Raw genomic sequence first — 116,334 nt, 5'->3', positions numbered from 1 at the left:
CATGATGTTACATAGGAAAGAGAAATTTTTTTAAACGGAAGTTAACACATGAGGGTATTTTTGAATGGTAAGGTATTTTTGATTTGTTTTAAATAATAAGATACTTTTTGAAATAGAGATAAAACACATAAAGTCTATATAATATTTATCCTATAATAAATTATCTATAAATAATATTTAAAAGGCCCTCACACATTACTCTAAAAGTAGTTTCAACAAAATATTATCAAACAAATGAGTTTGGTTCTCACCCAAAAGAAATATCCTAGAAAGAGGAAAACTACAATCTATCCTATTAAGATCATAGTTTAAATTGCCCAGTATAATAAACTGAGATTGAAGAATATCTAATAGTATAAGATAATTGGATTGAAAAACCCACTTATGCTTTCTGGTTTCTCTCTCTCCCCAAAACTCTCTCCCTTTGCTCTTATGATACAGAGAGAAGCTTCTCACTTGCTGGCTGCACCTTTTTTTTTTTGGTAATAAAAAAAAAAAAATATCTTCTAACAGTGCTATAAGCATTAGGTTAGAGTCATGCATCCGGCATGCGGCATTGCAGCATAGAATATTCTGAAACAATAATGAAACTTACTAATATTCAAACCATAATTTTCAAAACTACAGAGATGGTTTAGTGGTTTCTTTGTGTTAAACTCCCACTTTCGATAGGTTGCGGGCAGCGCTTTTCTACTTGAAAAACCACACATTTCATGTGGATTTCGGCTATTATAGTAGGGACCCATCTCAACACCTCCCTTGTACAATAATTACACACATACACACACACACACACACACATATATATATATATACACACACCATGCATTTTCTGTCTATGAGCAAACTTAGCCAAAAAGAAAAATGTGGCATATTTCTTTCGTCTCAGTTTTATACTTCTGCTTACTTCTTATAATCTCCCATCAAACTGCAATATCAGCAGACATAATCAATCAAACCTGTAAGAAATGCGCGGATGAATCCATCGTCTTTAGCTACGAATTCTGTTCAGCTTCTCTCCAAGAAGTTCCTGAAAGCAATGTGACTAATCTTCAAGGACTAGGAAGCATAGCAATAAAGCTAGCTCTAGACAATGCAACCAACACAATTTCAATCATAGAGCAGTTGCTGACCAACAAAACCTTAGACCCTTTTGCCTTGGCTTGCTTAGAAGATTGCTCGGAACACTATTCGGAGGCGATCACGACGCTCAAGGACTCCATCAAAATATTTCTTGAAGAGGATTATGACACTGCCAGGAGGTTGTTGACTGTAGTGATGACTGCAGTGACAACTTGTGAAGATTGTTTCAAAGACAAAGAAGGAGTGGTATCCCCTTTGGAAAATGAGAATTACAGTCTCTTCCAATTATCTGATATTGCACTTTGCATCGTCCATTTGCTCAGTCTGGTTGTACGTTCTTATAATCAGTAATTAGGTCCCGTTTGAACTCCTTTTTTGGATTTTGATGGGTATGTTTTTCCTTTTTTTTTAAGTAAATTTTACTTGGTTTTCATTTTCCTAGTATTTGCTTGCTTGAACTTGGTCACCTGTTGATTATGTCTCTTTATATAATAATAAGATCCAAGAGCTTGTTTTCCATAGCAGATTGATATTATTTTAAATTTTCGGCTTCTGTATTAATTTAGCTATTTTGTGCTTGTATTATCTTGAGAAAGACCTGAGAGATGGTCTATTTTATAGGATATAGTACTACTTATTATAGCTTAAGCTAATTTACATAAAGGGATTTTGATTCTTAGCTCTTCATGGATAGTTTACAAAATCCAGAAGTTAAATATCAGTGTGATATTGTAATTCTTAGTAATCCAAATGAATTTCTCCCTACTTATGTAATATAAGGATGTAAAAAGAAAAACATGTGGGACTTATGGTGTATGAAATATGGATTTTGATAGAGCATCTTTTCCCATTTCAAGTACATCACTAAAGAACAAAATAAAAATGTAAAACCAAAATTCATCAAAATAAATATATAAATTACATGACTGGTCTCAAAACTTACAAGTTGATCCTCAAAGATTTTTTTTGGCATTTTAGTTTTCAAACTCATTAAAGCATTGCACCATTAATCCTTGAATATCATTCATTCAAAATCGACCATTAAATGCACATGATATACTCGTGAGTTTTGAACGAAGAGTACATCTTGTATTTTCATATGTCCTTTTAAATACAAATTTGTAACACAAGACATAGTTTGGAGATTAATTTATAATGCTTGGCATAATTTAAGAATTAAATGTATAATTGGTCAATTCAAAATTCATCAAAAAAAAAAGGAAAAGTAAATTACATAATTGATACACTACTTACAAGTGGATCCTTAAAGAATTTTTTTGGCCAGTTTAGTTCCCAAAGTTGTCAAAAATTGCACCGTTAGTCCCTGAACATCATTTCCTCCAAAATCTATCATCAAATGCACGTGACACGCTTGTGAGCTTTAAACGAAGAATAAATCTTACATTTTCACATGTTCTTTTAAAAACTAATTTGTAACACAAGACATAATTTGGGGATTAATTTGTAACACCTAATATAATTTGAAAGTTAAATGAGTAATTAATCCATTATTGATAATATATATTAAAAAATAATATTTTCTTTGTAAAAATGTAAAAACATATATATAGTTTGTTAAAAAATGTCAAAAATATTATTATTTAATTCAATAAAATTTCTTTGAATTATAGTTTCTTCACTAAAATATTACAAATAATTTTTTGTTAGAAAAATTAAAAGAATCATTTTCTTTCAAAAATAATTAAGAATAATATATTTTCTTAAATAAATGAAAATAATATTTTCTTAAAAAATTGTAATATTATTAATTTAATAATTAACAATATTTTCTCCAAAAATTGTATCATTATTAACAAAACAGTTTAACTAAATTAATAAGTATATTGATAATATATATTAAAATATTATTTTTTCTTAAAAAAATAAAAAATATAGTTTGTCAAAAAAAAAATAGAAATATTATTTTATTCAAAAACACTATAAAATTATATTTTTTACAAAAATAAAACAAATAATATTTTTTTTAGAAAATATAGATATTATTTTCTTTAAAAAATAAAAATAATATTTTCTTAAAAATATTAAAATTAACATTTTCTTCAAAAAAGTGAAAGTAATATTTTCTTCAAAAATATTAAAAATAATTTTTTCTTAAAAATTAATATTATTAATTTTATTAAATTAATAATAGTTTCTCCAAATTTTGAAGAAGCTAATATTTTTAATATTTTTCAAAAATATTTTTTAAATTTATAAAAATACATTTTTCCTGATATTTTTGTGAAAAAGTTTTATTTTTAATATTTTTGTGAACAAAATATAATTTTTACCAATTTTTTTAACAAACTATATTTTAACATTTTTTGAAGAAATTATTATTTTTAATATACATTATCAATATATTAATCACTTTAGTTAAGCTTTTTTTGTAATAATAATACAATTTTTGGAGAAAATATTATTAATCATTAAATTAATAATATTACAATTTTTAAAGAAAATATTATTTTTAATATATATTAAGAAACTATTATTTTGATTTATTTAAGTAAATGTTAATTTTCATTTTTTGGATAAAATATGATTTTTAATTATTTTATCAAGAAAATATCTTTTTATTTGTCTAACAAAATATTATTTGTAATATTTTTGTGAATAAACTAGAATTTGGAGAAACTTTTTTTGAATAAAACAATATTTTGACATTTTTTAACAAACTGTATTTTTTTATATTTTTCTAAAGGAAATATAATGAAGAATTAATTATATATTTAATCTTTAAATTATGTCAGTTATTACAAATTGAACTCAAATTATGTCTTATATCATAAATTTGTTCCAAAAAGGACATGTGAAAAGACAAAATTAATCGTTCATTTAAAACTTACCTATGCGTCACGTGCATCTAACAGTAAATTTTGGATGAAATGATGTCCAAGGACTAGGTGTAATGTTTTAATGAGTTAAGACATTAAAATTCTAAAAACATGTTCTTTAAAAATCGATTTGTAAATGGAAGCATGCTTTAGGAACCAATTATGTAATTTATCCCAAAAAAAAAAGGAAAAAAACGTAAAACGAAATTTAAAAAGAAAACATAGCATGAAAAGGACTAGTTAGATGAATGAACCATCTTTTGGTTAATAATGAATGGTCAGCACAATAAGCAGTCTTATCAGAAACAATAAAAAGAGAAAGGGTTAAATGGAGAAGAAATAAAGGAACGGTCTGTGGAATATGGATTTTGATATATAAAGCATCTTTTCCCATTTAATGTACGCGGCTAAAGAACAGGCAAAAAAAGTAAAACCAAAGTAAAAAAGAATACTTAACATGAAAAGGACTGGTTAGATGAATGAACTCTTAGCGTTAATAATAAACGTTTAGCACGATAAGTTATCTTATATCAGAAACAATAACATGAAGAAAAGGGTTAAATGGAAAAGAAATAAGGAAAATCTTTATCAATTTAAACTTTAAAAGTTACATACACAGCTCTCAATTTGTGAAAAAATACAAAAAAAAAAAAATATATATATATATATATATATAATCAATATATTTTAGATAATCTGATGCTGATATATTTTTATTTCAACAAGTTCCTAACCCTCTCTACATAGTCATGATTCATGAGTAAGACTCATCTAAATGGTCATAACCATGGGGATGGTTGGCCATTTTTAAGGCAATCTATACTCTAAATTTTCAGCTAGAGGCAGAGTAGCTTTGGCTGTAAATGAAGAAATGCCCCATGGTACTAAAGCATATGACTAAAATTCTGGGACCCACCGAGCTGGGAAGCTTCTTTCCACTTTCCTCAATTGTTTCTACACATCAAGGAAGCACTTGGAGCAAACAAGCTAAATCAGTTCATTGGACCTCTTTCAATTTTTCCTACTATTTCATGCTTTTTCAATTAATGGGTATTGCATAATTTATTGATTTTCAAACAGGTAAAGATGTAACAGCCCGTACCAAAATAACTCTGTTGTACAAATTTGATAAGGTTTGACCAAGTGAACAGTACACGGGTTCAAAGTTGATTTTTTCTACAGTTAAGATTTTTGGTTTGATTGATGTATAATTATATAGAGCTCTTCGATACGAGTTCACAAACTGGTGGCATGCCAAATTCTGGGTTACGGATAAAAAATTATGGCTTTGTAAAATTTTAAATATCAGTTTTATATCAATGTCCAAACCAGTCTCAGATTTTTGTCTGTTAGTGAGCTAAGACTCTATATAAATATTGGAAAACATGTCCAACAGGAAACAAGTTCCAAAATATCTATTTTTTGTCCTCCAAACCCGAGAAATTTCTCTCCAGACCCAAGGGTCCAAACCTGATCGTTTCAAACCAGTTTTACTCCTAACCGGGTCATCGCCTTTTTGCCCAATTCTGGGCACCCTCCTTATGCACGCCTTGGCCGCCATTGTTACCCACCCCCGGGCAACCTCACTGGCCAAATTTCAGGCCAAACCGCCTGCCGACAAGCTTGGATCGACTATTTGAAGCAGGCGACGGCCGTTTCGCGTTTTCCCGCTGTTTGGCCATTTCAGCCCAACCCACACACCTATCTCATCATTTTTTGACCCTTTGAACTCATTTTCATTGTCCATTTGCCAAGATTCCTTACCGTTTGAGAGATATATCAACGTGAAATTTGGCTGAGTATTGCAACAAGTTTTTCGGCCACCGATGAACTTTTGAACCACAGTGAGTACACCATTGCATTTCTTATTTCTTGGTCTTTCCATTGATATAAAGTTGGTGAATTTTGGAGGTTGTTTGATAATTTTTTTATTTTTGGGTCAATTAGTTAAATACCGGATAAATTGAGATTGTGTTTGAGCAAAATTGGTCAAATTGGTTAAAATTGGAGTTGAATTAATGAAATTAGATATTATTAGAACCGATTAGAAGGTTCAATTTCGAAAGATTAGCCTTTGGATAAGAAGCCCCAATTTTGGGTATCGGATCCTAATGGTACGCAGTATAATTGGACCGTTCGGTGTCCAATTTATGTAATTTTATAGTGAAATAAATTATTTTAAGACATTTGAGTCACACAAGTGTCTCTGGTTTTGTTATTGGAGCCTTGGAAATATTTATTTATATTATAGGCACTCAAGTTGAGCAGGAGGCGATCCTGCAGAGGAGCAAAAATAAGCATCTGCAGTATTGTGAGTGGTTATTATTTTACATGTAGTATAATATATATGGTTCGATTATTTTACGTATATATCATTTGATTTCAATGATTACTTTATGCATATATGATCAATATTTACATATATGTGTTATTATTTTATGTGGATTTGATTAGATTTTAAATGGTTTCTAATTCTAATGAGTTTATAGTGAACTTGTGGATCATGTTATTTAAATATTCTGGTATTTGAATTGAGGTTTTAAATCATTTTGGAAATTAATTGATTTGATAAAACAGATTGGAAATCATATGATTTTAAGCATGTTCAAGTATTTTACAATTTTATATGCCTAAAATTGATTTGTGATGAATATATTTCATTGTGATATTTCTGGTTTTAGCATAAAATGATGATGTAAAAATTTTAAAATATTTAAATAAGCGGTTGAACTTAAGTATTAAATTATAATTTATGAAACAATATTGTTTGGAAAAGTATATATGATCTTGCAAGATTGTTTTAAAGATACTGTACTGGTTATTTTTAATTAATGTACCATATAGTACCAGTGTCTCGGAATAATATTATATTATAGCTCGCGGTTTGCCACGGTACCATGAGGTTGGGTTCATCCCACAGGTTATTATTGCCACAGGCCATGAGATTGAGATTATCTCATAGGTTTATCATTTCCACAGTGCCGTAAGATTGGATTTATTCCACAAGTTTATTATTGCCACGGACCGTGAGATTGGGTATGTCCCAACGGTTTATTATTTCCACAATACCTTCCGTATATTGAGGGTCGTAAAATGGGTGTATCTCATGGTTTATAGTTTGATATATCGTATGGTACATTGTATAAGTTTTTAGTATATTAATGGATATAAAATATGGTGGTAATTACTACACTTTCATAATTATTTCGTGAAATTGAGTTTATAATATTTTATGCTCAATATTTATATCTTGATTAAGACATTTTATAATAATACAATGATCATTCACTTTATACCATTGAGCATCGATTTTACGATATTAATTTGGGGTACAAGTTTGGTTTTATGATAGGATTTTTAAACGGAGAACTTTTCAAATGAGAGGTTTTTAGAGAAAGTTTTACGGAAATAAATTATTATTATTCTATTATACTATATCACTCATTGAAATTTCTTTATCTCAGATTTTATTGTTTTAAATTTGTTTTCCTAGGCTCAAGCAGTTAGCTAGTAGTCTATCTCGCGCATCGCTTGTTATTACATACTCTTCACCGCAGTAGCAGTACTTATCTTTTTCTATTTATCTTTATCCTTTGAGACATATTTGTATCAGTTGTTCTTCTAAATTTTACAAATACTTTTAAAATGCTCTGATCTAATTATTGGATATAGTATTGACTATATGTATAGTTATGTTGTTGTGGTTTTTATCTATATATTGAAATATTATTGATAATACTTGTGTTTGGTTGTTCACGTTTTAAGTAAGATTCCATTGGATATCCTCTAAGGATTATCTAGTAGGACTTCACTATATGAAACCACCTGAGATCCTGAAAGGGTTTCCAGAACGAATCCTGTCAAAAGATGTAAGACATATAAGAAAAAAAAGGTATTATCCATAACCAGAACAAGCCAAATTTCAATCATCTCAACTTAAACACATGCTTGTGCTGCTTGGATTGGCAGCAGTTAATTACAGCCACACCATTGAATCATCAGCAACATAGACTTTCTCAAAAGCAATATGATTATTTTTTTCTCTGTTCTTGTGGCCCTAGTAAATAAAAAAACAAACATGGTGATTGATTTACACATGCATGAAACTTCGGAGAATTGAAAAGTTTGTTGACAAATGGAGATTATATTCATGGATAAGTGACTAAGTAAAGAGACAGTCATTAAATTCATGGTGATTGATTTTAACATGCATGAAATTATAGAGAATTGAAAAGTGACAAATGGTGACTGATTTTAACATGCATGAAATTATAGAGAATTGAAAAGTGACAAATGGAGATTATATTCATGGATACATGAATAAATAAAGAGACAGTCATTAAATTCATGGTGATTGATTTTCACATGCATGAAACTACAGAGAATTGAAAAGTGACAAATGGAGATTATATTCATGGATGCATGAATAAGTAAAGAGACAGTCATTAAATTCATGGTGATTGATTTTCACATGCATGAAACTATAGAGGATTGAAAAGTGACAGATGGAGATTATATTCATGGATGCATGAATAAGTAAAGAGACAGTCATTAATTTTTTGGCAGAAGTTTGGTTTTCAAATTCATAAATGATTTTCTTTCAGATTAGTGACGTCAGCTAGGGCGGGTTCATAATAAAATTATATATTATTAGTATTTCATAATAAATAAAAAAATGCAAAAAAAAGAAGGAAGAGAAGGGTGAAAATTAAATGGTATATATAAATTATTTTAAATCTTTGTAATTTTGTCACTGGACCTAGTGACACCCTTAAATCGGCGATAGAAACTTCATTAAACTTACTCATTTTTTTGCATGTAACACTAAGGATTAATTTGTATTGTATTAGCTTGTATTATATTAATCTCTATTATATAGGCTTCTACTGTATTATTATTATATAGGGTTTGATGTAGAATGTATAATGAACCTGTATTATATATATATATATATTGTTTCTATTATTATAGTAAATAAATTATATAAAACAATACATTTAACGAAATTCTTTTAAAAGAATCAATTTCTACAAATAAAGTTGGAAAAAAATATAATAAAACTAATAACAACTAATAATTCAGAAAAAAAAGAAAAAATACAAGAGATAAAAAGTGATTATTTCGGTAAAAAGAGGAAGTGGGAAGCAAAATAAGAAAATGAAAGAAAAAAAAAGTGCTTGAATTTGTGAATATTGTATACTCAGCCAACCAAAATTAAAAAAATAATAATAATAAAAAAAAAAAACAGACATTTTGGGTGAAAAATGGATGCGGCCCCAGTTGTTGTTATTGGGGATCGTATCGAATTTTACCCGTGCCCGTCGGATTAAAATATGGATTATAAGTGGGCTCTACATCAATTTTTGTACACCTCAAAAATTGTCAAACATAAGTTATACTATTTAATACTATACAGTGCGTGCTAAATGTATCCTAATTATTATATGTAAACATATTGGATTTCGCTTCCCATTTTATTTAATTACTTTTAGCTTAAGTTTTTATAATGTTATTACTAAAATAGTTTTAAATTTTTTTTAAGCTGAAAAAATGATAGTACAAGTTTGTTTTAAGGATTTATATCAGTTTTGCATTTTTCTAGGATGAAGAATCTATATTTGGATAAATCATTTTATGTTATAGATTCGATGATGATTGAGATTGTACCAAATCTTGTCTTAAATTGATTTTAATATTTGTACTTCAATTTTTCATGCACTTTATGGAATAAATATAAAAATATAAAAGTTATTTCATAGTTTTAATTTTTTTGGAATAAATATAAAGATATAATAGTTATTTCATAGTTTTAATTTTTTCTTATCTGTTATATTTTTAAATTTTAAAATAGTTATTGTATAAGAATAAATAAATTTTTATTTTAAAAAAAAGCTCAAAATTCTATTTTTATATTCTAATTTAAATAAATTTCAAGAATATATTTGTTATATTTTGATAAATTTAGATTATACTTAATTAAAAGTTTAATGAATTTAAAAGAAGTTATAAAATTTTAAAAAAATTCATAAATTGTTATAAAATTTTATAGATTTCATATAGAATTTATAAAAATTCATTGAAAATTTTTAAATTGAGATAAATTTCATATAATTATTTTTATACTTAATTTTTCTTTTAAAATATCATGAAATTCATTAAAATTTACTATTTTTTTAAACAAAATAAATGATTTTTTTAATATTTCAAAATTTTAAAAAACTTTAGTAAAATCTTAATTGAATACATCTAAATTTTAATAAATTTTTATAAAATTCATTAAAATCTAAATTAGGTACCACATAATCTTATAGATTTTTTTAACAAAAAAAAAATGAATAGAATATTATTAGACTTTTAAACTTTTTAGAAATCTTAAAACTGTAAATTGAATATATAATAAAAATACATAAAAAAAAAGTATAAAAATAAAATTTTAATTAATTTTTATCAAATTGAAAATTTTGAAGCCAAAAATATATTGCAAAATGGCTAAGTCAGACGCTTATTTAATATTTAAATCAAACATATAAATAGTTATTCCTATTTTATCAGACATTCTATATACCAAACAGGCATTTAATATTTTATAAGAAAAAAAATATTATTTGTCTTAGGTTTTTGCAACAAAAAATTATTACATCATGAAAGGCAACTAATGAGTGATAGCCATGTTTGCAATTGCCTCACTAAATAATCCTCACTGTAACAGATACCAAATTTTTATTTAAAAAAAAAAAACTTATGATCTAATAACAAAATTTGAAATGATTTACTCTCTATCTATACATAAAAAATTCTTAAATATTTATATTACTTTTTCCACTCAAATATAAATTTATATTTAAACTTTTGTTAAAATTTTGGCATAATAATTTATTAGACATATCAGTATATATTTATATAATAAATAATAAAAAGCAGAATTTAATCATACCAATAATTATATATGTGACCTAATTTTCATTTTTATAATTTCTAAATTAGAACATTATTCAACAAAATAAACTGAAGTTGCCTTATTTTTTATTTTAATTTGAGTCAATTTTAACCTAAAAATTTGAAGGTTAAAAATTACGTTAACAGTAATTTTCCAATTAAATTTCATGACTATTTGGCACAAATTAAGGACATAAAAGGATATACCTTATATTCTTTTTTATGGTGGTAATTCGTAAGATTTATTATATGTCAATTCCTTTATTAATCAAGTATAAATTGCTCACAACTTGATCTGTTTATTATTGTGTGTAAATTGCACAATCCAAATATGACTTGTTTATTAATTATATCGAAAATCTCAATTCAAACATCTACGGTGTGGACGGTCTACATACGAAAACATTTAAAATCGAAGCTTTTTGGATGAAAATATCGAATTTGTTGTATACTGTACACATCAAAACTGATATTTTCATCTAAAAAGTGTCAATTTTGGATACAATCCGTATTATAAAATTTCCATATATATATATATATATATATTGTGAAAGGTAAGATTCACTATCAATTTTTTTTTGAAAAAAAGGTACGAGGTTTGCCATTGTCCCCTTCTACCTAGGCGAATTTTTACTTTTAATTAATAAAATTAATTTTCAAAAAAAAAAAAAAAAGAACCTATTCCATTGAAGTTGACTTATTATTATTATTATTATTATTTTCTCATAAAGCATGTTATATCTCAGGTACGTCCACGTTTAAGGTCAATTTTTGTACATTAAATTTGGTTTCCGTCCAGGTAGTTAACAGTAAAATAATAACGGATGAGTCAACTTCATGTAATTATATAAATTATTAAATAAGTTTTACTGATATTTTCCGTGGCTAAAAGCATCAAATGCACAAGGCGCTAAATATGTTCTGTATTTATTTGGTAAATGTCACTTTTTGCTATTTAAATACTACTCACGACATATTAAATACCAAATTTGAAAATACAATATTGTCTTTTTGTAAAAAATAATAAATTACAATATTGTTTTATGGTAATATGAGTTTGCATTTAAGGCACAAAACAGAATCTCAACAGGGCTTGCAAGGAATACTATTCAAAGCACTCTCAACAGCAAGCTGCTCACAATCATGTTGATTTTTATTTTATTTTATTTTTTAAATTTATAAGTTTAAAATGTTTAATAAACTATAATTATTGCTATTTAATATTTCAGATAAATGAATAAAAAATTTAAAGAAAAAATATAAAAATAAAAGACTAATAACGACCTTACTAAACAAATTTACGCCATTTGTTTTTAATTTTTTGCAGGTAATTTTGCACGTTTCATGGACCAACATAAAAAAAAAAAAAATGTGTGTTACAACAAAATATACAAAAATAAATAAAAACAAAACCAAAGAAAAAAAAACAAAAAAAAAAACAAAACACAGTGAATGTAAATATAAATTTTGGACTGAGAACAAATGGATTACTTTTGTATCTTATATTTCTAATTTATAATTAATCCATTCCACTCTCTTTTTTAAGTTTTAGATCTTTTGGTGTATATGGTGGATTTCATCTTTTCCAAAATCATTAAACCATAGGATTCTATTTTTTCGATAGTCAGTAGACCGGTGATCACTAGGTCCTAATTAATCCGAATCAAACTAATAATCACTAGATCCTGACTAATCCGAATCGAATCGGATTAGACCATAAATATGTAAAGCTTTACCAGCATCAATTTTCTCCATTCACAATACTAGAACTCAAAACCTTCCTTAAGGGAACACAAAACCTTGCTTCAGGGAACAGTTACCGAATCACCCATTCCACTCTCTTTACCTTTCAAAAAATAATAATAATAATAATTTTGGGGGTGTCAATAAAAAAAAAAAAAAAAAAAAAGGAAAGAAAGGAAATATGTGGTTTCATCAATATCAAAAGATGTGATATAATTTTATATTAAATCTGTTAAAAAAAGAAAAAGGAAAATGTGACTGTAAAAGCAGTGACGGCTCAATTGAGACAGAGCCCAGAGGCATAAGCAAAACACAGCAAGAGAGGCTCAAATCCACAAAGGAACAGAAAGCATATACACAAATTTCACTCTTTCTAGCTTTTCTCTTCTAGTTCTTTTTTTCTATTTTTTCCTCTCTTTCCTATCTCTCTCTGGTCGTTAAAAAAATGGCACCGGTCTCGGCTTTGGCAAAGTATAAGTTGGTATTCTTGGGAGATCAATCAGTGGGAAAAACCAGCATCATCACCCGCTTCATGTATGATAAATTCGACACCACTTATCAGGTAACTTCCAAATCTAGATCCAACCCCATTATTTTTTCTTTTTTTGTTGTTGCCCCAGATCGGTTTTCAGACAACTTGATCTACTTTCTGCCTATTTCTACGTGTTTGGTTTACGGGAAAAGTTTTTGAGACTTTAACGGGAAACTTGGTCTTTTTACGTACTTCTTGCTGTTAGGTTTTCTTCTTTTTTTAAGTGTACGAAGAATTTTAATTTAACAACCAGTTTCTGTAGTTTGTACAAGCTTTGTTTGGGATGGTTTACTTTTTTGGCCAATAGAAGAAACCAAACAAAGAACTTAATCTACTTTCCGTCAATTTCTTCGTGTTTGGTGTCCGGGAAAAAGTTTTGAGACTTTGACGGGAAAGTTGGTCTTTTATGTATTTCTTGTTGTTGGGTTTTTCAAGTGTATGAAGGATCTTAGTTTAACAACCACTTTCTGTAGTTTGTACAAGCTTTGATTGGGATGATTTACTTTGTTGGCCAATTGCAGAAACCAAATGGATAATTGAATCTTTACTGTTAATCACTATTTTTATGGAATTGCGTTTAGAGAGAGGTTTAATCCAATTCTATCGCAAAGGCTTAATGGATCATAGCACGTTTTAAGTACATCGCCTGCTAATCCAACAGATTTTTTCTCTTGGAGAAAAAAGGAAAAAAACTGAAAGATAATAAGGATAGGTTTAAAAAAATTGTCATTCAGAGATTGTGGGCTTGATCTACTAGCCAAAATATGGCTACCCTATGTAATATTATAGTGTTATTGTTAGAGGCTATGTGCTTCTCTGATAAACTTGCAAACTTAAAGATAATGGATGTGGTTGAGGAAATCAGTTCTGGATAAACTGTGAATTACTCCTGGAAAGCTCAAGGCAATGTTAAAAGGCAGGAAAGAAAAAGACATTATTATATCTTAAAGATTTGTCTGTGTCCCTTTTTGCACTCCTCTCTCTGTCTGTCTGTCTGTCTCTATTTTTTTTTTTTTTTTTTCCCCCATCAGAATTTTTAAATATTTCACTGGTTGGACTTAAGTGAGTATATGTATATATATTTATATGTATATATTTAATCTTAATATTTATTGCTTTTTGTTGATCAGGCTACCATTGGTATTGATTTTCTGTCAAAAACTATGTATCTTGAAGATAGAACTGTTCGGCTGCAGTTATGGTAAGATTGGCATCTCAGGGCTTATGCACTTAGTCATGCATGGCTTGTTTCCAGTACTATAGGTTTGCTGATGTCACTGTTTAACAGTATAAAGATGATGACTACCAATGCTCAATGCTTTTTATTCCTTTTAATAGCATGAAATAATCTGCAGCAAGCTCCTTTCCTGTGCTTTATTTTATTTTATTTTGAATGTATAACATCGAAAGAGAATATTGCATGTGATGGATATTATGCTATTTTGCCACAAACTTGGAACAATGCTAATGAATAATGAAACTTATGTTTTCTAGTATTTGAGGCATACATTTTTGTTCAAAAATTATACTCTGTTTCATCTTTCTTTAAGAAGCTTACTCGTTTGTGCGTCTAGTTTTTTTACATATTGATTTATAAGAGATATATACATGGTACGTACTTTTAGTATTTGATGTTTGTTAGATATGCTGGTTTTGACTGTTCATATTGTAGTATTTGTTATTTCACTTTAATACAATTCTTTTTTTGTTCTTATGTTCTAATGTTAGCTTGATCTGTTTATAGATCAAATGCTTGGAGGATTAGAGTTAGGAAGTTTTACTTGTCTTCTTTGGCAAAATTAGTACATCCATACATATAGTTTGACCAATTATTTTTATTGCTTGTATAAAATCTTGACAAACAAAAAAACTCATAGCTATAAACGCTGATAAGCATCTCCTTCTTAGTCTGGTTTTGTTATCATAAAATATGAATTTTAATAAGGTATAAAGTGTAAACTAATAGTTCTAATGAGCTCATGGTATAAATTAATTAAGCTGTCACCCGCCATATGTACAGAACGTGAGAGAAAATTGTTTGTCTCTTTAAGAGAATATTCTTGGCTTTGCAATTCTCTTCAGGGTTCAACTTTCTTGTGACTTCGTGGGAGCACAAGAAGTCTCCAATATCTTATTATGACCTGTGATCTCTTTCAAATTCAAACTAGTTTTGCTATACGTGAAACATATGCATTTATAAGCTACTAAAAAGAGTGAAATGTACATAAATTATTGTGTTACTAACTGTTTGAGTTGCAAATTAATGACCTTGATTGTTATGACCAAGGACTTTGTTTCTGTACTATGATTGGAACTTATGGTTGTTTTTTATAAGATTGTTTCCAAAAGTTGTATTTCCTTTATGAGGTTCAACATTTGTTGTTTCATATGTCATCAGGGATACTGCTGGGCAGGAAAGATTCAGAAGTCTCATTCCAAGCTACATCAGGGATTCATCCGTTGCAGTCATCGTATATGATGTTGCAAGTATGCACAATTTGGATTTTGCTTCCACTTATTTATCTTTCATTGCATTTGCTAACATAGTTAAGCCTGAATAGTTTAGCATTTTATGAATGTTAAGATCCTCTTGTAGTTTCTTATAACCTATTCTCATGCTGGCAGCAACTGGTCAAAAACACTTCAACGTTATGTACTTTTTGTTGTAATTTATATACATTAGCACCTAAGATTTTTTCTCCATGTCTGTTGATTGAGTGCTTCAATTGCATGTGTTCTAATTTTCTGGTGCTTCAATGGTGCAGGTCGGCAATCATTCCTCAACACTTCAAAGTGGATAGAAGAGGTGCGCAGTGAGAGAGGTAGTGATGTCATTATTGTTCTTGTTGGAAACAAAACTGACCTTGTTGACAAGAGGTAAAGGTTGATCGACTTGTTTTGTAGTGCATTTTCTTCTTTTATTCTAGTCAAAATGCCTCGGGTATGAAAATCTATAAAGTGCAGAAAGAGTATATAATCCTTCTAGTAAACAATGAGGAAAAGAAAGGAGCTTAGCTAGGTTACATGTTTCATTGTTTAATTTTTTAATTTTTTTTAATAATAATTCCTGAGCACATGTTCATGTATATGATTCACAGGCAAGTGTCTATAGAGGAAGCGGAGGCCAAATCTCGTGAACTCAATGTAATGTTTATTGAAACCAGTGCAAAGGCAGGTTTTAATATAAAGGTAGAATCTGAATCTAACATCAGTTAAAGCTTTGAATCAATGCCTAATTTGCATTGAATTGGGTTGCAGAAAAGGCTTCGTTTTGTATGCCTGTTTGGGGCTGAGAGCCATCTGTTCGGTTTACATCTGGAAGGATGTAGTCTTTGTTATTAAAACTTCCCAATTTTCTTGCAATAATCAGTTGTCATTGAATCCTTTCCCAGGCATTGTTTCGGAAAATTGCGGCAGCTTTACCAGGGATGGAAACACTTTCTTCGACGAAACAAGAGGACATGGTCGATGTGAATCTGAAATCTACTAGCAGTGCAAACCAATCTCAACCCCAGTCTGGTGGATGCTCTTGTTAATTCAACATATTCTGTTAAAAAAAAGAAAAAGCATTTGGATACAATGTCTTCCTTCTTTTTAGTCTGGTTTTTCCAAATCTTCATATCAGATCTGTAAATGTTTTCATTTTGTATTCTTTTCTAGTTTGAAATTGTTTTTGTTATGAGTTATTATACTTTTGTGTATCTTTCTTAGGGACTCGAGCCGTCTTTATGTGATAGTACAATTTTGAGGGCTTGGAGGAAGAGATTTTGGTTTTGATGTATTTGTTCATGTTGAACTATATCATTATCTGGTAGATTTGTACTAGGATTCAGATTTAGATCCTGCATTCTATGAACATCAAGATTCAAGTCAAGACGGTTGGATTGAACCTTGTTATTTATTTTACAAAGATGATTACTCTTACTTTATCCTCTTTTTGTCCCGCAAACACTATTAGGAACTATCAAATTGCCTGCCCGGGCATTATTTTAGTCCAATTATGCAATTTTCTTTAATAAATTTCACAAGCTATATAAAGAAACTGTTTCCAAACAAAGTACAACAACAATGGTTAAGAAATCATTTTATTTTTCTTAATTGGGCTTCCCTCTGGAAACTCTTCCCCTTTCGAAAGTTTATTTTAAAGGAAAGAAAAGACAATTATTTTTGCCAATTTAAAGGCAAATAAATGTATATATATTAAAAGTGCTGCTATAGGCAACATTTCCTATCAGAAGGTAAGCGATAAGCATTTTTCATTGTCCAATTCACCCAATTACATTTAACTAAATTGTGATTACATGTAATCGAGCATATTCGGTTCTGGCACATTAAATGATATGCGACATCTCCCATATTAACAGAATAGTATGTAAATATGTAATAAAGATTAGACCTTTATGATGTTAATACATAAATATGTATAAAAGATGTTAATAAAACATCTTATTGATAACGAATGGTAGGAATTGGGAAGAAACATTAAAACGGAGGGTGCAATTTAATACCATGTGAGAGATCGTTGGTGGATGGATACTCCATAAATAAAAATAATAATAACATTAATTAAACATTATTTTTTTTAAGTAAAATATTAATTAAACATTACTTGTACCCAGGGAAAGGGAAAAAAAAAATTAGACTTAAATATTGGAGGGGTATGCCAGGCCTTTGTGATAGTGCAAAGCAAAGGCGACACTCAAGAATCCCAGTAGCAAGCTACTGTAATGGACTCTTCCCCTAAAAAAATTAATTTAATATCGTGCGGATCATTGACCCGCGTATCAGATATTAAACTGATAAGAACAGATACTACACTTGATCTTAGCCAAAAGGCCGAGAAAGGTATGCTTTTTCATTGTTTCTTTGATTCTCTTTTATAAGATGAGAATTCAGGTTCTGATTTCTTTTGCATTCGATGCGGGAGATGGACATGGCTTCTTATGCAACATGCAAAGTGTTTCCTAGCTGGCGCTCCATATGCTTTCATGTGCTATATTTTATTTTTTTTCTTTTGCCCAAAAGAAACATGTTTATTAATGAGATTATCAAAATGAAGTTGGAACTTAGAAGGTAATTTCGGAAGATTATCCATACCAACCATTCATATTACCAACCATTCATATGCATGCTTTTATTTTTATTTTTATCTTTTATTTTATATTAGTTTATTTTTTTGTGATATTGTTGTTGTTGGTGTTGGTGGATGGATGTAAATATGGGAGGTTTGCTAGTAGGAAAACACTAAACTTATCAATGCACGCTTTCAATTTGATAAAATAAGTTCTACCAATAGTTAAAAAATATAAACTAAACTACAGTACACCTCCCTATTGGTTATTTATTTATTTTGGAAAATAACTCTTCCCTCTTGTTTATCAGTACTGCATAAATGCCTTTGTACTTTATAAAATTTCATAAAACCCTTTTACACTTGTAGTTTGTTGCGATATCTATTGAAGTAGTCCAATACCTGGTTTTTCGGTTTCAATAACTAAACCCACATCTTCCTAGAAGCATCCTCAATAAGGACGAGGAAACACCAATTATCTCCTAGTAAATCCACCTACATGGACCACAAAAATCAAAATACATCAAACTAGTAGCTTTGATCATCTCGATATAGAGAAACTGAAAGAGATTCCATATTACTTATTAAACAAACAGTAACTATAAGAATCTAGCATAATATCCTTATAAGCTGTTAAAATTATTTTTTATCATAGTAGATAATTTTTTTTTTTTTCAAGTCTTTGATGGTACATATTTTGAAACTTCATTTTTCTAAGGTTATCTACACATATCTCCACACAAGTCTTATACAATATTTCACAAATATGTCACCGAATGACAATTAGGCACCTTTCGTCATGTTTTATGTATCATTGTTGAAATAGTTGTCATAATATTGCTTGTCAAAGGCTATTTCCAATAATAAATTAAGCCGAAGATCTCGAGCTATATCTAACATTCATTTTATTTTAACAATATCAATTCCAACAATCTTCATGAAATTAGGATTTTCCATCTTTACTATACCAAAATCTCCCGTTTTGGACATTTTGAAAAAAATCTTTGGTTGAAAAGGATGCTACAATATTGACTTCCAATTTGATCGCATGACTTAATATGTGAAGGCATATGTTTTCATTGGTGGAGCAGAATGCCACTTCTTATGTAATAGTGACCAATATTTTTTGATTACTTTGGAGTTACTGCTCTCTTAGCAGTTTTCTACAATTCTTTTTCAAGTGACCTTCTAAACCACAATGATAACACTTGTATAACTTCTTTCCTTTTGTGAATCCACCTATGCTTTCGTTTTTCACTCTTCCTTTGCCTTGATTACCTCCTTGTTGTCTTCTTCTCACCGTGACGAAGGCATGTGATTGGTCCATGCCTGCATCCTTTCTCCTGGCCTCTTCATTGAATAGGGCATCTTTAACCATCAACATAGTAAGTTTGTCATTTGGGGCTGAATTGCTGAGAACCACTGCTAGAGTCTCCCAACTATCTTGAAGAGAACTAAGAAGTAGAAGAGCTTGTTTCTCATCGTCTAATTGTAATCCTAATACAGATAGCTGATTGACCAAGCTTTGAAATTCACTGATATGCTTTGCTACAGAAGTTCTACTTCGTAACTTTAAATCTACCAATCGCCTCATTAATAAGACTTTACTATAAGCAGTTTTATCTTTATACATGTCCTCCAGTTTTTTCCATAAGGCATATGCATCTGTCTCTTGTTCAATATGATAAAAGATACTATCATCGATCCATTGTCGAATTTCATCAATTATTTTTCTATTCAATTTTTTCCATTCTACAGCTTTGTTAGGATCGGGATTCCTTCCCTTGGCTTCTAAAGGTTCAAACAAATCTTTACAGATAAGAAAATCTTCCATTCGAGATCTCCAAAATATATAATTGGTAGCAGTAAGCTTAATCATAACTTAGGATAACTCTTCCATTGATATTTTAATGGCTTAATCAAAAAAATTAAAGTTGAATTCAGTAAAACAGAGCTCAACAATTCATCTGGAACAGTTGAAAATGGTGGATTCTTCTTGAGTGAAAATCCGATTACCAAAAATTTTGAGGTAAAAATGCAATTTTTACCTTGTCACGTGGCTATTTTGTTGACTTGGCAGCTGAGCTGGGGGATGATGTGGGTAGCCTTCAACCTTGAGACGGAGCGTGAAGCGCGTGAATTTCAGGCAGCGCGTGAAGCTCTTTCAGCAGCGCGTTGCTCTTGGAGAACAGCGTTTTCTTCTTGTGGATCTGAAATTTAATCTGGTATGGTCAAATCTCTGGTTTGAGCACTTTTTTTCAAAACACTAATTTGAAGAACAGAGGCTCTATTTTTCCAAATTTTTAAAACTCTTTTAGTTCTCAACTAGGAGCTCTCATACCACTTTTATTGTGGTTAGAAATATGAGAAAAATAGAAACAGAGAACTCTTATTAAGGAAAAGAAAAAAAAAAAAAAAAAAAACTTCTCTCCTTTGGACTCTTAACCTGGACTCTCTTTCTCTCGTTTACCCACGGTTCAGAGATACAAGAACATGAAAACATTAAGCCTGCATATAAATATATATATATATATATATATATATATATATATATATATCCCATACAAGGTCGTTTTCACTAACTGGGTTTTCCCACCGTCCACCGGCTACACAAACCGACTCTATACTATCTAGCTACTTGTATTACAGCTGGTATGTTGAATTAAATTGCAGCCTTTGTTGATTGCGGCTGGACTTTGAATTAAATTGCAGCCTTTGTTGATTGCGGCTGGACTTCACAATATCATCTCTTTTTGACTTTTTGCACCCATTTTTTTTTTGTTTTTTCCTTTCCAAAATTTTCACCTCTATATTGATCACAAAATTGAATGCCGAATCAGATATTAAACTAATAAAAAAAAAAATATTACGCTTTGATCTTTAAGCAGAAGGCTGACAAAGGTATGGTTTTGTCCATCCTTTCTCTTTGATTCGGCATAGATCATGAAAAAGAGAGTAGAATTAGTAACCTGCAAGGTCGTAAAAGTAAGCACCCTGTATGCATTCATTAGTAATATATCCTTGAATCCAACACAAACAATGTTCCTTTGCTTCATATATACCCTTATTTCCATTTCCTTTTTTAACTAAATTTATTTTAAATTAAAGAGAAGAGAATTACTTTTGCTAGTTTTGGAGATATATATATATATATGTAATACACATGTATATGTCTAGAGAGATAGAGGAAAGAGCTTTTGCTTATGTAATTACAGTAGACTTTAATGCTGTTCTTTTACATTATTTTCTGAAACCACCAAAACACACACTTCTGGATTGGACTTCTGGATTGGGATAAGACGTGCAACACATCTTACTGATAACAAACCCTTTGAATAAGAGTTAGAAAGAAACTTATAGACAATGGGGATTAAAAAAACTAGCATGAAAATGCATTTTGAAGATATTATATATAATATCTCAAGGTTATCAAGGTTATACTTTGTAGGTTATACTTCGTAGAGCTTCTTGTCAATTGTTAATTAATAATTAATTATATATACTGCTTAAAAAAAATGGGAAAAAAATATTTGATAGACTAAATATTGGAGGGGTGTGCCAGGCCATTGCAGTAGTGCAAAGCAAAGGCGACACTCGAAGACTCCAGTAGCAAGCTACTGTTTTGAGCCTTCCCCCTTGAAAAATTAATTTAATATCGTGTGGATCATTGATCCACGTATCAGATATTAAACTGATAAGAACAGATACTACACTTGATCTTAGCCAAAAGGCCGAGAAAGGTATGATTTTGTATCATCTCTTCTACTCCTTTTTATAGAGTAGAACATCTACTTATGCCTTTTTTTTTTTTCTTCTTTTGATGATGTGGGACTTAGGCTTCTTACCTTCAAAGCCGCAAAGTGTTTGCTATTTTACACAATCTGAATGCAAGAATTTCAGCTTAATATAAGGATAGTTAACGCCTTGTCGCGTTACCACTATTTTTTTCTTTTTCTTCAAATTTTTCCGAATAGATTTTTATTCTTTCTCATTCCTCGTTCACGTAAGCTTGTGAAATTTTTCGTTATCATTTTGTATCATCTATTTTTGAAACTGTGGAAAAGGTAAAAAAAAGAGAGATACTTATTTTTGTCATTCAAAAAGTGGTCCTGCTTTAAAGAAAATATTGCATCGTGTGCAAGAATATCATCTTAATATAAGGATAAATTTTTTTTTTTTTTACTTTTTTGCTAAAACTTAATATAAGGATAGATTTGTCTTGTCGGTGTACTACATATATATATATATATATATATAGATATATATATATATATATTTTTATTTACTACAGGTAAAAGGCTGAAATAGATTTTCCTTCTCACTTCCCGTTCACATAAACTTGTCAAATATCTCATTATCTTTTGAATCACCTACATTGAAAGAAGGGACAAGGTAAAAAAATGAAAAGTACTTATTTTTTCTATTAAAGGGTGATCCATTTTAAAGAAAATATTACATTATATATAACAATTACGTCATATCATCCATATTATTTTTAATTATCATATATAATGTAAATTCAATAACCTATAATCATTTTAATCATCATATATAATGTAAATTCAATAATCTATAATCATTACAAAATCACATGACGATAAATTAAAACATGTAAATCCTAAATATATTTAAAACCTCATACATGAGTCTCGTACACAAGTTTTCCCTTTTTGTTTTTTTGATAAATAACTAAGTTTTTCCCTTTTATTATATATGTAACATCCTATATAGGGATGCTTTATTATATGTGTAACTCATTTCCCTTTTTGTTTTTTTGATAAATACATAAAGTTTTTCCCTTTTATTATATATGTGACATCCTATTTGATAAATACATGAGTTTTTCCCTTTTATTATATATGTGACAACCTACATAGGGATGCTTTATTATATGTGTAACTCAATTTAAGTAATGCTATTTGCAGTACCTTCACAATTAGGGTGCAATAATCTATTTGTCTTTGTTTTCTCAGTTTGATGGTGGAGACCTTAAACTCAGACACAGCAAATACAAAACATTTGCAAAACTTGACATTGGAGGGGTGAGCCAGGCCATTGCAGTAGTGCAAAGCAAAGGCGACACTCAAGAATCCCAGCAGCAAGCTACTGTAATGGACTCTTCCCCTAGAAAAATTAATTTAATATCGTGCGGATCATTGACCCGCATATCAGATATTAAACTGATAAGAACAGATACTACACTTGATCTTAGCCAAAAGGCCGAGAAAGGTATGCCTTATGATTGCCGCTTTGATTCTTTTTTATAGGGTGAAACTTCAACTTCTGTTTTCTTCTTTGAATGATGTGGGACTTGGCTTATTGTCTTGTCTTGTAACTCGTAACTCGCAAACAATTTCCCATTTCAATTTTCTAACTGATACGTACAATGATACAGCACCTGTTTTTGTTGCTACTTGTTAAAAAGTAAAAAAAAAAAATTTGCAATTCAATAATTGGCAAAGTCGGCAACTTAATGGAGAAGGAAGTTTTTGATTGGCTTACCTTGTATGGAAGAAACCTTGTGATTGGCTAATATCACTTGGCCTTGTTTCGTTAGAGAATTAAGCTGTTACTTACAGTGTGATTGAATTGCATTATGTGATTACTAATTAGCAGTGCAGGGAATTGTTAGAAGCATAGCACATTATTTATGAATAGACCCATGAATTGCTTTTGTAAAATATCAATTTTAGTGCAATATAAGATAAATAAATAAATAAAATCCATACATTGCATTTACATTTTTTCACCTCTAGTTCTTCATTTTATTCAATTGCTTGCTTCATTTAATTACAGCTACTAACATTTGAAAGTTAAAAAGGAGATAAAGAGTGATTATTATTATTTTTAGGGTGTTTCTGCTTAATTTATAGTTTGTAAGATCTTTTAATTTGAATTTGGACACACAAAGCTAATCTCAATTCTTTTATATTGAATTTGGACACAAAAAGCTAATCTCAATTGTAAGCATTTTCCAAGGAACAAAAAAAAAAACATCATTGGACACTTCGCACATTGCTGTGTTTGAGGGTGCAAATGCTTTTTGAAGCTTTGCTTCCTTAATACAAAACCATGATACCATAAATTGGCCACAACATTAAACATTAAAAAAAATAAGAAAATGAAAGAATCAAATTTCTATATTAAAAAACGAAAGAATCAAATATAATTATATAAGGGATACTAACAAATTGCCCACAAAATAAGTACTTAAAAAACTAGCATTGAAGTAAGTATTTAAAAGACTGGTATTGGAGGGGTGTGCCAGGCCTTTGCGATAGTGCAAAGCAAAGGCGACACTCAAGAATCCCAGTAGCAAGCTACCGTAACGGACTCTTCCCCTAAAAAAATTAATTTAATATCGTGCGGATCATTGACCCGCGTATCAGATATTAAACTGATAAGAACAGATACTACACTTGATCTTAGCCAAAAGGCCGAGAAAGGTATGCTTTTCAATGGTCTCTCTGATTCCCTTTTATATATGGAGCTTCTACTTATGTTTTCTTGTATTAATGATGTGGGACTAAGCTTTGTACCTTGCAAACTTGCAAAGAGTTTCCAATTTCCAATCTACATGTATGGAAATTTCAACTCAACGTAAGGATTATAAGGGATTTTTGGAGAGTTGAGATTATGGTGCCATATTGGCAAATCGCATTTCAAAACCGTCCAATATATGAACTCATCCATAATTTCATCATCCAGCTATTCAATGTCTCTGGACCATAGTCACGGATGGATGGTGCACCTGACTCATGCAGCAATGCTTATGCAATGAAACTTTCCCTAGAAATATAAAATTTTTATCTCATGTGAGCTGCTGGAAATAAAACAAGGAGTAAAACCGAGTTCAACCTAAAAATATCAAACAACAATAATAAAATAAAATAAAATAATTATCCAGAGTTTAGAATGATCTGTTTGAATCGAAGATGTTGTTCTTAGAGAAGATATGTCTCCTTCTATCCTGGGTTGTCTAATGTTTCTCTTCCAAAATACGAAATTTTTTCCAAAATACAAAATTTTTTAAAAATTTTGTGTACAGTTAAGAATTCCCATGAATTCCTTAGAACACCTATAATGCTCAATATATATATATATACCAAAAATATATTTGGTAGTAATAAAATAGTTTTAGTAATCTTGTAATTTGATAATAGGAAAATATGGAAGATTTAAGAGGAGTAGTTTCAAAGAAGAAGAGAGAATAGATGATTTCTCAATATTGTGTGTTTCTAAATAAGAAAGAAAGCTTCTATTTATAAAGCTGTAAATTAACTTAGCAAATTTTTAAAATACAAGTTGTCTAAAATTTGCAACCAAGTTAATATAACAAGTAAATAGGTGCTAAAAAATAAGAAAAGCAACTTGACTAAAACACTAGCTGATATCTAACAACTTTAAAACTATATGTACTATAGAATGGGATTTATACATTAGTCTACATAGTTTAAAAAGTGCAACCTAACCAAACGAGTAACTATTACCAAATTAATAAGAAAAAAATTTGGCTATAGCTATAACTCTTGGTCAAAATCCACCTAACATGTAAAGAAAACATAAATAATATAATTATAAATAAATTCTAACAATAATATTAATAATTTTTTAAATCAATTATAACATGAGCCAATGACATCCATGTATTAGATATATATTGCCAATGGATAGGAAAACTAAAAGGTATACTTTTAGTGTTTCATCCTGTCTTTTTTTTTCTTTTTCCTTTTTTTTTTTTTTGGGGCTGAAAACATGGGATTCATTAGAAACGAAAAGGAAGGGCAAAATAAAGCCCCGATTTAGGTTGCTGCCTCCAGCTTATGTCCCTGAATCAAACTAGACAAAATGGATTTGGGCAAGTCAGAATATCTACAAGGCCAAAAAGCTATTTCTAGCAGCCCACTTGCCTACAGAATGAGCTATGCCATTGATCCTCCTAGGAGCCCAAGCAAAAGAAATACTAACAAAGGAGGGAATAAGTAAAAGTATGTCCTTAAACAGGTGTTCAGTAGCCCAATGTATGGAATTCAAGTTTCTGTTAGTAATATTATTGATTACTGAAGCAGCATTAAACTCCATACAAATGTTGCTCCATCCGAAACGGGCAACAATTTGCATGGCTTTTAAGATTGCCTCCATTTCTGCAACTTCAGGGATGAAGATGTCAGACTTGAAAGTATGAATATGCCCGGTCACTCCTTTATCATTTCTAGCTATAATAGCCAAGGCACTACCTTTCTTAGTCATAGCTGCATCAAAATTAATTTTGGTAAAACCTTGGCTCGGTCTTCTCCAACGCTGTAAGCTATCACCATTCGTTTCCGAAAACTTTATCACATTCTTGCACTCTCTGCTAGTTATGCTCTCTTCAAGGTCTTTGTACATGTTCCAAATGTTCAAAACAGCGAGATCTATGCTACCAATATGTTCTTTGTGCATAGTCTTGTTTCGTAACCCCCCATAGGTGCTCCAAAATAGTCATGCTAAAGAAGAAAAAGCTCTCCTTATCATTTGGTAAAATCGGTAACACTCCAACTGGTTCTGCTAACCGTTTTAGGTAGGAAAGTAAATCTGCACTGCCCGCACTTTCCCATCTAATGCACCAAGGGCTTGCGAACCAGATCCTTTTTGCCACTTCACAATGAAAGAAGACATGAATTTCATTTTCAGAGCTCTCACAGCCATGCACACATATGTCACCTTCTATGTCAACTCCTCTACGTAAAAGGTTTGACATCATAGGGAGCCCAAAGTTTGCAAGCTTCCACATGAAAACCTTTGATCTCTCGTGCACACAGCTTTTCCATAAATAATTGTTAGAGTTTGGGCCCATGTATATGTGAATGATTTGGGCCTCAAAAGATTTTCGGCTTTTGTTTGTTTCTGTTTTGGAAAAACATTATTTTTGAATAAAATAAAAAGATTTTTGAACGTGGGAAGTTGAGAGTTTGAAGGCTTTACAACTCTTTGTTGTTTAAAGTTGGTTACTTACACGTTCTTTGATAACGTTTCTAAGCTTTTTAAAGAAAAAAAAAGGGTTTTTTTTTGGAGTTGAACGAGAGATAACAAAAAACAATGGTAAAGGGAAGGTACTCAGATAGTTCGAAGAGAAAAGCTTTAAAGGTGCTGAATTTAAAAGCTTTTGCAGCCATTGTATCCTGGGAGACGTTCGCTACAAAACTCCTGCACCGGTGGGCGTAAAACGTTTTAAAACACTGTGATATCACATAAGCCTCGGTCAACCTTTCTAGAAAGCATATCAATTTCAAGGACCTACAGGTTCTATAATGTTTTACTTATTTTGTATTTAATTTTATTTATTTTGTATTAAATTGTCCACATGTATTTACATATATTCACATATTATGTTTGCAACAATCTTAAGACGTTTTACAAATTTTATATATGTAAATATAATGTGGAAATTTAAGTTGTTTATTATGTTATTGATTGCTATGTATATATTGCATTTTTATGTGTATATATATATATATATATTGATTATATATTTCCATGTGTGTTTCACTGTTGAAACAAAAAAAAAAATAATAAAAAAATAAAAAAATAAAAAAAAATTATGGGTAATTATTAATTTTTATATTTTTAATCAAAAATTATTTCCAAAATCAAATTGTCCATAAATTTCTAAACCTTTTGGTCTATTTTTGGCAATTTTTTGGCCACTGGAAGAGTGAAAAAGAGAAGAAAAATTGATTCTGGGTCGTATGACCCGTTTACTAGAGAAACCGGATCAAAACGACCTGGTTGAAGGTTTTTTGAAGAAGAAAGGAAATTAGGGTTTGGGCTGTATCTCAAAGACTGGGCCGGTTATTTTTTATTTTATTGTGTCAGGCCCAGTTCTAAAGCCCAGACCAGGTTACAACGGGCTACTGTTCAACCCAGAACCCAGGTCCGATTGAGATCAAGGCCCAAGAGAAACGGCCCAATGGCAAATGGCCTAGCCACGTGTCGCAAGGAGAAGCACCACGTGTCACGCTCTGGACAGTCCACGTGTCGACCTGATACAGGTGACATGTGTCTATCTCTAGTAGTGACACGTGTTGAAAATAGTGCCAACAGGATTGCCACGTGGCATATCCATGTCATTATAGCGATGACATGGCGAAGTGCCAAGTCAGCACAGTGATGATGTGGCAGTTGCCATGTCATCCCTATCTGTCACGTGGTATGCCACACCAGCCTATGATGCCACGTGACTGACCGCCACGTCAGCACAGTGACACGTGACATGAACAGTACCAGTGAATAGTACCAATGAATAGTGATTAGTATCGATGAACAGTACCAGCCTATAAATAGTATTTTTGGGTGTATACAGTAATTTTGTGGTGTATTCAGAAATCCTAAAAATCACTTTTTTTGTGTGTTTTACTTATGTAAATTGCTTATAATTAGTTTGTTAATATAGAAAATAACAACTAATTGATTTCTATTGTGTGATGCTACAGAAAAGGCAAGTCAAGACAACAGGACTGTGCCCACTCAGACTTCTGGAATTCAGATGCCTCCTTCTGCTAGTCATGCAGAAAAACCTGAAATGTTTAATGGAGCAAACTTAAAAGGTGGCAGCAGAAGATGCTATTTTACTTGACCACCCTGAGACTTGCGCGGTACTTGACTGAAGATGCGCCACCCAGTAATGAAGAGAGTGATAAGGAGACTCTCATAGCGATGGATGCGGAATAATTCTGATTACTTATGTCAGAATTATATCCTGAATGGCCTATCTGATGCCCTGTATGGTGTATACTGTGGCACGAAATCAGCTAAAGAGCTGTGGGAAACACTGGACCGGAAGTACAAGACCGAGAATGCGGGTTCAAGAAAGTTTATTACAGGCCGATTCTTAGACTACATGATGTGGATGCGAAGCCAATAATGAATCAAGTACATGAGTTGCAAGTCCTGATTCAAGAAATGCTTGCTGAAGGGATGATAATGAATGAAGCATTACAAGTGGCTTGTATGATTGTGAAGCTACCTCCGAGTTGAAGTGACTTCAGGAATTATCTGAAGCACAAGAGAAAGGAGATGGATATGGAGGCTCTTATTGGCAAGCTTTGCATAGAAGATGACAACAGGAAGTCTGATAAAAGAACTTCAAAGGTCGTGTTGAAGGCTAATGTTGTGGAGCATGGTTAGGGCTCCAAGAATAAGAAGCAAATTGGAAAAGCTTCTAAGCTAGGGCCAAAAGGAGGAATCTCCAAGAAGGCCAAATTTCAAGGCAGGTGCTTCACCTGTGACAAGATGGGTCACAGAGCTACTGAATGTAGGCTGTCAAAGAGAAAGAGGAACCAGGCACAGGTGATGGAGGACATCACTAAAGAGGTTGATGATATTGACCTAAGTGCTGTGATATCTGAGGTGAACTTGGTGGGATCTAATCCTAGAGAGTGGTGGATAGATACTAGTGCAACTCACCACGTGTGTTCGGATAGGAGTATGTTCACTTCCTTCGAACCAAAGAAGAATGGGGAGAAGCTGTTTATGGGTAACTCCGCTACCTCAGAAATCCAAGGTGAGGGCAAAGTAATCCTGAAGATGACCTTAAGGAAAGAGCTGACTCTGAATAATGTACTGTATGTCCCAGACATTCGCAAGAATCTGGTATCTGAATCGCTACTGAGCAAATATGGTTTTCACTTAGTGTTTGAGTCAGATAAGGTTATTTTGTCCAAATTTGGGATGTTTGTGGGAAAGGGCTATGTAGTCAATGGTTTATTTAAACTGAATGTAATGACTGTAAAGCCTAAAGAAATGAATAAAGCTAGTAGTTCTTCTGTTTACTTGCTTGAGTCTTCCATTTTGTGGCATGGTAGACTAGAACATGTTAATTTTAATTCTCTGCGGAGATTAATTAACTTAAATCATATTCCCACATTTGAAATTGATTCCAATCATAAGTGTGAAACTTGTGTGGAAGCAAAATTAATGAGGTCATCGTATCAAACAATTGATAGAAATAACGAACCTTTGGATTTAATACATAATGATATATGTGATTTAAAATTCGCACCGACTAGAGGTGGTAATAAGTATTTTATCACCTTTATTGATGATAGCACGAAATATTGCTATGTATACTTGCTTAAAAGCAAGGATGAGGCTATAGAGAAATTTATTCTCTATAAAATTGAAGTTGAGAATCCACTCAACAGGAAAGTTAAAGTGATCAGAAGTGATCGTGGTGGAGAGTATGTAACTCTTTCGGAGAGTATTGTGCTCAACATAACATAATACATGAAGTTACTCCACCATATTCGCCACAATCAAATGGTGTGGCTGAACGGAAAAATAGAACCTTGAAAGAAATGATGAATGCAATGTTGATAAGTTCTGGAGTACCTCAGAACTTGTGGGGGGAAGCCATTTTGTCGACAAATGACCTTTTAAATAAGGTGCCCCGGAAAGATAAGGTAAAGACACCTTATGAGATATGGAAGGGAAGACAACCCTCCTATAAATATTTACTAGTGTGGGGGTGTCTAGCTAAAGTAGTAGTACCTACACCTAAGAAGGTGAAGATAGGTCCCAAAACTGTTGATTGCATCTTCATAGGATATGCACAGAATAGTAGTGCATATCGATTTCTCGTGTATAGGTCAGATATTTTTTATATACACAAGAACACAATAATGGAATCGAGAAATGCATCATTTTTTGAACACATTTTTCCATATGAAGTGGAAGAAAGACAGAGTATGCCTAAACGAACTTATGATACTATTTATGATGATAATCATGATAGTGATCAAGAACAAGAAACTGAAGTTGAGCTTAGACGTAGCAAGAGAGTAAGAACTGAAAATTCCTACGTTCTAGATTTTCTTACTTATATGTTAGAAAGTGAACCTCAAAGCTTCCAAGAAACCATAAATTCTCCTGAAGGGAATTTATGGAAAGAAGCGGTTAAAAGTGAAATTAATTCCATCCTGCAGAATCACACTTGGGAGTTTGTAGATCTTCCTCCAGGTTGTAAACCTTTGGGTTACAAATGGATTTTTAAAAGGAAGATGAAAGTAGATGGAACAATAGATAAATACAAGGCAAAGCTTGTAATTAAGGGATACAAGCAAAAAGAAGGCCTTGATTATTTTGACACTTATTCTCCAGTAATGAGGATAAATTCCATAAGGATGGTACTGGCAATTGCAGCATTGCGGGATCTTGCAATACATCAAATGGATGTAAAAACAGCTTTTTTTAATAGAGATCTAGAGGAAGAGATCTACATGGAGCAACCTGAGGGTTTCAATGCTCCAGGACAAGAAAAGAAAGTCTGTAGATTGGTAAAGTCCTTATATGAACTTAAACAAGCTCCAAAGCAATGGCATCAAAAATTTGATAATGCCATGCTAAAAGATGGGTTCAAAATAAATGAATGTGACAAGTGTATCTATGTAAAAGATACAGAGAATGGATATGTCATTCTATGTTTGTATGTAGATGACATACTCATAGTAGGTAGTGACGACAATATGGTCCGAACTACAAAAACCATGTTAAATTCCAAATTTGACATGAAAGATATAGGACTTGCAGATGTGATTTTAGGTATGAAAATCACGAGAACTTCGAATGGAATCATTCTTAGTGAAACTCATTATGTAGATAAAATACTGGTTAAGTTTAGTAATGATGATACTAGTATAGCCAGAACACCCATAGATATGAGTTTACACTTATCCAAAAATAAAGGAGAAGGTATATCTCAAGTGGAATATGTTAGGGTGATTGGAAGTCTGATGTACTTGATGAGTTGTACCCGACCAGACTTAGCCTACGTAATAAGTAGACTATGTAGATACACGAGTAATCCAAATGAAGATCATTGGAAAGGGATCGTTAGAGTACTAAGATATCTACGATACACTCATGAATACGGAATGCACTATACAAGATATCCTACTGTATTAGAAGGATACAGTGATGCAAATTGGATATCAGATATAAAGGATTCAAAATCCACTAGTGGCTATGTGTTCACATTAGCAGGTGCAGCTGTGACATGGAAGTCCTCAAAACAAACTGTGATAGCTCGATCCACTATGGAATCCGAGTTTATTGCTTTGGATAAATGTGGTGAAGAGGTAGAATGGCTACGCCAATTTTTAGAGAACATTCTGAGGTGGCCTAAACCTGTGCCAGCAATAAGTTTACATTATGATAGTTAATCCGCGATTGGCAGGGCACAAAATATTATGTATAATGGAAATTCTAGACACATTCATCGTAGACACAATTCCATTAGACAATTAATCTCAACTGAAGTTATCTCAATAGACTATGTGAAGTCAAAAGATAACATTGTGGATCCGCTAACCAAAGGATTAAATAGAGAACTAGTTGAGAAGTCATCAAGGGGAATGGGATTGAAGCCCGTGAATAAAGTCAATACGATGGAAACCCAACCTAGTTGACTGGAGATCCCAAGATCTAGATTCAATGGGACAACTTAATTGTAAAGACTAGTATGGATCACTGTGAGGGGTTAATCCTCTGCCCATTCCTATGATCAAACAATGATAGAAAGAGGTTAAGCATAAAAGTATGCTTTTAATGATTCCTATAAGTGTGTGTTTAGTAATCTATGCATAGGTATGCTGATTACATAAGAAATAGGAATCACCTATGTGAGAGAGAAGAGTGGCCGCTTCAAAGGAGAATTGTTTGGGGCACAATTCTTTAGAAACTCTCGCAGAACCAGGGAGGTGTTCAGGGCCAAAATGAACACAACAGTGAGAACTGAAGTGTACCAGGAAGGAATCATGTGTGGGCTATGTTATCATTTACACAAAAGACGAAATGATTCAAAGATATCGCTTCTACCATAAGTCGGTAAAGAAAATGTAGTCTAACAAGGGGAGGTTCAAAGAGTAACATCTACCTATCCTATGCAGGTTCCGACTGTAGAGCTTTACCACCAGAGTCGTGGTTGTTTTAGAAGTCAAATCATTCATGTGGGGGATTGTTAGAGTTTGGGCCCATGTATATGTGAATGATTTGGGCCTCAAAAGGTTTTGGGCTTTTGTTTGTTTCTGTTTTGGAAAAACATTATTTTTGAATAAAATAAAAAGATTTTTGAAAGTGGGAAGTTGAGAGTTTGAAGGTTTTACAACTCTTTGTTGTTTAGAGTTGGTTACTTACACAGTCTTTGATAACGTTTCTACAGTTTTTTAAAGAAAAATAAAAAATAAAAAAAAATAAGGGTTTTTTTTGAAGTTGAACGAGAGAGAACAAAAAACAGTGGTAAAGGGAAGGTACTCAGATAGTTCGAAGAGAAAAGCTTTAAAGGTGTTGAATCTGAAAGCTTTTGTAGCCGTTGTATCCTGGGAGACGTTCGCTACAAAACTCCTGCATCGGTGGGCGTAAAACGTCTTAAGGACACTGTGGTATCACACAGGTCTCGGTCAACCTTTCTAGAAAGCATATCAATTTCAAGGACCTACATGTTCTATAATGTTTTACTTATTTTGTATTTAATTTTATTTATTTTGTATTAAATTGTCCACATGTATTTACATATATTCACATATTATGTTTGCAACAATAATTCCACCAGACATCCTCAGCTTCTAATTTATTTTCTTCCAGGTTGTAGGCCGAACTAACAGTGAAAGATCCTGTTTTTTATCCCATCCAAATAAGCTTGTCATCCAGTGGACATTTTGCTCAGAACATGCTTTTTATATTCTCCGAGGTTGCTTAGTCGAAGAGATTTGACAGTCTTTCATCATCCCACTTCACATTGCTAAGTTTTAGAGAGCTCACCATACCACTTTCATTTGGGCTATTCATGTTGCTTGGTTTAGGTAAGAAGTTGGGGTTGTTAGGTATCCATGGGTCTTCCCAGTAGTTGACATTATCGCATTTCCCCACTCTACAGCAGAGCGCTCTAGTTAGGAGAGGTTTAGTCTTTAGAACTCCACCCCATAGCTAGGAATAGCCATTCTTCTTTCATACTTTTCATGAAGGTGGAAAAAGGGAAATATTTAGCTTTAAGAGCCTTCGCCTAAATCTTATTAATTTCAGTAGTCAAATTCCAACCAATCTTGGCCATTAAAGCTCTATTGAAACTCCATAACCGCTTAATCCCAAGGCCTCCATTAGACTTGGACTTATACACCTTCCTCCACCACACAGGGATAAAGCCCCTAGCCAACTTGGTCTCATTCCTCCACAAGAAGGCTCTAGCCATTTTCTCAAAACTTTCGCACCAGCTTTTCGGAAGAAGAAAGGTAGATATCTAGTAGACAGGCATCAAGGAAGCCACATGCTTGATTAGATTAACCCTTCCTGCCTGTGATAGCAATTTGGCCTTCCATCCTTGAAATCTAGCCTCTATCTTGTTACCTTTCTTATTGACAAAATTAAGTGGTATGCATTTTTAAAAGGTCGAGATAACTAGAGGAACTAGAACAAATATTAATTAATTTCTAAGCATCTAGAGTTATTTAGTTCATGGACTTGGACAGTAAGTATATCCTAGAATTTGATCAAAGAAAAAAAAAAAAATCTAAAGCCTCGCAACTTGGGAACGTACATACTAGAAGGACTTGAAGAAATAAAATTGGCTAATGATTAATGAACCCGACAATGGCAATTTACTGGGCCTTCATGTATTATGTAATTAACTAAGAAACTATACAAGCTATTCACTAAACTTACCCCCCAAAAAAATAATAATAAGAAATAAAAAAAAAATCACCCAAACAATCAGCCAATCAACTATCAACTATTCCTACTAATTCTACAAAGTGTCCTAGCCTATTATACTAACCGATCTCCGATTAACGTGTACCACTCTGCATATCCATTTGTAACCTTTGTATTAAGGCTAATATGGTTTTTTGACTAAAACAACTTTTCAAGTTGTCTAACCTTTTTTTAATTATTGTCAGGGTTATTTAAATCCAGAATCCTCATACATAAAGGAATGTGGACATTTGCAGTGTAACTTTGATTGCTTTCCACTTTTTTTCTCAACCCATTTTCATGTTTTTCTTTTTATTTATCCAAAAATTAAAAATGTTCTTCACTTACACCATAAAAGACAAACTTTTTTTTAGCTTGTTTATTTAAAATCTATTAATTTTCTTTCTTTGTCTTCATTCCCAAAAAGCAAAGGAAAAACACAAATTACAACTTACATATGCAAAAGACTGAAGCTACGTACAATGTTACTTTATTATTATTTTTTTTTCAATTTTCCTTTGCTTTTTAAAATTGTTTTAGCTAGATGATTATGGTGCTTGCTGAGGGTGATGTTCATGAAGGGTAATATATTGTAGTTTTAGACTTCTTTTGATTAATTTTTTAATCCATATTGGTTTAGATTTTTCTTTTGCTAAATCATTGGCTACTTAACCTTTTAATATAGTTCTTATGTTGGGCAAAAGCTATAGTGTCCTCAGATAATGATCCGAATTTGAATTGTTTCATTCTAATATATATTAAAAAAAAATTAAAAAAAAAAAACTTCTAACCTATATTTTTTTCCCACCCTGTACTTGTCACTTTAGTTGTAAAATTACATGTCTAATTCTTTATTATTTATCTTTTAAGACACAACCTTTATATAATGTAAATATTAGTTTAGATAGCTCACTTTAAAACTCATAATATTTTAACAGTTATAAACATAGATAAATATGTCACATGCTTATTTTTTCATAATTTTTAATATATCAAAGCAAACAAACTTAACACTTGTATCAAATTTTTAAAAGGAAAGAGCAAACAATTATGTATATGAAATTAGGACTTAGATTCCCAAAAAACAAAGCTCAAAGCAAAACGCATATCTTTATTCACGGAAAAACTACACAGGAAGCAACCAAAAGAGCTGGTGAACGAAAATAATTTAACCTAAAATCATAACACTAGGCAATGCAAGAAGATTTCGCTACCAACTATGAAAAAGCTACTGTCAGCCATTAATATTTTGTAAACTATACTTTAGAGGGGCGTGCCAGGCCATTGCAGTAGTGCAAAGCAAAGGCGACACTCAAGGACCCCCAGTAGCAAGCTACTGTCATGAGCCCTCCCCCTAGAAAAATTAATTTAATATCATGTGGATCGATGATCCACGTATCAGATATTAAACTGATAAGAACAGATACTACACTTGATCTTAGCCAAAAGGCCGAGAAAGGTATGCTTTTCCATCGTCTCTTTGATTCTGTTTTATGCACTCAAACTTCAATTTATGCTTTCATCAATGAGCAGTGTGGGATTTTTTAGATTCTGATTTTGCAACTTGTAAAAGGGTTTCCTAGCTGGCACTTAATTTGCTTTTATGATATAAATTTAATTTTTCTTTTGTGCCATGATGATATAAAAAAATTAATTGCATTAAGGGTGGGCATAGATCATCAAAACAGAGTTGGAACTTGGAAGATACGACAATAATACGCTTGAAAAATCCAAAAGTGAAAAAAAAAAAAAAAAAAAAAAGAGAGAGAGAGAGAGAGAAGGCAAAAATTGTCACGACATGTAAGGTTTGATTACATAGTTCTCTTATCAAAAAAGGGTCCCCTCCTTCAGGGTAAAAAAATATCTACCAAAAATGGACTTATTTTAGTGGTGCTGAAAAGCAATTTATGAATTTATAACTATAGCAAGACAAACTCCACCTTTCAATGGCGGTGGAAACTAGCTACCTAGCCATTGGCAACCATAGTCTGAACAAATATGAATGAGTTTTTGATATGGGTAAAGTCAAAGAGTTGGTACAGTCAAGTCCATTGTGTGGAGATAACAGCAAGCTAAGTCTGACTTTGCATCAGTGAAATTACTACAGAGACGTCAACATTGACTACAAAGAAGCAAAAGTGTTTGATTATTAATGGCTACTACTTATCCTCCTGAAGCTACACACCACACTTTCAAGCTTTCTATGGAGACTGCACAAGAGCTTCAACTGCAAACCAGAGGTTTGTCACAAATTTTGACAACTCCAATAAATATATATTATATATTAATATATTTTGCTATCCTAGAGAATAGGGAAGTGGGAGGGAGAGAGGTGGGTTTTACTATTAAGATTTTGCTTCAGACTAGCTTCCCCAATCCTCTCTCTTGGGGTGTTAGGTTTAATCAAGGACAGAGTACTTTACATGAGAAACCCAGAATTATTTGTATGCATGTACTTCTGATTTACATCTACTGCTTCAACAAAAATCTCATGAAACATGTTCGTTTTAGTTTTCAGGCACACATACCTTATTTAACAGCAGAAAAACTTGACCGCTGGTATAACTATAACCTATATTATGCTAAATGCTATGAGGGTTAATTAATTGAAATTTTAATTTTTCAGTGTTTTTTCTCACTACTATTTTGCTTGTCCTAGAAATTGATGAGATTGGAAATAACTCCTTAATCTGTATTTGTACTTTCACACAGTTGATGAAAGTAGATCAGATTTCCATGGAAACACCTCTTGGAACTCTGTCGGTAGCCCGATGAGACTTCCTAAACTCGTCCATTACAAGTGGTGGCTTCGGATAACAATCTACATCCTTTTTCTTCTCACTGGTCAATCTGCAGCTACTCTCTTAGGAAGATTTTATTATGACAAAGGTGGGAATAGCAAATGGATGGCAACTTTTGTTCAATCAGCCGGCTTCCCAGTTCTGCTTCCTCTCCTACTTTTCTTTTCATCAACATCCAAAATAACCACAACCCTTAACACTCCCTCAGAAAAGCAACCAAAAGTCTCTTCACTTATCTTCCTTTACCTTTTCTTTGGCTTGCTCTTAACAGGAGACAACTTAATGTATTCATATGGGCTTCTCTACCTCCCTGTGTCTACTTACTCTTTACTATGTGCAACCCAATTGGCTTTCAATGCACTATTCTCATTCTTTCTCAATTCACAGAAATTCACTCCTTTTATACTCAATTCCCTAGTCCTCGTCACCGTTTCTGCTTCCCTTCTTGCAGTCAATGCTGATTCAGAAAATTCCACAAACACCTCAAGGGCAAAGTATGTGATTGGTTTCCTATGCACACTTGGTGCTTCTGCTACTTATTCACTGTATCTTTCCTTGGTTCAGCTATCCTTCCAAAAGGTCTTTAAAAAGGAGACATTTTCTAGTGTCTTGAATATGCAAATACACCCATCGTTTGTAGCTACATGTGGATGTGTTTTGGGACTCTTTGCAAGTGGGGAATGGAAAAGTTTGGGGAAAGAGATGAAGGAATACAAAGAAGGGGAAGTTTCCTATATAATGACATTGATTTGGACTGCCATAACTTGGCAAATTTCCTCAGTGGGTTTGTTGGGTTTGATTTTTGAAGTCTCTTCCCTGTTTTCCAATGTCATTAGTACTTTAGCTTTGCCTGTGGTCCCCATTTTGGCTGTCATATTTTTCCATGATAAAATGAATGGTGTGAAGGTGATGGCTTTGGTTTTGGCTATTTGGGGCTTTATTTCATACATCTATCAGCATTATTTAGATGATTTGAAATCCAAAGCAAACAAAAACAGTGGTAATGAAGTCTCTAGGATAGAGGCTTGTTGATGTACAATATTCTTGATGATAGGTGTAGGATATTTGGGGTTGGTTTGGAATACATGATTGAGTTAGATTTGATTATTTGAAGTATTATTTAATTAAATTAGATTAATTTTAAAATAATCCAATTTGATTGGATTGAACTTAAAATGGTAATGTTCAATCCAATATTTCAGATCCATCATTCGGTTTATTAGGAAGGTCTTGGTTCTATTATAGTTTATACTGATATGAAGAAATATAATTTTTTTTTTTTTAAGTGAATAGAATCAAAGAAATGTGTTCTCTTTCATCAGCACTTACATCTTGAAACTTCTCAGTCGACTTAGCTTTTTAATTTTATTTTTTTCCCCTTCTTTTTGGAGATTGGATTTATAAACATAGACTCGGAAAATGAGTTTAAAAATTATAATACATTTCACCTTAAAATTAAATGGATAATAAAGTACAAAATCCATTGTAACTCAAAAATCTGTTTACTGCTTTTTTCAAAAAAAAAAAAAAGCATTTGTTTAAAAATCGTTTTTAAAAGAATTTTGAATGTATGATTGAAACTCATACTGCTACGTACCATATACTATTTAGAGAATTGTTATTTAATGAAGTGAGGAATATTCATATAATAAAGTGAAGGACCCAGCATCGCTACAGCACAATCCATCACAACACTTTTTTGTCATTGTTATTATTATTATTTGTTTTATCTTTTTGTTGCTAAGATGTAAACCAATATTATAAATGTGAGAACTTATATATTAATATTATAAGTGGTTTAATATATATATATATATATATTTAATATAGTGGACTTGTGCATTTATTTTATGATGAACGTATCTATAACACATATTTTTACAATTTTTTTTAATCATATTTGGTGCGATGTGAAGTATCCATCATCAAATAAACATATAAGGTTGTAAATTTTATTATAGCATGATTGTATATGTATATATATATTGTGTTAACAATTTATAATTAAATATTTATTAACTAATTTTATGGGAGAGGTTTTATATAGAAAGATATTCAACAAATATGCATATTCTTTTTATATATATTATTGTGGTCCTGGAATGGGTGTAAACAATGATGTTTAAATCATAGCATTAAGCTATTTGCATATTTAAGAGCTATGATGATTTATCAAAGATTGTTTGTCAAATGGTTGATGAAACATTCTTATTTTTTATTTACCAAAAAAAAAAAACTCTTATTTATGATATCTATATATTGTTATTTTGATCTCCCACATTACTATAAATAATTGTATTAATTACATTTTGCATCCTTGAATTTTGCATTGTTTTTCATTTTGACATCCAAATTTTAAATATTATCACATTGTACCATAAAATATTATTTTTGGATTACTTTGGTACAATTGTTAACACTATCTGAAATGTAGTGCAAGTCACATACCTTCCAATAAAGAGTATTTTTGAGAGAGAAGAAAGAAATAAAAAAACCTCTTACATTACACCATATGGTGCAAGTCACAAAACCTTCCAATAAAGGGAATTTTGGAAAAAATAATAATAATAATAATTCAGGGATAAAACCAAAAAAAAAGAAAATGAATAAAATTGTTTACAGATTGAAACTTGCAAAATCTATTGTTTTATTTTGGTCAAAACACACTGTACTATTTATTTATTCATAACCTTTTTTTTTTTTAAATATTTCAATTTCATAATTTTTAGTAGCTCTTGTACAAAAATCCCTTTTATTTATAGGCATGTGGTTTGTAAATGTGGTATATCCTATCCATACCTTATATTTTTTCTTTCTTTTTTTTTTAATGGCAACGCATCCATATTTTAGATGGTGCTAACATTTTTATCAAAGTGATAAAAAAAAATAATAGTTTAAAATGCAATGTGAGAGCTTATAAATTTTTAGGAACAAGCAAAGAACAATGCATAATTTAAGAAGGTAATGTGTGTAATTACCCCTAAATAATTTGCGTTGGCTATATTATAACCGGTGTTATATATTAAAATATTTAACAAGAATAGTGTGAAAGGTATTAAGAAATTTACTAAAGTTAGTAAAAATTTAATTCTTTTAAAAAAATGGTGATTTTTTATTGTTTGAATATTTATTATAAGGTAGAAAGTGTAGTCCAAAAAATTAAATTTCCATTAATGTAAAAAAATATATAAGAATGTTGTTCATATCTATTAATTTGTCATTTTGAGAATGTCAGAAAAAATAATTTTAAAATTTTTTAAAACACATATTTACCCTTAATGTATTATATAATATTAAATTTAATTACTCATAAGTCTTAACTTCTTATTACCCATCAAACATAGCAAAAAAAAAAAAAATTAATTTTTAGGAAATTAAAATTTAGAAATTAATTTCCTTTTTAACTTTCCAAATGGGCCTAAGATTTTTATCAAGTAGAAAGTTATTAAACAATTTAGATAGATTTTTTAGTATCCTAGCACTACTTTTTTGTTAAAAAAAAATTTACAAAAAGTTTTCAAATTTGTCATCATATGTAATGGTTACTAATATGATAGTTACTTATCCATGACATTTAGTTATAACTAAATTAATTTTTTATTTTAAAAACCTAATTTGAAAAAGTGAATTTTTTTTAGCAGCAATTTAAATTACCAAATAGAATATAGGCTCCATTGATGGTAACCACTAATCGTGATAAATAATATATTTTTTTAAAATGTTATCGTAAAAATATTTATAACTGGAAAATGCTATTTTACCATTGGCATTTTCAAATTTTGACATTGACATATCCTCCGGTAAATGTCAATGTCAATGTCAACTTTTGGTATTGTCCTACCAAAAAATAACATTGGCAAAAATGGTAGAAGAAAGAGTATTGGTTGTTCCATTTTTTTTAATTTTAACACTTAAAAAAATTAAAAATTAAAAATTATATTATTTAATGGTGTAGATGTAAGAAATTTTATTATAATGAGATCTACTATCAAAAAAAAGTACAGTTGGCATATTTTGCAATGTACTGTTGAAGAATACAATTGGCATATTTTGTAATGTACTGTTGGAGAGTACAAAAAGTACATTTATACCATATTTGATATTTGAATGACAAAATTCATGCCATTGAAGATGCTGTAACTATTAAATAGACACTTTTTAATGATGTGTGTAATTTATCAACTCTACACATTATTTCTTTATTGATTTATATTTAATCACACATTTATTACATTAGGTAAACAATTTAATAGCTTCTTGGTACTTCTTTAATTTGTTAAGCTTCTTGATATTTCTAACATTACTAATAAATTAATGGACATTATTTTTAATTTTTATATGTCGTTGGATAAGCATTACCCATTACAAAGATAAACTCGGATTATTATCTGTTATATATACCGCTGATGTGGCACGACTATTATGTGGAAGCTTTTATCTATTTTGTAAGTTTACACCTTTACAAAGACTCCAACACAAAACAGACATGTCAGATATGCTTATTTTATACATTTTTTTTTTTTTCACTAAAATTGTCAATTGAAACCTCTAGTCAACTAATCTAGGCGTATAAGAATATTTGGTTAATAACATACTGGTTAAAAGGAATGGAAAAGAATAATCATCATTTTATTTTTATACTTTTTTTTAATGGGGACCTACAAATAAATATCTTGTGCAGTATTTTTTTTTTCTTTTTCATTTTTTCTTTGGAGGTATGAGATTCAAATAATATATATATTTTTCGTTTTAAAAATTATAAGTAACACATTTTTTTTATTTTTTTATTTTTACATCTTTTTAGCACAAGCCTTTCATCCAAGATCTAAAGGTTATTATTAGTGGCTATTTGTTCCAAAAGGATATAAATACCATACTAAAAAAAATATCTATCATAATTATCGTTTCAATAATTATGTATTCTTTTAATTGGCAATGAACATGAATGATAAGTGATAATTTCTGAGTTCAAGATCTGATATTAAAATCCCTTCGATTTATCAAATAGGTTAACAAATAAATATCCATTTGAAAGTGGTTTTAAAATGATTAAAAACACTTTGAAAATATTTGACAAATTATTGTGAAATCACTTTAAAAATTTTTGTTATTAGAAAATCACCTATTTGGTGATTTGAGAAACGACTTTCCCTTCACGCTGAGTCCTAAGAATTATTCCCCTAATTTTCATTGTTACGTTGAAAAAAATTAAAAATCATTAAATATCATTTCATAAGTTATTATTATTATTTCCTTGACAAAGAAAAAAAAATCATCATTTTAATTCAACAAATTAAATACTATTTTTTTTTCTGTTTTTGCAATAAAGTAAAATGATACCTTCTTTTTTTAGGAAATAAATTAAGTTACTACCTACATATTTATTTTCATTCTCATTCCGAATCGAATTCTTTCATGTAGTTCATATATTTTGTATTAGATTCATCGAAGAATATATTTTCTACATATTGACCCATTACATGAATGTGAAAATGACCAAATTACCAAAACATAAAGGATGTGAAACAGACCATTAAAATAATACAAAATATGTCCATAAGCTAAAAAACTAACAAATTTATAATACAATGCGATCTAAAATTGGTTAATTTTGAAAGTTTATTAAAGAAATATCCACTGAAACTCAAAAGCTATTGAGATAAATTTGAATTAACAAAAGTAAATTATTTAGATAATTTGAAGTTTAAACTAAAGTAAAAGAAAACAGTACTTTTTTTTTTGGAAAAAAAGAAAACATTACTTTTACCTTTTTTTTTTTTAAATTTTGAAAAAAAAGAAAACATTACTTTTACCTTCTTTTTTTTTTTATCGTACTTATATTTTATTTTTCCATACTAAAAATAAAAACACAAAACATAAAAGAATCAATAAATTTGAAATTTAAAAACAAATATATATATTTTAAAAAATAACAGCTAAAACAAATAAAAACCAAAATGGGAGTAAATTGGTTTTTTTAATTAAAAAAAAAGTTAATAAAATAAAATAAAGCCCGCCAAAAACTCGATTCAAAAACATTCAAACGGTTTCACATTATGATTCTCCAAACCGTGAACCAAAACAAAACAAAAAAGAAGCATTACGAGTCAATCCAAACAGACCCTTAACAAACGCCACGTATAGAAACCAAAGCAACAGCGCTCACGTGGCGCGTCAAATTCGTTTCGTCTTGTAACCACCATATTTTCTCTGCCCCACTCTCACATAACCAAAATATAAATAAATAAATAAAACCAAATTTTTGTTCCATGTACAAAATTATCACTTATAATAAAAATAAAAATAAATAAAAAATAACAAAACGAAGCAAAATAGCTTTCCTGCTCATCTTCTACCTCTTCTTCTTCTCTCTGGCTGCGTGCCTTGTAGTTGCTTCTCTCACAAACAGCTCGAGTTCCACCACCACCACCACCACTTCTTCTGACGGAGATTGTCACTCACGCGCCGCCGTTGCGGTTTCTGGTATGGCTACCATGGAGAGCTTGATCGGACTCGTCAATCGGATTCAGAGAGCTTGTACTGTACTCGGTGACTATGGCGGTGACTCTGCTTTGCCTACTCTTTGGGAATCTCTTCCCTCTGTCGTTGTCGTTGGTGGCCAGGTCTTTGTTTTTGTTCAAATTGTGTATCTGTAGGTGTATATATATATATATATATATATGTATGTGTGTAATGTGCATGCATGTGAAATTCATGTATGTTATTGGTGTTTGATTTTTTCTGGTTTGTGCGTTTAGAGTTCTGGAAAATCTTCCGTGTTGGAGAGCATTGTCGGCCGCGATTTTCTTCCCAGGGGATCAGGTTAGGATTTTTGAAAAGGTTTATGTGAATTTGTTTTATTTTTTGTTAGTTTTGTTGGTCTGTTTGGTTGGTGAGAAAATGAAGTGAGGAAAATGATGTAGGAAAGAGAATGTTATGTGTTCGCTGTCGTTTTCATTTCTCAGAAATATTTTAAGAGAGAAAAAAAGGAATATCAAGTCACCTCTTAATAAATTGAAGTCAACTCCGTCGAACTACTTTATTTGCCCTAGTATGGAAGTCTTTTTGTTTTTATTTTTATCTTTTTTATTTTTTTATTGTCTCTCTTGGGGAACTGAGAACTGGATTAAAAAAAAAAAAAAAAAATTGCACAGATTGAGTGTGGGTTTGTTATATGGATTTGAAGAAAAAAGTTTAAAGAATTTGAAAAACACTTTAAAATGCTTTTCTTCTTTGTGGCTTTTATGTTACTTGAAATTCTTATAATTTAAGGGGGATTTTCAGGGATTGTCACTAGGAGACCATTAGTCTTGCAGCTGCACAAGACAGAACAGGGACTGCAGGAGTATGCAGAGTTCCTTCACTTGCCAAAGAAACGATTCTCTGATTTCTGTATGTAATTTTGTGAAAAATATCAAATATGTAATTATATGAACATGAAAGTATGAAACATTAATGAATTCCATCTTAATGCCACTGACAATTGCTTTTAGGTAATATATACGCTTGACTATTGATATGGCAATAAATGGTGGGGAAAATGTCTAATATATATATATATAAATATATATTAATTAAAACTTAAAAGAAAATGCAATTTGATTTGTTTGTCTAAATATATATATATTTTTTTTTTTCTGACACAGCGTTGGTGAGGAAGGAAATTCAGGATGAGACTGACAGATTGACCGGGAAATCAAAGCAGATTTCTCCTGTTCCTATTCATCTTAGTATCTACTCTCCAAATGGTAACATAGTGTAGATTTTGAGTTAGTATCAAGCATCATAATTTACCTTGTTTTCTTTTCATTCATGATATGTATTGGCAGCATTATTAAATCACAATTTGCATGTTTTAGTTGATTATCGAAATTGCATTTGTTTGAGAATTATGCACAGAGTTAGGTGATGATATATTTTTCTGAGTGTTTCACTTCCACCATCAGTTGTATTTTATATATTCAAGAGATAGTTGATAAATCCATATTATATATTTACAATTTAAAGACTTCATTGGTATGAATGTTTATAACTTTATGCACTGATTCCACATTGGTTTCCATCAAGTATGATGTCATTTGCACATGGCTTGTGCACATAATTAGTAAGTCTTCGTTATTGTTATTATTATTTTTTTTTTGGAAAGAATGGTAAGCCTTCATTATTGAGGGCTTCTTAATATTTTATTTGAGTGTTCATTAATGTTCTTTCTCAAGTTGAATTTAGTGTTGAAACAAGTTTGTAACATTGCTATTTTGCATCATTCTTGTGCTTATGCTGCATGAATATGTATAACTATTCATTTTTCTTGATGTGTGAAATTAGTTTGCCCTTGCAAACCTTTCTACCATCTGACTATCATGGTTTATCTTTTGGCAGTTGTCAATTTAACATTGATAGATTTGCCTGGTTTAACCAAGGTTGCTGTAGGTAAATAAACTTTACTGTTGTCTTATATATATATATATATATATATTAAGTTTTTTCTTCCCATGTGGAAAGGATTGTGTGAATTTATGCACACTCTTTTTTTTCCCCCTTGGTAGAATAACTAAATTACAGATGTTTTTTATTCACAGAAGGACAGGCGGAAAGTATTGTTCAAGACATTGAAAACATGGTTCGTTCCTATGTTGAGAAGGTAATAAGGGAACAGTGGCTTTACAGAATCCCCTTTATTTCAATGTGCATGCTTTTTGTGATCAAACTGAGAATGAAGTTATCATGTGAGTACCACATGTATTGAGGAGTATCTGTTTGTTGATGTCATTTCAGAAACTGATACTCTTTTTTTTTTTTTCTCAAAATTCAAGTTCAATCATATTTACTCAGGCTCTTTATATATGGCCCCTATATGTCAAAATTGTAGGTGACAAATAACTTCACAAGCTAAAATTCTCTGCCTTTTCTAATAAATTTTGGTTCTTTGTTGCAGCCAAACTGCATTATTCTGGCCATAACTCCAGCCAATCAAGACATAGCAACATCTGATGCTATCAAGATTTCTAGAGAAGTTGATCCTACAGGTATGCTTCCAACATGTTTCCTACTCTTTTCAATTCTACCACCTTGTATGAACCATGTTGCAAGTTTCATTGGTTTACGTTTCTGATTTTATTCACTTATTAAACTTGGTCATTTTCTAGGTGAGAGGACTTTTGGTGTATTGACAAAACTTGACTTGATGGATAAGGGAACAAATGCTTTAGAGGTAAGTAATTGTTATCTACTTTATTTACTATTTAGCTTAGAATTTTAGAGAATGTGGATGTTTAATGGGAAGTTACATTATGGCTATTTGTGTTTGGTGACGGAGGGGGTGGGGCATTAATTGAAGGAATTCGGTATTTTGTTTTAAAACAAATTCTATGCATCGATTAACTTATAAAGCCTCTGCTTAGGATAAACTTTGGACACTTCTTAGGGGGTATGCGAATGATATGTAGAATATACTCCTTTCTTTCTCTCCATCCCTTAATTAGCTTTCCTTTTTGGATTTTGTTGCTAGGTTCTTGAAGGGAGATCTTATCGGCTTCAACACCCTTGGGTTGGAATTGTTAATCGTTCACAAGCTGATATCAATAAAAACATGGACATGATTGCTGCTCGGCAGAGGGAGCGTGAATTCTTTGTAACTAATCCTGATTATGGGCACTTGGCTAGCAAAATGGGATCAGAATATCTTGCAAAACTTCTTTCTAAGGTTTTATTTAGCCCACTTATATGTCTTTTAATGTGAAAGCTTGTTCTGCTTTTTAATTTCCTTAATATCATAAAAGGAAAAGTTGCTTTTTGATGTGGTTTCAGCATTTAGAGTCTGTAATTAAAGCTCGAATCCCAGGAATTGCATCCTTGATTAACAAGAACATTAATGAACTTGAAGCAGAGCTGAACTACCTTGGTAGACCTGTTGCTATTGATTCTGGGGTTAGGACCTTACATGTTTCATCTATTTGATCATATTATTATATGAATTGGGTTCATGTCTGAAGTTGTTCTTTTATTTTTATTTTTTGGTGTTTATATATATGATGTATCAGGCACAGTTATACACCATCTTAGAGTTATGCCGTGCATTTGACCGGATTTTCAAGGAGCATTTAGATGGAGGGTAACACTTCCGTTCTCATCACTTATGTTTCTTATCTAAAACTCTGTCAACTGTTAAGCAAAGAATATGAATAAGATGCATCAAATGTTTAGATTTGATTTCATGGGCAAGAGCTTGAATCTTAGAGATTATTTAGTGATTGAACTTGTGAGCGAAATTTATTATGTGAAAGAACACATATATTCATTAATGTTTGATTTAACTTTAATTACTCGTCTTTTAATATTTACGTGCATGCTTTCAATGGACTTGGCCTCTGATTAGTAGATTATAGATTCTTATCCTCCATGGTCAAGTTTGTGTCTTAAATTTTCATAAAATGTTCATTCTTAAACTCAGACGACCAGGTGGTGCTCGGATTTACGGTGTATTTGACCACCAGCTCCCTGCTGCTTTAAGGAAACTCCCTTTTGATCGTCATCTTTCATTTCAAAATGTGAAGAACGTGGTTTCTGAGGCAGATGGGTACCAACCTCACCTCATTGCACCTGAGCAAGGTTACCGTCGCCTCATTGATACTGCACTTAATTATTTCAGAGGCCCAGCTGAAGCTTCAGTGGATGCTGTAAGTTCTCCTTCTCCATTTTCTTGTCTTCAGGGTCATTTCTTAGGTTTGATGAATGATTATGGCCAAGGCCATCACTTCAAGGTGCTTTATTGTCTAAGATGTTTTCTAGAGTTGAAGCTCATGAATTGCAATTTTGCAAAAAAATGGATGCTGCCAAAGTATCATGTGTTACTAATATAAGAAGATTAGGAAATTAAGGGTCTCTTTGGAGTTGTATTTGGATTCAAAATCATTTCTTTTTACTTTCTTTTGTTGAAAATAGTAGTAGGGCATTAACAAGATTTCTAGTTTTGTTAGCTGTAAAGCATAGACCTTCACTTAATTCATCTTCTGTATTATAACTCAACCTGTCTTCAAAGCTGTAATCATTATCTCTTTAATCATTAATCTGGTACTGCAGGTTCACTCCATCTTGAAGGAACTTGTAAGAAGGTCAATCATGGAAACTCAGGTTCAGAACTTCACATTCAATAAACTTTATTTTGTTTTTTAAATAGCAGTCATTTAGTAAAATGGAAAAGTTTAAGGCTGATGTTTGTCATGGAACAGGAGTTGAAGCGATTTCCAATTCTTCAAGCTGAATTAGCAGCAGCAGCAAATGAAGCACTAGAGAGGTTTCGTGAAGAAAGCAAGAAGACTACTTTACGAATGGTAGACATGGAATCCTCATATCTAACTGTGGATTTCTTCCGGAAACTCCCTCAGGAAGTGGACAAGGGAGGGAACCCAGCTGTCCCTTCAGCAGACCGTTATTCAGAGGGGCATTTCCGGAGGATAGGGTTGAATGTTTTCTCCTATGTTGGGATGGTTTCCGAGACACTGAGGAATACAATTCCAAAGGCTGTTGTTCACTGTCAAGTGAGGGAGGCTAAAAGGTCTTTACTAGATAACTTCTACACACAACTGGGCAAAAAGGAGGTATCCTGATTATGGGCAATTGGCCAGCAGTGTTTTCCTTTAAAAAGTGTTATTTGAAAATTTGAATGGCTTAGTGATTATTGCTACAATTTTTCTGTAGGGTAAGCAACTTTCACAACTGCTTGATGAAGATCCTATGTTGATGGAAAGAAGGCAGCAATGTGCTAAAAGGCTTGAACTTTACAAGTCAGCAAGGGATGAGATTGACTCAGTCTCATGGTCTGGATAGAATTACCAACTTTTGTATTGTAACTGTAGTTATAATCCAAGGAAAATAGCAATGGTCGGTGGACTATCATATTGTTTTTGTTTGTATATGTTTGTTTTTGAGATTGACTTCTAAGATACTTTTTGTTTTTGAAATTATTTGCGATATATAGTTATGATTTGGATCAACTAGGGTCTTCTACATACTTTCTTTCTTGTTTTCCTGTTTGCTTAGCACTGTTAATTTGATATGCAATAGTGCATTTATCATAATTGCTCTTCTTTTTTTTTTTTCTTTTTTTTTTTTTTAGCATTCCCTGGTGCTAATGCTAAAATCTGATATTTACTATTGGAGTTGGAGAGCTCAAGTTGATGACAAATTTTAGCAATGACAAAGCCTAAATGGCATTTACCATTTAAGATGCTCCAAGTGAAGGCACAGCCAGTCACATTTGAAGGACATATTTGAAAGCAAATTTGAGAGGATGTATTAAGAACTAATTAAACTCAGATATGCTTCGGAGAGCATATCCTTAAACAAAAAGTCCTTTCACTCTCAAGAGGATATCCTCAAACTAAAAGCCCTTTCACTCTCAAGAGGATGTATTAAGAACTAGTGATATCCTCAAACTAAAAGCCCTTTCACTCTCAAGAGGATGTATTAAGAACTAGTTAAATTCAGAGCGCACATATAGCATATTAAGAACTAGTTAAATTCAGAGCGAACATATAGCATACTGCCCTGAAATTAACATATTTCTGAAAACTAATTTAAAAATGTCCATTGCCCAATTTGCACAAAAGGAAAGCTCATTATAAAATGAAATCTAAAACACAAATTTATAAGGGTCAAATACTTAAGAGCTACTACTTGTTTTGCATTTTGGTTTGATTATACATTTTTTTATGGATATATTTTATGAGATTAACCATACACAGCTCATGTAATTTAATGGGAAATTGTTCTATTTCAATTTTAACCGTTATGTATGCCTATATTTTGCCAAATTCAATAGACAAAATTGCATAATTGGACGAACGTGACAAGCAAATAATGACTCAGGAACAATCTGGCGTCCCCCCCCCACCCTCTTTTTATTTTATTTTATTTAAATAGAGGGTGAAATGTAAAAAAATGTAATCAATTAACCTAATATAATGTATACATGCCAAGCATAAAATGAAAACTCCAACAATACATTCATGCCAAGCATAGAAGTGAAAGCTCAAACAATCTCAAACAAACATTCATGCCAAGCGTAAAAGTGAAGCGCAAAAATACATTCATATTGCTTTTGGAGAGGCCGGTTGATAATAACCGCCACGATAATCCTCATGTCAATAACACATACATTTCTAAAGTAGAAAAAGTGTCTTTAGAAGCTCGGTTTAATTCTATTATTCGAGAATGATGTCATGCCATATAAAAAATAATAATAATACAACAGGAAAGAGCAAGAAATAAAAGCATAAACCAAGTAATTATGATTTCTACGGTGTACTTGATATTTAACGAAATGGACTTGGCCATTTTCACTTACAAATGGAGGATCTAAATTTCATGTAATATTACGTATTAGGCAAAGGTGCGAGGATCAAAACATTCCTCAAAGAATTATTCAAATCTGACAGTTTACCACAGACTTTTCCCATCATTTTTACTGAGATGAAAGGTAATTTCTCAAGCTTCATTTTTACCTCTACCTTCCTTCTTATCAAGCTCTTCTAACGCAGCCCACAACTTTGGATCAGCATAATCCTTTATAAGGAAAATGGGTTTTGCTTCCATCAGTAAATTTTCTGGATTTCTGGTTGATAAACCAATGACTGGCATTCCAGCTGCTACTCCAGCTTTTATCCCAGAGACAGAATCCTAGCAATCCAAAACAGAAAACAATTATCAAATTTTTGGGATTTCACATGTTTTTCTATGTTTACGAAGGATTCATGGTTTGAGAAGAAGGCTGACCTCGAATATGAATGTGTGCTCTTTTGATACATTGAGCATTTGAAGAGCCTTCAAGTAGGGATCTGGATGTGGCTTGGCATGCTCGCATTCGCTTCCAACAATTACAACTTCAAAAAAATCTGAAAGCCCAAGAATTGATACCATGAGTTCTGCATTTTCTCTTGGAGCGTTTGTAACTGCAGCTCGTTTCAATCCACGGTCTTCAATCCATTTCTTCAATTTGTAAAGGCCATCAATAGCCTTCAATTGTTCTTTTGCCAATCTGTTGTTTTCAACAACGAAATTATAACACTTGAAAGTAGGAAGAAAATTTATAAGTACAGGTGAAATTAAGTTTTACCTACGAAACAAGGCTTCCTTTACGTCGACAAACTTTAAGCCTCGTTGGAGATCATCAGGAAAGAGTCGTGCAGCAATATCATCATTATGCTTGCCAGCAATATTCTCAATAAAGAACTCCTCATTAATTGGAACACCTCCATTGAAACCAATCTAATATGGTCAACCACAATTTCTGTTAGCCAACTGTTAGCCAACTCCGATTGTTATTCACAGATCTAAGCTTCTATTGAAAATATAACTTTCTTCTACTAAATAAGAGCTGCATAATGTAAAATGTAGTTTGTCGAGCTGTTATATTAAATATATATTGAAGCATAAAACCATGAACCAGAGGAAGCTGGAATTCTTTTCTCTACTCTATTTTTAAGATAGCGAGAGAAGTCTACCTCTTGAAGCATTTCTCTGAAGGCTTGATGATGAAGTGGATCTGAATCACACAGAGTTCCATCTATATCAAATAGTACAGCTTCAAGTGGAGCAAGTCCAACAAGAGAACATTTGCTGGTTCCCCCAAAAAAAGGAAATAAGAAAAAGCATATATACAATAACATATTTCTTTTTCACGAAATCTAAAGAAGATATCCTTAAACATCATCTCCATGACCATACCAAAGAAACATTTAAAGGTTAACAGTGCCAAGGAACACACTGCAAAGACTAAAGTGTGGTTGAATAATTAAGATTTTGTTAAAAGTTGCTATTAAAATGCTACTATGCATTAATTAGCCAACCAAGCATTAGACTTTGTAGCACAGGAGTTCCACAACATAATAGCACTTATTTAGTTCCACTTATTTATACATAAACCATCCAAGACAGGAAAAGACCCTTCAACATAAACAAAACAACTTATTTCATGAACATATCACAATATATTTTAAACAGGTTACAAAGACTGGAGCTCAGTTTGGGGAATCACCCATAATAGCGTTTTTTTCCGAGTCACACCTTTACCAAAAATGACTCCAATTGCTTCATCACAGCATAAGAATTGAATAAAGAGAAGACAAAAATATTAAGTAATTACACGATAAAGTATAATAAGCGTTGGCAAATATAAACAAGAACTAGTGCTCTGTTGATCAAAACTTCATTGTGGTCTTATATGTTCCAATGAAATGACCCAGATGAGTTAGGAACATAAATGAAGGCCATAGATCAATCACTCTTTTATATTATAAATATGGAACTTAACAAAATATATCCTGATTATTAATACACAAGAAAATGAGATGACAAGCATAAAACTACAATCAAGCAAAAATTCCAAATCTTATGTAAAATCAATTTCAATTCTGAAACAAATATGAAAATGAACCAAGAAGTCATGAAAATAAAAAATCTCTGAACATGATAATCATTCTGCAAGGATAAAAGAAAAATCAAATTGTAATTATATTTCCTGCAGAACAGGAAAAATTCGTGCATGGTACTAAAACACGAAAATTTCTAATGATCAACATCGAGGCCAACAAAATATATCCTGATTATTAATACACAAGAAAATGAGATGACAAGCATAAAACTACAATCAAGCACGATTGAAATTCCAAACCTTATGTAAAATCAATTTCAGTTCTGAAACAAATATGAAAATGAACCAAGAAGTCATGAAAATAAAAAATCTATGAACATGATAATCAATCTGAAAGAATAAAAGAAAAATCAAATTGTAATTATATTTCCTGCAGAACAGGAAAAATTCGTGCATGGTACTAAAACACGAAAATTTCTAATGATCAACATCGAGGCCAACACAAAAAGCAGGATCAATGTAAAAACACAAGAATTTCAGCCGGTGGGTTCGAACAAAATACAAAAAATAAAAAATAAAAAAGGAAAAAAGAAAAAACAATGAAAGAAAGAATCTCGCACTAATGGGTATGAACACAAAGCAAAGAGTAGCAATACAGAAATGCAATATAATAGTGACGAGAATTTGGTATTGCATTAAAAAACAAACTCTTTTCAATCTGGCATTAATCACAGTATATTGCATTTTTATTTTTACTTTTAATTTTTTCCAGTGGGAAGTTAAAGATTTCGAAAATAAAAAAGAAACCCAGATCAAAATTTTCATTATATTGAATCAAAGCACAAAAAAAGAAATCAAATTTTACCTGTCCACAGAATTCTCGCAACAAGAAGCTGTCATAGTTTGATTGGGTAGTGGGTAGATAATGCAAAGATTTTCTCAGGAAAATTTGGTTTGGAAGAGAAAATTATGAAAGGGAGAGAGCGGAAGACGTGGAAATATAAAGGAAAATGAGAGAAGGGAATAAACCTGGGGAATCAGAGGACGTAAGCGGGAGATGCTGAGAGCCTCTGAGATCTCTCTGCCCCCACAAGCTTTTTCTCTTTCTAAATAAGCCGCCCAAAAATTGACTAAATTGAAAAAATAGCCAAACAGTAAAATTAATATATATATATATATATATATATATATAAAAGGAAATTAAGAAATTCTACAGTGCAGAAATTAAGAAATTCTACAGTGCAGTCGTTTCGTACTATATTATGATACAAATATCAATATTGATGATGTTTTTTGAAAAAATTATTATCAATATTTATTTTTATATGATAATATTGATGAATATTTTTTTAAAAATCATTATTAATGTTGAAATTCAGATGATAAAAATCTATGGACATTCATATCCTAAATATATATTATATATACATATATATATATATGTATATATATATGAGTAGACTACGGTACGATCCGTCTGTATGTAGATCTGCATCAAAGTAGATGCTTTAAAAAAAAACATTAGTTTTGCTAAGTATGTGTTGTATATAACAAAATTGATATATTTTTTTAAAAACATTGACTTTGATATGGATTTACACGCGGATGATCATACGATAGCATTTCTCTAATACACATATATATTATATAATGCACATATATATAGTAAGGTAATAAAATTAATAAAATTTCACTTGTTCAAAACTATAATAATTTAAATCCTTGACCTTTAAACAGTTCATTTAAATTTATTTAATTTGGTCAAAATTCGATATATTTAAAGCACTCTAGCATGAGTTTCTAAATATGTATATGTTTTTTGAGTTAGAAAAATATCATTTTCACCTTTAAATTATTCTTTGATTATAGGGGATTTTATTTATTTTAATTAGGATGCCTATGTGTTTTATTTTTCATCATTGAATATATATGAAATTTTATAGTTTAACATATGTTTCTTCATTAATTTAATAAAAAAAATAATGGACGATCATATGCATTTTATAAACTTTTAAAAAAATAATAAAAAAAGATTCTAATTGAACTGATAAAATTTTATATTTTTATTATTTGTTTCAATTAACTTAATTTATATTTTTTAATGATTGTTTAAATAAAAAGTCTTCTATTAGCCAAAACAAATGGATGAGCAAATTGTTAATTTTGGAATGTTGAATTGATAATAACCACAAATATTTAACTTCGGATCCTAAATTCACTCAGATCAAAAAATTAAAAGGAAAAAAAAGAAGAAAAAAAAAGAAGACCCAATTGATAACAAAACAAATTGAGGGTTTTTTTTTTTTTTGGGGGGGGGGGGGGGTGGGAGCACAAGGGCAGGACCGTCTCAACTATTTTTTAGGCTCTAGGCCCAAAAAAACAAAAATCTTGGGGCCTTTTTTTTTTTTAAAATATTAATTTTTTAGAAATAGAATTTTTATATAAAATTTAATTTTTTATTATTTTGATGTGCAAAATTACTAATTAAATTTTTATATTTAGGATTTGATAATAAATCTTTCTCAATTAATAAAACTTCTAAATTATTTAATCTTTCTTGAGATATTATTGAATGCAAATAAAAGTAGCATTTTACAAGTTATTCATGCATTAGGAAAAAAATTAATTTTTTTATATAGTTTATTATCTAAAGTGCCATTTTTAATTCTAGATTCATTATTTTTTTTTAAACTTTTCGTTCCAAAAATAAATCTAAACAATCAATATCACATAGCATGTTATGTTTAAAAAAGTTTTCAAAATTTAAACATTTTTCTTTTAGAAAATCATCACCAAGCAATTTTGATTTTTCTCCTTCATACAAAAAATTAAAATTATTTTCATATATCGTAAACTATTTAAACCTATTTTGAAATGAAAAAATGACACAAGCAATTATATAGTTGAAATGGCATACCATAAATTCAAATAAAATAATATACATAGACATATATTAGGAGAATAATTGAAAATTCATTAAAATAAATAAAAACCAATGAACTTACCTTGTATTTTGGGACCCTCTAGGTTAGAATTGCATATTATATAGGTTGAGTATTAAAAATTAAACAAATATAAAATATGAGTGAATGAGAAGAGAAGAAAAAAAATGAGCAAGAGGAAAAACTATATAAACAAGAAGAGTATTTAATATATGTTATTCTTTTTTTTTTTTTTACGGTTACAATCTAATTAATTATAAGAATAAAATATAAAAATTTTCAAATAGACTTGAATAGTATTTTTTTTCAAAAATAATTAACAAATTAGAGATAATACAAAATTTTAACAAAAGCCAACTTATTATATTTTCAAAATAAATTAATAATTATTTTTTATTTAATAAATATATGCATATATATATATATATTAATTTATTTTTTATTTAATAAATATAGATGTGTGTGTATATATATATATATATATAGAATTTATAGAAAAAATATTTTTTGGGGCCCAATGAAATGGGGGCCCTAGGCATATGCGTTAGTGGCGAATGCCTTAAGCCGGGCCTGCACAAGGGCCGGGATTTACTTGAGAGAAAAATATTGAGTGTAATTGAGAAAGTGGCCTAAGAATCTCCATTCTTCACTTTCTCTTTCGAATTGTATATGAATTTGGTACTCCAAATTTGAATGGCTGTTAAAGTTAATCAATTTTTAATTATCCCGAATGTTGGAAAGTGGAAAATTCTTTTTTTTTTTGTTTAATTTTTGGGTTGGGTTTATTTTTTGGTTTTTCATTTTTTTCATTTTAACTTCTAGCTTTTTTTTATTCTTTTAGTGGCCTATGAAGAACCACGTGTTATATAAAACCTAAAGAATATTATATATATATATTTTTAAAATATATTAACATCATTAGTCCTAAACTATATATTCAATTTCACTTTCGTTTTAAAATTTTTTTGACAAATTTATTCTCAAACTAACATCAACAATGCATCATTGGTTCTTATGCCCTTCTCCATCCGTTTGTAATAGTTAAACTCATGTGTTTTACATGTGAGCCAGTTATGAGGAGCATTTGAAGTATTTTCTCACCCTTTTCCCTTCTTCATTCTCTTATAACACATCATCCTTTGCTAATCTTATGATATCTTGATTAATTTATTCAGTTTTCGCTATTTTTGAGTTTATATAATCATCTTCACAATTAGAAACATGAGGAGGAGCTCCACCTTCAACCTTCAAGATTCACCAAACACTACGAACCCAACACTCAAAATCCATTTTGGAGGCTCCACTAATCTATATATAAGACTTTTAGCCTTCAAAGTCAAATAAAAGCGATTGCATCAGGATCAGTTTCAAAAAGTTATTTATTTATTTATTTCTTAAATAGAATATAATTTTCAATTTTTCTAATCTAATAATTTTGAATATAACGACAAAATTCATAATTTTTTTTTTTTTACTCCATTTTGTTTTCATATGCATATCAAGAAGGTGATTCAATTTACTAAACCAACTATCATCAATAAAAAATCACCATTTTAATAATATAATTTAAAAAAATAAAAAAATAATTTCAATGTCAATTTAATTAGAATTTGATTGGGTGATCCTGATCCTTTATTATGGTAGCGTTTATACTTGGATAAATTTTTTCCTTTTTCATATTACTTTAAATCTAATTTATAACTAGTAAATTGAAAGTTTGAATAATAAAGATTTTTCAATAAAAGAAAAGGTTTAAATTTCAACAATATTATAATTATTTTCAATTTATTTTTCAGATTTGTAAAGAAAAAAGAGAATAATTGGTTCATGTTTAAAATAAATTATCCTTTATAATTGACTCATGTTTAATGAGAGAATAACTAGCTCATGTTTAAATTTCAAACATATCATAAATTTCAACAATATTATAATTATTTCCAATTTAAATCTCACATGTTTGAAATATGAACCAATTGTATAAAGGACAAAATTATAAGATTTTTTAATTTAAGAATAATATATTTTTCTTTTATAATTGGTTTATATTTAAAACATATGAAATTTATGGTTCTAAATGGATGAAAAAATGGATAAAAAATGGCTAAGAAAATAAAATAAATTGTTGAAATTAATTTGAAAATAAAATTATTAAAAAATAAATTTAAAAGATTAAAATGATATTAATTATATAATTTAGCAAATAATGATGATAATATCTTTTTATTATTATTTATGTATATGACCTTGCAATGCTCCCACAATACCGCAGCCGACATAGAGGTAGTAAACTTGGCCACGTTTTCTTCAAATTTGCAGTCCATTACAACCCCAACAACTAATACTTTACAAATTATTACTTTTTCTATCGTTTATTTTCTGATTCCAATAACACCTACTTTTTTTTTTTTTTAATCTTTTTTCTTCTTAGGTAGAGCATAGCAAATACCTCTTTTCTTTCTTTTTTTTTTCTTTTTTCTTTTTTTTTTTGATGAATAAAGCTTAGCCACATATTTAAATTACTTACGTGCAGCCAAATATTTAGGTTTATGTACATACATATATAAATTTTATTCTTATATAAATATCTTTTTCTTTTAAAAAATATATATACAAATATCTATAAAGTTCTAAAAAAAACGTAGTATCCATGAAATTATAATGTAAAATATGGTAGCATTTCTTAAATACTATGACGTTTTAAATTTAACATTTACTCTTGCATAATAATAATAATAACATTTACTACAATCCAGTTCCCAACCAGACATAATAGAAAAGTTTCTTCAAAAAAAAAAATTAAATGAAAAATAAAAATGTTTTTTTAAAAAACAAGAAAAATTATTTTTTTTGGGTTCTTTTTTATTTTTTGAACATGAGAAAAATAAAAATGCTTGCTTAAACAAGATATGCGTAACAAAGATGGGCAGATCTGGGTGTACGACTTGGGTAGGCTGGGACAGTCTAAAAATTGGGCTTCTTTAGCACTTTTGGGCTTGGTTTAACCCAAAATCCATTCCTCTGGGAAGTTCTACATACAATCCAAAGAAAGCTCTATACAAAAATTAAATTGGTTATCAAAAATTAAAATTTTCTCCAATTTTCTTTTAGAATTTCAATTTTGTTTTTTATTTGGCTTTCGAATGTCAGTGTCATGATTTCAACAGGCCAAAAGTCGGTTAGATTGGACAAAATTACAATTATATATATATATATATATATATAAATAATTTTTGACCAAATGGTAAGAGAACCAACCCATATGCATATTATATTTAAGAGGGTTATTTGATTCTTCAGCAGCCAAGAAAGTCTTCTTGGAATCACTATTAGTCTCCGTTCCATTTCGGTTTTGGAAGAAGACTAACAGAAGCCGTAGAAAGAAGAAACGGAAACATGTAATGATTTGAGTTTGTCTTTTTGGGTACATTTTATACTTGCAAGTTACATCATTTGTCTTCTTTCTATATATATATATATATATAGAGAGAGAGAGAGAGAGAGAGAGAAAGAGAGAGAGAACATACAAAGCTGACATATTTTAATGCAAATTAACTATAACTTTTGTAAATAAAATCTTAGATGAAGATATCCTAATAATAAAGATGGAAAGCTTTGAGAAAGTGGGTGTAGTTGGCATGGATTTAAAAATTAATCAAACTACCTCTTCAGGTAACAGAATCCTATAAATATAAAATTCAATTTTGTATTTATATATTAATATATTATATACTTTTAAACAAAATCTATAAAATTTAAATTTTAAAAATTTGTTATGTCATCATATTTTTTATTATAAATTAAAAAATAATTATTAAATTATTAAATATGTATATGACAATTTATATTTTAAAAAACTATTTTTGAATTTATAATAGATGACATTTATTAATGTGGCAAGATGTATTGAATATTATTATCAGAAAATCAATATATTGGCATTGAAAGAGTTATAAAATATCTTGGTTATATATATATATATATATATGCATTGCGACTGCCCTAGGAAATTGATATGCATATGTTAATGAATGAGGGACCTCCACTATCGACAATCATTCATCAAACCAAAACTCAAATTTACATGGATATTTATGCACGCAAGGAATCAAGTGATAGAATTATAAAGTTTTTCATACTTTCTTTCTACAATTGGACCGTTTTAACGATCAATATAATATAAGATAACAAAGCATGACAAAGCATAGATCCCCCTCATACATTAACATAAACCATATGAGTTGATGCATCTGGATAATAGACTTCATCTATATAATATTTTGCTTGCAACATTTTAATGAGTACATGTGAAGTCCCACATCGATTTAAAAGGGGAACGAAACACCTTTTATAAATGGGTGTGGATACCTTTTCCTTGTCAGGTTTTTTAAAACATTGAGGACTGTGTTGTAAGAGGATTTACTAGGCCCAAAGAGAAAAATATCACAGATTATCTGGGCTGTAACTGATAGTATCAGAGGCAATACTTCGATTGATGTGTCAGTGAGATCTTTTAAAACCTTAATGGCAGGATTTTCCAGGTCCAAAGAGAACAATATTGCATGCGGATAGTCTAGACTGTTACAGATGGATACCTTTCCCGAGGTGGCGGGGTTTCTAAAGAGGACAATATCGCTGGGTTTCCAAAGAGGACAAATATTCCCTTCACAAAATGAACCTTGATTGTCTTAGCCAAAAATAATAATAAAAAAAAAATGAACCTTGATTCTAAGACATGGCTAAGCTCCTACACTTAGCTAGGTCCAAAAATCCCCCAAGTGGTTTCCATGTCATGGCTGATGTGGGTGATGGATTTCTTTCATGGCAGTCTGCCTCAACCTAGCATAACTATTCACGCTGGTCCTCCCAACCCCACCATCAAGATTCCCAGTCAGCTTTGGTATACAAATTTCTATATATTAACATTTCAAGCAAAAATTAATCGTATAGAGCTAATTTTTTTTGACAATAAAATTTTGTAGTGTTAACTATCTCAACAACTTAAACTGATCAGAAATAGAACAAGCTATGTATAGCAAGCTAAAACATAACTCAGATCAACAAAACCCTTATGAATTGTAACGATATCTAGGTATAGGAACTAATTTTTAATTTTTTTTCCCTTTCTTTGATATTGATCAAATTATACATCCTTTGGCTGTTTGAGCTACTTGCAATTGTTAAAATGAATGGAAATAATGTATACAAGGTGGCTTCCTTACACTTTCCTCACCTTTTAAGTTACAAATAACAGCCCATGTGATAACACTCATTACCGTAGTGGAAGGTGGGAACATCAAGATATGCCTAACGTAAAATATACATCTCTCTCTCTCTCTCTCTATACATACATATATATATATATATATATGAAATAAGGTTGTTTAGTGCTAGAGCACCTAACTCTGTTCTCATATTTCCTTTTCAAGCAAATGTACTGGATATTTTCTTATTCAAAATACTCACCTTTGATTTTAACTTCTCTTTCTGAGATGGTTAGGTAAGTACGTATCAAATATGCCCATCTTGGTCAAATAGCACTATGTATCAAATATGCCTATCTTGGTCAAATAGCAAAATTCTTAGAACTAAATTTTATGCATCATGTAAGCATGTACAAGCTTATCCATAGTATAATGCTTTTGCCGTGAGCAAACAATAACAACGTCATCAACTTGCAACAGTGAAACATAGAAAAGAGGAACGTTTCGAGGACCACCTGACTGAGAAAACAATAGACTATTAATTTTATGAGAATAAAACTGCTTTTTGAATTTGGTTAACTACTAAGACAATTCACACGTTAGGATTAGATTTAACTATTGACCTTTTGATTAACTTAATACAAAAAGAATTCAACAAGGGAAGAAATATAATCAGAATTGAATTTGAAAGGTCAGAGAGCAGTATTTTTTGCTTGATATTCTTAAACAAGTCTAAGAAGGTAGACTACAAATTCTTTTAGCAGAAATTCCACTTGTTGGAAAATCAATGTCCTTAAAAAAGAATGTCAAAGTTGGTAAATTTTACCCAGTTCAAAGTATTGATGTTTATTTTCCCTATAAATACTACATTTTCTGTAAGCTTTCATGCATAGCAACCTTTGCCTTCATATTTGTTTTTCTCATCGCTTTTCCCTGGTTTTCTTTTCTCGACAATGGCTTCCTCCCTTTGGAGTTCTCTTTTACCTACAGCAATCTTTCTTCTGATGCAAACTCTGCCTAAGGCTTCTTCTGTATGTAGTGACTGCTTCATTCAATCCCGTGCAGCTTACTATCCGAATTCTAATGAAAAAGGAACAGAGAGTAAGAGAATTCTACTAAACATTCTACCTAGATATTATGACTAAACATATAAGCATTTTATCTGAAATTCTGAACCTTTCTTATCTGCAGTAGGTGCATGCGGGTTCGGTTCCTTTGGAGCAACGCTTAATGGTGGAGATGTATCAGCAGCATCTGACCTATATCGAAATGGGGTTGGCTGTGGTGCATGCTACCAGGTAAAAAAATATGAAGCAGAAGAATTTCAATTACTTCAAATCTCAGATAAACTTCATGAGCAATATTCTTTATGATTTTCCCTTTCACTAGGTAAGGTGCACCAACAGTGCCTACTGCTCGAGCAAAGGAGTAAATGTGGTTATAACAGACCAAGGTTCAAGTGCTCGAACAGACTTTATTCTGAGCAAACGAGCCTTCAGTAAAATGGCTCAAACTGCTAATGCTGCTGCCTCTCTGTTATCTCTTGGCATCGTTGACATTGAATACAGACGGTAAAAACCTACATATAGTCAATCTCTCCTTGAGAAACCGTGCTGAAAATCAATAGGATATTTGCTAAACTCATGGAGCTCTCTCTGTCTCTCTATGAACAGTGTTTCTTGCAGCTATCCAAACAAGAATATTACAATCAAGATAGATGAGAACAGCAACTTTCCTCATTATTTGGCTTTTGTGATAAGGTATCAACAGGGGATGAAAGATATCACAGCAGTTCAGCTTTGTGAGGTACTATGCACTTCCTTCTGAGATATATATGTATATATATACATATATATAGATGATCTTTACTGATATTGTTATTATATCATCATCTTCATTGCTAAAATTGGGGTAAAAATTTTGCAGACTCAAAATTTTGTCTGCAAGCTTTTGGATCGGCATTATGGTGCAGTATGGACAACGACCACACCACCAAGTGGACCTTTGCAAGTAAAGATGTTGTTCAGTGGTGATGATGGAGATGAGACATGGCTTGTTCCTGTGAATAACATACCAGAAGGCTGGAAAGCTGGAGAAACATATGATTCAGGAGTTCAAGTGAACATATAGATAGAGCCATATGATCAGATTTTGTTATCAACTTCGTCTTATAGGATAAAAATAAGCTCCTGTTATTTTTCATCTGTACTTTCCTTTTCATGTTCTGCTTCATTTTTTATTTTTTATTTTATTTTCCAGATAGGTATTTCTAAAATAAGGGGATTAAAAAACTCCTGATGTAATCAAATATTCTATTGTTGACTAATAATAAAATAGCAAGTTTCTTATAGCAAAGAATGAATCTTTTTCAGCGAGAAGCTGCGATTTTAGTTGGTGAGGTTTTAATGTCTGCTTATATTTCTTACCATTTCTGTTGACCATAGTAGAGATAAAGACCCACTTGTTCCTTCGAAAACTTTTCAAGTTTTAGCAGTTATATGGAATTCTCCTTTCTTCAGAATCTTTTGGAGCTCCTCCTGGCTAGGGAAAAGTTTAAGGACCAATGGTTGGACTTGTACCACATCAGTGATATACTGGTCAATTATCACCTGCCATGTAAACTTAACAAATTATCAAGCACCATGAAATCTTAAAATTCTGGATCCTACAAAATAATAATCAATGCTTGGTAATTAGTAGTTTTTTTGTACTTGTATCGTGTTATTCACACAACAGCTATATATTAGACTTTCTTAAAGCTAGTCTAGTAGTGGATACTCAAAACTGTACCAATTAAAGCTGTAAATATTTTCAAGGGAGGACACTTTTTAAGGAATTTTGCAATATGACTCTAGATAGAGAGTTACTATGATCTCATTTTGTCACTATATTTTGAGGGTAATGTTTTAGTTAACAAAAAACTTTCCATTTGGAAGTTGAGATTGAGATAGTCTCTGATAAACTGAACCTGCTGATACATCATATAAAAGTTTAAATGGAATGGTTAACCATATGTGAATATTAACACATCAAAGAGACTTAGCTAAAAATGAAAAGAAAAGTGACTACTAAAAACGAAAAGAAAAGTGATACTGCTTTTTATGATAGGCAGAGATTGTTAAAAGTTAAAAAACAATGGCTAAGATCAAATAAAGATCTAAACTTGTCTCATTTGCGAATGAACTCAATGTCAGGAAATGAAAGAGGCCACTGTAAGCACCATGCCTGTTTTGATCCTTGTTCCCCTTCTCGCCTCTCCCTATCAGACTGGACACCACATCTCGTCTTCAACTCATTCTGACACTGTGAGACTCTATTCCCGACTCGAGATCCATAAAGGACTTCAAGGGAGAGATGCTCTCTCGATCTCAGCCACTTTCCCTACTAGAGGCACAAGAGGGACTTTTTCTCTGACAGATCCATGCACAGTACTTCTGATCAATAACAAATGCAGTAACTTATGTGGAAGTAATTTTTCCCAAATGAAAGTTGCCAAGCAAAAAAGCTTCCCAACAGAAAGCCTTACCATAAGATTCTGAAGTAACAAAGAAAGGGAAAACTGAGAAATTTGTAATAAAAGCAAACAACTAACCCAGAAGAAAACTTAAGGACAGAAAAGATAATAGCACCAAAATATAGAAGAAAATAACATAATTTTATTGATACACTGTTTTACTTTGAGGCCTGTTTAAAGGCTTGATTACACACAAGTATAACTGAAGTTTAACCTACTATGTGAATAAATTTGACAGCTAAAATATATCTTAAACCTGAAATCCAAATGCTATGTGAAAGAATAATAATTGATACTGTTGTTGCAAGTTTCCTGATTCAGAATAAACAATTTAAACCAATACAACCCACATTAATCTACCCCAACGAGTTTATTATGGTATACAAAAAGTAACGAGTAAACTACTCAATATGGTTATTGACCAAAAAAACTACAAAATATGGATTGGACATACTGCTTTAGTTATACATTGCCATAACTCTGTCCTTACTATCAGGAATTGGAGATAACCATCTGTGATTGCGTATTACAAATGGATAAACCTGCTATCCAAACGTGCTCATAGCATTTTGGTCCACCAATCAAAGTTCATGGTCTCTTTCGTTCAGAAATCTTCAATCTTCAAGGTATTCTAAGTTTCTTTCCCTAAAGTTTCTCCACATTTACATGTTAATATACATGGAAAACCAGCTTTTGAAGTTTCAGATTCATCCTGAAGCATTTTGATACACTAAGTACTCAAATCATCTTCTATGTAAAAATCTCTACAAGATAATTTTATCTGAGTACCCATCTCATTCAACATTGAGTACACCATGCTTCTCCTGAGTGATGAACCATTCTCCAAAAGGGATTTAGATCCAAATTCTCCAGGTTGAACCATGCTTGATCCTGCTTCTTTTAATAAACCCTTTTCTTTTATCATCTTTCTCACATGTTCTACATCATCCCATTTCCCTTCTGATGCATATATATTTGATAACAACACATAGGGTCCAATATCCCCTGGTTCCAACTCAATTAGCCGCCTGGCCACAATCTCCCCAAGTTCTGAATTTGAGTGGGTCCTACAAGCAGAAAGTAAAGATCCCCATAAGGCAGGTTCTGCCTCTGCTGGCACCTTGCTAATAAGCTCTTCTGAGTGTTTCATCAAACCAGCCCGGGCAAGAAGATCAACCATGCAACCATAGTGTTCAATTTTGGGTTTGATCTTGTAAACTCGTTGCATTAGATCAAAGTACCACCAACCTTCCAAAACCATTCCAGAATGGGCACATGTAGAAAAAATGCAGATAAAAGTAGTGTCATTAGGGGCAAGGCCTGTTTTCTCCATCTCGGAGAACATTTTTAGAGCTTTCTCTGCATGCCCATGCATGCCATATCCCATGATCATGGAATTCCAGGACACAACACTCCTGTCAGACATGTTATCAAAAACATCTTTAGCCAAGTCCATATCCCCACATTTTGCATACATTGTCAAAAGAGCAGTTGAAAGTAATACATCGGGTCTAATCCTATTAGACTGCATATAAGAATGAACCCATTTCCCTCTTTCAAGCCTCCCCAAGTTTGCAGCAGCAGTCAGCACACTTACTAGAGTAGCTGCATTTGGCTTAGCCTCTCCAGCTTCCACCATCCTATCAAACATTCTTAAGCATTCACCGTAATCCTTAGACCGCACATAAAGGGCCAAAATCATATTCCACGAAACTATATTACGCAAAGGCATTTGATTGAAAAACTCACGAGCAGAAAAAATATTCAGTGTCCTTGCATACCCATCAATCATAGAGTTCCAAGAAACGACATCTTTATTGGGCATCATATCAAACAACTCTTTTGCTGCTACCATATCACCAGTTTCCACATAACCTGCAACCATCGAGTTCCAACTAAAAATATCTCTTTCAGGCATTACATCGAAAAGTTCACGTGCAACACCGACATCTCCGCTCTTTACATACCCATCTATCATCGAATTCCAGCTCACCAAATCCAACTCAGGTTCCGCATCGAACACCAGACGTGCATTCCAAATACTCCCACAAACAGAGTACATATGGATTAACGAGTTCCGAACAAACAAATCCAATCCGAACCCGAATTTCTCGATCCGGGCATGAGCCTTTTCTCCTTCTTTCACCGACCCAATTACTGCACACACCTTCACTAAAAGCGGGAAAGTGTAATGATTAGGAACAAGAAATTTACCAATCATTTTCTGATAGTAGAAGCGGAGAGCACCGTATGGGTCATTCAAATTCAGATAGCTTCTCATAATGGTGTTACAAAGAAAAGCATCTGGTTCTTCAAGATGATCGAATAAGTAAACGGCGTGTTGAGCAGTGTCCGAAGCAGAGCAGAGCTTCTTAATGGCTCGGCTAGCAGCGAAAGAATGCTGAAAAAGACCAGAGACTATGAGCTGGGTGTGAACCTGGTTGAACTGTCTGATACCAATGCAAGAGTCTAAGGTGCGGAGGATTGGGTGGCTGAGCTTTAAGATGGGGAATCCTTGGGCGTCAATTTCTACAGGGTCGTCTTCTTCAGGATCGAACCAGAGTCTTGGTGGGGTTTTTGAGAGGTTTTTCTGGGATTTCAGGAGTTTTTCCAAGGATAGTGATGAAGATCGGACAAGGGGCTTGGAGGGTTTGAGCCCAACGGCCATTTCCTTCTCCCAGATTCTGATATGGCGCGAAAGATTAAAAAGCAGCTTGCTTTTCTGAGAGTTTGGTTTTGCTTTTGTTTTGGTTTTCCTTTCCTTTTTTTTTTGCCCTGAAAAATTAGAAAAGCCACATTGATGGCTTTATTATTATTATTATTTCTTTTTATTTTTATTTTTTTAGTGCAAAGTCATATTGATAGCCTATGTTTGAGAAAGTTTATTATATACAAAACAGAATAATATTCTACTAGATGCAAAGCTGTCCGACCATATGAAAACTCTCAGTTTCTCAACAATAAAATGGGCAACGTGGACATCAAAATAAAATATATTTTATGTACAAATGAATATTCATAAAAATTGCAAATTCTCTCCCTAAAATGTTATTTGGATTCAATGTATACCTTTCCATTTTTTTTTTTTTTGTTATGTAAATAATTTAATTGAATTGTCATTGGTTTTATTATATATATATATATATATATTTTTTTTTTTTTTTTATGATGGACAACTATGCTTAAATTATAATGTGTGATATCCATTTCACTACATAAAAAATATATATTATATACTACTACAATAATGAAGTATTAATTACTAATAAAAACATTAATGAAGTTTAAGAGCAGACTATAAGAATAAAACATACATGATAAACTTGCTGTTCTGTAGCTAGTTTGTGGTTGGTCCTCCTGAAGAATTCCTTCTCTTATCATAGCCAAAACACAAAAAGAGCGAATAAGTTAGTACAAGAATTACACTATTAGTTTCTTAATGAAAATGTAAAAAAGTTACTAAGTTTAATATAATCCGAGTAATTAAAGAGAAGCAAACCATAACTGATTTTGTACCATATCGATTTTGTGCTGCATCTAATCCTCTATTCACCCAACTGCTATTTCGGATTTCCTTTTATCTTCTCATCATCCTTTACCATATGTGCCATGGGATCACCTTTTCGCATAAATATATGTCTACTAGTGTTATAGTCATCCTTATTTATAATAAAACATTAATAACATCAGTAAATTTAATTAAAGTAGGAAACAAAATCAATCTGAATAGGGTTAATCTATTTAATAGGGTTATAGTAATTCCTATTTATAATAAAAAAGAATGCATCCTTTTGTCCCTTTTATAGTAATTCCTGTTTATTATAAAACAACAAATTTATATTTTTTATCTCTATTCCTGTCCACCAATAATAAGATATTATCTCATTTAAAATATTAACAAAGATATAAAATAATAATTATTTTTCTAAAATGAGATAAGATTCTATGATTAAATACTAATAGGACAAGAAAAAAATGATAGAAAATCCATATCCTAAAACAACATATATATATATATATATATATGCAATAAGGAAACCTAATTAAAGAAGAAAAACTAAAAATTGAAATTCTAATAAAACATCTCATAATATTAAAACCATAATTATTTGTATTCATCATACCCCATAACAAAATAAATGAGAAATAAAGCCTCAGAAAACGCTTTAGCAAGTTGTGCCAATGGAGTCCCATAACAAACCCAGTTAGAGTTTGTGGACTTCGATTTCTGAATAGATGTTTGCCCGAAGAACATGCACAACGTTTAGAGGGCAAGTTTGTCCCAAAAAACTTCATTGTGAGACTAACGTATTTTGTATTGATAATTTCCATATATATATATATATATATATATATATTATTTTGTTGATAATTTTCATGTAGTAATTGGAATTGTACTTTTAAGGTATACTTCAGTTGTTTGTCTAATATATTCCTCACATTTTAGGTTAGCTAATATTCTAACAAATAAGTAAATATAGAACATGTATTATTTATATGGTAGGATCAACATATTTAAGTTTTCGTTGTGAATGATGATTGTTAATTAGTTTATGCGGCTTGTGATAATTAACTATTGGTCAATGAAAATGGTAACATATAAGCATACATTAAAACTTCACCAACTAAATGGCAGCTTCTCATTGAAAGGTATTCAATTTTTACCATAGGAAACTTGACATGTTATTTAGTAATAAGATTATATCAGGACCTTTTTTATTCCCCCTATTTATTTTTAGCATATCCTTTTGGCAAAGAAAATAAAAAATAAAAAAGTGAACCAGAACATTAAAAGGAACAAAAAAAAAGGTACCAATAAAGAATAACAGAAGCATATTTTATCCTGTAAACTAATTAAGACAAAGATTATATCAAAATCTAATGAATATAGCTAAATATCTATATGTTGACTTGAACTCCTGTATCATATGTTTCTCCAGCTTTCCAGTCTTCTGGTATGTTATTCACAGGGACTAGCCATGTTTCATCTCCATCATCATCACTGAATAACATCCTTACTTGCAAAGGTCCACTTGGAGGTGTGGTAGTTGTCCATACAGCGCCATAACTCCGATCCAATAGCTTGCAGACAAAATTTTGAGTCTGCATATTCAAAACAAATTCCAATTTCAGTAATGTAGTTAATGATATAATAATTTATTTTAGTAATGAAACTACCAAATTATTGTTTTTGTTACTATTAGAGGAAGAGCATATATGGTACCTCACAGAGCTGCACAGCAGTGATATCTTTTATTCCCTGTTGATACCATATAACAAAACCCATATAATGAGGAAAGTTGCTGTTCTCATCTACCTTGATTGTAATATTCTTGTTTGGATAGCTGCAAGAAACTCTGTTCATAGAGAGACACAGACGGAGCTTCATGAGTTTAGCTAATTTTCACTTAAGTTTGTACAGCGATGCCGGATAAGATATTGACTCTCTCCCTCTCTCTCTCTCTCTCTCTCTCTCTCTCTCTTTCTCTATGTATATATATATATATATATATGTATATGTGTGTGTATGTATGTATGTATGTATATGCTCTTACCGTCTGTATTCGATGTCAACAACACCAATAGATAATAAAGAGGCAGCAGCATCAGCAGTTTGAGCCATTTTACTGAAGGCTCGTTGGCTCAGAACGAAGTCTGTTCCATGACTCGAGCCTTGGTCTGTTATAACCACAGTAACTCCTTTGCTTGAGCAGTGGGCAGTGTCGGTGCACCTTACCTAGTGAATGAAAAAGATCATAAAGAATATTACTAAATAAAGTCTACATTTACAGGACTTTTTAGAGTACCATATCATCAGTAATTGTATCAAACAAACTGTGTATTTTCTGAAATTTGAAGTAATTTAAAATGTCCTGCTTCATGTTCACCTGATAGCAAGCACCACATCCTACCCCCCCTCGGTATAGGTCAGATGCTGCTGATACATCTCCTCCATTAATTGTTGCTCCAAAGGAACCAAACCCACATGCACCAACTGCATATAAGAAAGGATTAGTGATCAGATAAAATGCATGTTCAGTGAATATAGGTAGAAAATGTTTAGTAGAATTCTCTTACTATCTGTTCCATTCTCATCAGAATTAGGATAGAAAGCTGCCCGGGAATGAATAAAACAGTCACTAGTTTGCATCAGAAGAAAAATTGCAACCAGTAAAAGAGGATACCAAAGATGGGAAGCCATTGTATAGAAGAGGAAAAACCAGCAAATTGCAATGAGAAAAAAAATGTGAAGGAGGCCAAGGTTTTATATGCATGAAAGCTTACAGGAAATGCATTATTTATAGGGAAATTAAACAGCATATTTTGAATTGGGTAAAATTTACCAACTTTGACTTTCTTCTTCTTTTTTTTTTTTTTTTTCCGAAAAGGAACAAAAAAAAAAAAAAAAAGAAAAAAAAAAAAAAAGAACATTGATTTTCCAAGAAGTGGAATTTGCGCTAAAAGAATTTGTAGACTACCTTCTTAGACTTTCTTGCTTAAGAATATCAAGCCAAAAGTTCTGCTCTCTGACCTTTCGAACTCAGTACTTGTGATTATATACCTTCCTTGAATTATTTTTGTATTAAGTTAATAAAACGGTCAATAATTAAAAATATATATTAAAGTCTGAATTGTCTTAAGCAATTCAGTCTCATAAAATTAATATTCTATTTTTTTCTCACTCAGGGGATCCTCAAACATTCTCTTATTTATTTTCTGCGTTTCACTGTTGCAAGTTGTCAAGTTGCATCGCTGTTCATGTCAAAAGCATAATACTGTGTATAAGATTATACATATTCGTAAGATGGAAACCAATTTTTTCTTTTTCTGAGAATTCGAATTAGCTGAGTTAAAACTTGATTTGCTTGTTAGTTTGACCAAGATAGGTATATTTGACAGAGACTTGTCAAACAAGCTCAGAAAGAGGAGTTAAAATCAAAGGTTTTAAGTACTTTGAATAAGAAAATATCCAGTAGATTTGCTTGAAAAGGAAATAGGAGAAGAGAGTTAGGTCCTTGAGCACTAAAGAGCCTTACTTCATATACATATTTATACTATATATTAAAATGTATATTGTTATGTTAGGCAATGTTCCCACTAGGATAATGAGTGTGATCACGTGGGCTGTGATTTATAAGGTAAGGAAAGTGAGAGGAAGCAATAATACATGCACGATTCACATTCATTGTAGCAATTGCAAGTGGCTCAACCTGCCAAACGGTGTGCATTTGATCAATATCAAGTTATTACCAAAAAAAAAAAAAAAAAAAAACTACCGAGCCAAAAGTGGGAAAAGCTTGCAAAATTGGTGTATTTGACAACAGCTCCTATAGGTGTTAATACTAAAGAGTACAGAACAGCAAGTTTGAAGTTGCAAACAACATAAAAGAACATCATCAATATCACATATACGGAGGAGTTGGAAGCTTTTGGTTTTGGATTCTTGTTTACCATGGAGTTGCAGAACAAGAAGAAAATCCAAATTTATACAAAGTCCAAGTGCAGGAATCTCCCATCTATTCAGCTAAATCATCTTCAAAGGCACCATATGATTTCATTCTGCAGTTTGATTTAAGAACTACACTTGACAGCTACAACAGTTCTAGCCCTTTAGAAGATTGCTATAAATAAGCGATGGAGGGAGATCAAAGAAGCGTATCAATCTACCATTTCTTGTAAGTTGAGCAAATTCTCCATACATTATGAGAGAGAGAGAAAGATCTGCGTTGTTATGTACATTATAATCACATATCAGCAACGGACCAGAGATAAGCTTCCTGTTCTGTAGCTTGTTTCTCATTCGTCCTTTTGAACAATTCTTTCTCATATCCTACAAAACACAAAAACAGCAGAAATTAGTAAAGCCATTAATATCCCAGATCCAGGAATCTCCCAGTGGCCAATCCTCTCTCACTTGCAAACATGGCAAAAGTAAAATGAAATGGAAAACTACAAGCTGGTTGGGCTAGGAACATCATGGCACACAGGAAGAATCCTCACTGTGTACAAATCAGACTTGTTTTTACTGAAGGGTAGATTACAAATAAAATACAGTATAGAGAACCAACCATTACTACGATCAACACCATCCCAATGTCTTCCTGGTCTTATACCATATCGATTTGGTGCAGCATCTAGTCCTCTTTTTAGCCAACTGTGATTAGGTATGTCCTGAGGAATCATAAAACCCGAGTCCTTCATCTTCTCATCATCCCCTAGGTTTGGAAGAACGGGTTCATATTTCTTTGGCTGCAATATGTCATAAAGAATGTCAGAATCAGTATTAAACTCTGCAAATTCAGCTAAATAAGCAAGTCAAGTATTCAACGATTACCTTCACCAAATGTGCCATGGGATCACCCCATCTTACTCTCTCCTTTAGCATTTTGTCAAGTTCTGGGTCATCTCTGCAAAAACATGAAATTGTCATAAAGTTAAGAAGATGCCAAAATAGCTACCTCATAACAAAATAAATGAGAAGTAAAGCTTCCATAGAAACATGCATTAATAGCAACTTACATAATACATAACCATCATAACAACAAAATTAAATTAAAATCTATAAATTATTAACCTGCTCCGTGCAAATGGTTTGTCCTTCTCAAGTTCTAATTCCTGCATCCTAGCCTCAGCTTCCCGCTTTTGAGCCAAGCCCTTGCCCCATTCTAACTTTTTCTCCTGAGGGAAAACACAAGTAAATGATCATAAAGCCTCCTTCCTAAAAAGAATTGAATAGGTAACAACAGCAATATCTCATGAGAATTGAAGCTTGAATTAATGATATTATGTAGCAAACTTTTACAATGTACTGCAACAAAAGGACATTGCCTAAACCCTATAAGCCTCAATCACTCTGGTTATTTGCTTCCAAGAAGCCTCTTATCTGCTTTCACTTGATCAGCATCTTATGTCCACTATATTCTTGTTACTTTAACTTTTCTTATTTCTTCTATTCTTTAGCATACTCAAATAGGTCTCAAAATTAAATTCTTGGACAGTTCAGAGATCGGTGGACTGTTCATATTTAAAGCTTCAAGTCTCTTTATAAAATTTATCCACCAGAGTTCTTACCATCTCTATTTTGCAAAATTAATCTTCAGTCATCTAGACATCTAGACATCAATTAGACAAACTAAATTCACATACGCTAGCCATAGTATTGACAGAAATATATTTTATTTTTCTTACAGAAAAAGACTCAGCATAGTCTTCTATTTAAATCCTAAATATATTATAATTGAATACATGACACATTTCTGAAAAAGTACTGACCATTTGTGATGCAGACAAACAAGATGAAAGAATTACTTTCCATGCATAACAACCTAGATTGTTGCAGATTATCTTAGAGAATTTGAGTCTTGACTTAATCTTTACTATGCATGACTAGAATCAGTCTAAATCAGGGGCCATGATTTGTTATTGAATTTGAGTTTCATCCTCCTATTAATACAGGTCGTGACACCTATGTTAGGATGCTTGATGTTTGTCTTCAATTAAACTTGACTGTTTTATAAGTTTTTCTTAGAACTCAAAAGTTTGCTCGATACTCACAAAAAGGTTTTCCTAAATCTTTATTATAAAATATGGGCTTCTATGGACTGTAAAAGAAAAACTATTTTACATCATCTAATTTAGCAAAGTTTCATGCACGTAGTAAGAGTAGCCATAGACAGTCACCATTATAATCATATAGATCACAACGTATAAGAAAAAGTGAGTAATGACCCTATAGACAATTGGAAGTACCTTAGGTTTCTCTTCTACTTTCCGTTGTGATTTTAAGAATTCCTCCTTCGTTATGCGTACCCCTGCAACATGGGTGAGTTAGACACAGATGAAACATTCACACATTACCAAGTTAAGTATCTAGAAAACAAAAGAAAAAAAGCTAAAATAATAAAATAAAATAACCTGCTCTAACCTTTGATCTTATCACGATACACAGGTTCTGCATCTCGACCACTCATAGAAAGATCCATCTCTTGAAGCCTACACAAGCAATATATATATACATATATATATTAACAAACAATATTAGACTACCAGATTAAGAAATAAGTAGAACAAGCAGTAACTTAAATCACTTCTTTTTCCAGCTTTTTTGAAGAAATGATCTCAGATATAATTGAGCTAATATCTAAGAAGCCGGTCAAGGAAGACAAATCAGTCACATGACGACAAAATGGAATGAAATTAACTTCATAAGATTGTAAAACTCTGACTATCTCAGTTAGCATGTAAATAAATCACAGCCAACCCCATGCCCCCTCTTCTTTCCCTCCTAGCAACACATAGACACCTAATTATCTGCTTGTATTTGAGAAAAATACATCTAACTAGCCTACTATAGAATGCTATTGGTAGACCATTGTTTTTATTTTCTTTACAATACAGTAATAAGAAATGGAAAAAAGAGTGAACTACCCAGCATTTAAAATCCAATACCTAAGAACAAAAATCAAGCACATAACTTTTTCAATGTTAGCCTGCATTAAAAGAGAACTGGAATGAATATGTGAAGACTCAAACTAGATCATATGATATACATAGTTAGTTAACCAACTTGTGATGATTTTAATATAGAAAATCTAAAAAGTATATAAATATTTGTAAGACAAGCAATAGTTTACCTCTTGAAATCCTCCTTCTTTGATTTAGCAATCTCTTCTCTAATATCTTTGCCAGAAATCAAACCAGTTTTCCTCTCCTCTTTCGTAGCCTTTGGAACAGAAACTTCCTTCCGGTTTTTCCTTGGTGGAGAAAGATCTGAAACTGAAGAAACACGTCTCTGTGAATGCGGAGATGAAAGATCTGTCGATCCAAGTCTCTCCACATCCCTTCTACTTTTCCTTGGTGGAGAAAGGTCTTGCCCAGGGGAAGCATGTAAATCGTCTTGATATGGAGAACCACGACGCCCTCGTCTAGGTGGTGAAATATCAGGAACATCTGTTACATGACGAGGTCGACGAGGAGGAGAAATATCAGGATCAAGGCCAGAAGGGTGTGCAGCTTTCGTGTCAGGTTCAGGTGATGGAGTGTGGTGTCGCCTCACCCGCTGCCTAGGAGGTGACAAATCCATACTTTCCAGCCTTGATCCACGTGAAGGTTCATCATTTTGAGCCCTGAGTTTATGAGGTGGAAACAAATGAGAACTTGGGCCAGTGGAACCGCTAGGTCCTGTATCAGTTTCAGGTGAAGGTGTATGATGCCGTCTGCGGCGCTGCCGTGAGGGTGACAAATCGGTATTTTTGCCATTGGAACCTGAAGGCTTCAGTTCACGTTCTGGTGATGGTGTGTCATTTCTAGCCATACGCTTGCGAGGTGGAGACATATCAGAGTTCGAGTTGTTCAAATTTGAGTCTTTCATGGAGAGTGAAACCCAACCACTTCCATCCTCAGATATAGCATTATATGGACGTCTTGCCCTCAATTCTTCAAGCCTTCTCATCCTCTTAACCTCAATGTCTTCATCAACTTGCGGAACCTCTTCATCTTTGTCATTTTCTTCTTCTTCTTCCTCAAGATTAACCGGTTTTTGCCAAACAGGATCTTCATCCACGACCAAAACACCTAAGGCTTCTGGCTTAGTTTTCTGTTTCTTCTTTTTCTTCTTTTTCTTTTCTTCTTCATTATTGCTTTCATATCGTTTTAAGTATTCCTTAAGGGATGACATTGACAATTATGACCTTCAACTTCCTAGTAAAAAAAAAAAAACATTCAAAAGGAAATTTTATTGAGTTTCTGAAACAGGGTTAAAGAAGAATTACACTTTAGATACTGTCTTTTTCTGTAATAGGGATGGCAATGTAGAATTCTAGTTATTCACTTGACAACCTTTCTGTGTCCTCTTTGTTTAATAGTTTACTTTCCACTATCTTTCTTTGCTAACATATAAATTTAGTATTAACAAAATAATCAATATCATACTTGCAATAAAGGAAGAGGGGACAAAAAGATAAATCACAAAAACAAGAATGAATGTATCTAATTTTCAAACTTCAAATATGTGAGCAGCAGCCAAAACAACAAATGCACTATGAATATACAATCCAATACATATATATATATATATACATATCCATTTCAACAAAAGAGATACATGAAAGAATTTTCAAAAGAACAAAAGTCCTTTTGTTCATTAAACAATATATGAAATTAAACACACACACACACACACACACACACAAACCACTAAAATACTAAACTTGATGCCAAAGTGTGTATCAATACATTGCAAGAAAGGAGCATATAAAGTACTTAAACTTACGCTTCTAAGCAAGTTAATTATCCTCAATATCTAGTCAGTAAATTAGAAATCATAAGCACTGGAAATTGAATCTTGATTCCATACTTTGATTCAGAATGCAAACTTTAACTCAAAAGAATATGACAAAATCTAAAACCATGCATCATTCAAGAGTTCATGACAATAAATAATAATAGTAAGTACTGCTTCACATATATTTTACGGCAGAAATAATGTTTTAATGTCATAAGAAGTTGATCTTTGCTTTTCTTCAAAATAAACGTGGGATTCAAAATAAAGATTCTAAAATAGAGTATCCATTCAAGTTTTTTGGTCTAATAAAATGATTATTAGTTGACCACCCCCTACTGTTAATATTGCAAGGTCTAAAAGCTTGTAATCTCTTGAACACTCCTGTGATAATGGTTCCTACCAAAAAAGTTTCCACCTAAACTGAACCTAAACCTACACTTGATATCACCACTAAATCAGTAGTACAAGTTATCATTAGAGATCACCAACAAAGTTATGCAACAACATAAGCAAAAAAGTTAATTGATGGTTAAAGTATTGTATGAAAACCTACTTGCATTGTAAATTTTGTAAGAACTTTGCTTAATGAAACTTATTTTTGTGCTGCTTCCCATGAGGCATATTTTTCCAAGCTTTAACCTTTGTAATGTCTGATAAACTGTCCCACTTAGTGTAAAACAATATATATATATATATATAGATATAATTTTTTTGGTTTGTAGATGCTAGCTAGATCAACAACGAGATATAAATAAACAAATAAATAAATAATCTAAACAAAGTAGGAGCTTACTTTTTGGAATTCAGATTGCACCAAAAAAAAAAAAAAAAAAAAAGATCAAAAATCCAGAATCTGCAATGCTCTATTCGAATTTTCGCTATTTAAATTCAATTCTGGCAACCTGGAATAAGGCAATGAGAGTTGTTGGCTACGTCCAAAACCCTAACTTAAAAAAAAAAAAAAGGGAAGGGGAGAGAGATAGAGAGAGAGAGAGAGAGAGAGAGAAGAAAAGAGACAAAGGGTGGAGAGGAGAGAGCTTACCTGGCCGCTGGTTTTCCGATGAACGACGGGTAACGCCGTGGTGATGCAGAGAACGTAGAATGAGAGAGAGAGAGAGAGAGAGAGAGAACAACACGGGAAATTTTTTTTTGATTTTGTTGCTGTTAGTACGCCCAAGTTTATTAAAAGACCATTATACCCTCCCTAATTTGTTGTTAATTTGCACCCTTCTATGTCTAAATCAAATTATGGGTTTTTTTTTTTTTTTCAAGGAAAAAAAAAAAAATTCCATTTTACTATCACATGTTATCCAATAATACATGAAAAGTAAAATTCATGCAAACATATAAAATAAAATAAATAGTGATGTTATCAATATTAAAATATTTATTAAATTTATTTAACAAATAATATACATTAAATTTTTATTAATTAACATATTAATAAAATTTAAATATAAATTAATAAATTTTAAATAAAAAATTAATTAATTAAATAATAACATATCATCTATTAAGTCATTTGATCAATAAATTGAATAAATATTTTAATCAATCTAATATTATTATGACATTATTATAAGTAATACGATGTCATATTATTTTTCATAATTAGTTGTAAATAGAATTACTAAACATCTTAGCAATTGCCACGTAAATATTTCTCATTTAATAAAGTAGAAATTTCTTTATTAAAAAAGTTATATCATATTCATTCACCCCCACTGCTTGAGCTAATGACATGTATTGGGTCTCCATCCAATAGTAGACTAACACTAAAAATCTTGCTGAGTAACAAAGGAAGAGTTGTCCTCAAATACATTAGAACAACAAAATCAACTACTTACTAAATTAAAATATCATAATGAAAACAAAACTCAGGAAAAAGAATTTATTATTGTTATTATCTTTTTCATATTATGTAACCTTGCATTGGTTAAGATATATATATATATATATATATTTTTTTTTTGATGCAAGACACAAAAAGCTCAGTTTATTAAAAAAAATTGATTGTATTTCCGTTCTCTACTTCAAAAAGTATGCACTGTTTCTCAATACAAAATTGCAAGAGGATTGTTTTAAGCATAGCCCCCTTGAGGTTGTTATGCTTTGGACATGGAAGCATATCCCACTAGCTAGGACCCCATTTAATTAATCCACAGTTACTTGTAGAAATGAAGCAATTTTGTAGGGATCACATCTCCTGAAAATTAAATTCAAATTATCTTCTACACAGACTACATCTTTGCATATATTATACTTCTAGTTAGGAACATTTAACTTCGAATATCTCATTTTGCTTTCATGATTCACCAACTGTATTGAATAATAGCAGCAGAATCTCATATGCCTCTGGTTTTAGTTTATCTCCCGAGAGGAAAACACGAACTTCCCCTTTAAGCAGTATCCAACTGCATCCAGGAACCTTTCTCACTCCTTTCAATCCCATCTCCCTCCTTAACATCTTCTCCTCAACATGCTGTCCATTTGCGGCGTATAAGTTACAGAGTACTACGTGGGCAGGTGCATTTAAAGGATCCAATGCAAGGAGCCGTTTGGCCGCATGTTCAGCGACCTTGGCATTTGACTCACCAATCCCACATACACCAAGCAATGCCCCCCAGATAGCATGACCTGATTCAAAAGGTAGTTTCAAGACAAATTCTTCTGCTTCCTCTACTTTCCCAGCTCGGCCTAAAAGGTTAATCATACAAATGTAATGCTCCATACCTGGTTCAATGGCATAAACATTGGTCATAGCAGTAAAAATTTCCCACCCTTTACCAACGAACCCTGCATGACTGCATGCTGATAGAATGGACAGGAAGGTTACAGAATTCGGGAGGATCCCAGATTCCACCAGGGCTTCAAACATCTCCAGAGCCTCATTGGAAAGCCCATGAACCGAAAACCCCATGATTATGGAATTCCAAGAAATCAAATCCCGAGAAGCCATATATGAGAATATGCTATATGCATCATGTATCTCCCCACATTTGGCATACATTGAAAGCAGCGAGTTATCAAGAATCAAGTCAAATTCATAATGTGTTTTTATCAGCAGGCAATGGAACTGTCTTCCAGTGTCAAGATACGCCATTGCACCTGTGGCTCCAAGAAGAGTAGAATAAGTAGAATTTAAGGGTAAAACACGCCGAGTCCACATTTCTGAAAATAAATTGATAGCTTCTGCAAAAAGCTCATTTTGGACATGCCCTGAAATCATTGCTGTCCATGCAATTGCATCTTTATCTGGCATGTTCCAAAACATATGACATGCCTTTGGAACTTGTCCGACACTAAAATACCCACCAATCATAGAAGTCCAAGAGATCTTATCTCGGATCAGTACCTTGTCAAACAAATTTTGAGCCCTTTCCAATTGTCCAATCCGAATGTAACCATTGATCATAGAATTAAGAGACTGAACAGTAACATTATTCAAGTTCTTCCTAAAAATGAAGTTTGCAAGGTCCATGTTACCGCATGTAGAGTACATATGAATGAGGCTCTTAGATAACCTGCCATCATAATCATCATAGGCCCAACCATTAACAATCAACTGTGAATGCAGCTGCTTTCCAAGACATGGCATACCTATACCAGCACAAGCATAAGCAAGTGATATGAAGGTCTCTCCATTTGGTTTTATGCCATAGCTCCCCTTTGATTCAAGAAACAGCAACAGTGCTTCTTCATAGAAGCCATTCCAAGCAAACCCACCAATCATGGCCGTCCAAGATACAAGATTTCGCTCAGGCATTCTTCTAAACAAAGTATACCCCTCATCCACATTGCCAGACCTACAATAACCAGAAATCATACTAGTCCAAGTAATCACATTCGTATCTTGCATCTCATCAAATAAAACTCTTGCTTCTTCCATTCTACAGTTCTCTGTGTACCCTGCAATCATAGCATTCCAAGAAACTATATTCTTCACTTTCATTTGGTCAAAAACCAGCCTTGCTCTCTCCAAATCCCCGTTCCTAATCCACCCAGCAATCATTGAATTCCAAGAAACAATATTCTTCTCTGGCATTGCATTAAACAAGCTCCAAGCCTCATGAATCCTTCCAACACCTGCCAATCCACAAAGCATTGAAGTCCACGACACAACATTCCTCTCTGGCATCTCTTCAAAGAATTGGCAAGCTTCAGACAACCTCCCAGTTTGCACATAACCAGACAACATAGCATTATAAGTAACAATGTTCCTCTCAGGCATGATCTCAAAGAGCATCCGAGCCTCATTGACATATCCACTTTTGGTGTATCTCGTGAGCAATGAAGTCCAATGAACAACACCACCACGCCCATCTCTCTCATACAATTTCTCAAGCAGTTTACGTGCCTCCTGAAGTCTACTTAGAGAAAGGGATTGAAAAAGCCATGAATCATCACAAGTGAGTTTGGAGTAATGGGTAGTGGAAAACGCATACTGGGTCTTACAGCATTGAAAAAGCACGTCACAACATGGAAGTTTGATGGATTTTCTAACGAGAGCAAAGGGCAAAAGCCTGGTGAAAGAGGTGAGCATTAACAGTTCTTCCCAAAAAAAAGACACACCAATACGCTTAAGCTTAAAGTGCTGGCAATAAAAGCAGCCAGCCCGTAACAAACGACGTCGTCTTCCCAAAGAAAGAGTATTCAGCCTTTCTCTTTCCTTGGGAATTTTACAGTCTTCGTTATCTAATTGTAATTTTAGTTTAAATTTTTATTTACTTTAATTTTCCTCAAGTACAGGGACGAAGTATAAAAGAATTTGAATTTCTTTCCGGGCAATTGAGAGAGCCTAAACAAAAATCAAAAATCATAGAGTTCTTAGACAAGGTCGCCAGGCCCAGAATTCACTTACAATCCGGAGCATCCACTTCTTCGAACGCCCACCCAGAAACCCATCAAACAAATCTCAGCAAGCCATTTCTCTTCCTCACCATCTCCGTCCCATTTCTTCTTCTGGGTATCTCCCCCTTCTTCCTTCAATCCGAACCCTGCAAATCCCTCCTCATCTGGGTCGCTCCCTCCGTCCTTGCCGGTCCCTTCTCTCCCATTTCACTCACCGGCGGCGATATCCGAGTCGATCAAGGCCATATTCTCGAACGCTCTATCGAACAGCCCAACCCGATGAGGAAACCAAAAGGCTATCTTAGAAGAGGTCAAAAACTCGTCGATCCAAAGACGTGGTCGTCGGGTCGACACTATTGGTGAGAAACATTGACGGGTCTTCGAGAAAAGAGAAAAAGAATGAAGATTAAGGAGGAAACGGTAATGGGGTTGTCGCTTCTTCTGTGGAGGAAGAGTAAAAGGAGTGGGTTGAGGAAGATACAGAGATGTTGAAGAAGCAGCTGCTGAAGCATCCTGTAGGGAAGGCGAGGAGGCTGGAGGTGATTGCGGAAGCGTTTCAGGGTCGGCATAAGGTGGAGACCGTGACCAAGAAGGCAAAGGAATTGGGGGAGAAAAAAGTGGGTGATGAGGACTCGTACTCAGTTTCTGAAGAAGAGGAAGCCTGTGGATAAGAGAATTGAGGATGTGGGCAACGGTGGAAATTTGATGGCTGAGAATGGTGGAATCAGGAAAGTGAGTGAAGGAGGTGATGGCGGTGGTGATGGTTGGAGCTCTGGAGAAGATATTGCTTTGCTTAATGCATTGAAAGCGTTTCCAAAGGATGTTCCTATGAGTTGGCAGAAGATTGTAGCCTGTGTGCCCGGGAAATCTTAGGCTGCTTTGTATGAAAAAAGATTTTCGGAGCTCTAAAGCTGCTTCTCAGAGTTAGATCAAAGCGGAGGAAAAAAAAAAAAAAAAAAATTATGTTTTATAGTTGAATTCTTACAAATTTGTTACTTTTTTTTGTTTAATGAAATTGAAATTGATTCTTATACTGATTTTTGGCTCTTAAAAGATGTGACCTTTACTGTAAAAGATAACATTGAGTTTTATAGTTGTGTTGAGATTTCACTATCATTGAAATTGGTTTTAGTGATTCAGCAATTGCAATTTACATGTTACTGGAAATGAAAGGTGCATGGTTATTTTCTGATATGGTTTTTGTGTTTTGTTCTTATTTTGCGTAATGTAACGTATGAACCAGAGTCTCTGCATTTTTATTTTTATTTATTATTTTTTTTTTTCCAATGGCTATTGGTTTGCATGTTAAGTCCTGCTTACTTATATTTATTTGTTGAACTACCAATTCGCCGAATCAAGGACTTGAATTTTTCAATCAAGAATCAAGAATCAGCTAGACAGACCAGTTGATAGATTTTGTTCCATTCATATCCTTTTAATTAGAACTTGGAGGAAGATTATTAACAATAATAATAATGAAGATTATACTTAAAAATTAAGGTTGAATAGGATCTTTTTTTTCTCCTTTTCCATGAATAAAAAAAGGCTATATGAATTTATAAATAGGATTAATTTCATTGAGCTCTATAGTCTGATAAATTTGTGCACAAGATTAATGTCATTGAGCTCCCCTAAAATTTGTCATAAATACACATAGCCACCATTATTTTCGAAATTCACCACTTAGGACCTCACCGTTAATTGTTTTATGTTAGAATAAACAGTCAAAGGGCAAAACTATCTTTGCACATATTTTAGCCAAAAAAACAAAAACAAAAAAAAAAACTATCTTTGCACATAGTTAGTTTAAGAAAATTAAAAATAAGGTCTTTAAAATCATGCTTTTTGTGTAAACCCTTTAAACCCTTCCCTCCCTACCCGTTAAATTCTCCTTTAAAATTTGAAATGCATTATTGCTCATTCTCTCAAGTCCATTCGCATCAGGGGAAAAAAAAAAAAAAATCATTTCTTATATATCGTACAATATTGTGTGATTTTAATAAACATGTCCTGTTATGGAAAAGTGGTTATAAGGGTGCCAATTTGAAGTCTTACGGCCATTCAAACAGAAAAAAAATTATTTGTTATTATTTTGAAAAACATATTTTTTTTCAATGAATTATTTGTTAACATATTGTTTATTAGTTAAAATTATTATGTTGATAATTATCATATTGTTTTTTATTTTATTTTTTTATCTTGATAATTGCTATGATTATCATATTGTTGATTAAGATAATTGAATACCCATATTCCCAAAAGTATAATAATACTTAATTATATCTGGTACAATGATAATTTCATTTGTTTTAAAAATGAAATTTTCCAATAAATAATTGTTTTGTATCATTTCATTATGCAGAGTGCAAAAATGTCACTTCAAAATTTCCAATAGTCAAACCGTTAAATTATTGGATGGCTGTTAAATGGGAGGGGTGTTTTTGATGAATTTCCAAAACAATCGTGGTTAAAGTGCATTTAGGCTCAAATTGAGGGGATGTAAACGCATTTTTCCCATTATAAATACTATTTTATTATTCAAAAAATAATCAATATGTGAATTGAAAATGCATTTTCTACTTTTCAATTACATATAAATTGAATTTCAATTGGGATCTATTAAAAACAAAAGTTAGGAGATAAAAAAAAAGAATATGTATTTGATAATTTTTAGGGCAATATTTCTGTCCGTCTGTGTGCATATGTAATACATTATTTATTTGGTTGAATATTCAGAAACATAACTAAAAATAAATAAAAAAATTGTAGGCGAGTGAGAAATGCTTATTCTTTTTGGATGGGAATCCCCACAAAAGTTAGATAGTGACTACTTTTTGTTTCCTTAGTTTTGTGTTTTCTCAAAGTCTCTTTTTCATCCAACCTTAAACTAGTTCAGAGTTCAGTCCCAAACTATGAAAAAGTTTAACACTATTTTTCATTAGGTTTTTATTCGAATAATAGAGATAAAAATAATAAAAATTGTGTGCCATAATTTTACTGGCAAAATTTAGCACTAGCGGTTATATATATATATATATATATACACAAATGAAATAAAGATTACTACCTTTTCACCTCTAAACTATACCAACAAAACCATTCCCTTGAACAAAAATTTGCAGTAAATATTATATTGTCCATGTAAGATAATTTCCTAAATGATCATTAAAAGAAGAAAAAAATAATAATTATAATATGAAAAGCATATGATGAGGAAGAAAGGAAACAAGGATGGGAGGCTACAAAGAAAAAATCTCAAATCCAAGTATGAATTAAACCAAATGGTTCTTCAAGTATGGAGAATTGTATTTCCAACATATATGAGTTCCATTGGAAGGATAAAAAGAAATCTAAATAATGAGATAACTTTTTTGTCCTCCTCACGGTGTACAAGATAGTAAGCCTGGTTTTCTATGCAAAAGCATTCTCGAAAAGAGATTGCTTGCTCAACGAATCGAAAGAGCATAATAACCAAGAAGATTATCTCAAATAAGCATTTGACACTCATCATACGATCTTAATCCCTCCAAACAAAAAGAAAGAAAGAAACAAGGACCTGTAACCTGTTGCTAACTATGGAACTATAGTTTACGAACATCTCTAAAGCCGATACTGAAACTACTCTGTAAGCCCTTCTTACCGGTACCAGCAGCAGTTCCTTTTTGCATCATGGCGACAAACTCGTTATAATCTATTCGTCCATCCTGAAAAAATAATAATAACAACAGGAAGTGAGCTTCCATTGGATTGCAACTTTTATTTTGTTCAATTACAGTATCATTATTAAAGAAAATCAGAAATACTTACGTTGTCCTGATCAACTTCTTGGATCATTTCTTCTAAGCGGAAATCTTCTATGCCAAACTCCTCGCAAGCTTGTTGAAGCTCATCTTGAGTGATATAGCCACTACCATCCTTATCAAAATAGGAAAATGCAGCGAATAGATGATCTTCTCTCTCAATTTTGTTAAGATGCAATGTTGCAGCTACAAACTCCCCATAATCGATAGTTCCACTGTTATCTACATCTGCCTGTCAAATACAAGAATTGAAGTCAATTTAGGACAATCCAATCCATTCTTGTCAAAAAACTTCCATGTTCCTAAAGTTAGACAAAGCTTAACCTATATGCGCATCTAGATTCTTTGAGGTCATTTCAAAATGTAAAGAGGAAGGAATACAATCATAAACAAAAAAAAAAAAAAAAAAAGAGCATCACAAATATTAGAATATTTGTCAAAAGAACTGTATCATTTTAATATCTTAAGCAGCAGTAAAATCCTACTATGAAAACCCAGAAAATAGATACCGGCTGCATTATTTCACTCAGGAAAATACTAGATATCCTACTTTTATATGCTAATTACCAGATTTTTTTTTTTCTTTCCCCTTTATTGTTTACGTGTTATTTCCTTACATCCAATGCTGGATGAAAATTCTAAGCCAGTAAAAAATGTGCAATATACACACATATTTTATACAACTTGAAAAAGGAAAACTTTTATTAATTGTAATTTAAGACATTCATTCTTTTCCATGATACTTACTGCTTGCATTAGATCATAAATTTCGGATTCTTTAAGATTAGCTCCATATCTTTTCAATCCAACCTTAAGTTCTTCAAAAGTGATTTGACCACTGTTGTCAGTGTCTATCGACTTGAACATTTCTTTTAGGCCAGCTATTTCTTCTTCAGATAAGCTTCGTGCAATTACCTGCCAAACAAGCAAGAAAGGAGTTCATTCTTCTATGATATGCATTAAAAAAAAGAAAAAAATTATTAAAAAAGAAAAAGAAAGCAGTGAGACAATCAAGGTAAGGATATTTATAAGTTTCCGTGTTGACTACAGAAGTCAAGCCATTGAATCATCTAATATTCATGTTTAACAAATTGAGACTTACCCTGAGAGCCATTTTCTTCAGCTTGTTCATGGCAGAAAATTGCTTCAATCGGCTTAGAACAGCAAAATCAAGAGGTTTATCAGGAGCCACACCATCAACTTGAACCCAGGGGTGGCCTGCAAGGATGTTAAACACCATATTTATCAACAAAGCAGATTGGTGCTGAGCCCATAGGCAAGTAAAGAATAAAGAGAAAACAATAGAAGAGACTCACACAAGACATCATGTGCAGTCATCCGCTTTCTAGGGTCTCGAATGAGCATTTTTCTTACTAAATCTTTGGCACCATCAGAGATACTAGGCCAAGGATCTGATGAGAAGTCCAGCTCACCATCTAGGACCTGTTCAAATATCCCTTGTTCGCTTTCTATGAAGTTACAATGAGGTAAAGACAATGAAAAGTGGAGAAAATGGTTTCAGTGAAATTCGGATCTCATTTATAAACAGCATCATCACGAAATAAGATTTTAATAGCAAGCCAAATAACCCTACCAGCCCAAAATGGAGGCACTCCACTTAACAGAATGTAAACGATAATTCCAGCACTCCAAACATCTGCTTCCGGACCATAACGCTTACGTAAAACTTCTGGTGCAACATAATATGGGCTACCAACCACATCAGTAAATTTTTCTCCTGTATCGAGAAAACCATCAGTTCTTTTGATAAAAACCTCAAGACTTTAAGAATCCACTCTGGTTATATGAAGTGTCAAATAAGCATAATAAAGCACCACAGCGCAAAAAGAAGCAAGCAGACTAACAATAAAAATAACCAATTATTGGCAAGGAAGCATATTCAAATTGTTTGAAAGCTAAAAAAGTAACATATTGTTACATAAAGGATCATTAATCACATTTAATTGAAGTTCATATTGGTTCTTTACCATGATACGCATTATTTAAATATATTAGCAAAATAAATTATTGAAACAGAGTGGCTTAATCTTTGGCTATAATTAACAAATTTACTAATACAATAATGGAAAAAGTTTCTTAGGCACCTCAGTCATTATTTAAAAGAAGACAATAAATAATAAATACCCTAAAAGATTGGAATTACGTTGGTTATCAATATAATAAAATGCAGGACAAAATCACATATTATAAATAGAAACATTAAATACTAGCCCATACTTGGCCGTATAATAATGAACAGTTAATGAGTAAGTTTTTAAAGATCAAAACATGATAGTGTTTTTCATGAACAATTTATGACAAATAATTAATAAGAGGCAAAAGTGACATCATCCATGCAAGGTAACATTTTTGTTTTTATCTTCGTAAGAACATCAATGATTCACATAAAAAACAGTCCAAGTCATATTGGATATATGTTAGGTAATGATTATACAAACTGACTTATAAGAATTTAGTGCCAACAAAGTTCCAAAATGTAAAAGAGGGTTTCATTGTGGATCCAAAAAAAAAAAAAAAAAAAGCCAAGCAAGATCAACCAAGACATAAAAGAGAACGTAAAAAGATGTAAAATATCAGATGTCATCTAATCCGACTGGGTAAAGCTATAATTGCATCATGCAATAAGATACATATTTCTTCATACACATCAAGTCTGTGTATATGTGTTTTTTTATATAGGTACATGCATGTGTGTGTGAGCACCACAGTTAAGCAAATACAGTTTTCAAGACTCTGGGCCAAGAGGATTAGCCATTTCAATAATTCGATAAGCATCCCTGTGTGAGTTTGATGGAAACTATGCGAATGGTTTACTCAAATTCAGAGAAGGTGGTATGTCAGCATCATAGAACAGGGTAGCTAACCAAGTAACACCATAGCCATGGAGTCAAGCTATCAGAATTTGTAACACCTTATAATACAACTAGGTGCCAGAGTAGTTACCCATACTTAATGCGAAACTTCTCAGCAGTATCATCTCATACTAAACAAAATCATCAAGTAATGGTTAAAAGTATCATATATTTTATTGGCATTTCAAGCAGATCATATGACAAACAGTTCTACTAATTTAAGAAAATTAATAAAGAAGTTGAGGGGTACTTCTTACTCAAAAAAGTTCAATCCAAAACCATATATCAAGGAACCAGACATTAAAATTGAATTGATCTTTATGAATAGAAGAAGTGACATAAGATGATTACAAGCAATGAATGAACAAATTACAGTCTAAGAAGACAATTTTATGTGGGGTGTTCTATGTAAAGTCTTCTATTAGACCTATATTCTTAACAACATAGCATACCTGTCAAGTAGTTATGACCTTGCCATTCAGATTTCAGATGTAATTTCTAGAAAGATATATCAAAGTTATTTTCAATATAGCTAAAAGTAAAATTCCACTACAAATACCTGGCTTGAAGAAAATAGATAATCCAAAGTCAATAGTCTTGAGAAGAGCATCTTCCTGCTGATTGACAAAAAGGAAATTCTCTGGCTTTAGGTCTCGATGCATAACCCCCAATGAATGGCAAGCTTCCACAACTCCAACAATAGTCCTAGTAAGCTCAGCTGCCTTTCTCTCTGTGTAATGGCCCCGCTGGATAATCCTATCAAATAGTTCACCGCCTGCACATAACTCCATAACAACATGAACTGCTACAGCATCCTCATATGCCCCTTTTATAGATATTACATTTGGGTGCCCTGCCAAATGGTGCATAATCTGAATTTCCCTTCTTACATCCTCCACATCTTCAGCAGTTATGAGCTTCCTCTTCGCAATCGATTTGCATGCATACTCTTTCCCTGTTGCCTTCTCCACACATAGGAATGTCGTCCCAAATTGTCCTTGACCTAGTTTCCTCCCCAAACTGTAAAATTCTTTAAAATTACCAGTTTTTGTTTGTAGCACTGAACCACGAAGACCAGCACTAGGCACTCTCTTCATATGTGGAGGCTTCTTGGTGTTTGAAGATTGTTCCGGTAAAGTTTCCGGTTTTGGTATTGTCACTTGCTCTGGTGGTATGTTCTGCACTGGCATTGGCGATTCAGGTTCCTTAGACTCAACCTCATTGACATTTTCTCCATTAGTTCGATGTGAAACTGAACCCTCTGGAGACCGTGTCCGCCACATTGCAGCTGAAACTGATTGGAAGAAGCCATTCTTGGAAATGCTCGGCCCAACACAAGTATTCCCCATGCAATCCCCACACTTCTTCCTTTCCAACACTTATACTACACTCAACTCCAAGATCTAATCCTTTTGAATGCTTTGACAAAATACATAAGATCCGAACGTCAGAGCTTAATACTATATATTTAAGTCAACCCCCTGTATTTTAATTACAAATGTTAAGAAAATTGAATTACAATAACTTACAAAACAATAATTTCTACCGCAAAAGAAGAATTACAAGCATGTTGTGGCCATCCTATAGAAGAATAAAAAGATTTGTAGCAAAAGTCGTGAAACTCTATCACATAAACACAACAGGTTATAGAAAACCCAATAGTCAATCTTCTATAATAACCTGAAAATGTGATGTATTTCAGAATAGCATACACCAAATAAGAAAACCCACAAAAGGTCAAGATCTTTTTTTGATCAATAAGGATTAAATATATTATCACAGCTACAACATACAAAAAGAAACACCCTCTAAAGTTTCTGGATCCCAGAGCAAGTCACTGAAAATGCAAAAACACCTAAAAACCAAGTCTGCAGAATGAGAGGAAAAGAGGAAAGTGGAAGTCTAAAAAAAAACAACCCAGAGCTCATCAAGATTGATCAATTCAACAACCACCAAGAAAAACACAAGCACGCAAAACAAAGACCAAACTTGGAATAAAAAGTCAAAACAAAAGATGGGTATCTTTCAAAGATGTAAAAGAGAAAAAAGCCAGACCTGTTGGTTTTACCAGGCTGCTGGATTGAATATGGAGACGAAAAAGATGCACATGGTGGGTGCTTCTGAGTCTCTTTCTGCTTAGGCCTTTCTCATTGTTTGTATCTATCTCTATCTATCTACCAATATCAATATTTATTTAATTTATTAATAATTATTGATAATAAATATATCATATCAGGACATGCTCGTAGTAAAACGCGTTGGGTCGGATACTTCGATCCCGCGGTTTTCGGCTGATTAAGATTTGATTGCCCATTTTTAATGTTGTCAAATCTTTGGCCGCTTTGTTTCAGCCACTTTCACTGGATTAAAAATAAATGACTCTATACAGTGAGCTCTGAACTAAATAAAAATTGCATCATCCTTAAACAATTAAATTAAATGATATTAAAATGTAATTAATTATTTATTTTATAAACTTTTTAACTTTCAATTATGAGTGAAAAATTTGATCAAAAAATTGAGTGAAAAAAATAAAAATATATCATATATATATATATATATATAAAGAGAGAATAATTCCATACAGGTATATTTTAATTATCTAAAATATCTTTTTTTTATATAATTTTTTTTTGTTTTTTCAAATTATATAAATAATCTTTTTTCTTTCTAGACAATAAAACAAATTTTTTTTTTTTGGTAAATTAGACAATAAAACAAATTGATGGCATGATGCAATAGGCTCTCGCATACTTCTAACCACCAATGTCCATTTATGTTGATTTTTATTTTTAAAAAAATAAACATTATTTTGTTTTATCAACCAAAAAAAAAAAAAAAAGATCAATGGCTGATATACAGTCGACATATGCCCTTTATAAATACAGATCCAACTTTTTGATACTGTTAGTATCCCTCTTCAGTTCAGTTGGTGGACAATCTTTCAAATAAAAAAATATATATATTTAATGAATTAAGAGTAAACGAATACAATATTTATTTAAAAAAGAAAAAAAGAAAAAGAAAAGGACTGGCAGTAGTGCCATTGGTCTACTGTAACTCCCATAGGTGGTCAGTCACGAGCGGTAGCCGCTGCTTTACAGGGAGAAGATTAGAAAATAAAAGAAAAAAAAATGAAAATTTGATTATTGAGATTTTAAAAGAATATTAAGGATATTTTAGTACATTTAATAGGGTATAAAACTGTATAAAATTGTTTTAGTATTGCAATTAGAAATTATCATATATAAATATTTATTTATGTTTACCAAATAATTTGTTATTTTATTATTATCATTATTACTAAAGCAATTTGTTATCTTATTTAACTAGCAGGGATATACCAAGAAAAATATATAAAGGTTTTGGTTAAAAAAAAATTAAAATATATGCATGTAATGTACAGTAATTGACAGGGTCAGCAAGGCATTTAGAACTGGAAGAGTACACGTGGCAACTTATAAAAGAAGCCTATTTCTTACGTGTGTATATATATATATATATTAGACCTAGTTTCCTAAATTGACCATAATTAACTTAGTTTCCATTATCTTTCTTTGTTAACACATAATTTAGTATTAAAAAAAAATAATCAAAATCATACTTGCAACCAAGGAAGAGGGGGAAAAAACAGATAAATCACAAAAACGAGAATGAATATATCCAATTTTCAAACTTCAAGTATCTTTGCTGCTTTTAGCCCCAAAAAAAAAAAGTATCTTTGCTGCAGCCGAAACACAAATGTAGTATGAATATAAATAAATATGTATATATTTAAACAAAGGAGAAACATAAAAGAATTTTCAAACAAAACTCTTGCTTCTACCATTCTAAAGTTCTCAGCATATCCTGCTATCATAGCATTCCAAGAAATTATATTTTTCATTGTCATTTAGTCAAAAACCAGCCTTGCTATCTCCAAAACCCCATTCCTAACCAACCCAGCAATCATTGAATTTCGAGAAATGATATTCTTGTTTGGCATTGCATTAAACAAACTCAAAGCTTCATGAATCCTCCCAACACCTGCCAATCCACAGTGCATTGAAGTCCGCAACACAATATTCCTCTCTGGCATCTCCTCAAAGAATTGGCAAGTTTCAGACAACCTTCCAGATTGCACATAAACCAGACAACATAGCACTGTAAGTAATAATGTTCCTCCCAGGCATGATGTCAAAGAGCATCCGAGCTTCATTGACACGTCCACTTATGGTGTATCTCATGAGCAATGAAGTCCAATGAACAACCCCACCACGCCCATCTCTCTCAGACAATTTCTCAAGCAGTTTACGTGCCTCCTGAGGTCTACGTAGATAGAGGGATTGAAAGAGCCATGAATCATCACAAGTGAGTTTGGAGTGATGGGTAATGAAAAACGCATATTGGGTCTGATAATCAACAGCAACTGCAGTTAGTTAGTTATTCTTGTATATGTGTAACAACTACATGTTTATCTTAGATATAATTCTTATCAGCTTGTTATCACATAGTTAGGAGTCTTATCACTGTTTTACATCCTTGTACAAACACCTTCACAATGATCAATGGAAATCATCTGAAAAAATCATATATTATTCCAACCTTCTTCATGGTATCAGAGCCTTCCAAAATTCCAGCCATCATTTCAACAATGTCTCATATTATTGTTTCTTCTCAAAAACTTCCTTCACTGAGTGAAGTGACATTACCAAATTATAATTTTCCTTTTCAACTACAAGCTGATAATTATATTCTATGGAGAACGCAGATCTTGCCTGCCATTATTGGAAGCAACCTTGAAGGTTTTATCAATGGTGTCTTTATTGAGCCACTCGTGGAGATAATAACAAAGGAAGGCAGCAGTAGTCAATCAACAGTTAATCCTGATTATCTGCTGTGGAGACGATTGGACTCTGCTCTCTAGGCTGGATGCTCTCATCAATTTCCAAAGAAGTGCATACTCAAATTACTAAGCCAAAAACTTACTTACAACTTTGGAGCTCATTGGAAAAGCTCTTCGGAAATTAGTCAAGAGCAAAGTTAATGCAGCTAAAATTATAGCTTCAGTCAACCAAGAAGGGATCACTTACCATGACTGCTTATTTGTCAAAAATGAAAGAAATTGCAGATAACTTGTCATTGGCAGGTTATACAGTGACAGATAATGATTTCATAATGTATGTTTTCCAAGGTCTACTGATGGAATATGATGCTGTGATTGCAAATGTCAATTCTAATCGTGATCCTATTCAACTTGAAGATGTGCAAGTAATGTTGCTTAGCCAAGAAATTCAAATTTCTCAACAAAATGCACTTGAATTTATGCTTGTAGCACATGTTGTTGATCGATCAAACAAAGACAACAAAAACAGATGGATTGAAAACACCATAAATCGTGGTGGTGGATGTGGAAACCGTGGAGGCCGTGGAAGAGGACACGGTTACACAGGTGGCCGTGGATGTGTTTTTTGTCAACTATGTGGACGAGGTGGCCATGTTTTTGCTGAATGTTGGCATTGGTTTGACAAAGATTTTGCTTCTATTTCTCATAACAATAACAATAATGCTGCATATTATTCCACCAGTGATCTTGCAGCACATGGTGATTGGTTGATGGATAGTGGTGCTACCAACCATGTCATTGTTGATTCTTCAAATCTTCAAAACAAAACAGAGTATGACGGGACAAAGAAGCAGGTAGTTGGCAATGGCAAAGGTTTGCAAATTAAACATACTGGATCCTCTCTTGTTAATGTTCCTGATAATTTATTCCTTAAAAAAATTTACATGTTCCAAAAATTAAAAAAAATTTGATCAGTATTGCGAGGTTGACCTCTGATAATAAAGTAATAGTGGAATTTAATTCTCGTTTTATTTTTGTCAAAGATCAGGTTACGAAGAGGGTTCTTTTGCAAGGAGTACTTAAGGATGGATTATATCAAGTTTTGTTACCTGGACTTGGTTCTCACAAATCGGCATCTCTGGCTCATTTAGGAAATAAGGCTGAATTTTCGAGTTTATTTTCAAGTTGTAATTCTTCAAATTTTTCAGATAATAATCTTTGGCATTATTGTCTAGAACATCCTGCTTTATATATTCTTCAAAAAATTGCTTCCCAATCTCAAAATGTTTCTTTTTCAAACAATAATGATTTTTGTAATTCCCTGTCAATTAGGACAATTGCATCGCTTACCTACTTCTTTGTCTAATTCCATCAGTAAAGCTCCTCTTGATCTTATTCATTCTAATGTGTGGGATCCTGCTTCTGTCTTATCAATGGAAGGTTATCGATATTATATCTTGTTTTTGAATGATTTTTCTCGTATATCTTGGATTTATCCCATGCGGTTAAAATCTGACGTAACAAATTTATTTTTACAATTTAAGAAAATGGTTGAAAATATTTTCAGACAAAAATAAAAACTTTTCGTTCTGATTAGGGAGGTGAATTTAGACCCTTAAAAAATATTTTTGCACAACTTGGAATTATTTTTTAACATCCTTGTCCTCATACCCATAATCAAAATGGCAGAATTGAAAGGAAACATCGTCATATCACAGAAACAACCATTTCTTTACTTGCTCATAGTTCTATGCCATTCTTACATTGGTGGCATCCATGTTCGATAGCCACATTTTTAATAAATAGACTACCCACCAAAATTTTAAATTTTCAATCACCTTTTAAAAAATTATTCAAAAAAAAATTTGATTTTAATTTTTTAAAAGTTTTTTGGTGTGAGTGTTTTCCTTTCGTAAGACCATATCAGACAAATAAATTCTCCTTCCATTGAGAATAATGTGTTTTTATAGGGTACAGTTCAACCCATAAAGGTTAGAACTGTATGAGTTTGACTACAAAGAAAATTTACACCACCCCAAATGTTATTTTTAATGAAAAAAAATTCCTTTTTGATAAGGTAGAAAACCGGCCCCACAACATGTCTACATCCAATTAGTCTGTTTCTCTTCTCAGTGTTTTATTGTAAGCCAACAACTTAAGAGACAAGTCATCATTTACACATCCTTCCACGGCATCCTCTTCACCAGATCTCTCTTCACACCAACAGGTAAGTCTTTCCACTCCTTTATTATCTGATAAATCCAATAATACTCTCTCACGGGTCTCATCATTATTCTCTCCACCTTCTACCCCTTGTTTACCTTTCAAAAATCTGACCAGGTCCTGATACGAACCTAGGACAACCTGCTCCTAAACTCGTATTATATTAGCCCGGATCTCAATTAAGTTCAAGTTCTAATGGAATGGACCTCAACCCCTAACCAACCTGTGGTTAGAAACCTTGGTATAATGTAGACGCCACAATAGGGGATGGAAAACCTATTGATAAGTCAAGCTAAAACAACCAATTCTCTAATGGTGTTTTAGGTGTTCTCAAAGAACAAAGAGATAATTAATCTCACAAGTATTTTCTCAATCAAATCAAAGTTAATTCTTATTGATAAATAAGCCTTTAAATAGGCTACAAAGCCACAAAATAAAACCCTAGAACATAAAGAAAACCGGCCACCACACATAAAGAAACCTAGTTGGCCGAAACTATACTTTATTTCCTAATCTAAGTTTGATTAATTAATTCCTTTATATTAAATTAGGAATTAATTAATTTACAATGGAAAGAATAAAATAAAAACCTTCCTAAAGTTATTTATCCAGAAAATAAGTAAATAAAAGCCAAAAAGTAATGGTAGTTTCCTAAAACAAAAAGTAAAAACAAATTAGGAAACTAAAAATGCTAGCCTTTTGATCAAGTTGACTTTGATCAATCTTTGACCTCTTTGAGCTTCAAATCAGCTTCTAGATTCTTTTTAGGATGCCAAATAAGCTTAATATGAAGTCCCACACGTTGACCATGCTTGGAAAAATAAGAAAAGGCTAATACAGTAAAATACAGTAAAGCTAGCAAGCAATACAGCAAATTCGGCCAAATTGTTGATGCTGTCCGTACAAGCCCTTTTTGATTGCATTTAAGGCTGCTTTAACTTGATTCCATGACCTCTTAGGCATATGTATTGAACCCATAAATCATTGGAACCATTTCATGCTTCCCGGACTCCAAAAATGTACCAAAATCGTCACCCGGGTCCGTATCGGCTTCCACCACTTGGATGCTTAGAATAGGCTTTGTATCTTCAAGTATGGACAAGCTCTGTTGAGATTGATTACCCCCTGTATAAATACTCCCAGGTTGTCCATAAATCTCTTAATTTGAGCTCTTGTGATTGGCCTAGTCTTCATCCGTGTCGAGTCAGCACCACAGCGGGTTATCGGTGGAGCGGGCTCGGGCAAAATCACATCAGGTCCACTGCTCCATCTTCGCGCATCCCAAGTCCCAACCTCCCTTTTCATTCACCATCTCATCCTACTCCCCCGTTGATCACAATACCTACCACAGCACCTACACCTGCTGCACTATCACCCAACCTAATTCCTCAGCATCTTATTGTCACTCGTTCCAAATCAGGAATTTTCAAAAAAAAGAAAGCTTTTGCTTGTGCTCTTGATCCTTAACAAGAACCAACTACAGCTTCTCAAGCTCTCCGATCTCCTCACTGGACCCTTGCCATGGAAGAAGAAATGCATGATTTGTTCGAAAATAACACTTGGACTTTAATGTCAGCAACAACAACCATGAATATTCTTGGTAACAAATGGGTTTTCCGAGTCAAGAGATGTCCTGATGGCTCTATTCAGCGGTACAAAGCACGTTTTGTAGCTAAAGGATTTGATCAAAATGCAGGTGTTGATTTCAAAGAAACATTCAGCTCGGTGGTCAAACCAACAACCATTCGAGTGGTTCTTTCTCTTGCCCTTGCTCGTGGTTGGTCTGTAAGGCAAATCGATATAAATAATGCCTTTCTAAATGGTGTACTCTCAGAGGATGTATACATGAAGCAGCCTGATGGATTCCGAGATAAGGAACATCCAGATTATGTATGCAAGCTTCATAAATCTCTTTATGGATTGAAACAAGCACCACGTGCTTGGTTTGAAAGATTGAAATCCTCACTCTTTAAATGGGGTTTTCGAAACTCCAAGATAGATACTTCATTGTTCCTTCTCCACACAAAGGCCGGCACTTTATGGATCCTTATTTATGTTGATGACATACTAGTCACTGGTTCATCATCCTCACTGATTCACTGGTTCATATCTCATCTTGGTAGATCTTTTTTCTTAAAGGATCTTGGCTATTTGTCTTATTTTTTGGGTATTGAAGTTGTTCGCAATGACACAGGACTTCACTTATCACAAACAAAGTACATCAAAGATCTTCTTCACCGAGTTGACATGTCTTCCTGCAACTCAAGTCAAACTCCAGTAAGTGTTGGTACTCATTTAAGCAAGTTTGGCGGTGGTCTTTTCAAAAATGTCCGTCTCTATCATAGCACTATTGGGACACTTCAATATTTGACTATTACAGGACCTGAGATTAGTTTCATTATAAATAAACTCAGCCAATTCATGCATCAGCCCACTGATGTCTATTGGGCAGCTTGTGAAATGGTGCTTCGATACTTGAAAGGGACTACAACTTTGGGATTACAACTGCATGTCTCTTCTCAGCCCACGTTATATGGGTTTACAAATGCTAATTAGGCTTCTGATATAGATGATCGTCGCTCCACAGGCAGCTACTGCATTTTCCTTGGCAAAAATCTTGTTTCTTGGTCTTCAAAAAAAAACAAAATGTTGTGGCATGGTCAAGCACCGAATCCGAGTATCGATCACTTGCTAATGGTGCAACTGAGCTTCAATGGTTGTAGCATTTGTTACAAGATTTGAATGTTCAGATACAAGGCATCCCTGTTTTATGGTATGACAAGATTGGTGCTGGTTATCTAGCTTCCAATCTTGTCCAGTATCAAAGGACTAAACACATAGAGATTGACATTCATTTTGTGCGAGATCGTGTTGTCCAGAAGCAATTATGTGTTCGTTATATTCCTAGCTCCCAGCAACTAGCTGACATCTTAACTAAAGTGCTTCCTACTACTCAATTCCTATATCTCCGATCCAACCTGAATCTCACACCTATACCGCTTCGCTTGAAGGGGGATGATAATCAACAGCAATCAACAACAACTATAGTTGGTTAGTTATTTTTGTATGTGTAACAACTACATGTTTATCTTAGGGATAATTCTTATCAGCTTGTTATCACATAGTTAGGAATCTTATCACTGTTTTACATCCTTGTATATTTCCTTCACAATGATCAATGAAAATCATTGAGAAAATCATATATTATTCCAACCTTCTTCAAGGTCTTACAGTATTGGAAAAAGCAATTCACAGCATGGAAGTTTGATTGAGTTTCTAACAAGTGCAAAAGGCCAAAGCTGGTGAAAGAGGATTAACAATTCTTGAGGGGGGAAAAAAAAGAAGAAAAAAAATGGCAAACGTAACACTACCACGCTTAGGTTTAAAAGTGCCAGTGGTATTAGCAACGAGCCCACCAGCAGTAAATGAAAACGACGTCGTTTCCCAATGAAAGAGTTTTCAGCTCTTTTTCTTTCCTTGGGAATTTTGCAGAGTCTTCGTTATTTAATTCTAATTTAATTTTTTTAAAATTTATTTTAATTTTCCTCACGTACAGGGACGCAGTATAAAAGGAATTTGAATCTCTTTCTGGACAATGAGAGAGTCTGAACAAAAATCATGGAGTTCTTAGACGAGGACGCCAGGCCCAGATTTCACTTACAATCCGGAGCACCCGCTTCTTCAAACGCCAACGACCCACAAACCCAGCAAACAAATCTTAGCAAATCCTTTCTCTTCCTCACCATCTCCGTCTCATTTCTTCTTCTGGGTCTCTCCCTCTTCTTCCTCCAATCCGAACCCTCCAAATCCCTCCTCATCTGGATCGCTTTCTCCGTCCTCCTCGGTCCCTTCGCTCCCATTTCACTCACCGGTGGCGATATCCGCGTCGGTCAAGGCCCAATTCTCGAACCCTCTACTGAAACAGCCCAACCCGATGAGGAAACCAAAAGGGTTTCTCAGAAGAGGTCAAAGTCTCGTCGATCCGATGACGTAGTGATCGATTCGACACCATTAATGGGGAACGTTGATGGGTCTTTGAGAAAAGAGAAGAAGAATGAAGATTATGGAGGAAACAGTAATGGGGTTGTTGCTTCTTCTTCTGTGGAGGAAGAGGAGAAGGAGTGGGTTGAGGAAGATATAGAGATATTGAAGAAGCAGCTGCGGAAGCATCCTGTAGGGAAGCCGAGGAGGTGGGAGGTGATTGCGGAAGCGTTTCAGGGTCGGTATAAGGTGGAGACTGTGATCAAGAAGGCAAAGGAATTGGGGGAGAAGAAAGTCGGTGATGAGGATTCGTATTCACAGTTTCTGAAGAAGAGGAAGCCTGTGGATAAGAGAATTGAGGATGTGGGCAATGGTGGAAATTTGATGGCTGAGAATGGTGGAATCGGGGAAGAGAGTGAAGGAGGTGGTGGAGGTGGTGATGGTTGGAGCTCTGGAGACGACATTGCTTTGCTTAATGCATTGAAAGCGTTTCCAAAGGATGTTCCTATGAGGTGGGAGAAGATTATGGCCTCTGTGCCTGGGAAATCCAAAGCTGCTTGTATGAAAAGAGTTGCAGAGTTGAAAAGAGATTTTCGGAGCTCTAAAGCTGCGTCTCAGAGTTAGGATGAAATGCGGAGGGAAAAAAAAAAAAAGTACGTGTCTTCTTTGGATTTTGTTACACAAAGTTGGATTAAGGAGATAATCTAGCAATCAATATTTTTCCTTACAAATTTGTTACTTTGTTTAGTGAAATTGAAATTGATGCTTGTAGTGATTCAGTGCTACCAAATTTTTGGTTCTTAAAAGATGTGACCTTTACTTTAAAAGATAACTTTGAGTTTATAGTTGTGTTGAGATTTCTTTGTCATTTAGTAATTAACAAGTGCAATTTGCAATTTACATGTTTTTGGAAATGAAAGGTGTATGGTTATTTTTCTTATATGGTTTTTGTGTGGTTATTTTTCTTATATGGTTTTTGTGTTTTGTTCTTGTTTTTAATAATGTGACGTACGAACTAGAGTCTTTGCTTTTTTATTTTATTTTTTCAGCGGCTATTACTTTACAAATTGAGTCCTGCTTAGTTATATTTATTTGTTGAACTATCAATTTGCTGAATCATGGACTTCAATTTTTCAATCAAGAACGAGCTAGACAGATAGTTGATAGATTTTGTTCTTTTTCTATATGATCTAGATTCCAAGTCTAAAATAATCTAGGACTAGGAGGGAATGAAATGAATTCTACTCATCAAAACGTAATCCACTGGTCTGACAGAAAATTACTTGGTGCTATAAGATTGTTAAAGTCAGTATCATATTTTTGAGGTTACATGGGAAGATTAGAATGTTACATATATAAAAATATGTTTTGCTGGGTGGCTTTTATCTCTTATAGCATACCCTTTTTTCTTCATTTAATGCATGTATTACCAATGCAATAGCAACGGCAAACACTACAAGTACAACATATTGTTGCAAAAAAGTTGCTTTCACTGGTATACTTCGCTGAATCAAAGTGTTTCTATTTTCAAACATAATGATTTAGACATTGTAGTCCAAATAGGATATTTATTTGTCCGAGCCTCTTTCATATACCATTTATAAAATCTCCAAGCACAGGAAAAGTGAACCTTGTGATGTAGGATGGGTGGGGAATGAAAGAAAACTGAAAATTAAAAGATAGGCTTTAGCATCACACTAGAACAATTTTATGAATCACTCCTAAAAACCCTAGGCATCACATCTAAGTTTGGTTGTATCACACAAAATCAGAGAAATAATTCTCAGAAAAATATTTGTATTATTAATTAACTTCACTAAAAGAGTTACAAAAACCCCTATTTATAATAAAACCAAGAAACCAAATAATAAACCTTCCTAAAAACTTAAGGAAACTAAAATAATAATAAGAAACATAATAATATTAAAACTGTAAATATCAAATAAACATAATAATATTAAATTCCTAAAAATCATAAAACCCTAATAATTATAATCCTATGTAATCTCAGTCATTCTCTATCATTATCTCCCTCTTAGAGAACAAGACTCCTGTGAGTTTAAAGCTGAAATCATAAGGCAACAAGCGAACTTCAAAAATAATAATAAAAAATAATAACATCAGCGACATAAGCTCAAACTTGATGAAGAGGACGACATGACAAGTAAATTAGGGACATCCAAGGTCAACAAAAGCCCTTCATTCAAATGATATGATTCAAACTTGACACATTTAGGTTGTGCAGGTAGTGGTCTAAGTAAGGTGACAAGTTATGTAGGTAAGAGTTCAGGTAAGGTGACAAGTTGTGTAGATAAGGGTTCTAGTATGGTCACAAGTTGTGTAGGCAAGGGTTTGGGTAAGGATTTGGATAACATGGCAGGTTGTGTTGGTAAAAGTTCAGGTAGGGATTTAGGTTGTGGAGGTAAGGGTTCGGGTAGGGATTTGGGTAAGATGACAGGTGGTGCAGGTGTAGGTAAAGGTTCAATTAAAGATTCAGGTTTAGAAATCAATAGGATGTACTTTTTGAGTAAGTGTACCTCCAGTTTTCTCATTTGATGCTTCATATACCACTTCAAAATCTTTTGTAAAATCTGGTAGTTGAAGAACCTGAGCCTTAAATCAACTTTTTCTCACTTTTCTCTTCAAATTCTTTATTGGAGAGAATGTGCTGTGACTTTTGTGAGTTGTTTGAGACTTTACCTTGCTTTTCCACTCTATAGTTATTCATTTCAGCTACCATCATAGGTTTCAACACAACTTTTCTATTATTGAACCTGAAAGAGTAAGTGTTTTCTCTTCCACAGTGAAACACACCTCTCTCATAAAGCCAAGGACAACCAAGAAAAATATGTGTTGCTTTCATTGGAATAACATCACACTAAATAGAATCACTATAACTTCCACATGAAAAAGAAATAAGGCAGCGTTAAGTTACACGAATTGAAGTACTATCAATTCATGTTATCTTGTATGGATGTTGATGTGGTTTAATAGGAAGTTTTAATCGCTCTACCATAGATGTTGAAACAACATTCATACTACTACCACCATCAATGATAAGCTTTTGTGCTTGATTTCCACAACGAACCAACATTTTAAAAATAGATGTGCGTTTTCAATCTTCCTTCTCATCATTTGATATTAAAAGAATAAGTCTAACAACAGTAATTAACAAAGCATTTATTTTATCTTATTCCAAATCATCTGGATTAAAGATGCTATAGTCAAATTTCTCTTCATCCTCTCCCATTTGTTGATCTCCGTGTTTTTTATTTTTTATTTTTTATTTATTTATTTTTTTTCATATTTTCTACCAAGATGTAAATTTTTCTTGGAAAAATTATATGTCATATGAACAGGCTGTCCACACTTGAAACATTTGTAGCCCTTTTCTTTAAAATCAGCGGCATCAAAAGTAGATTCCTTGGACATTGTGGGCTGTTTAGATGGTTGATTTGCTGTAGTTCCAATGTTTTGATTCAATGTTGCATCAAGTCTTTTGAAACTTCCAACATACTCCTCCAAATCCAAAGAAACTTGAAAAGCTTGCTCCAAGTTGTAGATAGGTTGTCATAACAGCTCCCTCCTAATGTGGATCTCAAACCAGATTTAAATCTTGCAAGTGTTTGCCTAGGATCTTCAAGTAGTTGGCTTCATGTCTTCAATTCATCAAACTTTTGCATATTATTCAGCACCTGACACATTATTTTTGCTTCAAGTTGATTGCTTGCTCACATAATTTGTCATAATAATTGGTAGGCATGTATTTTTCCCTAAGCTTAGCTTTTATCTCTTGCCAACTACCACTTTTCTTAAGTCCTTCAACACCCATCCATCAAATTTAGCAAGATCTACTAGTTTCATCCTAGTAAATCTTATTTTTCGATCATCATCCATATTATACTAATCAAAATATTCTTTAATGGAAGAAAGCCAATTACCAAACTCGGTTGGATTCACCTTACCTTCGAAATTTTGTACTTCAATCTTTACCCTTTTGTGATGTCCTCAAAAAGTATTGTGACATTCTTGTGTTGACTGAAACTATCTCTCACCCAATTAGATGTTTGCTGAGTTATAGGAAAGGATATTAGAGCAGTTGTCTTTGCTGGCTGTTTCTTTTGATTTTTATCATCATTGGCTTCAGGAATCTCATCTTGTTTATTGTAATTGAAGAACTATTAAACTGAAAACTTTATACTTCAATATTGCTAACCTGAGCTTCAATATTGCCAACCTAACCTACAATATTGTTAACCTGAACGGTAGGAGACTCCACTTGTTCTACCATACGAATAAATAGTTCTTGAAATTTATTGTCAGTTATTCTTTCCCTAAAACTCTTTCCAGATCGCGTAGTCATAATTTTTTAAGCCAAAGAAAGCAATCTTACCATCGGACAATGTTCATGCAAGAATACTGTTTATAGAAAGGGTGGGATACTTGCTCTGATATAGGACAGGTGGGAAAGGAAAGAAAATTGAAAATTAAAAGATAAGCTCTGACATCACACTAGAACAATTTTATGAATCACTTTTAAAAACCATAGACATCATACCTAAGTTTGGTTTGCATAACACAAAATCCAAAAAAAATAATTCTCAGAAAAATACTTGTATTATTAATTAAAGTTACAAAAATTCCTATTTATAATAAAACCACCTAATAACATTAGTAAAATAAAAAGAAACTAATTAAATAAGGAAACCAAATAATAAAGCTTCCTAAAAATTTAAGGAAACTAAAATAATAATAAGAAATCTAATAAACATAATAATATTAAAACCGTAAATATCAAATAAACATAATAATATTAAAATCCTAAAAATCATAAAACCCTATTAATTATAATTCTATGTGATCTCCATCGTTCTCCATCACCTTGCTTTTAAGACTTTCTGCTATCGTATGTCTCCTAAATAACACCACCGAGCTAAACTCTGTTCTTACTATTCTGTTTCCAATGATAAACCCATGGAAAACTTTGTTTGGAACTGCCTTTGTAGACTAATGTTAATGTTCCCATATCATACGTAGATGTCTCAAAAGTTTCATTAGCTAGTATGCTTAGTTTCCACTTTTAGAAGGGAACGAATACAATCTCTCTCTGGTTTTGTCTTAATTCTATGCCCATTAAGTGTTTACCTAGAGGTTATTGTCCAATCATGAGAAGGTTAGTTCTTTCTCTCTCCCACATGGAGCTGAATAATTTCTTAGCTTCATGATCTTCAATTCCAATGGCAACTCTTTGGATAGAGACTTCCTAAAGACTTTCGTAAATTATATTACCTGAGAAATGATGCTATTTACTATCCCAGTCCTTTTAATTCTATATTTCCCATTCATGTATTTTTTGGGTTGGAGGTCAGTGTTCAACTTATTTTAGCTGTACCTTTCTCTTGTCACAAGAAAGCATGTAACTTTTGATCAGCTACTCTGCTGGATAAGTTTCTGAGCAGGAATGAATCCCTAGACAGTGATTGTATAAGTTCCATAGTAACGTCAAGATATTATGGTCCTAACTTTCCAAGCTGTTATTATAAGCTGAAGTATTCTAAAGGGCTTGCAGTCTGTCTCCACGATGCATTAAAGCTATTTACAAATTCTAAAATAGGAGCTTGGCTTGTTTAATCTCCAAATAATTTCATGACTGCAATTCCAAGTCATCCAATTTGAGCAAAGTAAATATATTTTCTTTTAGCCATTTGATTCACGCCAATAAATGGAAGCAAAACCAATCAAGCAGCAAGAACTGCAGAACTTCCAATTACAATAAAAATAAATTTGAAAGTCTCTTGATGGATATCTTGATTTGTTTGAGCACAAACTTCCAATCTTTTCGATGGTTTCTGTGCTATGAGTTTGCGAATTGGGGTTATGATCCTTGCATACACTTGCCAAGCAACTTGTCGTCGCAAAAATATTTATAAAAGAAACTAGATCATGATCATACATGTTCAAAGTTTTAAAAAATGCTGAGATTCTTTGGATTACTTTGATTATCCATGTTCCATGAAAAGAAGCCAGGATAATGGCGTTGGACATTGCTGCATTAGCTAACATTGGAATCAGTATTTATTGTGAACCAAATGTTATTTTTTATTTTTATTTTTTAATTCAATATAAAACACAAATTGATACATGAAATATTAAACTAAAAATGTTGGTTACCAAGTCATGAAATATTGAAAGGGGACGCCCTAACATAGAGCAAAGTTGATCTATGAGAAATGCCATTTCAAGTACAAACATATTCAATCCCATATTACTTATCAATATATATATATATATATATGTTCAATCCCATGTTAATGTAAGGTTTGATGTAACTTTTCCAGATTATCTTCAACATATCTATTTTGAATTCTTCCACTCCCAGCCGTGCTCCATGTACATAATAGTGCACCACTCAAATGTCCAGGATTCAAATTCAAACTAGAAAAAGCTTACTTTGGAAAAATTGTCATTCTCGACCAGTTAGTCAAATGGAAGACCAGTGTATGTAAAAAACAGGAATTGTCAGTTTCAGTTAATGACAAAATGGAGGAATGGAGAGGTTCTTAAGAGCTCCTAACCCCAAGGTACCGATCCACCAGGTTTGCTACAGAGTTGGCTAGCCTGTCTGCTTCATCCTGTGTCGATGCCTCTGCATATACGCGTATAACATCTTCTGTTCCTGATGGTCGTATGAAACATCGGCCTTTAGGATACTTAGCTGCATTACAAATAAGGGAAAAGATATACTTAAATTTTATCAGTACATTTTGGGGTTCCAGTCCTTTCTAATGTAAAAAAAAGAGGAAACTGTAGCAGAAACTTGTTTAAGCAGTTTCTACCACACCAAGTTATATAATTGTCAATTGAGTATCTCTTTGAAGAAGCAAACAATTCAGTGGTATAGCCAACAGTCATTATGTAGCTCACAAGAAGTAAATATACAAATCCAGTATGCTACCCCTAAGAATTCAGGTGTAAGCAAGGTTCAAATTTCAGTATCGATGGAAATATCGAAAATATAAAATATAAAAATTTTTATGCATATATCAGAAAGTATTGAATATCGATACAAATTCATCAAAAATGATAAAAATTTATTTTAAAAAATAAAAATTTTTGTTGAAACTTTAAAATTGACATATTTGATCAATCAATCAATTATTAAATTGATTATAAAAATTACAAAAATATCAAATAGATATTATATTTTTCTTAATCAATTTAATTTATAATAAGCGCTAATGATTGTAAATAAATTATTATAAATAAACATATGCAAAAATATATATATATATATATATATATATATTTGATAAAAATTGTTTATTAATTAAAATAAAACAATTATTACAATTACATTATATTTGATAAAAATATCTTAATACTCAGAATTCTCCAATGGTTGAAAATTATTCATCTCTTTCTCATTCTCATTTTAAGATATGAAATATAAAAAGTAATTATTAAACGATGTATCTCTTTCATAATTTTTTATGAAATTATTAATATGTCAATTATAAATATTTTATATTAAATATAGTTATTTATAATGTTTAATACAACATATTCTATCATCTTTTTATTTTTATTTGTTTAATATTATTAACTTAAATACTATCTATATCAATTCCACATAATATTGTATTTTCATGCTATTATTTTATGTTATTATTTTCCATTCTTATATAATCAACTATTAACTTGTAATTATAGGATTCTAATAAATCCATCTTATACAAAATATATGGCAAGTATATATATATATATATATATATTTATATATATTCTTTATTAATAAATGGAACCTATGAAGGTTAAAGGGTTGTTTCGACCCCTCAAAAAAATAAAAATTTTGAAGAAATTTTGGTGGAAATTTCAGATATTTAAAACCTTAGGTGTGAGTAGGCAGTAGGCTGCATACCAGTTTCAACATTAATGGCTTCTTGGATGCCAGGGGGTTTCACAACCTTGGTTTCTGCATTGGTTGTAACAACAGCAGTTCTGTTTGCTACCTTCACCTGGAAATTAAGCAGTTGAAATATCAATTCCGAGATTGGAAGAAGACCAAACCAAACGATCATATTGTTTATGGAAAAGAAAGATGAAAATTTTAGATTACTGATCCACTCGGCAAATTGACTGGAGAAAAAACCAATAAAGAAAAATAAATAAATGAATGCAAAAAAAAAAAAAAAAAAAAAAAAAGGAAATGAAAAATCAACTACGATTAAGAGCTATGCAAGTAAAAGCAAAAAAGAGTTCTGATATGTTGGCTGCAACAGTCTGTGCTTACTTCAGACTAATATCAAAAGATACTCTCTGAAGCTTTGTGGGACTAATATCATAGCTACAGAGAGTCAGAATTTCTGAGTAAACCAAATAGTTCTATGTATTTTGATTAAATTCGTATACTTGAAAAATAAATATATAGATTTTAGCCAGCAGACACCTAAAATGTGGACTCAAGAATTGATCCTTCAATACCAATTCCCAACCTTCGGGAGAAAATTTGATTTTTTGGTAATAAAACAAAAATCCAAGGTCCTTTCCCATAAAGAGTCAAAAAAAATTAAAAATACAACACCTTATTAATTATTGCATTTAGTAGCTTATAAAACTTGGAAACACGAAATGTTTTTATTGCCCAACATCATCAACAATGCAAAATCCACGTGATATTCATGCATGCAGTAATGTACACAGGAAAATATAACTAATAATTAAACAAACAAGAGTTCGACAGTATACACAAACAGCTCATGGGAGAAAATTGTGTTATCTAGCTTACAAAAAACAAGGTTATAATTTAAAGGCAAGGAAACAAAATGTCCTGATTAGTCCTTCTTATTGAAAATTCATACTACAACCTAACTTTTTTAATTCATCAGCTCTATGGTGAAAAGTTGGTTTGCATTATGAGAAAGACATACCAACAGAGACAAATATATAATGCAAAAGTTTAAAAAAGATCACCAAGCTGCTAAGCATAGCACAAGAGGACACTGACCTTTAGTTGCCGACTGGGTAGATCACGGTAAAGCTCGTTCCATTGATTTATTGACCATCCCATGTGTTGCAAAGTGGCCTCCACCAAGAGCATCCCACTCAAAGCATCTCCAACAGCCTGATTGATCAACCTACTGACTGCCAAGAGTCTTGAAGCAGCCTTTTGCTGTTCTGAACCTTTAGCCATAGAAAATCAAAATCAAAACCTTCAGTAAGTAGTAGACTTCATGCTATAACTTCAGAGTAAATGAGAACATTTCAGTAACCTTTAGCAACAGAACAAAGTTCATTATTTGTGGTTTTCAACCAGAGTAAGAAAAATTCTGAGAACAAGATGGTGCCATGGCCATTTGCTTCAAAATAGATCCCAATATCGTACTGAGCAGCTTTCTCATGCAGGTACTTCACTCCTGTTGGAGTAAATACAACTTCAAGGCCTAACTGTTTCAGAAAATCTGTGGATGCTCCATTTGCATAAGCAGTTTGTATAACACCAATACGACATGGATAATCTTCACTCAATTTAGCACCTCCTTCCTTTTTGAGAATGCTTAGTTGTTCCTTGATGAATACAGCAAACAAAGATGAAATCTTGTCCCCATCAACAAGTTCAATATTGTTTCCACTTTTTGATGGCACAATAAAATATACAAGGCGATCAGCATCTCCATCCAAACTGGCACACCTGAAATACTAGAACCAGTAAAGCACTTAGCCCCACCTTTGAAATACATCGCCAAAGAAGAGGAATAAATGATTGGACTATTTCTAACAGATATCCCTTGTAAAGCACATCAAACCAGCTTAAACGGCAACGATAATTCATCATATATCTGTCAAGAATCTCCCATTATCATAAAGCCAAACTAGCTGCTGCATCATAGCATGGCTTAAGTTTTTTCACAAAAGCAATACTTTTACCACTTGTTTACACTGATATGAATTATGACAGACATCAACACAGACTTGAAATACATCATAGACCAATCATAACAAATCAATCAGACCCAATATTCACGAAATTTCAGCCATAAACCCATACGCAATACATACACAATCTCCGCCATAAAAACTACAGTTCAGTTGATAGTCAATATTGCAATGCGCTATTTATCTACAGAAAGATGACTAACCGTATCCCAAAGTCCTGTGAACCAAATCCATTTGGAACAACCTTCTCTTTCTGCACATAATCAGCCCCAACACCTTCATTGAGCACACCTCCTTCCTTCCCAGTGTTCCGAACCTCAATCGTCAAACCCTTCAGCTTTAACATCTCCTTCAAAACTATCAGTTTCTCTCCACCCACACCATTTGCCCCATCCACGATCAACTTATCACCCACTTGATTATTTTCATTTCCACTCGGAATCAAATCCATCAAGCACCTAACAAAACCAAAACCATACAAATCCCATGAGCTACTTAGCCATTCATTTAAACACGCACTAAAACAAAATCGACCCAGTTGTAATACCAACTTGAACGAGCTCGAAAGTTGTTCCAAGTAATCATTTTCGGAAGCTTTTTCGCCATTGTTCCGAGCTCGAACCATCCAATGCAGCTGAGGAGTTGTCAAAATCCCCATGTCCGAAGCAACCGCTCCAATCACCGATTCAATTCCCTTCAAAATCGTAAACAAATAAATAAATTTACCCAAAAAAAAAAAAAAAACGTAAAGTAGGGAATATTACGAGCTTAGCAGCCTCAAGCAGAGACTCGCCACTGGGTCTAGTGTCTCTGGCCACAAGAATCTCCAGCGATGTGGTTCCGTCCAAAGCGATTCCTTTGTTTGCAGTTAATTCATCCACCAACCGAAGGAGATCCTCCGGAGTAGGAGCGTTAGCAAGTGCATCGGCGAAAGGTTCCCAATCCTGAGAGAGCATCCCGCCGTTTGGATCGGAGACTTTGACTCCGTTATCGGAGACCTTGTTGTGCGAGGCGGTGATCATCAATCCGATCACCGATTCCGATTTCAGAGCCCTGAGAGCCGCCAATATCCCAACCCTGTACACCGTCGATTTCAGTACTCCGGCATCGGCTCTGAACCCAGCGGTTCCGTAAGACAGCTTCACTCCCGGCGGTGGAGGGAAGCGAGAGGTGGTGCTCAGCAGAAGCGATCGCTGCTCTTCCTTCATGGTTTTTTTTTTTTTTTTTGGTGGGGCGGTTTTTCAGTTACTACAGACTGAATTTGGCTGAGGACCGAAAATGAAAAAAATACTTTATAAATTTTGAATTTGGAAACTGTATCTGCTAGAATATTGAACTATTTCTATACTTGAACTTTAGTTTTTAATTTTTTTTATTTTGTTTTAGTGCATATATTGCATTTTGAAAGCAACCAAATTATAAATTTATAAGTATATTGCACATATAAAAAAAACTGTTTAAATTATATTAAAAATAATTTTAAGATCAAAATACAACAAAATTTGAAGATTAACAAGGAAGTGACTTAAAAAAAAAAAAAAAAAAGGAAGGTTTAAGGACAAAACTGAAAATATAGACATAATTCAAAAGTTAACAAAGATAATAACCCAATAGCAAAGTTATAAAATTAGAAAACCGTGTAAAAATTAGTGTATATTCGAAGTGTATTCAATTTAGAGTTTAAAAAATTTTAAAAATATTTAGAAGTTTAAAAATATTGGATTTAGATTTTAAAAAAATTTATACGAATCTAATTATATTCAATTTAGATTTTAATAGATTTTATAAAAGTTTATTAAAATCTAAAAAGGATGTATTCAACTCAGAATTTAATAGATTTAAAATGAATTATAGAATTTAAAGGATTTAATGGATTGTTATGAAATTCTATATATTCTACAAAGAATTCATAAGAATCCAACGAAATCTTTGAGTCTAAAGCTGAATTTCATATTGATAATTTTTTTTACAATTTTATTGTTAAAATCCTTTCAAATATTTTAAAATCAATAACTTTTTGAATACCATTAGATTTTAAAATAATTCTATAAAGTCGTAATTCAATACACTTAGATTTTAAAGAACTTTTATAAAATCCATTAAAATATGAATTGAATATCATTGAATTTGTATATACTACTTTAAAATCTAAATTGAATACCTCTCAACTTTTAAAATCCTCCAAATTCTAAATTGAATACACTCCTTTTAAGTGTATTCAATTAGGATTTTGTTGAATTATTTTAAAATCTAGTGGTATTTAAAAAGTTATTGATTTTAAAATATTTTTGAAAATGATGGATTTTAATTTATTTGAAAGTATTTTAATAGTAAAATTGTGAAAAAATTTGTTAATATAAAATTTAACATTAATTCTAAAGGTTTCGTTAGATTCTTATAAATTTTTTATAAAATCTATAAAATTCCACAACAAAATTTATTAAATTTTTTAAAATCTATAATTAATTTTAAATCTATTAAATTCTAAATTGAATACACCTTAATCTTATTTGGTATAAATATGCTTGTTTGCTATAATATTTTTTTTTTATTTTTAATTTTTCAAAAGTATTTTTTAAAGAAATTATTTTCAAATTGGATTTAAATACGAATGTTTTTCTAAGATCAAAAGTATTCTTACAGTTTATCCAAATATTTTTAAAATATAATTTTTAAACCTTAAAAATTATTTTTAGGTTATCATAAACTATGTTAAATAGTATCAAAATGTATATATGTTTCAAAAGTATTCAAAAAGCAAGTGAAAAAATAATTTAAAGACCACACAAAAAACTGAAATTCGGAGCCAAAATGCTAAAATTAAAAAAAAAAAAATTTAAGAGAACAAATGTAGCAGTTGTTTCAAAAAAAATAAATATAGCAATGGCCATGTTAAAAAACTTAAGAAGAGCAAGCAACCCAATATGGAATGGCAATCTTGTAAATATACTCAAAAAAAAAAAAAAAAAAAAAACTAGCCTTAATTTGTTTACTATTACAATTGGCATTTTTATTAGCTCCCCACATAAAACCCTCATACGCCATTATTATTATATTTTATTTCTGCGTTATCACCAGCAGCAGCGATGGGCCTCTTCTCTTGGTGGCGAGGCAAGCAACCCCAACCCGACAACAAACCCGCTCCGAATCCGAAACCCACGGAGGTTCCCGGCATGAACGGTGCCCTTGAGGTCCCTCGACCACCCGCGGCCGCTAACATCACCGTCTTCGAGTTTGGCTCCGTCGCTGCTTCGTCCGATAAGGTCACACTTGCCGGATACTGTCCCGTCTCCGACGATCTCGAGCCTTGCCGTTGGGAGATCTTGCCGGCTACTGGGTCTGACGCGCCACAGTTTCGCGTCGTCTTTTGAGCAACATCAGCAGTGGTACTTACTGTTTAAGCCCCAAAAAAAAAAAAAAAAAGTATCAAAGACTCTGGCTTTATATGAGCTTTTGCTTTTTAAGTAGGAAAATTTCAAAAGGGTTTTGTTTGAATTCCCCCCAAAAAAAAAAAAAGAAAAGAAAAAATTTGAGTTTGAGATATAAATTTGTTGAAACAAAAAATTGGATTTTTACTTGCTATTTTCCAAGAGTAGAATTGTGTTTTTTTTTTTTTTCCTGGTTGTTTGTTTAAATATATCCCTTATTGCAGTTTTACTGTATTGGAATGTTTCATGGCCTTTTGAAATAGATAATTAGTAAGATTTTTGTAGAAAATTGTAAGAACCCTAGGTTGTGTTATCTGATTTTGAGCATCTTCCTAATCATTGTTCTATGGCTGCACAGATGAGAGGAGCGTCAAATAAAAGTTTGATTTTTTATTTTTTTGTTAATTATGTTTAATGTTTTTTTATTTTTTTTTTGAATTGTTTGATGGTCTTGTCGATACTTAGGAAGTGAAAAAAGTAGCTGAATAAGAGAGGAAGTCCCGCTTGCAAGAAAGAGATTCCATTTCTTTTTTTTTTTTTTTTTGTTTGTTTGTTTGTTGGGGAAAACTTTTGCACCTAATTAATGGGGAACATGGATTTGAATTCTGGTTTCATTGTAAATTGCTTGAAGATATGGGCTAAAAAAATTTTATGCACTATTTTGTTGCTCTTAATCTTCAGTATCAATTACCATTTAATTGATTCTTGATTTAAAGTCTCTGGTTTAGTTTTTCATACTTCCATTAGTGCATGAATTATGCATTCATCTTACTGTTTTTTAGAGGGTGTACAAAAATCTATTAAAATCCAACTCATTATTTATTGGATTTTAAAATTTGCTATGTTGTTTGGTTATCGGATTTGAAGTTGGAAAACCGATCAAAACCCAATTCAATCTCATTACAATACTTGGATGAATTGTTTTTAAAATTTCTGTGGGTTTTGTAATATATATAACAAATTGCAAATGATACTTGAAAAGTTCAAATATTTTGAGTTGTCGGATTTTTACATTTTAAATCGCTCATGAAAGAAAAATTTGCTGTACCACACTTTTTTCAATGTCATGACATACAAAGTGTGCATGAAAAAAGTCCATTTATATTTAAATAGGCATGGCATTGTTTTGCCAAAAAAGAAAAGGCACTGGAAAATCATGCACTGCTTTCGGAGGCATTATAAATTTTGCTTTATATGATCAACATGTATCTTAAGAACATTGACCAAATTCTGAATGAGAAGTTTACAAATCTAAAAGCCCTTTATTGTTATTTTTGGTATTATTACGTTGAAATTGAAAAGAACCACGGCTTAACCATTAATGATAAAGAAACAATAAGAAATCTTTTGAGTTATAATTTATACCAAGAATGATTTCTTACACACAAATGTTGGTCAAAAGACAAGTTAGACCACATTAATGTTGGTATAAAATATAAACAGCATTTGGAGTTTACAAAACATTGATCTCAAGTTCTCTCCTTAGCAATTAGCTTTTTCTAACACAAACAATCTCACATTCTATTACCATAATCAAAGAGGCTTACTGAAAGTGTGGACTCAGCGAATCTGCATCCATCTCTGTTTTCTATGGCAAGCTGAGCCTCCTACAAACACAACAAACAAAGAAACCATTTGAAGCACCTAAAGATTAAGTTAAACAGATAGAAAATGGATCCAACTATGTGGTCTTTCTGTGGTACGATTTCCACAACATAAAATTTTCGTCCAACTATATGTATCAAATGATGCATGCCAAATATGCAAATGGGATACCGAATTCAAACTCAACAAAAATATGAGTCCATTTAACAAAAAATAAATATATGTGTCCAGCTATGTATATCTAACATCTTAGAACTTAAAAATTGAACTACACGAAACATGAACACAATTCAAGGAAAAAAAAATAAAATAAAATAAATTACCTGACGAGTATTATACTGAATGAAGCAATAACCTAGGGTCATTTGGGTATCGGAGTTGATAGGAATTGAAAAACCATCTTTCTTAATCATACCAACCCCACAGAACAACTCTCGGATCTCAGTCTCCAGCTTATGAACTTTCTCTCTCCCTACAACTGGGAGGTTATGAACCAAAATCATGCTCTCCAACCCAACTCCGACACCATTTCTTTCACACACCATACCTTCTTCATCTTCTTCTTCTTCTTCTTCTTCTTCTTCTTCTTCGCTGCAAAGAAAATCAAACAAACTCTCTTGGAAAGATTTTTTTTTTTTTTTTTGAAGGGAAACACCATGAAGAAATGAAGAAGAAGCAAAAAGTTTTACCTGATGGGTCTCAAGTTTTGGTGGTGAGGCAAATTTACAGCGTTCAAGTTTAAGGAAGAAAGTCTGAGACTGAGTTTCTCTGCTTTTGCTTGGATATCTTCCATGGTTTGGTTTTTTCTTTCTTGGTTTTGCTTCCAAGCTTTGGCTTTGGTTTCGCATATCATTAGTATATATTTACGAGAACTTGGAAAAGACCGAGGACGCGTTTAGGGCCCACACAAATTGCGGCTTGGTGCCAAACGTGCCCTTACAGCGTCTCTTTCGCTTTTACTTTTTACAAAGCATACTTATTTTGGTATTTATTTTAAATTTTTAATAAAACTATGGTCATGCAATTTCAAATTTCAAATTATTATTTATATGGATTCACTATTAATAAAGAATTAGAATTTAAAGAATTAGAATTTAGATTTGATTACAATATTATAAAAATGAGAAAATTTCATCTAAAATTTTTAAGGTTTAATGAAAATTTATTGACATTTATGAAATTTTAAAAAATAATCACCCACATTCTAAAGTTTGAAAAAATCATTATTTACTATTTTAGGATTGATTTTTGAGTAAATTCATTTATGAAAACTCTATTTTACCTTTTAATTTTAAAATAAATATCAAAGCTTTATTTTATGGTGTTTTTGTATACTAATATATGTTAAAAATTGTAATTTATTTAACATTTCTTAACTATATTGTTCCCCGTTATATAAATGAAATTTAATAGTAAGTGACATTTTTTTAATATACATTATTATTAAGTAAAAGATAGAATAATAATGTAATATTTATTTTAATGCATAAATGTAAAATAGATTTTCATAAATTAATTTTTTCAAAAATCAATTCTTAGAATGGTGAATGATAGTTATCTAAACATCAAGAAGTACATGATAATTTTTCAAATCTCCAACGTGTCAATGATTTTCACCAAACCTTATGGGCGTATTTGTTACGCAGGACTGGGCTGGTTAGGACAGGATCCAGTCCCAGTTCGGTGTTTGGAAAGTAAAAATGGGAGGGGGACAGGTTTGTCCCGTTGGTCATTTTATCCCAAATGAAGGGGATAGATCTGACCCATCTAGAGACTGGGTCAC

At 32.2% G+C, this 116,334-nt stretch overlaps 17 protein-coding genes, 5 non-coding genes and 1 pseudogene across 47 annotated transcripts in view; 9 read left to right on the top strand and 14 right to left on the bottom strand.

Annotated features, from left to right (window-relative positions):
• The first annotated feature begins 864 nt into the window (after positions 1-864).
• LOC132804018 (putative invertase inhibitor) lies at positions 865-1,434 on the top strand. Its single transcript, XM_060817898.1, has one exon. It carries the CDS (start codon positions 865-867, stop codon positions 1,432-1,434), a length of 570 nt encoding a protein of 189 aa, XP_060673881.1.
• An 11,393-nt stretch (positions 1,435-12,827) lies between these two features.
• LOC107407898 (ras-related protein RABH1b) lies at positions 12,828-17,060 on the top strand. The gene is made up of 6 exons (XM_016015233.4): positions 12,828-13,161; positions 14,262-14,332; positions 15,530-15,618; positions 15,897-16,008; positions 16,230-16,320; positions 16,524-17,060. The coding sequence occupies exons 1-6, from the start codon at positions 13,045-13,047 to the stop codon at positions 16,665-16,667; spliced, it is 624 nt and encodes a 207-aa protein (XP_015870719.1). The 5' UTR covers positions 12,828-13,044; the 3' UTR covers positions 16,668-17,060.
• A 724-nt stretch (positions 17,061-17,784) lies between these two features.
• Positions 17,785-17,980, bottom strand: LOC112489779 (U2 spliceosomal RNA). The gene has a single exon (XR_003054055.1). It is a non-coding gene; the product is annotated as a U2 spliceosomal RNA (small nuclear RNA).
• A 1,033-nt stretch (positions 17,981-19,013) lies between these two features.
• LOC107409351 (retrovirus-related Pol polyprotein from transposon TNT 1-94) lies at positions 19,014-20,702 on the bottom strand. The gene is made up of 2 exons (XM_016016786.4): positions 20,251-20,702; positions 19,014-20,116 (listed from the first exon to the last, which is right to left on the bottom strand). The coding sequence occupies exon 2, from the start codon at positions 20,079-20,081 to the stop codon at positions 19,344-19,346; it is 738 nt and encodes a 245-aa protein (XP_015872272.3). The 5' UTR covers positions 20,082-20,116; positions 20,251-20,702; the 3' UTR covers positions 19,014-19,343.
• Positions 20,703-21,750: 1,048 nt separating this feature from the next.
• Positions 21,751-21,946, bottom strand: LOC112489778 (U2 spliceosomal RNA). The gene has a single exon (XR_003054054.3). It is a non-coding gene; the product is annotated as a U2 spliceosomal RNA (small nuclear RNA).
• Positions 21,947-23,239: 1,293 nt separating this feature from the next.
• LOC112489781 (U2 spliceosomal RNA) lies at positions 23,240-23,435 on the bottom strand. Its single transcript, XR_003054057.2, has one exon. It is a non-coding gene; the product is annotated as a U2 spliceosomal RNA (small nuclear RNA).
• Positions 23,436-24,456: 1,021 nt separating this feature from the next.
• LOC112493492 (U2 spliceosomal RNA) lies at positions 24,457-24,652 on the bottom strand. The gene has a single exon (XR_003057974.2). It is a non-coding gene; the product is annotated as a U2 spliceosomal RNA (small nuclear RNA).
• An 11,535-nt stretch (positions 24,653-36,187) lies between these two features.
• On the bottom strand, positions 36,188-36,384 carry LOC112489780 (U2 spliceosomal RNA). Its single transcript, XR_003054056.1, has one exon. It is a non-coding gene; the product is annotated as a U2 spliceosomal RNA (small nuclear RNA).
• Positions 36,385-36,798: 414 nt separating this feature from the next.
• Positions 36,799-38,871, top strand: LOC107430437 (probable purine permease 11). The gene is made up of 2 exons (XM_016041270.4): positions 36,799-37,161; positions 37,634-38,871. The coding sequence occupies exons 1-2, from the start codon at positions 37,074-37,076 to the stop codon at positions 38,752-38,754; spliced, it is 1,209 nt and encodes a 402-aa protein (XP_015896756.1). The 5' UTR covers positions 36,799-37,073; the 3' UTR covers positions 38,755-38,871.
• A 5,074-nt stretch (positions 38,872-43,945) lies between these two features.
• LOC107430434 (phragmoplastin DRP1E-like) lies at positions 43,946-49,715 on the top strand. Its single transcript, XM_048463727.2, has 15 exons — positions 43,946-44,345; positions 44,481-44,544; positions 45,007-45,114; positions 45,369-45,470; positions 46,102-46,152; positions 46,302-46,363; positions 46,658-46,748; positions 46,869-46,933; positions 47,231-47,425; positions 47,530-47,649; positions 47,763-47,833; positions 48,173-48,398; positions 48,802-48,852; positions 48,951-49,319; positions 49,420-49,715. Exons 1-15 carry the CDS (start codon positions 44,208-44,210, stop codon positions 49,546-49,548), a joined length of 1,842 nt encoding a protein of 613 aa, XP_048319684.1. The 5' UTR covers positions 43,946-44,207; the 3' UTR covers positions 49,549-49,715.
• A 1,182-nt stretch (positions 49,716-50,897) lies between these two features.
• On the bottom strand, positions 50,898-54,183 carry LOC107404740 (haloacid dehalogenase-like hydrolase domain-containing protein Sgpp). Its single transcript, XM_016011731.4, has 5 exons — positions 53,958-54,183; positions 52,224-52,338; positions 51,836-51,987; positions 51,496-51,757; positions 50,898-51,399 (listed from the first exon to the last, which is right to left on the bottom strand). The coding sequence occupies exons 1-5, from the start codon at positions 53,990-53,992 to the stop codon at positions 51,208-51,210; spliced, it is 756 nt and encodes a 251-aa protein (XP_015867217.3). The 5' UTR covers positions 53,993-54,183; the 3' UTR covers positions 50,898-51,207.
• Positions 54,184-62,077: 7,894 nt separating this feature from the next.
• On the top strand, positions 62,078-63,593 carry LOC107430440 (expansin-like B1). Of its 2 annotated transcripts, none has more exons than XM_060818453.1 (5): positions 62,078-62,336; positions 62,430-62,533; positions 62,625-62,806; positions 62,909-63,041; positions 63,162-63,593. In XM_060818453.1, the coding sequence occupies exons 1-5, from the start codon at positions 62,189-62,191 to the stop codon at positions 63,363-63,365; spliced, it is 771 nt and encodes a 256-aa protein (XP_060674436.1). In that variant the 5' UTR covers positions 62,078-62,188; the 3' UTR covers positions 63,366-63,593. The 2 variants fall into 2 exon arrangements, with proteins under 2 accessions (XP_060674436.1, XP_015896759.1); XM_016041273.4 differs by having other exon boundaries at positions 62,095-62,336; positions 62,427-62,533.
• A 686-nt stretch (positions 63,594-64,279) lies between these two features.
• On the bottom strand, positions 64,280-67,589 carry LOC107430428 (putative pentatricopeptide repeat-containing protein At5g37570). The gene is made up of 2 exons (XM_016041261.3): positions 65,204-67,589; positions 64,280-64,770 (listed from the first exon to the last, which is right to left on the bottom strand). Exon 1 carries the CDS (start codon positions 67,415-67,417, stop codon positions 65,480-65,482), a length of 1,938 nt encoding a protein of 645 aa, XP_015896747.2. The 5' UTR covers positions 67,418-67,589; the 3' UTR covers positions 64,280-64,770; positions 65,204-65,479.
• A 1,783-nt stretch (positions 67,590-69,372) lies between these two features.
• Positions 69,373-71,033, bottom strand: LOC107430443 (expansin-like B1). Its single transcript, XM_016041275.4, has 5 exons — positions 70,828-71,033; positions 70,638-70,744; positions 70,305-70,486; positions 69,974-70,106; positions 69,373-69,852 (listed from the first exon to the last, which is right to left on the bottom strand). Exons 1-5 carry the CDS (start codon positions 70,949-70,951, stop codon positions 69,649-69,651), a joined length of 750 nt encoding a protein of 249 aa, XP_015896761.3. The 5' UTR covers positions 70,952-71,033; the 3' UTR covers positions 69,373-69,648.
• Positions 71,034-72,023: 990 nt separating this feature from the next.
• LOC107430445 (uncharacterized) lies at positions 72,024-78,209 on the bottom strand. 3 transcript variants are annotated; one of them, XM_048463728.2, is made up of 9 exons: positions 78,075-78,191; positions 77,826-77,934; positions 75,384-76,449; positions 74,675-74,742; positions 74,500-74,561; positions 73,325-73,428; positions 73,085-73,157; positions 72,819-72,999; positions 72,024-72,580 (listed from the first exon to the last, which is right to left on the bottom strand). In XM_048463728.2, the coding sequence occupies exons 3-9, from the start codon at positions 76,424-76,426 to the stop codon at positions 72,495-72,497; spliced, it is 1,617 nt and encodes a 538-aa protein (XP_048319685.2). In that variant the 5' UTR covers positions 76,427-76,449; positions 77,826-77,934; positions 78,075-78,191; the 3' UTR covers positions 72,024-72,494. The 3 variants fall into 3 exon arrangements, with proteins under 3 accessions (XP_048319685.2, XP_015896766.3, XP_060674369.1); XM_016041280.4 differs by lacking the exon at positions 77,826-77,934 and having other exon boundaries at positions 78,075-78,209; XM_060818386.1 differs by lacking the exon at positions 78,075-78,191 and having other exon boundaries at positions 77,826-77,942.
• A 1,027-nt stretch (positions 78,210-79,236) lies between these two features.
• LOC107430447 (pentatricopeptide repeat-containing protein At1g32415, mitochondrial) lies at positions 79,237-81,754 on the bottom strand. 2 transcript variants are annotated; one of them, XM_016041284.4, is made up of 2 exons: positions 79,766-81,754; positions 79,237-79,669 (listed from the first exon to the last, which is right to left on the bottom strand). In XM_016041284.4, the coding sequence occupies exons 1-2, from the start codon at positions 81,573-81,575 to the stop codon at positions 79,338-79,340; spliced, it is 2,142 nt and encodes a 713-aa protein (XP_015896770.2). In that variant the 5' UTR covers positions 81,576-81,754; the 3' UTR covers positions 79,237-79,337. The 2 variants fall into 2 exon arrangements, with proteins under 2 accessions (XP_015896770.2, XP_015896769.2); XM_016041283.4 differs by having other exon boundaries at positions 79,237-81,754.
• LOC107430427 (transcription factor MAMYB-like) lies at positions 81,752-82,920 on the top strand (annotated as a pseudogene).
• A 2,213-nt stretch (positions 82,921-85,133) lies between these two features.
• On the bottom strand, positions 85,134-90,797 carry LOC107430444 (calcium-dependent protein kinase 1). 2 transcript variants are annotated; one of them, XM_016041279.4, is made up of 8 exons: positions 90,612-90,797; positions 89,116-89,975; positions 87,278-87,421; positions 87,000-87,152; positions 86,786-86,901; positions 86,431-86,598; positions 85,691-85,915; positions 85,134-85,587 (listed from the first exon to the last, which is right to left on the bottom strand). In XM_016041279.4, exons 2-8 carry the CDS (start codon positions 89,903-89,905, stop codon positions 85,465-85,467), a joined length of 1,719 nt encoding a protein of 572 aa, XP_015896765.3. In that variant the 5' UTR covers positions 89,906-89,975; positions 90,612-90,797; the 3' UTR covers positions 85,134-85,464. The 2 variants fall into 2 exon arrangements, with proteins under 2 accessions (XP_015896765.3, XP_015896762.3); XM_016041276.4 differs by having other exon boundaries at positions 89,116-90,037; positions 90,612-90,796.
• An 8,252-nt stretch (positions 90,798-99,049) lies between these two features.
• LOC107430435 (transcription factor MAMYB) lies at positions 99,050-100,525 on the top strand. Its single transcript, XM_016041267.4, has one exon. It carries the CDS (start codon positions 99,223-99,225, stop codon positions 100,207-100,209), a length of 987 nt encoding a protein of 328 aa, XP_015896753.2. The 5' UTR covers positions 99,050-99,222; the 3' UTR covers positions 100,210-100,525.
• A 5,325-nt stretch (positions 100,526-105,850) lies between these two features.
• On the bottom strand, positions 105,851-110,791 carry LOC107430430 (phosphoacetylglucosamine mutase). The gene is made up of 7 exons (XM_016041263.4): positions 110,283-110,791; positions 110,070-110,212; positions 109,722-109,976; positions 108,855-109,273; positions 108,590-108,765; positions 107,504-107,600; positions 105,851-106,300 (listed from the first exon to the last, which is right to left on the bottom strand). Exons 1-7 carry the CDS (start codon positions 110,724-110,726, stop codon positions 106,146-106,148), a joined length of 1,689 nt encoding a protein of 562 aa, XP_015896749.3. The 5' UTR covers positions 110,727-110,791; the 3' UTR covers positions 105,851-106,145.
• A 1,753-nt stretch (positions 110,792-112,544) lies between these two features.
• Positions 112,545-113,125, top strand: LOC107430432 (uncharacterized). Its single transcript, XM_060818621.1, has one exon. It carries the CDS (start codon positions 112,605-112,607, stop codon positions 112,887-112,889), a length of 285 nt encoding a protein of 94 aa, XP_060674604.1. The 5' UTR covers positions 112,545-112,604; the 3' UTR covers positions 112,890-113,125.
• LOC107430431 (eukaryotic translation initiation factor 3 subunit B-like) lies at positions 113,018-115,398 on the bottom strand. The gene is made up of 3 exons (XM_016041264.4): positions 115,241-115,398; positions 114,875-115,142; positions 113,018-114,553 (listed from the first exon to the last, which is right to left on the bottom strand). Exons 1-3 carry the CDS (start codon positions 115,342-115,344, stop codon positions 114,461-114,463), a joined length of 465 nt encoding a protein of 154 aa, XP_015896750.3. The 5' UTR covers positions 115,345-115,398; the 3' UTR covers positions 113,018-114,460.
• An 811-nt stretch (positions 115,399-116,209) lies between these two features.
• The window catches only part of LOC107430438 (uncharacterized), a 9,566-nt gene continuing 9,441 nt past the window's right edge, over positions 116,210-116,334 (top strand). For 3 of the 21 annotated variants that reach the window (XM_060818037.1, XM_060818039.1, XM_060818038.1), the window contains exon 1: positions 116,212-116,334. This exon is cut by the window's right edge and continues 97 nt beyond it. The gene's annotated coding sequence lies outside the window, so the exon portion shown is untranslated. The other 18 variants (XR_007237895.2, XR_009639259.1, XR_009639258.1 and 15 more) reach the window with 11 other exon arrangements.

This window comes from Ziziphus jujuba, chromosome 6 (assembly GCF_031755915.1).
Source record: "Ziziphus jujuba cultivar Dongzao chromosome 6, ASM3175591v1".
Taxonomy (NCBI): domain Eukaryota; kingdom Viridiplantae; phylum Streptophyta; class Magnoliopsida; order Rosales; family Rhamnaceae; genus Ziziphus; species Ziziphus jujuba.
The sequence above is the reverse complement of the archived record's forward strand: the minus strand, read 5'-3'. Positions and strand labels throughout refer to the sequence as shown.

Bases quoted from the DNA above. Each gene is read 5' to 3' on its own strand.
- LOC132804018 (XM_060817898.1), top strand. From the start codon at position 865: ATGTGGCATATTTCTTTCGTCTCAGTTTTATACTTCTGCTTACTTCTT.
- LOC107407898 (XM_016015233.4), top strand. From the start codon at position 13,045: ATGGCACCGGTCTCGGCTTTGGCAAAGTATAAGTTGGTATTCTTGGGA. The intron at 14,333-15,529 runs GTAAGATTGGCA...ATATGTCATCAG, and splicing joins ACTGTTCGGCTGCAGTTATG to GGATACTGCTGGGCAGGAAA. The intron at 15,619-15,896 runs GTATGCACAATT...TCAATGGTGCAG, and splicing joins CATCGTATATGATGTTGCAA to GTCGGCAATCATTCCTCAAC.
- LOC107409351 (XM_016016786.4), bottom strand. From the start codon at position 20,081: ATGATTAAGCTTACTGCTACCAATTATATATTTTGGAGATCTCGAATG.
- LOC107430437 (XM_016041270.4), top strand. From the start codon at position 37,074: ATGGCTACTACTTATCCTCCTGAAGCTACACACCACACTTTCAAGCTT. The intron at 37,162-37,633 runs GTTTGTCACAAA...ACTTTCACACAG, and splicing joins GCTTCAACTGCAAACCAGAG to TTGATGAAAGTAGATCAGAT.
- LOC107430434 (XM_048463727.2), top strand. From the start codon at position 44,208: ATGGCTACCATGGAGAGCTTGATCGGACTCGTCAATCGGATTCAGAGA. The intron at 46,153-46,301 runs GTAAATAAACTT...TTTTATTCACAG, and splicing joins TTTAACCAAGGTTGCTGTAG to AAGGACAGGCGGAAAGTATT. The intron at 48,853-48,950 runs GTTCAGAACTTC...GTCATGGAACAG, and splicing joins GGTCAATCATGGAAACTCAG to GAGTTGAAGCGATTTCCAAT.
- LOC107404740 (XM_016011731.4), bottom strand. From the start codon at position 53,992: ATGACAGCTTCTTGTTGCGAGAATTCTGTGGACAG. The intron at 51,988-52,223 runs GTAGACTTCTCT...TGACCATATTAG, and splicing joins TCAGAGAAATGCTTCAAGAG to ATTGGTTTCAATGGAGGTGT. The intron at 51,758-51,835 runs GTAAAACTTAAT...TGAAAACAACAG, and splicing joins AAGGAAGCCTTGTTTCGTAG to ATTGGCAAAAGAACAATTGA.
- LOC107430440 (XM_016041273.4), top strand. From the start codon at position 62,189: ATGGCTTCCTCCCTTTGGAGTTCTCTTTTACCTACAGCAATCTTTCTT. The intron at 62,337-62,426 runs GTAAGAGAATTC...TCTTATCTGCAG, and splicing joins TAATGAAAAAGGAACAGAGA to TAGGTGCATGCGGGTTCGGT. The intron at 63,042-63,161 runs GTACTATGCACT...AAAATTTTGCAG, and splicing joins CAGCAGTTCAGCTTTGTGAG to ACTCAAAATTTTGTCTGCAA.
- LOC107430428 (XM_016041261.3), bottom strand. From the start codon at position 67,417: ATGGCCGTTGGGCTCAAACCCTCCAAGCCCCTTGTCCGATCTTCATCA.
- LOC107430443 (XM_016041275.4), bottom strand. From the start codon at position 70,951: ATGGCTTCCCATCTTTGGTATCCTCTTTTACTGGTTGCAATTTTTCTT. The intron at 70,745-70,827 runs GTAAGAGAATTC...TCTTATATGCAG, and splicing joins TGATGAGAATGGAACAGATA to TTGGTGCATGTGGGTTTGGT. The intron at 70,487-70,637 runs GTGAACATGAAG...TTCATTCACTAG, and splicing joins GATGTGGTGCTTGCTATCAG to GTAAGGTGCACCGACACTGC.
- LOC107430445 (XM_016041280.4), bottom strand. From the start codon at position 76,426: ATGTCATCCCTTAAGGAATACTTAAAACGATATGAAAGCAATAATGAA. The intron at 73,429-74,499 runs GTACTTCCAATT...GTTTTCCCTCAG, and splicing joins AAGTAGAAGAGAAACCTAAG to GAGAAAAAGTTAGAATGGGG. The intron at 73,158-73,324 runs GTTAATAATTTA...ATGTTTTTGCAG, and splicing joins AAACCATTTGCACGGAGCAG to AGATGACCCAGAACTTGACA.
- LOC107430447 (XM_016041283.4), bottom strand. From the start codon at position 81,575: ATGCTCACCTCTTTCACCAGGCTTTTGCCCTTTGCTCTCGTTAGAAAA.
- LOC107430444 (XM_016041279.4), bottom strand. From the start codon at position 89,905: ATGGGGAATACTTGTGTTGGGCCGAGCATTTCCAAGAATGGCTTCTTC. The intron at 87,422-89,115 runs GTATTTGTAGTG...TTCTCGATACAG, and splicing joins ATCTATTTTCTTCAAGCCAG to GAGAAAAATTTACTGATGTG. The intron at 87,153-87,277 runs GTAGGGTTATTT...GTAACTTCATAG, and splicing joins AGTGCCTCCATTTTGGGCTG to AAAGCGAACAAGGGATATTT.
- LOC107430435 (XM_016041267.4), top strand. From the start codon at position 99,223: ATGGAGTTCTTAGACGAGGACGCCAGGCCCAGATTTCACTTACAATCC.
- LOC107430430 (XM_016041263.4), bottom strand. From the start codon at position 110,726: ATGAAGGAAGAGCAGCGATCGCTTCTGCTGAGCACCACCTCTCGCTTC. The intron at 110,213-110,282 runs GTAATATTCCCT...ACGATTTTGAAG, and splicing joins TGCTTGAGGCTGCTAAGCTC to GGAATTGAATCGGTGATTGG. The intron at 108,766-108,854 runs GTTACTGAAATG...CTATGGCTAAAG, and splicing joins ACTTTGTTCTGTTGCTAAAG to GTTCAGAACAGCAAAAGGCT.
- LOC107430432 (XM_060818621.1), top strand. From the start codon at position 112,605: ATGGGCCTCTTCTCTTGGTGGCGAGGCAAGCAACCCCAACCCGACAAC.
- LOC107430431 (XM_016041264.4), bottom strand. From the start codon at position 115,344: ATGGAAGATATCCAAGCAAAAGCAGAGAAACTCAGTCTCAGACTTTCT. The intron at 115,143-115,240 runs GTAAAACTTTTT...TTTTCTTTGCAG, and splicing joins CAAAACTTGAGACCCATCAG to CGAAGAAGAAGAAGAAGAAG. The intron at 114,554-114,874 runs GTAATTTATTTT...TTGTGTTTGTAG, and splicing joins TTCAGTATAATACTCGTCAG to GAGGCTCAGCTTGCCATAGA.